The sequence below is a fragment of the Salvelinus sp. IW2-2015 genome, linkage group LG8 (assembly GCF_002910315.2).
Source record: "Salvelinus sp. IW2-2015 linkage group LG8, ASM291031v2, whole genome shotgun sequence".
Lineage (NCBI taxonomy): Eukaryota > Metazoa > Chordata > Actinopteri > Salmoniformes > Salmonidae > Salvelinus > Salvelinus sp. IW2-2015.
In genome coordinates this window covers 32,528,072-32,655,948 of record NC_036848.1, presented here as the reverse complement: position 1 = coordinate 32,655,948, position 127,877 = coordinate 32,528,072, and the positions used below count along the sequence as shown (strand labels likewise).

Here is a 127,877-nt window from a genome sequence, read left to right as displayed (position 1 = left end):
AATTCAGGAAGTGGCAGAAACCAAACTACTAGGAGTGCAGCTAGACAACGCTTATCATGGTCGTCTCAAGTAACTAATCTATGTAAAAAATAAAAATAAAAATAAAACTGCATGCATGATCAAAAGGATAGCTAATATTTACCAGGAATGGCTCTCGCTCTGCTGTGTGTGCATCTTACTAGCTGTCACTACAATGGTGAGGGGCTGAAGCTCATTGGTTGAAACTCAAGTGGCTAATAGCTGGCCCATGTGGCGGAAAATGTTGCCACACAGCTTGTGGCTAATTGAGGTAAAACAGTAATTCTGCTCATAGATTATGCATGTATGAACTACACAWTGACATATCCAGCCCAAAGCGGGAGGTTTAAAAAATACTTACTATTCGTGAAAGTTCCGGAGCATGTTTTAATTGTTTCATCACTTGTAATTGTTCTAAAAGTGCCTTTATTAAGGTTGTRTTCRTAAATTCAAWCTGGAGTGCCAGAGTGTGTTTAGAGTGCGCTCTGAGCGTTCATAAATTCAGAGCGWTGTCAGATTGTCCATTTGTAAATTCAGAGCRTTTYRCTCTCGGAGCGTTCAGAGCGCACACTGGACGCACTGTCCAACGAGTAGGGTTGACCTGAGCGTTCTGACCTCACAATGGCAGTCAAGCACACAAGCTAACCGGCTAAAGTTAGCTAGCTTGCTATCTAMTTCCAGACAAAAATGAGAGAACACCTCAMTCTGACCATTTTACTTGCCCTAGCAGAGCTGGTTAGGCTATTTTCATATTGTCTAGAGCRTTGGTGACTGTAAATGTGYTGCTAGCAACAATTTAATWWAAAAAAATTGCCAACGTTTACTGACACCGGCCATATTCAACGCATGTTGAGCGTTTGTAAATCTGCCTTTTTATGCTCTTTATCGACCTGGAAACACATTGACACCTGTCACGGCCGTTGTAAGGAGGAGACCAAGGCGCAGCGKGGTATGCGTACATTCTTCTTTGTTATAAGAATGAACACTGTACAAAACTAACACAATAACAAAACAAACCGTGAAGCTAGACAAATGAGTGCTGACAGGCAACTACACATAGACAAGAACCCACCAACACCAAAAGGTAAATGGCTACCTAAATATGATCCCCAATCAGAGACAACGATAAACAGCTGCCTCTGATTKGGAACCATATCAGGCCACCATAGACATATAAATCACCTAGACCTACAACAACCCTTGACATACAAAAACCCTAGACAATACAAAAACKAACGTACCCACCCTAGTCACACCCTGACCTAACCAAAATATAAAGAAAACAGAGATATCTCAGGYCAGGGCGTGACAACACCAAAACATTACCAGCTTAATGGTGATATATGCATTTGGTGAACATAAAGATGTTCACATGTATCAGCTAGCTACTGTTTGTCTGTGATAAGAGCATGAGATAAAACTAACTAAAAATAAATTTAGAGTAGTAGATTAGTTCACACACCTTGCGTTGGTGAAAGCCTTGTGAGCCTGCAGCCCCTTGGAGCAGATGGCACTCTTGAGGATGGCTCTGATCCGTGTCTCATCCTCCAGGGTGGCACACAGCACGTTCTCCATGATCCTGTCCATGTCGCCCTTGTGCTCCACATAGACCCGCATCAGATCATGCTTCTCATCCTCACAGTTCTTGTAGGACTTCTCAAAGTTCAGGATGTCTTGCAGTGTGATTTGCAAAGAGAAAGCACAGTCTCCTATGACAAAACTGTAATCATGTCCAGGCCTGAAACCTGAATGTATCAATCAATCAAATGTATTTTTAAAGCCCTTCTTACAACAGCTGATGTCACAAAGTGCTGTACAGAAACCCAGCCTAAAACCCCAAACAGCAAGCAATTGTAAGTTGTAGAAGCACGGTGGCTAGGAAAAACTCCCTAGAAAAGCTGGAACCTAGGAAGAAACCTAGAGAGGAACCAGGCTATGAGGGGTGGCCAATCCTCTTCTGGCTGTGCCGGGTAGAGATTGTAACAAAACATGGCCAAGATGTTCAAATGTTCATAGATGACCAGCAGGGTCAAATAATAATAATCACAGTGGTTGTAGAGGGTGCAACAGGTCAGCAACTCAGGAGTAAATGTCAGTTGGCTTTTCATAGCTGATCTTTCAGAGTATCTCTACCGTTCCTGCTGTTTTTAGAGAGTTGAAAACAGCAGGTCCGGGACAGGTAGCACGTCCGGTGAACAGGTCAGGGTTCCATAACGTGTAGGTATGTACGGCAGGACCAAATCGGAAAGATAGGTAGGAGTAAGCCCATGTAATGCTTTGTAGGTTAGCAGTAAAACCTTGAAATCASCCCTAGCCTTAACAGGAGCCAGTGTAGAGAGGATARCACTGGAGTAATATGATAMATTTTTTAGTTCTAGTCAAGATTCTAGCAGCCGTATTTAGCACTAACTGAAGTTTATTTAGTGCTTTATCCGGGTAGCCGATTGCAGAGAGCATTGCAGTAGTCTAACCTAGAAGTGACAAAAGCATGGATACATTTTTCTGCATAACTTTTGGACAGAAAGTTTCTGATTTTTGCAATGTTACGTAGATGGAAAAAAGCTGTCCTTGAAACAGTCTTGATATKTTCGTCAAAAGAGAGATCAGGGTCCAGAGTAACGCCGAGGTCCTTCACAGTTTTGTTTGAGACGACTGTATAACCAACAAGATTAATTTTCAGATTCAACAGAATATCTCTTTGTTTCTTGGGACCTAGAACTAGCATCTCTGTTTTGTCCATGTTTAAAAGTAGAACATTTGCCGCCATCCAGTTCCTTATGTCTGAAACACAGGCTTCCAGGGAGGACAATTTGGGGCTTCACCATGTTTCATAAAAATGTACAGCTATGTGTCGTCCGCATAGCAGTGAAAGTCAACATTATGCTTCCGAATGACATCACCAAGAGGTAAAATATATAGTGAAAACAATAGTGGTCCTAAAACAGAGCCTAAGGGTTTGACGTCTTGTACAGCTCCTCACACTGATCCATTAAACCCATATCTGCTTCCCCTAGCATGTCAACAATGTGTGGGAAAGCCCTGATGCTCAGATACTGCCCAAATCCTCCGTCTAAACGCAAATACGCCTAGCATGCGATACAGTTCTGGAAACATTTGGAACTTAACTTTCATATAAGTGAGAAAYATTTTTTCAAATACAACCAATAAACTTACTGTACGCAGTTTAGGAAAGTTACACCCGGCTATATTTTGAGAAACACCAGAAATGTGGAATGGAATGSTCCTATGGAAATGCGAGCGCAAGGTAAGAGGATGTGTTGTAGCCTAGGCRGTGCGTTAATACAGCCAGGTGCAACTTTGCTAAACTGCACACATTAAGTATATTTTGTATTTAAAAKATTATTTCTGGCTTATATGAAAGTTAAGTTCGAAAGGGTTACAAAACCGTATTGCAAGTAAGGCATTTTTGCGTTTAGAKCATTGGGATTAAACAGTGTCTGGATTGTAGTTCACATGGAGCCAGCTGGTCAGTCTATGTCATGGAAAGAGCAGGTGTCCTTAATGTTTTGTACATTCAGTGTATATGTAGCTTTCAAGCACCTAGTTGTCGACAAGTAAAAGCATCTTTCTCCAAATTTGGCCTGGTAGCTTTTTGCATCCCCATGTAAATTCATATGAGCGCGCCACAGGTTTTCCAAATAGAGCCTTAAAGACAGTACAGTATAACAGTACAGTGTGTAGGCATGTCATGGCGATGTTGGTTAGCTAAGGCATGTGTAGAAACACGTAATCGGGTCTAACGGGCGTCTCGCGYCAAAATGCGCATGTGTAGTCCGTCAAGTCAAAGGCACTCCTTGATATAAAGTCATTTTTGATGAAAATGAAAACATGACAGATTGTTATTACTCCAACCTCGTGAAAATGACAATCTAAGCTAGATGGCCTCAATCTCACACAAGTTATCAAGGAACAACCCTAAATCTGTAAACACGGGCACCCTCATAGATATCATCCTGACCAACTTGCCCTCTAAATACTACACCCCTGCTGTCTTCAACCAGGATCTCAGAGATCACTGCCTCTTTGCCTGCGTCCGCAATGGGCCCGCGGTCAAACGACCACGCCTCATCACTGTCAAACACTCCCTAAAACACTTCAGCGAGCAGGCCTTTCTAATCGACCTGGCCCGGGTATCCTGGAAGGATATTGACCTYATCCCGTCAGTAGAGGATGCCTGTTTGTTCTTTAAAAGTGCTTTCCTCACCATCTTAAATAAGCATGCCCCATTCAAAAAATGTAGAACTAAGAACAGATATAGCCCTTGGTTCACTCCAGACTTGACTGCCCTTGAACAGCACAAAAACATCCAGGGGCGTACTGCATTAGCATCGAATAGCCCCCGCGATATGCAACTTTTCAGGGAGGTCAGGAACCAATATACACAGTCAGTCAGGAAAGCTAAGGCTAGCTTTTTCAAACAGAAATTTGCATCCTGTAGCATTAACTCCAAAAAGTTTTCGTACACCGTAAAGTTCATGGAGAATAAGAGCACCTCCTCCCAGCTGCCCACTGCACTGAGGCTAGGAAATACTGTCACCACCGATAAATCTACGATAATCGAGAATTTCAATAAGCATTTTTCTAAGGCTGGTCATGCTTTTCACCTGGCTTCCCCTACCCCGGCCAACAGCACTGCACCCCCTGCAGCAACTTGCCCAAGGCCCCCCGCTTCTCCTTCACCCAAATTCAGATAGCTGATGTTCTGAAAGAGCTGCAAAATCTGGATACCTACAAATCAGCTGGGCTAGACAATCTGGACGCTCTCTTTCTAAAATTATCCACCGAAATTGTTGCAACCCCTATTACTAGCCTGTTCAACCTTTTTTTTCGTATCGTCTGAGATCCCTACAGATTGGGAAGCTGCCGCGGTCATCCCCCTCTTCAAAGGGAGAGACTCTAGGCCCAAACTGTTACGGACTTATATCCATCCTGCCCTGCCTTTCTAAAGTCTTCGAAAGCCAGGTTAACAAACAGATCACTGACCATTTCGAATCCCACCGTACCTTCTTCACTATGCARTCTGGTTTCCGAGMTGGTCATGGGTGCACCTCAGCCACACTCAAGGCCCTAAACGATATCATAACCGCCATTAGATAAAATACAGTACTTGCAGCCGTCTTCATCGACCTGGCCAAGGCTTCGTCTCTGTCAATCACCCCATTCTTATCGGCAGACTCAATAGCCTTATTTCCAAATGACTGCCTCGCCTGGTTCATCAACTACTTCTCAGATAGTTCAGTGTGTAAATCAGAGGGCATGTTGTCCGGAACTCTGGCACTCTATGGGGGTGCCACAATTCTCGCGGCGACTCCTTTCTCTGTATATATCAATGATGTTGCTCTTGCTGCTGGTGATTCTCTGATCCACCTCCACGCAGACGAACACATTCTGTATACTTTTGGCCCTTCCTTGGACACTGTGTTAACAAACCTCCAAACAAGCTTCAATGCCATACACCACTCCTTCCGTGGCCTCCAACTGCTCTTAAATGCTAGAAAACTAAATGTATGCTCTTCAACCGATGCTGCCCGCTCCTGCCCGCCCGCCTAGACACTACTCTGGACGGTTCTGACTTAGAATATGTGGACAACTCAAATATCTAGGTGTCTGGTTAGACTGTAAACTCTCCTTCCAGACTCACATTAAGCATCTCCATAAATTAAATCTAGAATCGGCTTCCAATTTCGCAAGAAATCCTCTTCACTCATGCTGCCAAACATACCCTCGTAAAACGGACATTTTACGATCCTTGACTTCGGCGATGTATTGAAATAGCCTCCAACATATACTCAGCATGAATGATGCGTCTATCAGCTATGTTTTGTCACTAAAGCCCCATATACTACCCACCACTGCGACCTGCTGGTCTCGTTGGCTGGCCCTCGCTACATATTCGTCGCCAAACCAACTGGCTCCAGGTCATCTATAATTTTTGCTAGGTAAAGCCCCCCTTATCTCAGCTCGCAGGTCACATGTAACACCCACAGACAACAGGTATATCTCACTGCATCCCAAAGCCAACACTTCTTGGCCGTCTTTCTTTAGTTCTCTGCTGCCAATGACTGGAACGAATTGCAAAAATTACTGAAGCTGGAGACTTATATTCCCTCACTAACTTTAGTCAGCTGTCAGAGCAGCTTACCGATCACTGTACCTGTACACAGCCCTTCTGTAAATAGCACACCCAACTACCTCATCCCCATACTGTTATTTATTTTGTTGCTCCTTTGCACCAGTCATCTCTAACATATCATCTACACATCTATCACTCCAGTGTTAATGCTAATTAGAATTATTTTGCCACTATGGCCTTTATTGCCTTACCTCCTAACCTTACTACATCTGCACACACTGTACATAGATTTTTATATTGTGTTATTGACTGTATCCCATGTGTAACTCTGTGTTGTTGTTTTTGCGCACTGCTTTGTTGGCCAGGTTGCAGATGTAAATGTGAACTTGTTCTCAGCTGGGCTCCTGGTTAATAAAGGTGAAATACAAAATGTAAAAATCCATAAAATAAACTATTCAGCACTTGTAAGGACATTGGCAATGATTCTAGGGTTGCGCATTTAGATTTTGAGAAAATCAACATCTAATGAAGAATCTTTCATTTCTCTCATTGACTTCTCAAACCCCAAACCCTGGCCTGGTCTGTTGGTTTGTTTTGCAAGCGTTCCCGGAAGTCTTGCGATGTTGCGACTCTGGGTTTAGAAACTCTGTGGCCTTATCATCAAATATTCTCAATGCCCCTGATTTGTCACTTGTTCTCACAGTCACAAAGTCAAAATTGGTTATAATCCTAAAAATACATAAAAACAAAAATGTGCTTTTTGGTCTTAATTTAAAGTCAGGATTTGGAGTAATGTTAGCAGTGTGGTTATGTTAGGTTATGTTTAAGGTTAGGGTTAGGTTTAAAATCAGAATTCCTGACTGTATCACAAACGGCTGTGAATGGGAGTCCCATAGGGTGGTGCACAATTGGTCCAGCATTGTCTGGGGTAGGCCATCATTGTAAATAAGAATTTGTTCTTAACTGACTTGCATAGTTAAATAAAGGTACAAATAGGTGGGGTTATGACTTTGTTGCTATTTTAACTAGTGACAATCATGATTACCAGAGTAATTTAAAAAGTTCAATTTTTAAATGCCAAAGTAAATAAACGTGTGGGGTTTGCTATAATGTAAAGTATTCTGAAAATACCACATTAGCTACGGTGTGTTTGTATCTACAGTCATTGGTTTGTATCAATTCAGAGAAAGGCCCCAAAAATTGTCAAAGACTCCAGTCACACAAATCATAGACTGTTCTCTAAGCTCCCAAGTCTAGGTTCAAAAGGATCCTTAACAGCTTCTACCCCCCAAGCCATAAGTCTGCTGAACAATTAATAAAATGTCCATTTACATTGACCCCCCCTTTTTTTGTTTTTACACTGCTGTCACTCGCTATTTATTACCTATGCAGTCACTTTACCCCTACCTACATGTACACATTACCTCGACTAACCTTTATCCCCGCACATTGACTCGGTAACGGAACCCCTGTATTTAGCCTCGTTATTGTTATTTTATTGTATTACTTTTGATTAAATTTTTGACTTTTGTTTATTTAGTAAATATTTTCGTAACTGTATTTATTGAACTGCATTGTTGGTTAAGGGCTTGTAAAGTAAGCATTTTACGGTAAGGTCTACTGCACTTGTTGTATTCGACGCATGTGACAAATACAATTTGATACACACATTTTTCGGTTACTGTACCACAAACTGAATTTTGCTCTGCCGGGAGTACCTCTGAATACCCACTCATGTGCATTTCACCAGTAGCATATGGTTGCATGAGTCTTCTCATGTACCTCCTGTGGATAAGCCAAGTAACGTTACCCCCTGTGGTTGGGAACCAGTTGGTATAAATATTATTTTCACTCAACTTATATGAGTGCTTTTTCGTAGCAGGTTAAGCGAACCTACGCAGCAGGTTAAGACAATTAACGTAGCAGGTTAGAAGACTGAGGTTGGGGTTAGCGAAAATGCTCACCTAACCTGCTACGAAAAGTCACTTCGTTATCGAAGTGGAGTGAAGAGTGTTTCCCATAAAGATAAAGTAGCTGTCTCTTTAATAAACCCACTTCATTTCTAAACCGGAACTACGATTTGGGAGTTTCAAGTAATACTTCCGACTGGGCACAGACACTATTTACGTTGCGATAGTGTGAAGAAGTCTGTGTAGTCCTAATTCATCAAAAGTATTGATGTAGCTACTAGCTCAATATTTCATCAATGCAAATCTGAAAGAGTTGTCAATTAGCCAAAGTCGTGATAAATACCAACAAACAATGTCAAATTTCATCGCGCTGCAGACACAGCTGGCCTCCGTCATGGATACCCTTGTTCGTGCGGCGGTCGCCGAACTGGGTAAACTTATAGAAGACAGCTCTGTCTTCGTGTTCAGCCTGGAACGGACCCAGGGGCATTGCGAGGATGACAAATTATCTGCGAAACTACAGACTGAGAGTCAGAATAAGATGGTAAGTCACCATGAGTGCGAGAGAGGAAAGGCCCTGCCTAGCAGCTGGTTAGGATACTGAACCGAGGTAGCTATTCACGTTAGCGTTTTGCCCATATCACATTCACAGATCAGCTGACCTGTTGGCCCTACCATGTTTATAAACAGATACAGGTGACGGATACCATACATGAATAGAAAAGCCACCCTCTCAATATTCGTTTTTTGTTGTTGAAATAAGCATTGCTCATCTTTTTTTTCTTCTTCATTTACAGACACACTTCGCAACACTCATGGAGGTACTGGGCAGTGAGGCATTGGGTAAAATAATGAAAATTGTGGATGATACTAAGTTTTTGATGGAATTTGAATCCAAGACCTTCAAAGGACATGGAGGGAAAAAAGCTGAATCACAAGCAAGCATCTTGAATATTCTGTCAGTTGGAGGAATGGGTAAGTAGCATAGATGTTTATATTGCTTTATCTGTTGCACTACAAGCTACAAGAAGAATGACCTATTTATCTTTCTAATGCCTCACTTCTTTCTTTGGTGTAGCAGAGGAACATTCTTATGGCGGAACTTGTAAAACTGTGGAGCAAACCGTTTCAATGCARGTAAGCACTTTGCAGATTGCTTCAAGAGCCATTGTTTCTGCAAACACTTTTGCTGGTTTCAATAGGCAAAACGTGAAATGTTTGTAGTCTTTGCCCATTCTGTGCCATTTGTATAACATGATCCAATTATGTTCCAAAAGTTCACACCTAATCAATCTGTTTGTGCCGGTAGTCTGCAGATGTGGAGGAAGTGGACACACCAGAATCTCCCCTCGTCTTGGCTGTCTCTGTCAAAGACGAGCATGGACAAATACACCTGGGGGCCATTGCAGAGAGTAAGTATAAAGCCAGTATTTTGACGGCCTATATCAAATKATCTCCTGCCACCTAAAATTAGATGTTTTATACATGTCTTACAGGAGCTGCTGATGGTGCTTTTGCAGCTAACTCTTCCTCAGAGAACCGTTATTGTATGATTAGCGATGACCCACCGGTGAACCCCACAGATATCCTATTGGAGTCTTTGTTTGCCCAAAAGAAGCTCTTTATTTGCACAGAGTGTGGGAAAAGTTTCTCCACGCAGAGTAACCTCAAATCCCACCAGCGACTTCACACAGGCGAGAAACCGTTTGTGTGCATGTTCTGCAACAAAGCCTTTGCCCACAAACAGAGTTGTAATGATCACATCCGCACCCACACTGGTGAGAAGCCTTTTATATGTGGCGTCTGTGGGAAATGTTTCGGCAAGCAGGCACACCTCAAGACCCATTCGATAATACACACTGGAGAAAAGCCTTACAGCTGCAGCGTGTGTGGCAAGAGCTTCAACCTGGCTCAAAATCTGTCTAGACATCAGCAAATTCACACAGGAGAGAAAATCTTCACCTGTTTGCTGTGTGGGAAAGGCTTCACACGAGCTGTAACACTGAAGACCCATCAACTCATTCACACTGGACAAAAGCCCTTCCAGTGTAATCAGTGTGACAAGAGTTTCCGTCATTCTGTCAATCTGAAGAACCACCAGCGCATTCATACAGGCGTCAGGCCATTTAGCTGTGACTTGTGTGGCAAGACATTCCGTCAATCAGTGAATCTGAAAATACACAAGCGCATCCACACTGGAGAGAGGCCATTCGGCTGCACAGAATGCGGCAAGACCTTCAGTCAGCAGAGTAGTCTTATCTCTCATGGACGCACCCACTCTAGCGAGAAGCCTTTCGAGTGTAGCTTCTGTGAGAAAAGATTTAACAACACCAACAGTCTGAAGTTGCACCAGAGAATCCATACAGGGGAGAAGCCGTACAGCTGTGAAATCTGTGGGAAGACCTTCAGTCAGGGCAGTCATCTCCGAACTCACAAGAAGCATGTCCACGCAGGAGGGAAACAGTACATCTGTGATAAATGTGGGAAGAGGTATTCAGACAAACGGAATCTTAAAATGCACAAATGTGTTTATGCSTCAATCTAACATTGTGATGGGCAAACGGTTTCAATCTCTGACAGGCTTTTGTTGTCCTTTGCTTTGCTGTTTGTATGCCTGTTGGTTGAATCACCAGATGTGTCTCTGATGAAAGAGCCTTGAAGCCTGGCAGGCGAATCTAGGGAAACCCCTTTCAACTTGATTTTAGCCTGAGCAAAAATGTATAGTTTATTATGGAATAGGACTTGCTGTCAGGGGCTAGGTAYTTTAGTTTTTGTTCCCATTTAAGCAATTATGATAAGTAAAATGCAGAAACAAAATATATTTAAGTTAAATAATGTTTTCATGTTATTSTGTACTGTATATAATAATGCCACTTTTGTAAATATGTAAAATGTTATTTAGCATAACTAAAAGTATAGCTAACATTTTGCAGCCTGATATGTATTGATATCATTTGTAAAAAGCCAATAAAACAGAAACTGGTGTTTGGGATACAAAAAAAGCTGTAGATTGTCTTGTTCTAACAGAATTGCTTGGCTGGCTAGTCTGTACTTCCAAAACATCAGTCCGTTTGTATTTATTGCTTACCACATGTACTTGTTTCTGAAGGTTTGTTTCCCACAGACTTGAATTTAAAATTCACACATTTGTTATTTTATAGCATTTGTTGTTTTTATATACTTTATGTAAAAGAGACAAATCAACACATGGCTGTATTTAGTGGGATGGAACAAATTGGTTAAAACAGATCACAGAAAATTACAGGAATGTAATCATTAAAGACATGCAATTTTGGCCATTTCTTCTGTGTGAACTTTGTTTGTTATGGATTCACATTCAAATGGAAACMTTGCTACCATGTTGCTTTATTATTGCCCAATTCACTGCTAAACTCAGTTGAAAGGTTGACATTTGCTGTTGCAGCACTTTGAGGCTCATTGTAGTGATTAATGACTGATTTTGTTTGCCTCATTGTTTATTTTGTTACTATTATTTAAGGACGTGAGAACTCTGTTTATCTAGTGTTGCTGTTGTAAAACTGGTAACTTGATCTGTTCAATCTATACGTTCAAAGAAAGCCTTTATTGATTAAAAAAAAAATGATTATATTGCCACCTGGTGGTCTGGCCGAAATAATTTTATTCAATAACATTTGATAAATGGAAAGTAAATTGTTTCACTGTGAATCATCAGTATCAYAGAAATGCTATCAAGAAAAGTGTGCTATTTCTCAGGTTGACATAAAATTCAAATTTTGGGGTCAAGGGGAGGGTATGTTTATATTTCTGACGTCAGGGTCAGCTGTGCTTGAAGCGGTGAGCGTGTGGATGATTCAGAGATTCGAGTGAGCAACCGAGAGCACAGTCCTGACAGCGCCGAGCTTAGCAACACCACAAGGAGCCCTTTAGCTAGCTAGCTAATAAACAAGCGGAAACAAACGTTTTTCCAGACAATGTTACTTTGACAAGACATGGAAACGAACACCAGGAGGGAGGCGACGAGAAAATCTGGATGAATTGGTGGACCATACGCCTGGCTGAAGAAAAAAACGCCTGCTTCAGAGAACGCACTCTAACGTTAGTTAGCTAGCTAATGTGGATTTGACTTTCTCAGTCATATGGTCGTACGTTTTATATTTAATGGATGGGCTTCGWTCAGCAAGCAGTGTAAGGCTATTTAACTGAACATTAATAATTTAGCGAGCTAGCCTGAGTACTGCCTTGAACTTGCTAGTTAGCTAACTTACTAGCCAGCGTTAGCAATTGGACCAGCACTTCATATTCAATCATCCTGCCTCTTCACTTTTCAATTCATGAATTTGCGGTAGCGCAAGCTGATGCGTCGTCTGCTTCAATAGGTAAGTACGAGTTTGATCACCTGTGTGTGTCAGTTTTTCAGTCGAAGTCCTGTCTTGTCATGACTAACTATCCCTTCTCAGGCCTGTTCCAGCAGCTAAGTTACAGCAATGCCTAATTTACAGTACTCTGAGTCATTAGCCAGCAGATTCAGACCCTACCCGTACGCTTGTTTACACGTCGCCCAATAATGGTCTAACGTTGTTCTGAAAGCCAAAACGGTCAAATACTCAATCTAAACGGGAATCGATTCTCAATTACGGTACGGTTCTAGAAACAAATCCCTCTACTTTAATATCAAATAATAATTTCATAACTGCAAAATTTTWATTAACCGTTGCAGCCATGAGTATATTTCAGTGACTACACTTTGTGGCGTCCATCTGCCATTTACACATAGGTGTAAAGCGACGCAGATGGCTAATTAGCAAAGAGAAGGGTGCAACTGCAGCCCGTAATTTGGGGTGTTCCTGCATCTGYAGGAACCCCTCTTAATACTTCTATTGGTTCATTTTTTAAAGCTATGACTCCAATACAGTAGATGGCGGTAATGCACTATAACGTTCGATGACAACTGCCGATAAACCCCACAGGAGGAAGAGGCGGGGCCRACAATGGTAGCTAGCTATAGCTAGTACACACCTGTAGAGTGTCCTTMGCCCCCTCCTGTTGGGCACTGTTTTTCCACAGTTCTGTTAATGACGGCAAGGGCAGGTGTTCGGTAGGCGAGCACGAAGGACACTGTGCTAGCTKAGCCAGCTAGTCATAGGGATGACTTCGGTACACAGCAGGTGGGAGGCGGGGTGCGACAATCTAACTAGCAAGCTAGCTAGCAAGCACACAGTGTTGCTCCCGCCTGCTGTGTACCGAAGTAGCTAGCGGTAGGCAGTGTCCTTTGCACCTGCCTGTCGGGCATATTTTTCTCCGGTACACAGCAGGCGGGAGGCAGAGGCGACACCATGTGATAGCTAGCTATCACACAGTGTAGCTTCATCCCACTGTACTGTCAGCACTGTTTTTTTCTGCAGTTTTGGTTACGACAGTGAAGGCAAGTGTTCGGCAGGCTGGAGCAAARGACACTGTCTACCGGCGGGAAAACTCATAACTTTTATTTCCCTTTTGACATGTATAAAAGTGTCGCACAAGCATGAACATTTTCTCAGGGGTTGGGGTGTTCATGAACGAACCAATGGGATACTCGAGGAGGGGTGTTCATGAAGTAACCAGTGGGATGCTCGAGGAGGGGCGTTCCTGCAGATGCAGGAATACCCACTTGCAGCAATGCTCAAAATTGCAGGCTGCAGTTGCACACTATTTCTGACTGTCTTCCGTCTGTTTTMCGTGAACAAGTGCTGTAACATGGAAATATGGCCGGGTGGKAACACTAACCCTGTAAAGGTGTGTAGCAATTTAACCATATTTGTTTTTTGWAAATGRTTTCTTGYTGATATGAAAGAGAAGGTCCTTATGCTTCCAAAAACGTACCGAAAGTGATGCGGCGTGTTAATGTTCAGACCAAGCGTTGRGGGCGCTTAACAAAATACACCGTGCAGAAGATGCCTTCATCCCAATGACACTTATGTGTCATGTAATGGAACTGAGAGTCATTATCAAGGGCTAGTTTATACTGAGCTGCACTGGGAACGGAACGCCATCATGGTTAAGACACTACGGAGCCAGCGTGAGATATGGCTCGGAAAACGTACCTCAATCCAGGGATGAGAAATTGCGTTGTACACCGAATTCTCCCATTATACCAACTGTTACACAGAATAGATAGAACKATTGCTAAAAAACTAGCAGCATTTCAATCTTCTTGATGTATCAGTTTGGATATACATTACCAGTCTAAAGTTAGCACACACACTCATTCAAGGGTTTTTCTTTATTTAGACTTTTTTTCTACATTGTAGAATAAGTGAAGACATCAAAACTATGAAAYAACATATGGAATCATGTAGTAACCAAAGAAGTATTTCATATTTGAGATTCTTCAAAGTAGCCACCTTTTGCTTKGATGACAGCTTTGCACACTCTTGGCATTCTCTCAACCAGCTTCATGAGRAATGCTTTTCCAACAGTCTTGAAGGAGTTCCCACATATGCTGAGCACTTGTTGGCTGCTTTTCCTTCACTCTGCTGTCCAACTCATAACAAACCATCTCAATTGGGTTGAGGTCGGGGGATTGTGGAGGCCAGGTCATCTGATGCAACACTCCATCACTCTCCTTCTTGGTTAAATAACCCTTACACAGACTGGAGGTGTGTTGGGTCATTGTCCTGTTGGAAAAACAAATGATAGTCCCACTAAGCGTAAACCAGATGGGATGGTGTATCGCTGTAGAATGCTGTGGTAGCCATGCTGGTTAAGTGTGCCTTGAATTCTAAATAAATCACTGACAGTGTCACCAGCAAAGCACCATCACGCCACTTCCATGCTTCACGGTGGGAACCACACATGCAGAGATCATCCGTTCACCTACTCTGCATCTCACAAAGACACGGCGGTTGGAACCAAAAATCTCATTGACTCATCAGACCAAAGGACAGATTTCCACTGGTCTAATGACCATTCCTTGACTTTCTTGGCTCTAGCAAGTGTCTTCTTCTTATTGGTGTCCCTTAGTAGTGGTTTCTTTGCAGTAATTCGACCATGAAGGCCTGATTCACGCAGTCCCCTCTGAAGAGTTGATGTTGAGATGTGTCTGTTACTTGAACTCTGAATCATTTATTTGGGCTGCAATCTGAGGTGCAGTTATCTCTACTGAACTTATCCTCTGCAGCAGAGGTAACTCTGGGGCTTCCTTTCCTGTGGCGGACCTCATGAGAGCCAGTTTCATAGCGCTTGATGGTTTTTGCGACTGCACTTGAAGAAACTTTCAAAGTAATTGAAATTTTCCGGATTGGCTGATCTTCATGWCTTAAAGTAATGGTGGACTGTCGTTTCTCTTTGCTTATTTGAGCTGTTCTTGCTATAATATGGACTTGGTCTTTTACCAAATAGGGCCATCTTCTGTTTAACACCCCTACCGTGTCACAACACAACTGACTTGCAAAAACGCATTAAGAAGAAAATAAATTCCACAAATTAACTTAACAAGGCACACCTGTTAATTGAAATGCATTCGAGGTAACTACCTCATGAAGCTGGTTGAGAGAAGGCAAAGCTGTCATCAAGGCAGAGGTTGGCTACTTTGAAGAATCTCATATGAAACACTTTTTTGGTTACTACATGATTCCATATAGGTTATTTCATAGTTTTGTTGTCTTCCCTATTATTCTACAATGTACAAAATAGTTAAAATAAAGAAAAACCCTTGAATGAGTAGGTGTCCAAACTTTTTACTTGTTCTGTCGGTCGAATTTGGAGTACAGTGGCATATCCCATCCTTGCATTAAGGTACATTTTTCCAGTTATCTTAATCTAACCATGACTGCGTTCCGACCCCATTGAAACTCGGAATCTGCTGGCTACTGTAAGCATGTAATAACATGTAACAACATGTCAAAAACGTAAATGAGCAATCAGCATCAGGCACAAATGGCCCCTTTCTGGCCATGCATGTGCTAATGAGAGCGCTGAGCTAGCCTGCAACGTCACTTCCYGGAGTAGCTCAAACTGCGCATGTTACGTCTCCACGAAAAGACATCTTAACCGACTGAATTTGGCGTCAATGCGTTATTGAATCTTGACATAGGAAGGAATGGTGTCGTGATGGCTTTGTCCATTCGTCTATACAGTCATGGGCTTAAAGGCTCCAGCCACATTGGCCCAGAGGTAAAGAATCCCTTGTTTTACCTCTGCACATTCCTCTCTAAACCAGCATGCCATGCATACTTCAATTGGAAGTGAGTGTAACTGCAACTTGTAAAACACTGACTGATGGTAGTGTCATTGTTGTGGCCTTGTCATTGTAAAATCCCCCACAGTCTCTGACCGGTTGGATTTAATTGTCTGTGTGGTGGTCATCAGAGGACAGGCACACTGGACACTGTCAAGGTCTATGCAACGAAACACAATGTTGGATTTCATGTATGGATTTGGCTCCATAATGGTTAAAAAGACATGAAGAACCTTGATTCCCAAAGGTACATTCTCACTCTCATGATMAATTCAACCATTACAGAGGGAGATGGAAGGCCTTGCATGGCGTTATGGAGGTCAGTGAGCCCCAGTGGAGCCACGCAGCCTGGGGGTAAATGTGAGTCTCCCGGGAGACTTGCATGCCAGAGCACAGAATACAGACGAGGGATATCTGCATGCACTGACGCAGAGAACCATTAGCCCTCAAGCCTGTCCTAGTTAGGCTACTGTAWCCTAAGTTGTTAGTGGATATTTGTCAGTCAAGTTTAGGTATGTTGACTCGTTGCTGTTCTCTTAATGTTAGGTTATTACAACAATGTTCGTCAGTGTTTCTGACATGTATGCTTGTCATTTGTTTGTGCATGATTTACAGTCGCCCTTTACAGTCGGCTATACTACCGTCCTAGCTGTTAAATAGTTTAGCCATGGTGTTTTCTTTCCTCTGAGATTGATGTGTATCTGGTTTGTGTTGAGAAGGGTGTAACATGTTAAGAATGGTGAAACGCTGTAGACCTAAAATGTGTAGGCTAATTAGGGCTCTCCCGAAAAAAAAAAATAACTTTGTCGACAATCGTCTGTTCTTTCGACCAATCCATTGGTCGAAATTTTCAAAAAAAAAAATCATATATAGACATACTATGTTTGAATAAAATTAACTATATGTAGGCTAATGAGCATGTCTGATGCTTTTTATTAAGCACTGCGATTTAAAAATGAAGTAAAAAAAGAGGGAGYCAGATCAATATTGCCTAACCAGAAGCAAAAATTCTGTTCCCTCCCGCTGCTGCTGACCTTCGCAGATTCTGCCATTAACCTCCTGAAGTTGCCGGTAATGGTCCATACCAGCGGTCGGCAACGTTCTCCATTTGGAGTGACACGTTATCGTTCCATTTCGACTGATCTGCAACAAGTAAAGATTTTCATATGCACATTTTCGTGGAACAGTTTAATTTAATTTATAATAAAGTCTTCGTATCTCAGTCAATCTCATGTGGTTAATCAAAATTCTTTCTAAATGAAAATGATACAATCTAAAAGTAACTACTATTGCTGTTGCCAACTATGTAAAAATAGCCTACATACATAAAGCCAACAAATAAAAACATTGCAGCCTGCAGGTAGAAAATGTCCTCGTCCAGGTAGAAAAAATCTATCTATCTTATAAATGACATTGGCTACGCATGGCCTGTCTTCAAGGAACTTGAAACATTGTATTAACTTGGTCTGTCCTGAAGCTGGTGCTAGCAAACTTGCAACATTCTATAAAATATTCTGGGCCCTCTGTTTCCTGTGCCAGTGAGCTCTGGGACAGACAGACACAGCTGTAGGCTGTTTGTGCAAGGGATAAGAAGTAATCAGGTATGTTTCCACCGGATCAGAGCATGACCCCCCCCCCAATTCATGCTGATTGGTTATCGAAAGGGAGAGTGCTGGAAAGATWAAAAAAATACATTGAGGAACTATTTTAATTCTCAATATATGTGAAAACAGACTGTTTACTTGCTGTTTTGAGAAAAAAAATGTAGTTTTAGAAGGTACAGTGATGGTGAGTTAAGACAATCAGAAATGGTATCAGATATCCAAATGGGAAAATTTTATAGGCCTACAGCACATTTTGTGCAGGCCTGGTAGCCTAGGCCTASTTCTATGCGTAATGAGGTGCGTGTCGTTACTCAAGCTTGACAGGAGCACAAGACAATGAATAAATTGACGAATRTAATACTCACAAGTGTAGCCTAGGTCGTGCGCCCTGCAAACAACGTGTCCACTCCTACAATTTCAACGGTAAAACTGTAATAATAATATATTGATTGCATTAACAGAAATGACCGTAACCAAASAAACATTGTAGATTTAGAAATTATGGGAATTAACTGTAAATGTACCASTGGTGTGCTTCGCAATGGATTAATCCACTGAGACAGGCGTGAATCAGGCAGGTGCCTCGTGACAATTTAAAATATATATTTGCCACTGCTCAACAACAACAAAAATCTCAGTTGACCAAGAGCCTACCGATCAAACAATCAACCAGTGGACTAAATGGGGTCAGCCCTAATCCWAATGTGTTAGGGCTAGAGCTCACATGAGTGCTTGCTTATTCTCCATGACAAAGAAGAATGTCTGTTGAACATGATATATAGGCTGTTTCAATGTGAAAATTCTATAACGTTGCACCCTCTTGCATAAGCTCCTGAACTCTGAGCTCTCTGGTGTCTCTCTTAATCACTCAGAGGAAGGGATTAAAGCTCCCCCAGTGCTCATTAACAAGATTAACAATTAGCCACTGCTGATTCTGCTTTAAAATGTCCCACCAGAGTTGAGAGAGTGGACACGAGCCTGATGAACAACTGGACATCCACTGTATATCTTGCCCARAATCGTTGAAGCTGGATTAGTACATGAGCTTAAATGCTCTCAGCTCTTCTCCAGCAGCTCTACTTGGAGAGCAGGCTAGGCTAATCCTCTTGAAAATAGCATTCAAATTTGTCCTCTGGTTTTGTTTGTGATTTGGTTTAAGAATGGCAGCATGAAGTCCTGGAGCAGGGAAAGAAGAACACAAAGGGCAGGCCTTCCCTCCCTGCCCCCTGGCCTGGCACTCCCCATTCTGTCTCTTTTCTCCTCCAGGCTCTTCCCTGTGGACCAGCCTAGCCTATCTGATATCCATAGATAATTAATGGCCCGGGCCTCTGTTCCTGCTGGGGTTTGGCAGTCTCTGTGTGCTGCCAACTCTGCATGGCCTCCTTTAGCTAGGTAGGGCTGTCTGTCTGAGTAACACAGCCTGGCATATTACCTACCCAGCTGTGATCAGAGGAAATTGAGAAAATACATCTTAAAATAAATGCCCCCTCAGCAGTTTGGCCAGTGACTTGTTTGCGTTTTAATTTTTTTTTATTTTTTTTTTAAAGCTGCCATATGTAACTTTTTGGGCACCTGACCAAATTCACAGAAATGTGTTATAGGTCTGTCATTCTCATTGAAAGCAAATCTGTGAAGCGGTAGATCTGTTCTATGCGGTATTTCTATGCTTTCCTTAAGTTTCATCTTTGAGGATTTTACTTTTCAGTTTTGTACACCAGCTGAAAATACAATATTTTTGGTTATGGAAAATATATTTCTCAGCGGTTTAGATGATACAATGATTCTCTACTCTAGCTTGTTTTGTCACAAACTGAAATTAGGCRAACTATTAGGATTTTTGCAACCAGGAAATGGCGGAGTTACTTTTTCCACATTTTGTAACCTTAGTCTTATTCTAAAATKGATTAAAAGCAAAAACAGGTTTTTAGAGTTGTTAGCTAAAAAAATAAACTATCACATTCACATAAGTATTCAGACCCTTTACTCATTACCTTGTTGAAGCACCTTTGGCAGCGATTACAGCCTCAAGTTTTCTTGGGTATGACACTACAAGCTTGGCACACCTGCGTTTGGGGAGTTTYTCCCATTCTTCTCTGCAGATCCTCTCAAGCACTGCCAGGTTGGATGGGGAGTGTCGCTGCACAGATATTCTCAGGTCTCTCCAGAGATGTTGGATCTGGTTCAAGTCCGGGCTCTGGCTGGGCCACTCAAGGACATTCAGAGACCTGTCCTGAAGCCGCTCCTGCCTTGTCTTGGCTCTGTGCTTAGAGTCGTTGTCCTGTTGGAAGGTGATACTTCACCCCAGTCTAAAGTCCTGAGCGCTCAGGAGCAGGTTATCAAGGATATCTCTGTACTTTGCACCGTTCATCTTTGTCTTATCCTGATTCCTGAATAGTCTCCCAGTCCCTGCAACTGAAAAACATCCCCACAGCATGATGCTGCCACCACCATGCTTCACCGTAGGGATGGTGCCAGGTTTCCTCCAGACGTGACGCTTGGCATTCAGGCCAAAGAGTTCAATCTTGGTTTCATCAGACCAGAGAGTCTTGTTTTTCATGGTTTGAGAGTCCTTTAGGTGTTTTTGGCAAGCTCCAAGCGGAGTCATGTGCCTTTTACTAGGGMGTGGCTACCATAAAGGCCTGATTGGTGGAGAGCTGTAGAGATGGTTGTTCTTCTAGAAGATTCTCAATCTTTTTGTAAATCTTTTGTATTAAACCTTTAGTTAACTCCCATCTCCACAGAGCGACTGTGGAGCTCTGTCAGAGAGACAATCGGGTTCTTGGTCCCTGACCAAGGCCCTTCTCCCCCGATTGCTCAGTTTGGCCGGGCGGCCAGCTCTAGGAAGAGTCTTGGTCTGTTCCAAACTTCTTCAATTGAAGAATATTCGAGGCCACTGTGTTCTTGGGGACCTTCAATGGTGTATAMATTTTTTGCTACCCTTCCCCATATCTGTGCCTCAACACAATCCTGTCTCAGAGCTCTACGGACAATTCCTTCGACCTTGTGGCTTGGTTTTTGCTCTGACATACACTTTCAACTGTTAGACCTTAAATAGACAGATGTGTGCCTTTCCAAATCATGTCCAATCAATTGAACTTACAACAGGTGGACTCCAACCAATTTGTAGAAACATCTCAAGGATGATCAATGGAAACAGGATGTACCTGAGCTCCATTTCGAGTCACATAGCGAAGGGTCTGAATACTTAAGTAAATAAGGTATTTCTGTTTTTTTATAAATTTGCCAAACTTTCTAAAAACCTGGATTAGTTTTGTCATTATGGGGAATTCTGTGTAGATTGAGGAAAAAAATGTATGTATACATTTTAGAATAAGSCTGTAACGTAACAAACTGTGGAGAAAGTCAAGGAATCTGAATACTTTCCGAATGCACTGTAAGACATTTAAGGCAATKTTATCATCAGCACCCTGGGGTATGTATTGCCATGTTTTTCACAACACTCACAGATCAGGGTCCATTCATAAGTTTGTTGCACCTGTGTGTTTATCTGAGGTGTGAACCTCATAGGTTGAGTCACAATCTGATAAAATAGGAGTGATAATGGGAATGCACACACGCAAATTATGAGACACCTTGTTCTTTCATTATTTAGTAGAGTCAGAGATGAAGTCATCTTTTAAGCTGGTGTTTCTATGTTAAGGGTTCATKAACCTGTACCTGAGCTCTGTCAAACTCGTTTGACTGTGTCTTTTTAGTTGTTCTCTGTCTGTGTTGTCCCAGCTGGTGCTCTAGAGCCTTGTGTATTGTGTGAACACTGATGAGTGCATTGTCATGCGTTTGTTTACGGCACGGGCAGCTGTACCGCTATTGAGTGAGGGCATTGGTTTTGTGGGTARTGTCTACCAGTTCGTATGGTGCTGTGAAAGAGTACTGAAGACGGTGGAAACTAAGTTGGGGCTGGGATGATGCTAGTAGTGATAATCCATGGTAACTCGCTGTCCTTGGCTTAACMCTGGTTAGGGCCTGGCAGGGTTTTTAATAGATCAAAAAGGGGCTTAGGTGGTTGGYGTGGCATTTTAGAGGCACCTGTCTTGGCCCTGTAGAGACATTTTAGCATTTCAAAGCCAATTTCCTGCAGTTCCACACAGATTTTGTTTTGCAGTTTTAAAGCWAATTTCCTGCAATTATACACATTTTGCCATGCAGCTGAGAGGACATGTTTCAGTTTAAATGCCGTGGATAATGCTGTATTCTTTTTCTCAAACATAATAACAAAATGAATACTGCTAAGTATTTATTTTGGTGATTGTTAGTTCTCAAAAKATATTATAAAAAATTGTATAGGTCCATTATCTTTTCTACATACTTTATATCTSGTTTTAATCGTTTAAGTTTACATTTAAAGCGTTCTTCCATCCGGAAAATTATAGTATTTGTTTACACTGTTTGGACAAAGACGACCAGAAAAAACACTTAGGCGGCCCGCMCATTGATTACAATCAATTACAACCCTGCCTGGCTTAACCCCCAAGATTTTCTGCCTCYGTAATTCAGCATATCGCCTTTCTCGTTTCACCCACATTACTGACACCTGTCTGAGGCACTGGAATGCATACAGTAGACCCAACTGAAATAAATCCCTCTCTCTAGACATTATTCATTGTTCTGTACATGTTAGTCATCTCCACAGAATGAAGTCATTGTCTATTTGTATACATTGTGTCATTGTTTCACAGGCAGGCCTATTTTTWAATTAATCTCTCAACAAGAACACACGTTTTGAACACACGAGTAGGCTACCACCTAACACATTCTTAGTTTGGCACGCCATTCTCRTAAAAGTGCAGCGGCACATGTCTAGCAGCAAACGTTAGGCCTATCGCTGTTGTGGAACTCTAGTGAGAGCCCTTGAGTGGTGGCTGAGAGAACAAAGACTGGCCTCCTTTGTTTGTGTCCAGTGAAGGGGAGTTCATTCGCTAGAGCGCGGAGCCGAGTGAACACAGCCCCAACACGAGGGACTTTGTCCAGCTGTGCCTTTGACGACAGAGAAGCTGTGGGTAGTAAAGGAATATGAGTGCCATTTGGAGATCAATGGCTAAGATATAGGCTGCTACCTTTTTATTTTTGTTTTATACATTTTTTATTTTTTATTTATTATTATTATAAAACATTTTTTTTAATGAGATTTGTAGTCCATTTTGAATGCTAAGTGTCCTGTTACTTGTGGTTCTGTTCCAATGGAAGTGATGAAGGATCTCAGTAGTTTGGAGACTAGAGACTGAATTAGTGTGTGGCTGTTTGTGCATGCGACATGCGTGCATCTGTGTGTGTGTGGGTTCATGATGTGTCTAACAAGAAAGAGCATTCAGTCTGTCTGGATCGGGGTCTCTGTGTACGGGTCCTTAGTGACAATTACAGTGGCTTGCGAAAGTATTCATCCCCCTTGGTATTTTTAMWATTTTGTTGCCTTACAACCTGGAATTAAAATCGATTTTTGGAGGGTTTGTATCATTTGATTTACATAACATGCGTACCACTTTGAAGATGCAAAATCATTTTTGGGGTGAAAGAAATACGACAAAAACAGAACTTGAGCATGCATACCTATTCACCCCTCCAAAGTCAATACTTTGTAGAGCCACCTTTTGCAGCAATTACAGCTGCAAGTCTCTTGGGATATGTCTCTATAAGCTTGGCACATCTAGCCACTGGGATTTTTGCCTATTCTTCAATGCTCCTTCAAGTTAGACGGGATCCTGCTGGTGTACAGCAATTTTTAAGTCATATGACAGATTCTCAATTGGATTGAGGTCTGGGCTTTGACTAGGCCAATCCAAGACATTTAAATGTTTCCCCTTAAACCACTCGAGTTGATTTAGCAGTATGCTTCAGGTCATTGTCCTGCTGGAAGGTGAACCTCCGTCTCAGTCTCAAATCTCAGGTTTCCCTCAAGAATTTCCCTGTATTTACCACCATCCATCATTCCTTAAATTCTGACAAGTTTCCCAGTCCCTGCCGATGGGRAAAACATCCCCACATCATGATGCTGCCACCACCATGTTTAACTGTGGGGAAGGTGTTGGGTTTGCGCCAGACATAGCATTTTCCTTGATGGCCAAAAAGCTCAATTTTAGTACCAGAGTACCTTCTTACATATGTTTGGGGAGTCTCCCACATGCCTTTTGGGTAACACCAAATGTGTGTTTGCATTTTTTGTTGCTTTAAACAATGGCTTTTTTTCTGGCCACTCTTCTGTAAAGCCCAGCTCTGTGGAGTGTATGGCTTAAAGTGGWCCTGTGGACAGATAATCCCAATCTCTTTTGTGGACCTTTGCAGCACCTTCAGGGTTATCTTTGCTTTCTTTGTTGCCTCTGATTAATGTCGTCCATGGAGCRCTTTGCCATAAGGCAAAAGTGATAACTAAGTGGCTTGGGGAACAAAACATAGATATTTTGGGTCCATGGCCAGGAAACTCCCCAGACCTTAATCCCATTGAGAACTTGTGGTCAATCCTCAAGTGGTGGGTGGACAAAAAAAAACAACACAAATTCTGACAAACTCCAAGCATTGATTATGCAAGAATGGGCTGCCATCAGTCAGGATGTGGCCCAGAAGTTAATTGACAGCATGTCAGGGCGGACTGCAGAGGTCTTGAAAAAGAAGGGTCTACACTGCAAATATTGACTTTTTGCATCAACTTCATGTAATTGTCAATAAAATCCTTTGACACTTATGAAATGATTGTAATTATACTTCAATATTCCATAGTAACATCTGACAAATAACTAAAGACACTGAAGCAGCAAACTTTGTGAAAATTTATATTTGTGTCATTCTCAACTTTTGGCCACGACTGTATATCCACAGTCAAACAAGTCCTATATCGACATAACCTGAAAGGCCGCTCAGCAAGGAAGACGCCACTGCTCCAAAACCGCCATAAAATAGCCAGACTACGGTTTGCAACTGCACATGAGGACAAAGATTGTACTTTTTGGAGAAATGTCCTCGGGTCGGATGAAACAGAAATAGAACTGTTTGGCCATAATTACCATTGTTATGTTTGGAGGAAAAAGGGGAGGCTTGCAAGCAGACAGACCATCTGAAAGAGGGCACTGATGTATCCTATTCTCCTCCCTCTCTCTCTCCTGATGGGAGCATACAACGTGGTACATGTGTGTGTTACCTTTTCTGTCTCAGTGGCTATTTAGGGTAAATCCGTCATAGTATTATTAACATGTTACTCCTTTGAGGTGATATGGAATGTGAACTAGAATAGGGATGCAGGGATCARTTTACTGTGTTTTCCGAATGTGTACAGAACATGTAGATCCACCACAAGGCATCCTGTGTCCTCTTGTTACGAATAGCAGTGTACTCCTCTTTCCATGGCACAGAGGAGAGAAGGGATGAAAGTGTGGACAGGTTATTGATTTACCATAAGCCTGCGTCTCTGAGGTAGAAGATAATTCTCCCAACACATCTCTTTCCTCATCTTGTCTTAGGTGTCTCTTTATACAGTGTTGTGTTGTCTCCCTTGTCGTGATGTGTGTGTTGTCMTATATTTMMATTTTTAGTCCCAGCCCCYGTCCCCGCATGAGACCTTTTSGTAGGCCGTCAGGTTAAATAAATTAACATTATTCTCTCTGCACTGTGTATGCTGATTTAACCCCACAACTACACTATATAACTTACTCCAGGGGTAGGCAACCAGATTCAGCCCCGGGACGATTTTTGTCTGATCGGATGGCCGGGGTACAGAAACATATAATGATAATAGTTTGTACACTGCAAATTGACCACATTTTAAGCCCAAAAATAGATTATTTTCAAATAYAATMATTTCATACCTTGATGACATTGAGATACGATCACATGTTTCTTTTTCTTTTATGCGTGTGAATACCTGGGAACAGACTTCCTAAATTAAACTCCTTTTAGCTATATTCTTGGTGATTTGTAATCTTTAATATTAAAAAAAAAAACTACAATCTTTTATTTATAAAAAGTTTTGGCCCTCGGACCGCCTCTTGCTGACCCCTGCCCTACTCGTCTCATTTTCAACATGGGACTTGTGTAAATAGCTTAACACCAACACATGGTAGTGCATAACACAGTAGCCTGTTTAAAAATATATTTTTATTTTATTTATTTGTGCACTTGTTTGACCCTTTTACTGCATCGTTAGGAGTTAGTAACGTAAGCATTTCGCTGCACCCGCTATAACATCTGCTAAACTGTGTAGGCGACCAACAGTAGTAGCCTGGTTACATCTTTGTTGTGCTTTGACTTCTGACTCAAAGAAACTTTTTCATGGGTCAATGACCATTTCTTTCTCTCAGACACAATAAACAAACAATGTTATGCAACAAGGGCYTAGCTGTATCCCACTCCAGTTGTTGAATGTTTACTTCATGGTGCGCACAACTGGACTCTTCTACTACATAATGGCTTTGGCCAATTGGCCATGAGAAACTAGGAACAGCAGGCATCATGAGCAGGTCAATGAGTGGATCAATAACTTAATTTCTGTTTGCTGTGTTATGCTATTGATCAATAGATGAGGATGTAATGTCATTCTGTGCTTGTTTATATTTACTGTTGATTTATATTGATGCATTTTGCTTTGTCAACCTAAGAGGTGGAAGCATCCTTCTACCACCTAGAGCTGCTAGCTGTGGTATGGATTCAGACCCCCCCTCCCCCCAACCCTTCCTCCAGCCCTATTAGAGGTGAAAGATACACACCACTGACCTCAGAACCTGGCTCACTGGTCACTTGTCTGCCGGCTGGCCGGACACAGCCTGGGGTTCTTTCCATCTGCTCCTCAGACCAGGCACACAACCATCTGTGCTTGCCTCAGCGGTGGCCTGGACTCAAGTTCTGTTTACTGTAAAAGGCCTTGCTTTCTTTCATTGTTTAGCTGTACGGTCAACGTCATCAATAATCAAATGGCTTGGAAAAGGCCGTCTTTACACCGTGACCGTACCATATCAGTTCAAAGATGAAGTCGAGCATAAATTATAGACCATATTGTCGTCATTAACCCCATCCTTTCCAAAAAAGATTATACAAATTGTACATGGTTCAATTCCTCCTAAGGGAGGGGACTTCTGTTACATTTACGTCACTGCTGTGAATTAGAGCATGATAAATTGTCTTCCTCAAAGGATGTAGGGTGGTGACGGGGTGGGGTATACAGAATGCTGAGAAGGACTTGCCTACGCTGTGTTTTAATCGGCTAACCAACGTTACAGATTCATATCGGTGTCTGCTTGGATGGACACGACGTGCACGCAGGCCTAGGCTATGTCTGTAGACCCCTAATACATCAGGGCAGGTCCATAGGTAGCCTTGCTTTAGATCCTTACATCCCACTGCTTATGATCCTGTCAGCCCGACTAGTCAGAAACCTCTCCCTGTCCAATTCTGCCYGACAGACAAGCTCCATCATCAAATATTAAAGCACCTGTWTTCCTCAGCCTCATGCTGGGAGCCCATTYTCCCAGACAGTCTGGCCAACTGGGGAGTCTGACTGGGACAAGACATCCATCATTCATAACCTTTTAAAGTCAAACCAACATCTCTGAACTGAGGTGGTCAGTCAGACTTGTTTTTCCAGAGTTTGCCACACAGTCACGTTTCTATTTMTGAAGGAAAAAGGACAGGCAAGGTAATGCTTCTCTAACTCGCCCAAACCAGTGTTCAAGTTTGTAAGCGACAAGACGACAGTCTTGAGAATTCAGAGGGGAAMGATTCWCATTATAGCCTCATTTCCACTGRAAGCAGACTAATGAACTGATGCATCAAGTGGAACCCTATCGGTGWTTCCTGCTCTTAYTGAATTACAGATAAAGACGATTTATCAAAAGTCACAGCTTCAGCAGTAGTCGCACTGAAGTCAGAAGCCATATGGAGTTCTAGTGGGACAACAGTACAACTAGTGGGCCAACAGTACAACTAGTGGGCCTGTGTGGATCCGTGGTACATCATCCAGGATGTTGTTTATTGGGTGAAGGAGAGTGGGAGGCTGTGTCTGTCTTGGCAGCTGTAGAGCTGCTAAGGCCCCTTTTTTTTACTGAGAATGGTTAGAGTAAGTCTTTCCTAACGTCGTTATCAGGCTCTTCCTCGTCTGGATAGCAGCTGGGTGTCTTATCATTCTCATATGACGATCTTCCTCTCTTAGACCGAGCTCTTTCTATGGCTTGAGCCTTTGTAGTTGGTGATTTCATTCCTGGGCTGTTTAACTACCCAGGTAGGTTGACTGAACCTGAACCAGGTTGCAGGCACTGGTTACAGTTTGAAGACTTCTCTTGAGTGGGCAGCCTGATGAAAGCCAGTCAATATTTAAATCACCCAGAAAATATAYCTCTCTGTTGATATCACATACATTGATCAAGCATTTCACACCTTATCCAGATACTGACTGTTAGCACTTGGTGKTCTATAGCAGCTTCCCACCAGAATGGGCTTTAGGTGAGGCAGATGAACCTGTAGCCATACAGTATTTAACATGAGATCCTCTCCAACATAAAGGGGTGGAGCAGCATTAAATGATTACTTTGTTAAATTCCACAAAAAATGAACCCCCATCAAAATCGTTATCCATCTTCTCTTTCTTGTGATGTAAGTGTCGACGATGCGTTAATTTCCAGACAAGGCTTCAGCGTGCTTATAGATGCAAAGTAAGACGATGTATTCCATTGAGGCCATTCCAGCCGTCACCGGGTGTGTTTGACAGGTCATTACAAACATTTCCGCGGCCGTAACGTTCACGGAAAAAACGTCACGCACAAGCAAGAGTATGGAAGAGTCACAGGAGTAAAATTAAAGCAATCAATCTAGTGCGATTTATGTGACAAGTGGATTTTGCACCCTTCAATCTAAGTGGGCAGGGAATGCACGATGCGTGTGTGTGCGCTCAGGGCAGGGGTTAGTTTGCTGGGTATTTTAGCTTGCCTGATTAAAAAAAAAATATATATATATATATATATATATTACCTTTTTTAATTAACTTTTAATTAACGAGGCAAGTCAGTCAAGAACAAATTCTTATTTATTTATTTATTCTTATTTACAATGACGGCCTAACCCGGACGACACTGGGCCAATTGTGCGCCGCCCTATGGGACTCCCAATCACAGCCGGTTGTGATACAGCCTCGAATCGAGCCAGGGACTGTAGTGACGCCTCATTCACTGAGATGCAGTGCCTTAGACCGATGCTCCACTCGGGAGCCCTGAACATCAGAGGCACTTCACAATCCCACATTGTCACACAGTCCCAGAAAGAAAGGTTCCCTAAAATAACATGACATTCACGGCGGCACAGTGCAATGTCTAGTATTAGACACAATGACTCTGTTACAATGCAGAGGATGATGAAGAGGTCTTTTTGATCTATTTATTGAACAAAGACCTGGGTTARATCCCAGATGGCATCCTGTTCCCTGTTTTCTGCACTCCTTTTTGACCAGGGCCTATCCTCTGTACTGTTATGTCGAGTCATTGTGGCCATCGTGGTTTGTGGTTTAAGGGAGTGGTGTGTCTGTTCTCCCGTCCTCCTCAGTTACAGACTAGAAGAGTGCTGCTGCAGTGAACCCTGCGGCCCTTTTTTTAAAACTGCTTGTGCTCCCTGGGTGACCTTCTCCCTCAGGACTAGAGGGCCCTTTGCCCTGGGGGTGAGAGCCACTTATAGATAGATGTTAGCCTAATGGTCATGCACGAGCTAAGGATAAGACTTCTGTGATGGATTGCTTATTGTGGCCAGACAGTGTAGTAGGTCATGGAGAAAGGGAGGCAGCCGTACCGTTTCAGTTCTATATTGCCAATAATTAGTCTCATTTAGGTAGATTTCTGTTTTTGTGGCTTCAGAAGTGTCCACTGCATTTTTGTACATGTCTAGTAGACAGGATGTTCAATCACAGCCACTCAATACATTGAGTTTTTCGTGAGCGAACCACATCCGCTGATATGTCGATTGAACTCTGAAAGTGATACGCAAAGTAAAAAATAAATATGTCTTAACAATTCTAACCTTGAACCCTGAAGTAAAATGATCTGGTTTTAAAAAGACAAATCGTCCTTTTATTTGTATTGCTTTTAAATCTTTTAAATGATTTTTTAAATCTTATTAACACTTTGTTCTAGCTAGCTATTTGTGTAGGTAGCTATCAAGTCAACACAATGATATATTATAGACAACAATTCTAACCTTGAACCCTGAAGTAAACTGATCTGGTTTTAAAAAGACAACTCGTCTCTGGTTGACGTGTGTGTGTACAGAACGCTGTTGAGTCAGACAGTCTGGAAAAGCATGCTTTAAATGCTCTCTGAAAAGCAGACACTTGGGCATATAAAAAGGCATTGGTCGATAAAATGATGGCTCCAGCCAGGCTGCTGGTCTGCTGCCGCTGGTCTGCTGCTGCTGCGCTCAAGCTGACAATGTGACCAGTGGGAGTCATAGGGCTGAAGGGAGCCAACTGTTCTGTGCCCATGCGGTGCTTATCTATCCATCTTTAAACTTCTCAAGACTTTCTATCTGATATCTAGGCCTAACTCCCATCAGAATATTGTCTACCTCCTGATAGGGACAGATGAATGGTCTTAGTGGGCTTCGTTTCCCTGTGGTTTGGCCGCAGGTAGCCTACACCTTGCTGTCTWAAGACGTGATGGCATGACTGTCTCTGAAATGAGAATGAAGTAGAGGGCAAGCATTGGTGGGCATACACACCATTCCCAATTCAGTAGGCTGTTTGTGGTGAAACAATAGTTCAGGKATAAAAACGTAAGACGCCAGGCTGCCTCAAAAGTGCAAATCTATAGGCCGAGAGACTGTAGGCCTGCATTTCTCCTCCCCCCGTGCCCATTCATCCATTAACCCATGTATGGATTCATCCACCACGTGATTCTTGTTGCCGTACCACTGGAAGTCATCACTGGGGAGGGTTCATTGGCTAAACAGGGTTCCGAGGAATGTATGAGCATAAAGCATCACATCTTCCTGTGTTACTAAAGCTTTCAGTATGTCCCACAGTTGTAATAGATCTCACACTGCTCAATAGTACCGCTGCCCAACTGCCTAGACTTCTCAAGGGCTTTCTGTGTGGCGTTCTGGCCCATTCTATGCCGTGTGTGTGCTGGTGGAGGCGTTTCTCCTGCTGTACTGTGTGTGCTGTTTCACATTTATTTTTTTAAGGTGATTTGTCACAGAGATTTTGATATTGATTCCTGTGAAAGAGTGATGTCCCCTGGAATTTCTGTTAATGAGGCTTTGGCTGGCCTGCCTGTGACCCGGTTTAGTCTGACCTACTGTTGAAGTGGGGTTAAACTCTGCTGGCTAGTAGGAGGTGGTGGGGTATCGTACGTTGGGCCTTCAATTTAAGCGGGGAGAAGGAGTGGGAGAGAAGTGGGTCATTGTGTGCCACTAGAGTTGGCCTCATTGGTCACAAGCCAGGTTGGGGTCGGTCGCAAACTAACGATACTGGCTGAACTCCTGCAGCCTTGTCATATGAGAGAAGTGAATACTGTAACCGTAGTCATAAAATCACAATTTATTATATTTCTAACAGCCAAGGTGATGGAAGGAGAATCAAGCTGATCTTTAAGCTCCACATGTACTCATGTTGCAAGCAGTGGAAAAGTGAAGCCTGGACCTGTGACAGTGTTATAGATGGCTGCAGAAGATCTCACTGCTCATGCAATCCTGTGCTCGTGGGCTGCCTGCAGCCTGGAGGTCACTGCAGCCTGGAGGTCACTGCAGCCTGGAGGTCACTGCAGCCTGGAGGTCACTGCAACCTTCCTTGATTTGAGGGGTAAAAAATATTTTTTCTACCGTTCTTAAACGATGCGTATATCCGCAATGCTTTAAGCTAGAAACGAGCTGTAAAATGCCCGAGGAAGACGCGGCTGATGCACACGGGAATATATTAGGTTTGGCTCTGACGTTCAGAAGCTTCTAAATTCAAGGAGTCATAGAAACTGGACTTTGCTCGGGAAGTTATCTTACACAATGTTTGACTGTCRCTCTCAATTTATCTWTTCACTTTCTGTAAAAGAGTATGTATAATTAAGTTGATATACGTTTTAATAAAACATTTGGTAGCAGAATAACATTTGGGAAAATCGGGTCAAGAATTGATTTCATAATAATAATAATTTCTTATTATTTATATATTAGCCTACCTAAAAGTTGTTCCCCAAATTAAACAAATGTCAAGCTGGTGGTGTATTTTAATATAGGCCATCTCAATAAACAACAAGTGGCCCCTGGGGGCAAAAAGGTTGGGAACCCCTGAGGTGGAGAGTGTTGGTTGCAGCTAGGTGCCCAGTGTACAGTGTATATGGAGGCTTAAGCTCATTGGCACCCTGTGCAAACCCATTCATCTGCAAGCAATCCCTGTCCTTGGCCAACCTTGCAGCAACTTTCCCCTGCAGTATGCAGCATAGCTTACTTAGTTTACTGCCACAAACACACACACATTTCCTCTGTCTCTGTCTGTCGCTGTCATTCACCCCTGCCCACTGCCATTACTCTTGATGAGAAGGGGCTGATGGCTTTGAGCCAGTGCTAGCCTACACTGATTGCTGAGTGGCCCCCTAATGGATTTCCCCAGTCAGTGAGCACATCTCCTCTGCCGTGTTATATATAGGTCGTAGTGCCTCAGCAGCACTAGTAGCTAATCAAATGTGCTATATAGTTACTACTTGTGCATATTATTAAGGACCTCACAAATGCAACTGAAAATGGATTGTGTAGGTCTTGTGTAGGAAGCAGTGATAGGGAGATGTTTTGATATCAGTGGTACAAGTTCTCGTTACTGAATCCCTATCGCCTCTCTTTGTAAACAGAGCTCATTGCAGAGTCATTGCTACGAAAATCAAGGTAAACGATGCACAGAGACAGTTTGAGTTTCTCATTGCTGTGGTATTTCGCAATAAGACTCGAAATACGCGACTGCACATAGGCCTATGGATGTTTTGGAGAACCACCTTCTGAGGGGCCCGATGGCCTAATCTTCATTCTCTACTGAATCGATACTTTGTGCTTCRAACCCCTTGGGAATGATTTACCGTCGTCATACGGTGTCTGGCACATCCATGGCCACGTTGTCWTCTCGTGGTTTTAGGGGGGAGGACCGCATGCCCCTCTTGCCCCTGGCACATGTACCTTTTTAAATAATAAAGACCCCTGTTTGGTGGTACCCCTGTGAACACATGCCAGCCYCTACCCGCCTGCCTATCATCCTCCATGCCCACCGGGCATCATCCACATGGTGGTAGTTGTCATCGGCAGGTAAGCGTTAGCCTATTATCAGTCTCCCGTAGACATAGGGAATATGGTGCTATTTGGGACGCATATACTATGTAGTGCACTACTTTTGACCAGAGCCGATRGGGAAGAGGGTGGCATYTGGGACGTGACCGTAGACTTTACTCCTCTCCTCTGTCTTCACTGTATGTCTCCCCACAGCTTCAGGCTGCGCTCAACTTGTCCTCAGAGTAGCAAATCCTGTTCAACCACATCCATCACTGAACTTTCATGCGTGTTAGTACATTGAATCTCTTTCTGTGTTTTTTTTTATTTTTATACTGTAACTTTGACATTGCATGCGAGGGTGACGGAAGGATTTAGCCTAAAGGTTAAGGTAAATACACTCGGGAACTAGGCTCCTGTTGGCTGAGTAGCATTGGGTGAGTAGCATTGGGATAATTAAGGGTGTGGTATCTGGTATGCATGTGTATGTGGAGATGTGGTTGTGCTCTGACAAGCCCTGAGTCTGTTCCTGCCCATCCCAAGTCTGCTCACAGCCTAGTCTTTTGAACAGCAGGGCACTTTAATGGGCAAATTATGTTGTTGACTTGTCCTATACTTCTATTTGTTGCCAAAGCATAAATTATTGAAAAAACACTTTAAAAAAAAAAACCTCAAACTTGTATCTCAAACAGACCATTTAAAAAATGCTTGCTTTTTCCAGCGGTCTACTCACATTAATATTTGTAATGAACCTTTTATAATGGCTCTTTAGGGGATGGCTGCCGTTTTTACGGGCTCCTAACTAATTGTGTTATTTTGTGTTTGTTGCTTCTTTTGTAGATAATATTTCTGCTGCCGTCTCTTATRACCGAAATAACAGCTGGTGCGCGATCTCTAATATGAAGGAAGTCTCAAGGTTTTGCTCGCCTGAGGTARAGTACGTCATGATAAGCTGTAGACTAAACTATTTTAAGTTTCATCTATATTTTTCATAGYGGTCTATTTACTACCACAAACCGATGCTGGCACTAAGACCGCACTCAGAGCTGTATAAAGCCAACAAGAAAATGCTCATCCAGAAGTGGCACTCCTAGTGGCCGGGGACTTTAATRCAGGAAAACGTAAATCCTTTTCACCTAATTTCTACCAGCATGTCACATGTGCAACCAGAGCAGGGAAAAAACCTAGACCACCTTTACGCCACACACAGCGACRCATATAAAGCTTTCCCTCGCCCTCCATTTGGCAAATCTGACCATAATTCTATCCTCCTGATTCCTACTTTGAAGCAAAAACTAAAGCAGGAAGTACCAGTGACTCACTCAATATGAAAGTGGTCAGATGATGGAGATGCTAAGCTACAGGACTGTTTTTCTACCACAGACTGGMATATGTTTCGGGATTCATACGATTTACATTGAGGAGTACCACATCATTCACCAGCATCACTAATAAGTGCATCGACGATGTCGTCCCCACGGTGATGGTACATAAACTCAGCAAAAAAAAAAAAAATCCTCTCTGTCAACTGCGTTTTATTTCCAGCAAACTTAACATGTGTAAATATTTGTATGAACATAACAAGATTAAACAACTAAGACATAAACTGAACAAGTTCCACAGACATGTGACTGAAAGAAATKGAATAATTTGTCCCTGAATAAAGGGGGGTCAATCAAAAGTAACAGTCAGTATCTGGTGTGGCCACMAGCTGCATTAAGTACTGCAGTGCATCTCCTCCTCATGGACTGCACCAGATTTGCCAGTTCTTGCTGTGAGATGTTACCCCRCTTTTCCACCAAGGCACCTGCAAGTTCCCAGACATTTTTTGGGGGAATGTCCCTAGCCCTCACCCTCTGATCCAACAGGTCCCAGACGTGCTCAACGGGAGTGAGATCCAGGCTCTTCGCTGGCCATGGCAGAACACTGACATTCCTGTCTTGCAGGAAATCATGCACAGAACGAGCAGTATGGCTGGTGGCATTGCCATGCTGGAGGGTCATGTCAGGGTGAGCCTGCAGGAGGGGTACCACATGAGGGAGGAGGATGTCTTCCCTGTAACGCACAGCGTGGAGATTGCCTGCAATGACAACAAGCTCAGTCCGATGATGCTGTGTCACACCGCCCCAGACCATGACGGACCCTCCACCTCCAAATCGATCCCGCTCCAGAGTACAGACCTCGGTGTAATGCTCATTCCTTCGACTATGAACGCAAATCCGACCATCACCCCTGGTGAGACAAATCTGTGACTCATCAGTGAAGAGCACTTTTTGCCAGTCCTGTCTGGTCCAGCGACGGTGGGTTTGTGCCCATAGGCGACGTTGTTGCCGGCGATGTCTGGTGAGGACCTGCCTTACAACAGGCTTACAAGCCCTCAGTCCAGCCTCTCTCAGCCTATTGCACACAGTCTGAGCACTGATGGAGGGATTGTGCGTTCCTGGTGTAACTCGAGCAGTTGTTGCCATCCTGTACCTGTCCCGCAGGTGTGATGTTCGGATGTACCRATCCTGTGCAGGTGTTACACGTGGTCTGCCAATGCGAAGACGATCAGATGTCCCTGCTGTCTTAGGCGTCTCATAGTACGGACATTGCAATTTATTGCCCTGGCCAAATCCGCAGTCCTCATGCCTCCTTGTCTAAGGCACGTTCACGCAGGGACCCTGGGCATCTTACTTTTGGTGAGTCAGTAGAAAGGCCTCTTTAGTGTCCAAAGTTTTCATAACTGTGACCTTAATTGCCTACCGTTTGTAAGCTATTAACCTCACTAGGGTATGTGGGACGGTACCTCGTCAACAGCCAGTGAACCTGCAGGGCGCCAAATTCAAAACAACAGAAATCCCATAATTAAATTTCCTCAAACATAGAAGTATTTTACAGCATTTTAAAKATACACTTGTTGTAAATCCAGCCACAGTRTCAGATTTTCAAAAAGGCTTTACGACGAAAGCACACCAAACGATTGTTAGGTCAGAGCCAAGTCACAGAAAAACACRTCCATTTTTCCAGCCAGAGAGAGGAGTCACAAAAAGCAGAAATAGAGAAAATTAATCGCTAACCTTTGATCTTTATCAGATGACACTCATAGGACTTCATGTTACACAATACATGTATGTTTTGTAAAGTAAAGTTCATATTTATATCCAAACTGTTTACATTGGCGCGTTATGTTCAGTAGTTCCAAAACATCCGGTGATTTTGCAGAGAGCCACATCAATTTAGAGAAATACTCATAATAACATTGCTAAAAGATACTAAAAGTTATGCATGGAATTTTAGATCCACTTCTCCTTAATGCAACCGCTGTGTCAGATTTCAAAAAAACTTTACGGAAAAAGCACACCATGCAATAATCTGAGTACGGCGCTCAGAGACCAAAACAGGCCAAACAGATATCCGCCATGTTGTGTAGTCAACAGAAGTCAGAAATAGCATTATAAATATTCACTTACCTTTGATGATCTTCATCAGAATGCACTCCCAGGAATCCCAGTTCCACAATAAATGTTTGTTTTGTTCGATAATGTTCATAATTTATGTCCAAATACCTCCTTTTTGTTCGCGCTTTTAGCCTAGTAATCCAAATTCATGAGGCGCGATCACTAGGTGCAGACAAAGTCAAAAGGTTCCGTTACAGGCCGTAGAAACATGTCAAACGATGTATAGAATCAATCTTTAGGATGTTTTTAACATAAATCTTCAATGTTCCAACCGGAGAATGCCTTTGTCTGTAGAATTGCAATGGAACACAAGCTAACTATCACGTGAACACGCGGGGTCAGCTCATGCCTCTCTGGCAGACCTCTGACTCAATCCCCTCTCATTCGCCCCCACTTCACAGTAGAAGCCTCAAACAAGGTTCTAAAGACTGTTGACATCTAGTGTAAGCCGTAGGAAGTGCAATATGACCCCATAGACACTGTATTCAATAGGCAATGAGTTGAAAAACTACAAACCTCAGATTTCCCACTTCCTGGTTGGATTTTTTCTCAGGTTTTTGCCTGCCATATGAGTTCTGCTATACTCACAGACATCATTCAGTTTTAGAAACTTCAGAGTGTTTTCTATCCAAATCTACTAATTATATGCATATTCTAGCTTTTATGGCTGAGTAGCAGGCAGTTTACTCTGGGCATGCTTTTCATCCTGACGTGAAAATACTGCCCCCTACCCCAAAGAAGTTAACATGTTTAGCATCTCCATGCTCCACTCATAYAAGCAGCATACAAGCCTCTGAAGTGTGCCTTTTGGAACATCTACATTTWAAAAAGTTGAGTAAAGAAATTGAATGTACATAAGCACAATAAATGCAGTATTTATTTTAGTCAGGTTTAAAGAAACATGATATGATTTTTTTTTATTTCAGAGTAAGCCAACTCATATTTTGTTCTCTGGCTATGCGCCATGCCTTAGGCTGTAAGTTTTGTTCATTTAGCAGACAAGATATGCTTATAAATACATGCCTTTTATAGTAAGAAGAATATAATTGAAATGAGCTGAAATAAAATATTTAGGATATTTTTCCCATTCCAGAGCGAGAGTGCGCGCATGTGAACTGGCAATGTTGAGCGTAAAAGTGATCATTTGAAACAGGTTTTATATGCTAGATTTTGAGTTATTTGACAACTTTTATTTGTGAATGATACAAACCTTAGAATGCCTTAGAAATCAAAAGATATATGGGCTGCATGATGCGACTATTGGCTATTGCTGTGGCGATTTTTAGCATGTAAATCTTGGTGGGGCAAGAAAATAAAAAATGTATGCWTACCAGYAAAGCCACTACACTACACTAAACAATACATTAATTGCTCTATAACGGTGACAAACTGTGCCCAGAAACTGTCAGGGCCTACATAAAACTGTCCCAACACCTTACMATTGCTACAGTTCATTCAGCCTCATTTACTGCCTTTATAAAAAAACAAAAAAACATGGCTGACTAGCTTTAACAAATGTAGTTTCTACTGACAATTTGAGATGTACAAACTATGGCATAAGGGAACGACGAGCGGATAAGAGGCAATCGTTGAAATGTACAGCGACAGAATTCAGAACATGGGCCGTTCTCAGTGTTCTCCCTGAACACCAAGTCAGAACTGTAGGATAAATAACTAGGCCATATAAGCAGACAATGAAAGCTCTTACAATATTTGGTTACATTTCTCTAAAACAGGCTATAGGCTACATGTGCACCACCAAGTCAGAACACTAGATGAAAGAGGGGTAAAGGGACCAAATTATTAGCATGAGGCACATGGGCTACTAACAGGTTACTACCAAACGTATTACTTTTTTAGCGGCAATATACATATCTCCCTGGCATATTACATAATTTATGCAGCAGCATACAATACATTTTTGGACTCACCTTGTTGTGCTCACTTCCTTCCAAACCACTCATTGTTGAATTTGCGATTTCCAACTTGTGTAATGTTTTATAGCCGATGAGCGCGATACGTTTTTTTAATCTGTAATTTCTCTGTTTATCTTTGTATGACAATGTTTGAAAAGGTAGGCTTCGACGATTTATTTTGTTGTGCCACAGATTATATTTTGCCCAAACTGTGTATGCCATGGGCTCTCCAAACCTGTTCCTTTAGCTACCCRGTGCTTCACTTGGGAAACCAAGTGAAATCTGTTCGGGAACGTCGATAGTAACATGTTTTCACAACGCTACGTATTTCATCAAACTGTTGACAGCCCCTCTCTGCGAGCTGGAGAAGGGAATGAAGGAGAGAGGGGCGGATATGGAAACACGGTGAGAGTTGCTCTAGCTAAAAGTAATGTCCGTCTATTAATTATGGAGGAAGAAGCCCTATTACTAGGCTATTCAAAATCTAAAACAAATTCCCCAATTGTATGTTAAATCTGATTTGTTTCATTTGGGCTAGGCAAATTATGTACCAAAGATCTTAAATCAGTATTTAATTTTTTTCTTCTTCCAAGTGTAATATACTGTTGGCTATGTTACAACGGCACAATCATTATTTTAATAGTTAGTTTTTTCGGGCTCATGTATAGGCCTATGCTTATGCGTGAGCTCTAATATGCATATGTGTTTTGTGAATGAATCATCCACTTAGAAATCGCTGTCCATTTTGTTGTTAGCCCACAACGACCATGTTTTCCACTCTTTCGACCTATTGTTGAACTTCTTTCTTCAAATTGATCAATCACAGCACGGTGAGTTCCCATTTGCATTAATGCATTGGTGTTAGAGTGGCTAGAGGGACAATAGAGCCCTGCGTACCAGTGTGTGTTAAAGGAGATTACCATGACTCGACAGTCATGTAGAATCTTACTGCGTTCATGACTGCCAGGTTGGCGGTAATATGGTGTCCTAAACAGCCCAGTACATCACTGGGGCAAAGCTTCCTGCCATCCAGGACTTCTATACCAGGGGGTGTCAGAATGGCCCTAAAAAATTGTCAAAGAGTTCAGCCACCCAAGTCATAGACTGTTCTCTCTGCTACCGGACAGCAAGCTGCAAGTCTAGGTCCAAAAGGCTCCTTAACAGCTTCTACCCCAAGTCATAAGACTGCTGAACAATTAATCAAATGGCTACCCGGACTATTTGCATTGACCCCCTTTTTTACGATGCTGCTACGCGCTGTTTATTATCTACGCATAGTCATTTTACTTCTACCTACATGTACATTTGACCTCAATCACCTCGACTAGCCCGTACCCCCGCGCATTGACTTGGTACTGGAACCCCGTGTATATAGCCTCGTTATTATTTAGTTAACTTTTTTTACTTAGCATTTTCTTACTCTGCATTGTTGGTTAAGGGCTTGTTACTAACAATTTGTCACATGGACCGAATACAACTGGTGTAGACCTTACAGTGAAATCCTTACTAACAAGCCCTTAACCAACAATGCAGAGTAAGAAAATGCTAAGTAAAAAAGTTACAAAATAATAACGAGGCTATATACACGGGGTTCCAGTACCAAGTCAATGCGGTCTAGACCAGTTGTATTCGGTGCATGTGACAAATAACATTTGATTTATACGCCAACACCATTCTGTTGGGTACACCCACACCTTTCCAACACAGAAAAGCATATTTTTGACATACAATTTGGAAGGAAAACTATTTCACTCGTAATTGTAATTAATTATAGGTCATATTTCATAGAAATCTGGAAACATTGGACAGTTACTTTCACATCTACCTCTGTAAACGTCAATTTGTGTTTAGAAATAACATGTTTGGGGGTGTTTAATCTTCGCACGACATGTTCTCACAGCTTCGTTTCTCTCTTCCCCTTTCTCATTCTTTTTCCTCTTGTTCTCGCTTTTCCTCTCTCCCGTCTCACTCCCATTCCTCTCTCTGTCCTTCTGTTGTCCTCCATCTCTCTACAGCTCAAGCCAGCCCAGCACACCCATGGTCCAGCAGGCAGCTGATGGAAGATCCGGTTCCCAACGTGCCCACCATGGTCTCCAGGCTGCCCAAGTTTGGCTCACGCCCCGCGGCTGTGGCTTGCACCGCCCCACTGACCAATGGGTCCCACCACCAACCCGTCCCCAGCACCACTGGCAAAGGGTTACCCACTGCCACCACCAGGCAGAACGGGACAATACGGATGCCCCCCTCCTTCTCACTGAAGTGGAAGAAAGGGAAAGGAGGAGAAGCTGTGGAGAAGGGGGTGGAGGAGGGGGAGGAGGGCGGAACTGGAGCTGGGCATCACCTCCGACAACTGCAGCCCTCACCAGCGGCGGTACGGGAGATTAAGAAGCCGTCCACCATGCCTGCCACGGCTAAGGTACGGGGGTGTGCTTCTGTGGTATCCTCCACCTGCCCTAGAACTATACCCTCCAAAACTGGGCCACACAAGGCCATCCCCAAACAGGCTTTGTCTGGACAGAGTATCTGCAACGGCAAAGCGGGCCTCAACGGCCAGGCGGGTGGTGATGAACGTTTTGGGTCTGGGAATGGCTCCCTCAGGCGGGGCCAGAGCTGTGGTTCCCCCCACAGCAACCTGACCAGCAGCCTGTCCCACTCCCAGTCCAGCGACAGCCTGGACACCGCCTCGGAGGAGAACATGGTGCGTTCCCGGAGCCTCACCCACGTCAAGAGGATCCCCTCCCCCACCCAGCCGCCCATCATCCGCTCCTACTCCTTCAACAGGGCCTCGGAGCTGGCCAAGGAGCTGCCCAGGCCTCTAGCCAAGTCCCGACTGGTCAAGACATCTCCCCTGGCCAGACCGACACCTGTGCTGAGTAGTGCGGGGAGAGGGAACGGCCTACACCTCAGTAAGGGTGGACATGGACTAGCACCAGGCAGGGCTGTGGTGGGAACAGCTAGCTGCATCTTGCCCCCCAACACACTGAGGAATTCCTTACTACCCAGTTCAGCCTCCTGCAACACCAGGCCCTCGGCCCTCAGCTACAGGCTCACACGGCCCTCCCTCATCAAGCAGCCTCGCCCCATCTTGGCCACCTCCACCAAGAAGATCCAGGGCAACACAGAGGAAAGCGAGGGGAGGAAGAACTCGGTGGAGACGCCCCCTGTCACCCCAGACCCATCCAGCAACACTGACAGCCCAGGGAGCACCCCGGAGTGCCTAACGGAAGGCCTGCAAGAGGAGCCTGCGGCCCCCAGCGAGGTGCGTCCCCTGGGGGAAGGCCTGGAGGACATGTCCCTCTCCTCCACCTCCTCCCTGGAGCGCAACGATACCAGCGAGGAGTACATGGACGACTTTGACAACCTGGGGAACGGAGGAGACGGCATTCTGCTGCTCCCTGCCCGTGATGGAGGGCTCGACCAATCACACTCTGTCTTGGCAGATGATGACAACGCCGACGTCATCCACCGTCACGGTGGCACCTCCATGGCGGGCCTAAACAGCTTCATGTCTGACAGTGTAGACTGGGCCGGAATGGGACTCACTGGTAAGATTTCACATTAATCCAAATAATTGACTTTAAAGTCTAATCTGTGTCGGTTTCCCAGACACAGATTAGGCCTAGTCCTGGACTAGAAAACACTGTCAATGGAGAACATCGACGATGCGCTTTAATCCAGGACTAGGCTTTATCTGTGTCTGGGAAGTCGTCCCTAAATGACATACAATACTAACCAAAACAAATGAACCAGATCTCCCTCAGTGACGAGGTAGCAGGTGAGTAAAACCTCTTCTTTCTCCTCTCTGTTATAGGGGGTAGAGGGGGCTTAGGGGCGTTGTCTCGGCGTGCTAGTCAGGCCCTGTCCGGGGGTGCAGACTACCCCCTCGGCTCTTCCCTCGACCTGTCTCCCTCAGACTCCGGCTCGGGGGGGACCTACATGTGGGACGAGGAGGGTCTGGAGCCCTTGGGGACCACCACACAGCCCTGTGGGAGCTACAACTCAGACCTCAACAGCATGGTAAGTCTGGCTAGAATACAATGGATTCAACATTTCTAGTGAGTTGACCACAGAGAATGTCATTCTATGGAATTGACAGCTCTCAACGGAATGGATTAAGATTTAATTCGTCGTTGGAATGGTAGGCAAATTTCGGTTGGACCTTGTGCGAAATTGACCAATAGGGATTTTCGTCTCCACTGCACGTGTGTTGGAAAACAAGTAAAAAAACAAGTTTCTTTTTTACTGATGGCCTTATCCCCGCTGACCGTCATAATGTGTTTAACCTTTGCCAAATGAACTTTTACTTTAATTTACACACCTTTTTTAATAGTCAGCGTTTCACTTTCCCCGTTGCTGGCAAGTACTTCCATTCTGTGGAATTTCCTGGGTGATTTGTATTCTAGAGGGGCGAGGGTTGTCCTGCTGGCTTTGACCTAAATGAGCTCACTGCCGGGCACTGTTTCTGTGTGGGTTCTCTGCCCATGGTATCACTGTCCCCAATCTGACGTCAATACTCAGGACATTGAGCTACAAGACAGGTCTTCAACGGTGCTGCTATTTCTCTGCCCAGTGTACTGTATGCTGTCAGGGCTTTTGCCTTGCGCTGTACCACTCTGCTCCTGTACAGCACAGCTGCGTAGTTGTCTAGTTTCCTCTAATCTGATTGAATGCTTTTAAAATACCCACCCTTCCTTCCTCGCTAATCATTGATCTGAAAGTGATCGCATGGTCTCCAGCCTATTGCTTTCACCAATCTCAGCGTGTCAGATCAGTCATTACTGAAGGAAGGAGTCAGGGCCTTGTTCTGCCTCCCGACTGTAAGAACCCAATTTCCTGGATTCCAGCCAAAGAATCAGTTCAATGATCTCTCCTTGAGGGAACTCATTGGCTGTTGCCCCATGTGATTTCCCTGCTGTTTCACAGCAGCCTATCACTTGGCCAGAGAGGAGGACGCAGCCTCAGGACCAGAGGCAAGCGGAAGGATGACAGTGTGGTTATTCCTGTATGACGTGGCCTACAGGAGCAGCGTATTACCCTTCTCCTCTCATCAATAACAGAGGCACTCCTTTTTATATGGAGAAAATATGGGGACAAAAAGTACATTTTGAATGAGCTCATTTTGTATTCCTGGAGGCTCATAATAAGTCAGTGACTCAGACAGTGGGTGTTCCATCTCTGAAGCCACCCAAGTACAGGACACAAAGCACTTCTCTGAAAAGTGCTGAATCATCTCTCCCTGGTTAGGGCAGTGTTGGAAGACAAGCTCCAGTACACATTGCAACTCTCGTTTCCAGGCATTTGTTTTAGCTTGGTCACGCAAAAGCCCTTGATTTGCTCCTTCGCTTTTGTTTCTCCGTTGGAAATGAACTCCTTACGGGCCAGCACCTCTAAAAGCTGTTTTTGGGTTCTTAGTTCACTGCTCTCGCCTATTTCCTTTTTCTCAATACTGTGTTTTTTTTCAGCACAGCTAATCCGCCTCTTACTGTGATCCGGGTTAGGCTGTATTTAGTCTGATAATGTGGGGATTTTCCAGGGAGCGCACCTTTGGACTCCGCAGACATATTATTATGACGTTGTCCACAGTTGTAATCATTTGAGTCAACGAGTTGTGTGACCCATATAATCTAAAAACATTAGCCTATAATCATCTCATGGATTGGGATCTCATAATCTTTTCATGTCTGACCGCAGCTAATAATCAGAGCCATAAACACACTGGGTGCAAATCGTTTGGTAGCCTACGTTTTAAAGTGGTATTTGAGCGACCTCTACAGGAGACTGTAAGTACTGCAACGGTTGCACAGTAGGCTTTTACATTTATGCTGTCTCTGTGCAGTGCAGAAGAATCAAGCTAGAGGGCAGCATTGATCAGCAAGTGTATCCACACACAGTAGGCTATTACTGTTAGTAAATATGTCGGAAGGATGAGCGACGTTATTAGTTTTTATTGATTGGAAATGCTGTACTGAACTCGACACCGGAGGCAGTGGTTGAAAGCTCCGAAACTTAATTCAGAGAATTAAACTGAAATAAATCCAATATAGGAGATTCCTTCAATATTCAGGAACATCAAGTGGAGTTAATTTCCCCGCCGTCTGAACTTGAACGGTCAGGGATAGTTTTCCACAAAAGGTGTCGCCACCCTAAAAGGCGCTGCATAGTCAATCCGACGTCTGCGGCGGCCGTGGAGTACTTACTGCGATACGGCCTCTGCATGCCTCCAGCCACATTTACGGAAACGGACTTCGAAGATCGCAGTGAGCTCATTATTAGAGAAATGGAGGGCATGAACGAGAGAGCGATGGAGATGGGGAGAGAGGCAGCGAACAAGACTGTGTGTTAGAGAGACGAGGGGGAGACTGGGAAAGGGAGTGAGCACAAGTGAGCGAGGGAGGGTGAATAGAGTGAGTGGTGAGAGAAAGGAGAGAGTGTGTGTGTGTGTGAGACTGTAGAGATGTGGGATGCTAACAGACAGACAGGCAGATAGGCAGCCCGTCCCCCTGGTGAGTGTTGGAGCCGCAGGACTCCTGCTGTCGGGGAGAGGTGCTAATGCACTAACACAGAACCACGCCAACGCTGCCCAGCTCTAAAACTGTCGTGTCTGCAGCTCCCCGTCACGCTGAGGGAATTGCCTTTCCTGAAGGAAATTAAATGTATTATGAATATCTGCGGGGGTATGATTAAAGTCAAATAACTTTCATTTGGTCTGCGATTGTGACATGATCAGGCCCAGCTCCCTCAGCGGTGTCTTCAGATTAGCTTTGAAAAATGAAGGCCCACTGTGCTACTCTCTTTTTAAAGAGGACAGAGAGCAAGCAGTGCTGCTTCGCTCGGGACTGAGAGAGAGGAGTGCTGCTTCGCTCGGGACTGAGAGAGAGGAGTGCTGCTTCGCTCGGGACTGAGAGAGGAGTGCTGCTTCGCTCGGGACTGAGAGAGAGGAGTGCTGCTTCGCTCGGGACTGAGAGAGTAGTGCTGCTTCGCTCGGGACTGAGAGAGAGGAGTGCTGCTTCGCTCGGGACTGAGAGAGAGGAGTGCTGCTTCGCTCGGGACTGAGAGAGAGGAGTGCTGCTTCGCTCGGGACTGAGAGAGTAGTGCTGCTTCGCTCGGGACAGAGCGAGGAGTGTGTGGGACTGCGTGTTAGAGCGCCAGCCCGGAGGCGTGACTAATTCAGCCGGAGCTATTTGATTGCCTCTCTCGCTCCAGCAGACAGTGCAGGAAGCCTGCTGTCATAATACAGTGACTGCCCTTTTTAAATAACTTTGAACCATGCTGCCTTATGTGAGAGCAAGGCTGAGGCATTTGATTAGGTTTTTGATTATTACATCGGTGTGGGGCAACGGCTATCCACCCAACATCATTCACACGACCATCTGCTGGCCAATGGTGATTTTGACGCACGCACGCCAGAGACACGCACACACACACACGGTCTTGTATAACTAACCTTGTGGGGGGACACACAATTCAGTCCCCTTCAAAAATCCTATTTTCCCTAACCTTAAACCTAGCTCCTAAACCTAATTCTAACCCTAACACAACCTCTAACCTTATCCCTAAACCCCCCCCTAGATATAGTATTTTACTTTGTGGGGATGAAACTGTAACAAAAATGTCCCCAGTTGGTCAAATGTTTGTTTGTAAGTCCCCACAAGAGTAGGGAACAGGTATATAGTGTCACACACACACACACACACACACACACACACACACACACACACACGGAGGCCGGAGGACTGGATGCTCATTCACTTCAGGAGCCAGTGGAGTGTTAAGACCGGGAAGTGACAGTGTGCTGGGCTCTTGGAACTACTGTCCCCATGCTGGCGTCAGTCCCCTCTCCTGCTGTCCCTCTTCGCGTGGGAGCGTCCGTTATGCTCAGGCATCACCTCAACCCTCATTTTGAGCAGCTACGTCAGCCCTGCTAAGCCTAGCCGTCCTGTCTGCCTGCACTCGTCTCCTCACAGAAGGACAGGCCACATCTTGCTTTCGGCTGAATGTTTCAGTGCACAAGGCTGTGATGCTCCATTTACATGGGTGTGTTACAGTAGATTAATTGGGACATATAGCATACGGGTTCACAGCTCAAATCAGGCAGCAACATGTCGGTATGCGTTGAAAGCCAATTTTAGATGTTGACAATGACGTCGCATGATCACTGAACACTAGACACACTAAATGCTTATCGGAGATGGCAACTATTGATTTGGCTCTTTTGGTCTTGTTGCCAGTAGGTCTTGTTGCCATGTATGACGCTAGCGGAAGATGCAGAGCGTGTTCGTACAAGGGTGCTGTAAATCAACCAGTGTGCAGACAGGCCACCGGGTGGCAGTGTTGGTCCAAGCTGGATGTGACGGCTGGTGAAGGTCTATAGGCCTGAAGGCCCGGTTAGGCCTGTAGGGCCGTCACCATCGCCCTCATTCATGCTTCCCCTCACAGCTCAGACCCCCCCCCCCCACCACCCACCCATCCTCTCTCGCTCTCTTTCTGTCTCTCTCACACACACCACCTCGCTCCGCCAGTAATCATCCCCACTGCTAGAGCAGAGGATATGCAGACGGAGCACGTTATGGCCAGAAGAACGAGTGTACTGGGGAGACCCTTTGTTGTTCTCCGCATTGCTTCACACTATCTGGAGTCCTTGGATTTTTTTTCAATCTGAAATAAATATAGCCACGAAGTTGGATAGTATTGCCAATGCTCGGAAATGCTGCTAGGAAAACTAACTTGAAAATATGATCACAAATGTGTTTCTCTGCAGTATACTCCTGTATTTCAAACAGCCCACTGTAGCCAGAGTCGTATTCATCTGCCCTTGAGGTTTTGTAAAAGACTACAGACCACGTCTAGTAAAGGATACCAAGCACAAGTAGCAGCAGACAGTTGTTGTTTTTTGATCCATCCAAGGTCTTTCAACCTGTTCTCAAGCCCCAAATATTTCCTCTCTCTTGCAGTGTGCTGATGCCCCAGATCCTCTCTTCCTCCTCTCCAACTCTCTCGCTCTCTCTCTCTGCTTCGCCGCTTCGCTCGCTCTCTCTCTGCTCTCCTCTCTCTCTCTCTCTCTCTCTCTCTCTCGCTCTCTCGCTCTCTCGCTCTCTCGCTCTCTCGCTCTCTCGTCTCTCTCTCGCTCTCTCGCTCTCCGTCGCGCTCTCTCCGTCGCGCTCTCTCCGTGTCGCGCCTCTTCTCCGTCCGCGCTCTCTCCGTCGCGCTCCTCTCCGTCGTCGCGCTCTCTCCGTCGCGCTCTCTCCGTCGCGCTCTCTCCGCTCGCGCTCTCTCCGTCGCTCGCTCTCCCGTCGCTCTCTCCGTCGCTGCTCTTCCGTCGCTCTCTCGTCGCTCGCTCGCTCTCTGTCGCTCGTCTCGCTCTCGCTCTGCTGTCGCTCGCTCGCTCTCTCTCTCTCTCTGTCGCTCGCTCGCTCTCTCTCTCCTCTCTGTCGCTCGCTCGCTCTCTCTCTCTCTCTGATCGCTCGCTCGCTCTCTCTCTCTCTCGTCGCTCGCTCGCTCTCTCTCTCTCTCTGTCGCTCGCTCGCTCTCCTCTCTCTCCTCTGCTCGCTCGCTCGTCCTCTCTCTCTCTCTCTCCTGCTCTTGCTCGCTCGCTCCGCTCTCTCTCTCTCTTCTGTCGCTCGCTCGCTCTCTCTCTCTCTCTCTGTCTGCTCGCTCGCTCTCTCTCTCTCCTCTGTCGCTCGCTCGCTCTCTTCTCTCTCTCTGTCGCTCGCTCCGCTCTCTCTCTCTCTCTGGCCTCGCTCGCTCCGCTCTCTCTCTCTGTCGCTCGCTCGCTCCCCTCTCTCTCTTCCTTGTTCGCTCGCTCGCTCTCTCTCTCTGTCCGCTCGCGTCGCTTCTCTCTCTCTGTTCGCTCGCTCGCTCTCTCTCTCTGCGCTTCGCTCGCTCTCTCTCTCTGTCGCTGCTCGCTGCTCTCGTCGCTCCTCCTCGTCGTCTCCTCTGTCGCTCGCTCGCTCGCTCTCTCTCTCTGTCGCTCGCCCGCTCGCTCTCTCCTCTCTGTTCCCGCTCGCTCGCTCTCTCTCTCCTCGCTACGCTCTCGCTCGCTGCTCTCCTCTCTGTCGCTCGCTCGTGCTCTCTCTCTCTCTGGTCGCTCAGCTCGCTCTCTCTCTCTGTCGCTCCTCTCGCTTCCTCTCGCTGCTCTCTCTCTGCTGTTCGCTCGCCTTCTCTCTTGGTCGCTCGCTCTCTCGTCGTCGTCTCGCGCTCGCTCTCTCGTCCTTCTCTCTCTCTGCTCGTCTCTCTCTCTCTCTGCTTCGCCTCGCCTCTCTCTCTCTGTCGCTCGCTCTTCTCTCTCTCTGCCTCGCTCGCTCTCTCTCTCCTCTGTCGCTCGCTCTCTCTCGTCTTCTGTGTCGCTCTCTCTCTCGTCTCTGTCGCTCTCTCTCTCTCTCTGGCTCGTCTCTCTGTCGCTCTTCTCTCTCTGTCGCTTCTCTCTCTCTGTCGCTCTCTCTCTCTGGTCGCTCGCTCTCTCTCTCTGTCGTCGCTCCGTCTCTGTGCTCTGCTCTCTCTGTCGCTCTCTCTCTCTCGCTCTCTCTCTTGTCGCTCGCTCTCTGTCGCTCGCTCTCTCTCTGCTCGCTCGCTCTCTCTGTCCGCTCTCTCTCTGTGCCTCGCTCTGCTCTCTCTGTCGCTCGCTCGGTCTCTCTGTCGCCTTCGCTCGCTCTCTCTCTCTGTCGCTCCGCTCTCTCCTGCTCGCTCGCTGCTCTCTGCTCTGCTCTCTCTCTCTGCTCGCTCTCGTTCTCTCTGTCGCTCTCTCTCTCTGTCGCTCTCTCTCTTCTGCGCTCTCTCTCTGTCGTCTCTCTCTCTGTCGCTCGCTCTCTCTCTGGTTCGCTCTGTCCTCCTCTCTGTCTGCGCTCTTCTCTCTGTCGCTCTCTCTCTCTGTCGCTCTCTCTCTGTCGCTCTCTCTCTGTCGCTCTCTCTCTCTGTCGCTCTCTCCTCTCTGTCGCTCTCTCTCTCTGCTCTCGTCTGCTCTCTCTCTCTGTCGCTCTAGCCCTCTCTCTCTGTCGCTCTAGCTCTCTCTCCTGGTCGCTCTAGCTCTCTCTCTCTGTCGCTCTAGCTCTCTCGCTCTCCCCAGCTTGCTCGCTCTCTCGCTCTCCCCAGCTTGCTCGCTCTCTCGCTCTCCCCAGCTTGCTCGCTCTCCCCCCAACTCTGTCTTTCTTTCTCGCTCCATTCCTCCCAGATCATCACAGATATTCTCTCGTCAAAGCTTCTCCTGTGTATTTGCAACCCACCGCCTCCTCCATGCGGGCTTTAAAAGCATACGCTGGTAGTCAGTGCTCTGACACAGGCAGGATTTACTCACTGCGCGAGTGTAGCGCCAATTTCTAATCACGCGCGCGATGGTCCTGACCTTCTTCCTCCACTTTACTGATGCTGCTTGACAATTTCATTACCCTTCAACGCTCTCCCTCCCTCCTAAGCTCCCCCTCCCACACTCACTGCCACACCGCTAAGCGACAGATCTCGTCTCCTTTAGTGCGGTCGGCCTATAGTAGGGTCTGGGTTAGGCTTGAACGGACTAGGACGGCCCATACAAAATTCTACAAACTCTGTTTGTTGAACATTTTTTAAATGTTTTATTATATGGAATGTGTGGCGTAAACATTGAGGAAGGTTCTCTTAACTGGATTGGTCTCCTTCTCCTCTTATTATCCACCCTGAGCCAGGATGGACGGGTGAGTAAAAAGTTCTGACTGTTGGTGAGTGGCTGTCCGTGTCGCAGATCTCCGTATATTAGCGATTGTGCCACAAACATGCCCCGGGTCAGCATCTTGTGTAGCCTCCAGAGACGTCAGTGTAGTGAGAGAGAACCCCCAACGCCTCTGAAAAGGGCCCAGATGAGTCAATGATGTTGACAGGGCCAACGCCGCTCTGTCGGACTCTCTTTTATTTCCCTGCGTCCTCTTGCAGTTCAATTTGCCTCCACACTATAGCCCAACGGACTTAAACAGAACAACTCCGTCACCAAAAGAAAGGTTCGCTGAGCCTCGAGGTTACATTGCTCATTAAGTTGTCACTTTGGCTCACGACCAGGAGAGGTAATCTGAATGTTAATGTGACGACTCCACCAAACATCAATCCTCAAAGTGGACTCTCTTCTCTCGTCTTCTTCCTCTCTCTCTCTTGCGCTCTCTCTCGCATCACTAAAGAAGGCTTTGTGTAGTCTTGTACTCTCTCTGTATTTCCTGCCTATTTAGAAGCTGTCACGCCATTGTCTAGGTGACCGTCCAGAAATATTGATGAGCGAGAGGGAGAAGCGTGCTCTCTCCCTCAGTCCAGTAACCATATTTAAGGCTGTTTGTGTGCGTCTCCCAGAATAGGGTCACATTTTGAGGGTGGCTTCAATCCGACAGCTGTGTCCACAAATATTGATGCGAGAGAAGGAGAAGCGTGTGCTTTCCCTCGAACAGTCCAGTGCGTGTGCGTTGGTAACCTAATGTAGAAGGCATAGAGTTTATTTCTTTCAGGTCCTGATGATAGACTTGGGAGGTATACTGTATTATTTAGAAATGCCGACAGTATAATTTTCAACACCGTCCCCAAAAAAACATTATTTATTCGTTTTTATATACAGTACCAGTTGAAATGGATTTCCTTTAACTGTTGAAAGCGAGGAAGGAATGAAGCATCAATAGAGAGGTATGGTAATAACATTAGGGGAAATATTATGAAAGGTATATACAGTACCAGTTGAAAGTTTGAACACACCAGTTCATTCAAGGGTTTTTCTTTATTTTTACTATTTTTTACTTTGTAGATTGATAGTGAAGACATCAAAACTATGAAATAACACATGGGATCATGTACAGTAGTAGCCAAAAAAGTGTTAAACAAATAGCCGCCCTTTGCATTGATGACAGCTTTGCATACTCTTGGCATTCTCTCAACCAGCTTCATGAGGAGTTCCCACATATGCTGAGCACTTGTTGGCTGCTTTTCCTTCACTCTGCAGTCCGACTCATGCCAAACCATCTCAATTGGGTCGAGGTCGGGTGATTGTGGAGGCCAGGTCATCTGATGCAGCACTCCATCACTCTCCTCCTTGGTCAAATAGCCCTTACACAGCCTGGAGGTGTGTTGGGTCATTGTCCTGTTGAAAAACAAATGATAGTCCCACTAAGCCAGATGGGATGGCGTATCGCTGCAGAATGACGGTGTCACCAGCAAAGCACCCCAACTCCATCACACCTCCTGCTCCATGCTTCACGGTGGGAACCACACATGCAGAGATCATCCGTTCACCTACTCTGCATCTCACAAAGACATAGCGGTTGGAACCAAAAATTTCAAATTTGGACTCATCAGACCAAAGGACAGATTTCCACTGGTCTAATGTCCATTGCTCGTGTTTCTCTTCTTATTGGTGTCCTTTTAGTAGTGGTTTCTTTGCAGTAATTCGACCATGAAGGCCTGATTTCATGCAGTCCCCTCTGAACAGTTGTTGTTGTGTCTGTTACTTGAACTGGGCTGCAAACTGAGGCTGGTAACTCGAATGAACTTATCCTCTGCAGCAGAGGTAACTCTGGGTCTTTCTTTCCTGTGGCGGACCTCATGAAAGCCAGTTTCATCATAGCGCTTGATGGTTTTTGTGACTGCACTTGGAAGAAAATTTAAAAGTTCTTGAGATTTTCCAAATTGACTGACCTTCATGTCTTGAAGTAATTGTGGACTGTCATTTCTCTTTGCTTATTTCAGCTGTTGCAATAATATGGACTTGGTCTTTTACCAAATAGGGCTATATTTTGTATACCACCCCTACCTTGTCACAACATAACTGATTGGCTGAAACGCATTAAGAAGGAAAGAAATTCCACAAATGAAATTAACAACTTTTAATTGAAATGCATTCCAGGTGAAGCTGGTTGAGAGAATGCCAAGAGTACAAAGCTGTCAAGGCAAAAGGTGGCTACTTTGAAGAATTTTCAAATCTCAAATATATTTTGATATAACACTTTTTTGGGGTTACTACATGATTCCATATGTGTTATTTCATAGTTTTGATGTCTTCACTTATTCTACAATGTAGGAAATAGTAAAAAATTAAGAAAAACCCTTGAATGAATAGGTGTGTCTAAACTTTTGACTGGTACTGTATATATGTTAAATATATGTTTAGAAAGAAATGGCGCCCTTTGTGTGCACTGTTGGTAATACCGTGCACCCTGGGATCGTACAGAAACGGTATGAAAGTCTGGATACCGCCCAAACCTAACTGGTGAGAAGACAAATATGCCCAGTTCAACCAATCCAGTAAATTAAAATGGAGTGTCGCCTTGTTAACGTCCGAAAGTGGAAGTCATGTCACAGGCTCTTTCTATTTCCCCTGAAAACCGGATGCATCCAGTTGCTGCCGACTCAGCTGAGGGTGCTTTGTTTGCGCGTGAGTGTGTGTGACTCCCAACAGTTGGGTCAGATTTTGAGGGTGGTTTCACTCCGACAGCTGTGTTCGTCAAGTGAAACATGAAAGCAGCTTTCACAGGCTGCTGGTAAATTAAGTCCAGATTGGGGAGGCATGAAATAGATTTAAACTTGCTTTGGACTTCAACTCCCATCAGCATCTGTGGTGCAATGCCCCTGTGGGATTTTCTCCTGGCTGGGCAGCTATATAACAAGTGGAGTGTCACAAAATGAGATTGGGAAGAGATAAACCTCACTGAGGTTCTGGCAAACAGTTGAGGCAAATCTTTGGCCAATTTTGTGTTTTCACATACAAATGAGCGACTTGTGAACTTCTGGGAAACTTGTGGGGAACTTTCTATTCTTTGCTTCAAATTAGCTTCAAACTCATTATGTATGCAAATTAGATCAGGTTTCACGTTACTTTGTTTATTAACATTGAAATGAATCTACATGAACCAAATCACAACTTTAAATGAACTTGCTTATCACAGAGCACTGAACTAAATATACTGAACAACATGCATTCGATGTCTAAACAGATACAAATGAAATCCAATACAACTTGAAAGCATCAGCATGCCAATGAAGAAAAGACTAAAGACCTTGAATATTTCCCAAATAACATTTACATGAGAGAAATGTGAACACATTGGGGATGTTGACCTTAGGCTGTTTAATGGAGTAACTACAGAATTTACATGAGCCAAGTGATGACTGAGCAATAGGTTTCAACCAATAAAGGTTTAAAAGAGAATGAACGAAATGTAACTAATTAAAACAAAATCAAACCCAGTTCAAAACTATTGCCTTTTTGAGTGAACTTTGCACGTGGTGGCTCCGTGGAAGTCCTTTAGTCCAACGTTTGTTCAATGGATGCACTGAAACAATCAGAACACACCAAAACAACATTAGTATACTGAAAACAATTACTAAGAACCTTTTTTTTTATTTTGCCATCTTAAAAGGTAGGTTCCGCAGCTGAAGGGTGGGTTTTGCTGTGGAAAAACGGGGTCAGCTGTTAAAGTTGTCTTGATGTTGCTACAGTATGCTTCTCATTGAAACTGGCATTCAATATTTTTCATCAAGTTAACAATGTTCATATTGCATTTATACAAGGCAGAAACAATGTAGCTCACAAACTGGGACCAAGGTCTACTAAATCAAAAAAAAAAAAAAAAAAATTGTGTGGCCAACTGTTCCTAGAGAGCCACAGTATATAAGATTTTTCTCCGGCCATGCCTCAACACAATTGATTCAAACTAATCAACTAATTGTTTTTAATCGAGACTGGGGACTTCAATCTAGCGAGTTGTCTCTCTTCCTGACCGGTGTATAAGGCTTGGGTTGAAGAAAAGTTAACAGACTTGAGTTATGCTTAATATGGCAATTGATATTACATGAGCCACAGGTTTGCCAAAATTGAAATGGATTGTTGAGAGAATTTGTTTGCCCAAAAACGCCTCTGGCAAGCTGTTTGCCACTAATGGCAATATAATTCACAGATTCACTCCTGGCAACATTTTGTGGCACAATATTTTGTTTGCAGCAAATTTGCCAAGAACTTTGCTGCATCAAATACATTTTTGTAAGTGAATGAGTGAGCAAAATGTAGGTGTTTCTTTCTTGTTTTTTGTTGTTGACCACAAATAGCCAAAAAAACAACAATCTCCTGTGTCCTCCGGGAAAACCTAGATGGAGTGACCATCTTTTGCCGGACTCGTCTATGTCAGGACTTAGACAAGGTTGGGTCAGGTTTTGAGTGTATGTACTATATAGTCCAGCATAGTATTGGTTAAATACCATCCACTTATCGATTTTAGTAGAAAAGTTAGACATTTATGTGGAGAAAATAAGCAAGCTCATATTTGCATTCTCATAGAAGTGTCGCGGTATGAAAGAGAAGGCCTCGGTTACAAGGTTTTCACAGATTGCATGTGTGGAGCTCTGCCATTGTACTCTGCCCGCCGGTTTGAAAAGCCACTCCATTGTGAGGATAAAAATTAACCCTGCAATATGAAAATGTTTTGTAAAAATCCCACGACACAGAGAGAGAGGAAAATAGTGCAGTCTGAAAACAGATAAAAGATACAAACCATTGAAGAGGAAATAACAAGGCTACTCTAAACCAGGCCTTAGACTTCTTTTGAATAGGATGCTGTAATGAAAACATGGGAGGGGGGGGGTCAGGCCTAGTAGAGGTGGTATAAAGTAGAGGCATCTGATGTTGTCCTCCAATGTTAGCGATAGCGAGGTCAGTGCAATGCTCAGTGTGCCAGCCCAGCTGTCTTGCGTCCTTTTGAGGAAGGACCGTTGAGGACGGAAAAAGCAGAACTGGAAAGGACAGGATCCAGAACAAAGAACCCACGCCACATAGCTTATCTGGCCACCCGACTTTTTCAGACTTTGGTGAACCTTTYGTACTTAGAATTATTCTCCCCAATTTGGTGATATCCAATTGGTAGTTAGACTTTTCCTATCGCTGAAACTCCCCTACGGACTTGGGAGAGGCCAAGGTCGATAGCCATGCATCCTCCTAAACACGACCCTGCCAAGCCGCACYGCTTCTTGACACACTGCTCGCATAACCCGGAGGAAACACTATCCAGTTGGCAACCGAAGTCAGCTTGTAGGCACACAGCCCTCCACAAGGAGTCGCTAGAGCGCGATGGGACAAGGTAAGGGGKGCCAAACCCTCCCCTAACCCGGACTCATGGGTATAAAGAGCCAGTGTTTGGCTGTGGCAGGGCTTGCTTATTTTATTTTTATTTAACCATTATTTAACAAGGCCAAGTCTATTAAGAACAAATACTTATTTACAATGACGGCCAATCCCGACTTAACCCGGACGACGCTTGGCCAATTGTGCGCCGCCCAATGGGACTCCCGTTCACGGCCGGCTGTGTGACACCCTGGGATCGAACCTGGGTCTGTAGTGACGCCTCAAGCACGRCGATGCCTTAAACTGCTGCGCCACTGAGGCCCATAGAAAATGATTTTAAAGTGCAGCCAATACTTTATGAGTTACTTTCGGTGCATTTCCACTTAGAATATTCCCCACTGTTTTACGTAAAAGGCTCAGACTTTTCTGTTTCCATCTACGTAGGCCGGCATCCATGTYTCACTGGGCCATGTCGCCAATGGACCTGCTTTAACTTGGGGCCAAGGCGAGGCCGCTAGGGCTTTTTGGGAGCATTTACATAACAGTGGCTAACTGTGAACACACTTGGCGGTTAACACCTCTTCACAAAGCAACTTTTTTGATTATGTAGAGGTTGTTGATAATGCTCTTCGCAAGTCCTCGCAACTCAGCCTCTATGGAAACACAATTTCTCTAGTATAACATCAGGTGTATACACCAGTAAAACACTGGCGTTAGTCGAAAAGCACCAATGGAGAGATTTGAGGGAGATGCCCCTAGTTCCAGGCAGTTCCACATAGAGGCTGAGTGTCTGTCTGTAGCAAGCCGACAGCGACAAGGCTGCTTAGGGGATCTGAGATCCCAAAAAATGTAGCTAACGTAAGACCTTGGCCATTGATCTCTCCTCGGAACGCCTGTGTTGTTTTTTTTTCTTGCAGGAGATTAGGCTGTAATGTCATGCTACGGATGGATGGGCGCGTGCCATGGGGAAATGTCATTTCCCCAGGAGCGCTGTGCTGTGACTAAGCCCACTCTAAGCGAAGGCAGGGGGCCAGAGCAAAAGGGGAATGGGCCTGAAGATAACGATACTCGATATGGAGACAGACCGGTTCTCTTACGGCCAAGGATTGGTTGTTGTTTCACTACCACCACACTTTCATCCTACTATTTGTCTAAAATTGTTTTCTCTTCAATATATATATATATATTTTCTCTCCAGCAGATCTATTGTAGTTTTGCATAAAACAAGTAACCATTTTCAACCTATGTCTTGAGGGGTCAATAAGACATTAAAAGTTTTACCCCATACATTATCGAACAATCTCCTCGAGAGCTGTCATTTATTTTTTWGCAATAATTTACCATGCAATTCTGTCTTTCAATCTCGTTCTTCAAGGAAATATTTCCCTCGAAGGAGATGAACAGCCCTTTCAAAATCGTTTCTGTCTCTGCTTCTGTTATTGTAAAAATGAGGCTTCAAACTGACTAATCKCTGTCTCTCTCGCTCTCTCATGCTAGGACATACTCAACAACCTGGACAACCTCGAGTCTGGGTGTGACCTGGACGACGATGACCTCATGCTGGACGATGACCTCCCCGAGGATGGCTCCTTGCATGGTGGTGAGTGTGGTTTTTGTCTAGACACGGGATCTCAGCGCAGTTTTCCCTTTTTAATGATCAAGATTAGGTTTGGTGGAGAGTACGCTCATCCTAGTGCTGTGCCGATGGGCAACGTAGTTCTAACGGGATCGAGTGTGGGGATAAGGGGCCTGAACAAGGAGAGCGCTGTTCGGTCAGAAAGACTGCATGGGAATGCACCTCACAAGCTCAGCATCATGTGTTGAAGCATATAGTTACAGTTAGCATAAGGCCATGTCAATCTGCCCAAGGTGCCCTCCCTCCTGTTTGACCATAGTTGGAGTAAGGAGGTCATAACCCCGATAACTGGGGAGGGGTCCTATAACAGCTTCCTTCAGAGGCACGAAGCCCGTATGGAAAAGGGAAGGCCTTAGCTTTCTACACTCTCTTGACAGGAAAAACGTCAAAGGCACTTTCACTCTTCACCTCGTAGCCTTTGCCTCTTCAGTCGTATCTGAGTACACACAGCCAGACTAGGGAGTTGAAGTTTTCAAAGCAACAAATTCAGGCACTCTTAGGTTACTTCTTTCAAGGTCTGTTTTTTCTATTTTATTCCTTGTCCGTAGCAGCCTTGTTTGGAACCTTAATCGTGGGTGGAAGAAGAATGCATATTTTCAGAGAACCCAGACACAACAGATGCTTAAGGAATGCAGAGAGGGCTGTGTTCGTAGTTTCCTCAGTACTAACCATCTATCTATCTCTGGTAGCAGCATGTCAAGCTTGGGAGGATCAATTTGTTCTCTACCGCAGTCTCTCTCTTGCTGTGTTTTCATCCCACTCAGATTTGCTTGGGAAGCTGTGCTGAGAGACTGTTCTGGGGTGGTAAAAGAGGAAATCAGATCACTTCCATAAGGTTTCACCTTAAGTGTTCTGTTGTTTGCGGAGTTATAGTTGTGTTAGTTAGACACCTCCAGATAGATGAGCAGATACTGTGTCTCAGGCATCAGATTTGGTGATGTGCTCTTAGTTCAGATAGCTTTCTCGGCCCTGCTCTCGACTGCTCCCAGCAATCTGAAAACACTAGTTATATAGTACATACATTAGTACCTTTTATGTTTTTTATACTTTATAACCCCTTTTTCTGCCCAATTTTGTGATATCCAATTGGTAGTTAGTCTCGTCCCATCACTGTAACTCCCGTATGGACTCGGGAGAGGCGAAGGTCGAGAGCCAAATGTCCTCCGAAACACGGACCTGCTTCTTGACACACTGCTTGCTTAACCCGGAAGCCAGCCGCCCCAATGTGTCGGAGGAAACACCTTACAGCTGGGGACCGAAGTCAGCGTGCACTGCGCCTGGGCCCACCACAGGAGTCGCAAGAACGCGATGGGACAAGGACATCCCAGCCGGACAAACCCTCCCCTAACCCGGACGATGCTGGTCTAATTGTGCACCGCCTCATGGGTCTCCCGGTTGCGGCTGGCTGTGACACAGCCCGGGATTGAACCCGCATCTGTAGTGACGCCTCTAGCACTGTGATGCAGTGCCTTAGACCACTGCACCACTCGCTCTTAGTACTTTGAGCATGGGGAGGAACTGAGGAAGAAAAGATAGCATCATTTCTTTAGTGTGTGTGGCTTGGAGATTGTGTGTGAGTGTGCTTACAGGTGTAGGATCTTAATTTGAGCCAGTTTTCTATAGCAGGAAAATAATCCTGCAGCAACAGGAAATATGCATTTTTACATGGATTATAATTAATGGACATTTTTGTAGGGGTTGAGAAACCTTTTCGCAAGGGAAAATCAAGTCTGAAATGTCAAAGTGGAAATTACAAACTTCAGAAGACCTTTTTTTTTTTTTTTTTGAAAACCTCAAATACATGACAAGTTGTAGAAGTTCTCGTGTTATGGTCCTCATTTTGACTCCATGCCTTTGTCTCTGTGGCCTTGTCTCCTGTTGTAGATGCTGATGGGATGTCCCATCTGGCCCTGTGGAGGAGACGGCAGCTCTGTTGGACTGTAGACGACCAACTCCACAGCGACAACATGTGAGCTGCTGGGGGCTCTCGGGTTACATTTCTTTGTCACACACATCCTGACCCTCTCTGCCTTTTGCCCTCTGGTTATTGAGAGTCAGGCTGGGAATTTCCAGGGACCTCACAATTCGATATTGTCATGATACTTATGTGCCGCTGCGATATGTATTGCGATTCCATATACAGCACGATTCTATATGTACTGTGATTTGGTACTGTGTTTTTATTGCGAATAGATGTTCCAAACATATTGCTCCTCTGCTGCAGAGGGACAAGAGAAAGCCGTGAGGAAATTATTTTGGGTGGTAAAAGTAATAAATAAAGATAATATAAATATAAATACCCGAGTTTTGACGCAGGTACACACCGACTAGTGCTAGCTAATGTTAACATCCAAGCAAAAATCACAATACTCTACTGTTTATCATTTTTTCCCCCCCACCATCCCCAATTGAGAGACCTACGTCAATGTGAGTTGTGTATGTGTGCACTACTGATGAGGGAGACAGCCGCTCGTCCCCTGGTAACCGCGTAACATGTCTCGTCCTCCTACCTGCCACTCACCTGTCCCAGGCTTCCTCCCGTGGGCACTCCCATTCACCCCCGTGTCACGTGCAGTGACTAACTCGCTCTCGCCCTCTGCCTGTCTCTCTCTCTATTTGTCTCTGTCTTTGTCCCTCTACCTCTCCAGTAGTGACTGTGTGTTCCAGACCTATGATGGGTACCAGAGTCAGGGCACAGGCTTGGCAGCCCCTCACCAGGCTGTGGAGCTGGATGAGCTGACACTGAAACACATGGCAGAGGACTGCTGCTCTGTAAAGGCCCAGCTAGAACACCTGAAGCTACTGCTGCAGGTCGGTCACACACACACACACACACACACACACACACACCATAACCCTGCTTCTGCTCCACTCATTCTGTGTAGATAGAACACACACTACACAATGGACAATACACTTGAATGCAAACAATCACACTTTCCATGAATTGTTAGGATTCAAACACACTTACTCACTGATTATACTATTCCTGTCTATTTGTGTCTGTACTAGAGGTGACTCATACTGAGATCTACACTATATAAACAAAAGTATGTGGACACCCCTTCAAATTAGTGGATTTGGCTATTTCAGCCACACCCGGTGCTGACGTGTATAAAATCGAGCAAAAGTTTGGTGGAGGAAGAATAATGTTCTGGGGCTGTTTTTAATGGTTCTGGCCCCTTAGTTCCAGTGAAGGGAAATCTTAATGCTACACCATACAATGACATTCTAGACGATTCTGTGCTTCCAACTTTGTGGCAAAAGTTTGGGGAAGGCCCTTTCCTGTTTCAGCATGACAATGCCCCCATGCAACAAGAGCGGTCCATACAGAAATAGTTTGTCGAGATCAGCGTGGAAGACCTTGACTGGCCTGCACAGAGCCCTGACCTCAACTCCATCGAACACCTTTGGGATTATTTGGAGCTCCGACTGCGAGCCAGGCCTAATCGCCCAACGTCAGTGCCCGACCTCACTAATGCCCTTGTGAGTGAGTGCGTGCAGAAGAGTGGAGGCTGTTATAGCAGCAAAGGGGGGACCAACTCCATATTAATGCCCATGATTTTGAAATTAGATGTTTGACGAGCTGTACTTTTGGTCATGTAGTGTACTTTGATGGATCGTTACACTCAAAAGGCAGCGACTTGGTGGAACTTTGATATAACCAAATTTTTTCTTTGTGTCGTAAAGAGCACGTGTTCAACTTCATAAAAAAGCATGTTTTCGGATTTTGAGGTAAAAAAATAAAAGAAGTACGATATGAAGTAATAGGGTTGACGATTTCATTTTAAATCAGGCAGAAATCCCCTTGTGACAGGGGGAATGGAAGCTACTTGTGTGCAACAGGGAGTGGCAATTGAATGCAAGCTTCACACAGAAATATAAACTGTTAAAGTATTTCTAGCCAGGGCCTACTGAATGGCACAGCGGTCTAAGGCACTGCATGGTAGTGGTTGAAGCGTGACTGCAGACCCGGGTTCGATCCCGGGCTGTGTCGCAGCCCCCCAAATGTCCTTGTCCCATCGCACTCTAGCGACTCCTTGACGCGTGTTGTACTGTGTTTCCGCCGACACATTGTTGCAGCTGGCTTCCAGGTTAAGTGAGCAGTGTGTCAATAAGCAGTGCAGCTTGGCGGGGTCGTGTTTCAGAGGACGCATGGCTCTCGACCTTCGCCTCTCCCGAGTCCGTACGGGAGTTGCAGCGATGGGCGAAGACTGTAACTACAAATTGTGTAGAATAGGGGCAAAAAAAATTATAAATAAAAAAACACATTTCTAGCCTGTCTATCTATGGGAATAGAAAGTCGTCTAATAGTCATTTGCACAACTGAATGCATTCAACCAAAATGTTTCTACTGCATTTAACCCAACCCCTCTGAATCAGAGAGACGTGGGGGGCTGCCTTGATTGACGTCCACGTCATCACACTCTATTTTCACGTCATCCAACAAATGTAAACGCTTGGCTAAACAGCATTGCCACTTGATTGGAACCGGTGCTTTGGTCAGTTTACATGAAAATAGAGCTCTTTGGCCACGCACACCAATGGTGTGCAGAGCAGAAAAGAACCCCATACCTACTGTAAAACGTTTAGAATAGGGCTCAGTGCCGTTATCCTCGCAAGGTGAGGCATTGAAAGGTATTGGAAACAGGGCTGTCAATAATTTTGACCCCTACCTTTTTGAGAGATACATGCATGCATGCATACATGCATGCATGCATACATACAGTATTACTAACAGTGCACACAAAGGGCGCTATTTCTTTCTAAACATATATTTAACATATATACAGTACCAGTCAAAAGTTTAGACACACCTATTCATTCAAGGGTTTTCTCTTTATTTTGACTTTTTTCTACATTGTAGAATAAAAGTGAAGACATCAAAACTATGAAATAACATGTAACCAAAGAAGTTTTTCATATTTGAGATTCTTCAAAGTAGCCACCCCTTGCCTTGATGACAGCTTTACACACGCTTGGCATTCTCTCAACCAGGTTCACCTGGAATGCTTTTCCAACAGTCTTGAAGGAGTTCCCACATATGTTGAGCACTTGTTGGCTGCAATCGGGTGATTGTGGAGGCCAGGTCATCTGATGCAGCACTCCTTCTTGGTCAAACACAGCCTGGTGTAAGTTGGGTCATTGTCCTGTTGAAAAACAAATGATAGTCCCAGTTAGTGCAAACCAGATGAGATGGCGTATCGCTGCAGAATGCTGTGGTAACCATGCTGGTTAAGTGTGCCCTGAATTCAAGGCACAGAGGAAAGGAAAATGGGGGTGGCGCCGGGTGGCGCAGTGGTCTAGGGCACTGCATCGCAGTGCCACCAGAGTCTCTGGGTTCGCGCCCAGGCTGGGCTGGGTTCGCGCCCAGGCTCTGTCGCAGCCGGCCGCAACCGGGAGATCTGTGGGGCGACGCACAATTGGCATAGCGTCGTCCGGGTTAGGGAGGGTTTGGCCGGTAGGGAGGGTTTGGCCGGTAGAGATATCCTTGTCTCAGTATGTAAAAAAAATAAAAAAATAAAAAAATAAAAAGTAATAAAATGTATACTCTACTGTAAGTCGCTCTGGATAAGAGCGTCTGCTCTTGGCCGGTAGGGATATCCTTGTCTCAGTATGTAAAATAAAATAAAAATAAATGTTATAAAATGTATGCACTCTACTGTAAGTCGCTCTGGATAAGAGCGTCTGCTAAATGACTAAAATGTCAAATGTAAAATGTAATTCTACATCAATCACTGACAGTGTCACCAGCAAAGCACCATCACACCACCACCTCCATGCAGATCATCCATTCACCTACTCTGCGTCTCAAAGACACTCAAAGACACCACCTGTCTAATGTCCATTGCTCATGTTTCTTTGCCCAAGCAAGTCTTCATCTTATTGGTGTCCTTTAGTAGTGGTTTCTTTGTAGCAATTCAACCATGAAGGCCTGATTTCATGCAGTCTCCTCTGAACAGTTGATGTTGAGATGTCAGTTACTCGTACTCTGAAGCGTTTCTTTGGGCTGCAATTTCTGAGGCTTCTAACTCTAATTAATTTATCCTCTGGCGGTCCTCATGAGAGCCAGTTTCATCATAGCACTTGATGGTTTTTGTGACTGCACTTGAAGAACCTTTCAAAGTTCTTGAAATTTTCCGGATTCACTGACCTTCATGTCTTGAAGTATTGACGTACTGTCGTTTCTTGCCATAATATGGACTTGGTCTTTTACCAAATATCTGCTGTATACCAACACAACTGATTGGCTCAAACGCATTAAAAAGGAAATAAATTCCACAAGGCACACCTGTTAATATATATATATATTTTTTTTAACAGTCTTTTTTTATTGGAATTTCACAATTTTCACCCATATTAAGAGATACAACAACAGAGACAAAGCAAAAAAAACAGCACTCACTTACACATACCTGCGCATATATATATATACATATACATACACATACATACACACACATACACGCACACCATTTTCCTCTCCCCTCTTCTCTCACCCCATCCTCATCATTGCGTCTCTCAATACATACATTTTAAACAAACTTACAAACAGAAATTAAACAAAAAAGCTCAGTTTAAACTAAGAAGTTAGGTTCGACACATGGAATGTACAGTGTAATTCTGAAATACATAGATCACCACCATTTCTAAGAGAATCCTTGCAGCATAATAGCTGATACCTCAGGTTCTTGGTAATTTAGATAATGTTCCCAAACTTTGTAGAACTGATCTGTTTTAGAATGCAATGTACATGTCAAATATTCCAGAGGCACCCATTCAAATAGTGTCTTATGCCAATCTTTTAATAGAAAGAACCTTATCACTAATCCACTGTAAAAGGATGTTTTTCCTCGCTGCAAAGGTAAGGATGTTGTAAAGCCTCCTCTTACCCACAGAAGTAACATGCCTACTAGTGAGACCCAACAGTAAAGAAACTGGGTCCAATTCTAGATCAACCCCTAGGATCTTTTCAATTTCTTGCAGAACACCAGACCAGTATCTTTGTATTTTGGTACATGACCATAAACAATGTGTTAGGGTGCCTGTATCAGTTTTGCATTTAAGACACTGAGGAGAAGAGGAAGAGGGGCTAAAAGCATGTCTGCGATTTGGGGATATATGCAATCTGTGTATTATTCTTAATTGAATTGCTCTAGTACGATTACATATAGATATTGTTTTTGCATATCTCCAAATGTCCTCCCACATCTCTTCGTCAATAGTAACAGACAATTCTTTCTCCCACACTTGTTTCACCCTCTGTGTKTCGACAGCAGAMAAGGACCTTAAAGCATCATAAAACAGACTTACAGACATTTTCCTTTGTGGGAAAAAAAAGCATTCTTTCAATGACAGACATATCAGGGTTACCAATTAAGGTGGTGCTCTTCATAATATAAGGTCTTACTTGTAGGAAGCGGAAAAAGTCCTGCTTTGGGAGTCGATATTTCTCGACCATCTGCTCAAATGACAATAAAATCTTATCAGCAAATAAGTCCTTTATGTATGTATTTATGTATGCCCTTATTAAGCCAAAAGTTAAAGCCAGCATCCAGCAATCCTGGACCAAAATCTGGGTTGTTAAGAATTGGGGTAAGAGCAGAGGTTAGTTTGGACCTTCCCAGGAAGCGCTGAACTGACCTCCATACTTTGAGTGTGTTAAGTGTAATAGGATTATTGCAGTGATCTTCTACAGACTTGAAACTTCTGAAAAATAAAAGATCCTGTAAGGGKTATTTTGAAAGAGAAGTCTCAWTGTCTAACCAAATAGAGGAGTCATCRTTTGTKATCCARTYAGAAATATAACATAGGTGGGCACACCACTGATAGAACCTGATATTGGGCAGATCCAAGCCCCCCATAGAACTTGGCAGCTGCAATATTGCCATCTTAAGTCTTGGCTTGCGTTTACTCCATATACAGGAACTTAGCCATCCATTTACATCCTTTATTACCTTATTGGAGAGTAATACTGGGATCATTTGGATTGGGTAAAGTAGTCTAGGTAAAATGTTCATTTTCAAGAGGGATATTCTACCCAACCAAGAAATCGGGAGAGATTTCCAGCGCTCCAGATCCTGTCTTATTGTATCAAACAAGGGAACAAAATTGGCTTTGTACATTTGCTGGATTTTAGGAGTTACAAATATACCCAGATACGTAAAACCTGAGGGAGACCATTTAAAAGGGAAGGGGGGAGAAGTATTAGGTACAGAGTGAAGGTTACCAAGTGGCATAGCCTCTGATTTAGTTAAGTTAATCTTGTAGCCTGAGAATTCGCTGAATAATTCAATAATATTGATAAGAGATGTAGTTGAAGTCTCGGGACTAGAGATGAATATCAGGACATCATCAGCATACAAGCTTATTTYATGGTGAACATCACCAATGAGCAGCCCCTGTATAGCAGGCGTTACCCTGATGGCCTCGGCCAGTGGTTCCATAACGAGTGCAAATAGGAGAGGGGACAAARGACAGCCCTSTCTGGTACCTCTGTATATAGAGAAGCTATTTGACCKTAGCCCATTAGTAAGGACAGCAGCCTGAGGATCATCATATAAAACTTTCACCCATTTTATAAAGTTGTCCCCTAGACCAAATTTATTTAGAGCAAAGARTAGGTAAGACCACTCCACMCGATCAAATGCTTTCTCAGCATCTAGGGAGAGCACAAGACCATCCCTAGCACTTTGTTGGTAGGCTTGAATTACATTAAGAAGCCGCCTGACATTGTTGCATGACTTACGGCCCTTAAYGAAGCCMGTTTGGTCTCCTTTCACAATTAGTGGCAGTGAGTCCTCTAATCTTGTGGCTMGAATTTTAGAAAGYAATTTTCTATCCACATTCAGAAGGGAAATTGGTCTGTACGAGGAACAAGACTCTGGACATTTTCCCTTTTTGAGAATAAGTGATATGTTGGCTTCYCTCARCGTTTGAGGGAGCTGGTCATTTGAAAATGAGTGGTTAAACATATCACKCAATGGCTCAAGGATCAGGCCATGGAACTCTTTATAGAACTCACTACAAAACCCGTCTGGTCCTGGGGCCTTACCATTTTGCAGATTCTTAATTGCGAACATTATCTCTTCCTCGGTAATAGGGGCATTAAGGAGAGACCTCTGAGCTCCCTACTATCTCCGAAGAACAATCCTAGAAAAGAAGTTCTCCATTAATTTGGGTGCAATATTTGGCAGTTCTGAGGCATAAAGATTTGCATAAAATGTCTTAAATTAGTCCTTTATCAATTTTTAAAATTTTCATATAAATGATTGCCATCAGAATCAGTAATAGTAGCAATTGACTGAGTCCGCTCTCTTTTTAGCTAGGTACGCCAAGTACTTTCCTGGCTTATCTCCATGTTCATATAGCTTTTGCCTGACAAATCTCATTTTCTTTTCAGCGTCCTGTGTTAGGAGAGAGTCCAACATTGATCTAAGAACTGATATTTCCTTTTAATAGGGTAGGAGTGGGAGTTTTAATATAGTCCTTCTCTTTAGTTCCTAATTCACCCTCTAACGTTTTTTGCTTTTCACGCTTTTTCCGCCTCAGTGGCTGTTTATGACATAATCAGACCCCTGGCGTACGCTTTACAGGTTTCCCAAAGGAACGAGGGGTGATCTGTTGATTGAGAGTTAATAGAGAAAAATGCTTTAAACTCTGTAATAAAATATGATGTGAAYGTATGGTCTTTAAGGATGGTTGTATTCAACCTCCAATGTCTTGACAGATTGAATGCCCCGTTGAGTTTTATGTCCAGGATCACCTCCGCATGATCAGATATGACTATGCTTCCTATCCTAGCAGATAAAACAGACTGCAAAGAAGTCCTGGGCATAAAAAAGTAATCTATTCTAGTCTGACATCCATGAGGTGCAGAGAAAAAAGTGAACTCTCTGTTGGAGGGGTGAAAAGTTCTCCAAACATCAGCATACCCCAGATCATCACAAATAGCTTTAAGTGACTTAGCTCGAGGGGAGAGTGAAGCTATACCGCTGGGAAACTTATCAATAAGGGGGTTCAACAAACAATTAAAATCTCCAAGGAAGGGGAAGTAAATATTCATTATGGAGATGTTCTGCCCTTGTAAAGTACCATTAATTATAACAAAGCGACCAAATTTATCTTTCACACAATTCAAGACCTTAAGTGGTAAGTTATTTTTCACAAGAATTGCTACACCTCTACTTCTGGATGTAAATGATGAGAAAAACACTTGACCAAACCCCCCTTGTTGTAATTTCAGATGCTCCTTATCATCCAAATGAGTTTCTTGCAACAGGGCAATATCAATATTTTCTTTTTTCAAAAAAGACAGTACCTTCTTCCTTTTAATGGGGTTATGGCTCCCTCTAATGTTCCATGTACATATACGAAGTCTGTTACCTGCCATTGCACTTTGACCATTCAATATCCAGACTGAATCCTACTGTAAAAGTGGGGTGGTACCTTTTTCCATGTGTTGAACTCTCTTCAATCTCACCGAGCATAAACAAACGATATGAACCCTGAACTCGAACTATACTAAACCCAAAAATTAAACATGTAAAGATCCAAAAGGGGGTTTTCCCACTAGCTAACATGCAGGGGATTTCAACTTTCCAATGTAGACTCTTAAGTCTGCATTGCCACTCAATAGCCTCATCCTTTATATATATATGGAAATGAAAATCAATAGGCGATTGAGGCTCTTCCACCTAAAACCAAGCCTGGGCACCTATATAGATTCACCCAGATCTCAGCCTGAGCTATAGCGGCAGTTACTTTAGCAAGAAAAATAATAAAAATACGAATATTACTGAACCGGAGCACGTGAGAACTCACACCACTGTTTCATGATCAGATTCAAATAAAATAAAAAAGTTATCCAATGCTGCGGAGGTGCAGCTTAAAGTTATTTACCCAAGAGAGTCAATAAACGCAGCAGCCTCTTCAGGTGTGCAGAGTTTCTTAGGCGATCCGTTGACCATAATCTTCAATGTGGCCGGGTACAGCAGTGCGTAGTCCATCTTCATTCTCTTGAGTCGAGCCTTCGCCTCATCAAACCCTTTRCGTCTTCGTACAACCGCTGTGGAATAATCATTGAAGAATGAGACCTTTGGACCTTTACGTTGACTACCGTCAGAGCCGATGTTTCTAGCCGCATCCATAACGCGCTGCTTGTCGGTGAAGTTGTGGAACTTTATAACCACTGGCCGTGGGCRCTGGTTGGGACCGGGTATCGGTGCTTGAGAGCGATGGGCTCTGTCCAGCTTCACACGACCAGCCTTAGTGTCCATTTGTAGGTAGTCAGGGATCCATTCCTCAAAATGTTTTACTGAACGTGTCCCTTCAGAATTTTCCGGGAGTCCCACAACACGAATATTGCATCTGCGTCCTCGATTATCCAAGTCGTCAATGTGCTCCGCCATTTCGCGCACMTGTTTCTCAAGTGCTTTTATCTTAGTGTCCATAGATGTAGTTGAAGCTTCCACTGTAGCAATTCTTCCTTCCGCCTCATCAACACGTTTGACAACCCTCTGTAGTTCAGCTGAATGGCCTGCTATTTCTTCCAAGACCGTTCTTATCTTAACATCGATCACTTTAGTAATGTTATCCGTCATCTTTTGAATCACTGGTGTTAGCTTTGAATCCGCAATGGTGTTAGCTTCGCTAACGTAAGCTAGCTCCTCCTGCACATCTAGAGGGATGGTGGTTTTGGTCGAGTTCTTAGTAGTTCTGTTGGGCATGTTGTCGGAGATTTTTGAGAAATAGCCATCAAGACTCATTGTAGGATAACTTATTTAGCCAATTCTACCACTTTTTCAAGCTAGGATATTAATGAAAAAATATAAATTTACGAATGCCACGGGAGCTCGCTGAAACAGTGTTCTCTCTACGGCGCCATTTTGTCCCCCCCGCACACCTGTTAATTGAAATGCTGGTTGGTTGAATGAAGCTAGTTGAGAGAATGCCAATAGTGTGCAAAGCTGTCATCAAGGCAAAGGGTAGCTACTTTGAAGAATTTGAAATATAAAATATATTTAATTTAACACTTTTTTTTGGTTACTACATGATTCCATATGTGTTATTTCATAGTTTTGATGTCTTCACTATTATTCTACAATGTAGAAAATAGTTTTTTTTTTAAAGAAGAAAAAATAGTTTTGACTGGTACTGTATATATTGTTAAACAAAATCTATGTCTTAAGAGTAATCCTATTAGTATAAAATAATATACTTTAAAATAAATGTTGAGCATACAATATACCAAGTGTATTAATAGGGCGTTGGGGCACCACGAGCCAGAACTGCTTCAATGCTTCTTGGCATAGATTCTAAAAGGGTGTCAATTTCAGACCCCACTGTATTTTGATGAGACAGTTCCAGGCTGTAACTATTATCATCTGTGTATTATCAACCGTGTTCCTATTGATTGGTCATCAATCTCCCGCTCCCCCGTAGTACCCAGAGAAAGCAGGGGGGCAAATACTGTATGCGTCCCAAATGGAACCCTATTCCATATGTAGTGCACTACCTTTGACCAGCAGTGCACTATATAAAGTGTCTTCAGAAAGTATTCATAATCCTTGACTTATTCCACATTTTGTCACAGCCTGAATTCAAAATGGTTGAAATAGATTTTTTTTCTCTCACCCATCTACACAGAATATACCTAAATGACAAAGTGAAAACAAGTTTTTAGAAATGGTTGCTTATTTTTTGGGGAAATTAAATACAGAAATATCTCATTTACATAAGTATGCACACCCCTGAGTCAATACATGTTAGAATCACCTTTTGGGTAAGTGTTCCACACCTGGATTGTACAATATTTGCACATTTATTATTTTTTTAAATTCTGAAAGCGCTGTGGAGTTTGTTGTTGATCATTGCGAGACAGCCTTTTTCAAGTCTTGCCATAGATTTTCAAACCGCTTTAATTTAAAACTGTGTCTAGGCCACTCAGGAACATTCAACATCCTCTTGGTAAGAAACTCCAATGTATATTTGGCCTTGTATTCTAGGTTATTGTCCTGCTGAAAGGTGAATTTGTCTCCCAGTGTCTGTTGGAAAGCAGACTGAACCAGGTAAAATTTTGCCTGTGCGTAGCTCTATTCTGTTGTTTTTTTTGTCCCCCCAAAAATCATTGCCAATAACAAACATACCCATAACATGATGCAGCCACCACCATGCTTGAAAATATAAAGAGTTGAACTCATTGATGTGTTGGATTTTCCCCAAACATAACACTGTGTTTAGGGCATGAAGTCAATTTCTTTGCCACATTTTTTTGCAGTTTTAAACAGGATGCATGTTTAGAAATATTTTATTCTGTACAGGCTTCCTTCCTTTTCACTCTGTCAATTAGGTTAGTATTGTGGAGTAACTACAATGTTGTTGATCCATCCTCGGTTTTCTCCTTTGACAGCCATTTTAACTCTAACAGGTTTTAGGTGCCCTTCTTTGCGAGGAATTGGAAAACGTCCCTCGTCTTTGTGGTTGACTCTGTTTGAAATTCACTGCTCGACTGAGGGACCTTAAAATTATCTGTATGTGTGAGGTACAGAAACGAGGTAGTCGTTCAAAAAATCACGTTTAACACTATTATTGCACATAGAGTCCATGCAACGTATGTGACTTGTTAAGCACATTTTTGCTCCTAAACGTATTTAGGTTTGCCATAACAAAGGGTTACTGACTCAAGACATTTCAGCTTTTCATTTTTTATTAATTTGTAAAAATGTACTAAACCAATGACTTTGACATTGTGTCACTGGCCTACACGCAATACCCCACAATCTCAATTTAATCAATTTTTTTGTCGAGGGGTGTGAATACTTTCTGAAGGCACTGTTGAAAATAGGGTTCCATTTAGGGTGCAGACACTGTTTTGTACATATCTGCGGTGTTAAGTTGGGACATAGTATCTCAGCCAGTGAGTTTAGAATGAGAGTGACTGGCCACCAACATCTTCCGTGACATTTGGGGATCTTGTCCCTACGCTGTGTATAACAGTAGGCTCACTACAGTAACGACTGGTCAAAAGTAGTGCACTATATAGGGAATAGGGTGCCATTTGAGACTATTCCAAGGATCACAGCCTGATAGCAGGGCTACTGCTCTCCTATCATTGATATATGTTTGCATCAAAACAGTGATTGTTGTTCTTGTCCCACTGCAGTCCCGTAGGGCTATTGTCAACACTCGCATCATAGATTTACACGGCCCCATCCATGTCCCACAGATAATTATTATATCGGTGTGACAATCTGACAGAATCAATGATGAAAGCAGCCGATTTCCCCAACGCTCCAGCCATGATATCCAAGGCTGTGGTGAGATTTCGGATGCCGCTAAAGGCTAATGGGTCTCTGTCTGCGAGGGATGGGAGATACATGTGGTGGCAATCGGAGGCGTCTGATTTGCGCGCGGCTGTTATTGGTTGACGCGCGGCTTGTTTTCTGGCCTACCGTTAAAACCGCCTGTGACGAGCAACGGGGAGCCAGAAGAGGAGACACTGAGTACATTCCAAATGGCACCCTATTCCCTACGTAGTGCACTACTTTTGACCTGGGCCCTATGACCCCTGGTCAAAAGTAGGGCACTATATATAGGGAAAAGGGTGCCATTTGAAACGGCCTGACTCTGATGGGAGCTGGACTGGACACACTGACTGGACAAATATTGATGTGGATTTCATTGATCCTTTATTTCTACAGGCCCTTGTCTGTAGATTTTATTCTTCTTATTGTATTCTTCTAACATTTCTCCCTTCTCGACATATGTCTCCCAATTATAGAAATAGCATGATATGGGTGGTGTCTGTATCTACATGTCTGTAACGAATAAACCCCTTGTCTAAGGGTTCCATGTCACGATTGCAAATCTAATGTTCATCAGAACTCTGATCCAAAAACCCTCAGAGCTGAGCTCCGTTCGTGGACGCTGGGCAGTGAAGTCCAACTGAAAAGCAGCTTAGAGACTCCCTCCCGTCTATGCGCTGGGATGACACAACCCCATGTAGACTTTTTTGACACTGATCCCCCTCATGATGCGAATTCATCCTCTTCTCCACAGCTCCGTCACACGTTTAGTAGCTCTAGTGGGTTGTTGAAATGTGGATCGCGTGACAATTTGTGTCAGAATAGCGTTATTGAAAGCCTGATTTGACATAAAGAGCACTTTGAATGTAGCGGCTGTAGGCCATGTCATTACTCATGCACAATTTTTTTTTCTTGACCTCTCTGTTGGTTGAAACGTTGCCATGGAAATGGCACAATCTCTATGTTAATGCTAAGAGGAACGATAAACTCGCGTCCCTAGACATCAAGACGTCTTAAAAGAACAATTGAAAGCGAGGAACGGTTTAGTGTAGGCAATAGGCCGATTTTGTAAGTCATGTAAAAGAGCTTACGGCTGGCTCATCATTGGTTTCTTCATAGAAATATAAGGGATAAAAAAAAATTAAATGAAGTCCTGTGAACTGCTATTAACTGTCGATTTGTGAGGCAGGAATATTTTCTTTTTGCTCGAGCCGCTATTAAAAAAGAGGGTTATCGAAAAAGGCCATTGTCGTGGTAGGAACATACGGAAATCTCAGTGATCAACTGACATCACTCTTTTCATCTCCAAGGCTCTATCAAACTGAGGGTGTTCTCTAAAATTGGCCCCTGTCACTGTGTTAAATTGCACTTGATGCCTTCAAACTGCCGGCCCTCGCTGGCTCACTGAGCAGTGTGTGAGCACTCTGAGTGCTTTTGTTAGCTTGACGCGCTAAAACCACTCCTGGCATCGTTTGGCCCGACCAGGGGGTGGATTGAAGGCGGTAGGAGATTTGGAGAGTTAATTCAGTTCAGTGTGTAAGAGTCACGAAGATACATACGCAGCTATCATAATGTTGGGTTACAGTTCCTGTTGTTGGCGAGCCAGCTTTTAGCCTTCTGTTATAAGCCCTGCCACAGCCAAACACTGGCTCTTTATACCGAAGAAAAGAGAGCTCAAAAGTATATGGTAGTTGTCCAACATGAATATTACATTTGACATTTTAGTCATTTTTAACAGACACGCTCTCTCTCTCTCTCTCTCTGAAATCTGAGTTAGCCAGCAATTCACAAGCCTAATATGAGCCGTGTATGTTTTGGTGTCCTTGTATAGATGGAGGATGGTAGTGATATGGACGACACTCTGATTCTGGATACCTTGAGTCCAGAATCCAGACGGGACCCAATTCAAGCTCGACAGGTAAGACTCACTGTTTAACACCACACACACACACACACACAGTAGTAGGAAGTGTACTGTCAAACAAACCCCGTGTAGACAGTGGATTATGCCCATGTTATAGATGTTTGTCCAAGGCCCTGTTTGTCCTCGTGTTTCCAGTGCCCATCTTCTGTTTGTGTTCACATGGCCTGAGCGCTTTGGTCTGTTTTCCTTCTTGTTGTTTGTGTGCATACCCTGTTTTTGTCCGCTGTACATTCTCCATTCTCAGGTTATCTTTGTTGCCGTGTCAGCTCTAGGTCTGTTTGTGTGTGTGTATGCTTGTTTGCCAGGCATATTACGTTTTTGAACCTGGAATCCAATTTCCTGTTATTGTGTGTGTTTTATTGTGCGTGTTTGCAATTGCCTGCGTGTTTGGGGGCACATTGCTTATTTTTTTAGCTTGAATCTCTCTTGAAGGAGTCAAGCAAAGGGTAGTCTGTTCTGTTCCTTCTCCTCTTGACATCACAATGGCCATGTCTCAACCTCCTCCTGACCTAACCTGTAAACACTGCAAACCTGTGTACAGCTGGACCAATGTTCTCTGGCTCTTCCAGCTTAGCCTTGCCCTCCCAGCATGTCTGTCTGGGGCAGTGGAGGGGGAGGGGGGGGGGGATTAACCACCCTGAACCACAAAGACATTAAGGACCCTAACAACCTGGCGGAGCCCAAACCCACACCTCTCATCCCTATCCCTGGAAGCGAGCAGAGCCCTGCTGAACGATAGCATTGACATGGATGGTGAAGGCTCCAAAACGGGCTCACCCTGAGTGCTGTCCATTTTCTCTAGCGTCCACTGTCACACAGTGACAGAGAAGGGGGCATTGGCGCCAGCAGGCATTTGCAATGCATTTCTGCATTAAATTGTATAGCCATTTATACACACATTTTTTGGTCACGCAGGGACTGTGTGTGATTGTCTGGGCCGGAGTGCATGGCGTTTAGGGACCGGGGAAGGGTGTGGGTAGCGGCCGGGCCAGAAGGAGCCCTGCTGGGCTGGGAGCGCATCAGAATGCAGCGTGTCTGCCTGGTCCTAGGGTTCCCGCTCTGTGTTTGGCTGAGGCCCATTAAAGATGCAGGGTACCTCCGTGGCGCTGAGCCTCTGATGTGCTGCCTTTGCCCACGGACCGAGCTTATCATCTCTCTCTCCCATCCCGACAGGTGTTTTGGATTCTCATTCGAGGGCATGTGCCTCTCTCTGTCGTCTTCTAGCTTTCCAAACATGCGCTCTCGCTCTCGCATTCACTGGCTCCCTCCATCTCTCCCTCCTGCAGGGAGACATCACAGCCGGGTTCATGGTTTGTGACTCTGGCCCGTGATCGGCTGATCGACCTCCCCCTTATTCCGTGCCATCCTCTGGATGAATTCACAAATTGGATTCTGGCTCAGATCTTGGCAGCCCTGCGGTGGACGGGTGGAGATGAGTCAGGAATAGAAATGTGTGTTTAAGGCCGTTAGGGGTCAAATAAATCCGTACCGGCTGTACTGAACTGTCTTGGTTTGTGTTCTAGGTGGAAGAGCTGTTGAAGGAGGTGCAGGAGCTGAGAGAGGAGCTGAGGAGTAAAGACCGGACCATTTCTCAGCTGACCCAGCAGATGGTATGTGCTTATTATTGTTCACGTGTTGATGCCGTAAGTGCAAACTCTATTTCATCGCAATGCACTTCAACGGCTCAGACTTCCAACCTTTCTCACCCCATTTTCATGTCACTCTTCTAGCTAGTCGCTACCACTGTGACCCATGCACAGTAAGTGTTGTCAAACCCCAGGATTTTACCAGCCTCTTCCAAACCCACAGCCCCTTCAGCCAGGTCACCCATTATACAAGTCCGTATTCGACGTCCATCTATGTCTGAGGAGGTCTGGAGATGACTAGGAAACCGGTCACTAGGGGCAACCGTTTGTTTTAAGCCTATCCCAAACCTTAACCTTTCCCTTAACCATTCGGAGTTGATGCCTAAACTTAATCTTAATCACTTTGAAATTTGACGTTTGAGAAACATGGATGAACATCTAATTCTGACGTGAGACTGTGAGAGCTTGTTGGCCACTTATAGATCCAGCTACTTAGTGACATGTCAGCTCCTATTAGTCTATAAGGCTCTCCTCTGCCATCAACTCACTGTGGGGATCATGAAGTAACTATGGGCTCCATAGGGACCAACTGGGTCTGGGTGAAGACTTGACAACTGCAGGAGCAGCTTCTCATGTTACTTTGGACCTAGTGTGGGAGAGAGCTGTACTTGTTTCCATGCCTCTGTGTCTTCCAGGGCCTGAGCCACTCCAGCTAACTGCTACTGCCCCAGAGGTAGAGTGGGAAGAGGGCTGTCATTATCGGACCTGTCCTGTGTGGGTAGTGTGGTTCTTACTCTGTGGGTAGATCTGTGAAATTAGACTTCACCTTGCGTGGAGTAATGTCTCTCATTGTGGCTCTCTTATCCTCTCTCTCTCTTTCTCGCTGTTGTCATTTTCTCTGTCTCTCTCTACACTGAGAGTATACAAAACATTGAGAACGGCTCGTTCCATGACATACTGTATGTAGACTGACCAGGTGAAAGCTATGATTCCTTATTGATGTCACTTGATAAACCCACGTCAATCAGGGTAGATGAAGGGGAGGAGACGATCGATTTTTAAGCGTTCAGGCATGTATTGTGTATGTGTGCCATTCAGAGGGTGAATATGGCAAGACAAAATATTGAAGTGCTTTTGAACGGGCTGTGGTAGTAGGTGTCAACTGCAACGCTGCTGGGTTTTTACCCGCGAAACAGTTTCCCGTGTGTATCAAGAATGGCCCGCCACCCAAAAGGACGTCCAGCCAACATGACACAACTGTGGGAAGCATTGGAGTCGACGTGTGCCAGCATCCCTGTAGAATTCTTTTTGTATTGTTGTCTGTGTCAAGTTTCAACTGAACGACACGCTTGAATAGTCTGCCCCTGACCATGCAACGCTTGTGCAACTCAATATTAGGAAGGTGTTCCTACCGTTTTGGCATGCACTGAGTATCTTTCTCTCGTCTCTATCTCTCTGGGATCTTTTCCAGCTCCCATGCCTGATCAAACTGAATGAAAATGAGAACGTTGAGCTTCTGTAAATGTCTTATTGATTGAGACTTACTGCTTTAATTAGACTTTTTTTATTTATTGATTTTTCAACACTTTGTTAATTTCATGGTGCTGTTTCGATGCTGTTTACATGTTATTTGTTAAACTGTTTTTCACGCCTTGTGATTAACATTGAAAGAAACATTTGGAAATATTGGTTTTTCTAGTGTTCTGTAATTTCCTTCTGTTGCGTCCCGAAGTAACTACTGCATAATGTGACTCCAGACTCTGTATCATCCAGTTATTTACCAGCAGCATTTCAAATACCCTGAAATCTACCTTTTACATGACCATATCACAGATATGCTATTTAAGTTGAATTATCTACCTTCTGTTTTGATATTATCTTCTCTCTACAACCCTACTTCAAGCCATGCATTCTTATTGTTAGGGGGTGGATCAGCTTTAATTTTGAAGATGGATTGTGGCTTCCATCAATATAATTGTCTGCATCATTTCCAATCCCCCTTTTTCTTTTATTGTATTTTTTTTTTTTAAATGTATAAAATATGTATTTTCCTTTATTTTCCCCTATCCCTACCATACCTCCCCTAATTGGAGTAAACTAATGGACAACTTTTTATTTGATTGAATATCCGAAACACACAATATACTTGCAGTGAAGCCGCTCAACAACTACACCACACCAGTCATCCAACAGACTCCCATTCAGAGCGACACACAGAAGCATCCAGGGTCAACGCTCTGCTCAAGGGCACCTCGACAGAACTCCCACAAGGCAAAAAAAACAGGGACCCGAACTCTCCAAGACCCCCCACAGTTCCCCAATAGCTGTCCCTCAACCATTCGAGACCCCTCCCCAAGAAAAAAATAAATGCAATGAATTCCATTCCCCACCCCCAAGAACCCCCCCCCCCCAATGCATCAACAACCAAGAAAATGAACTAAAGAGAAAAAAGAAAACAGCAAATGACAATGCAAGAAAAAAATGACATCAAGGACAACTAAAATCATAACAGCAATGCCAACTGTATATGTTTGAGTGCATGTCTGGCACTATTGCATACGTGTGTGTGTATTTGAATGAGAGTGTGTGTGTGTATATGCCTGTGTACAAACACCGGACGGCATCAGCCTCAGGCAAACCGGCATTAGCTGAAAAAAACACTACTTCTGCGTCATTCAAACTTTTTCTTATGTTTTATTTTGACTTTATTTTTGACTTATCTTAGAATGAAGGTCAATCTCCCGTACAGCAACTCCACTCCCACTTGTCTCCAATTGCACATCCTAAGGCCATCCCACCTATCTCTGCTGGCCACCCTCTTCCAAATTCTACTCAACATATATATCTTTCAACTATTCTGTGATGTTTAACGTATAACTTCAATCTGTCTAATCGAATATAATCCACAAATTGCGACAACTCTTAGGCTTCTACTTCTTGCTTTAACATACTATGGTACATTTTATGGACACAGTTTACAATAGTTATCTTTTGTTTGTTTTTAGTCCTTCAACTCCACTCAACCCCTCCCATCTATCTCAGAACACCATCCAGTTCTATTTGCCATATATTTTTCAGCTGGGATGTTTCACAAAGTTCTGCACATTTCTATTCAACATATTGTAAATTAAAGACACATTTTTGCCAAGAGTTATTGTATTATTAATCGATTTGACCATGACTTTTTAAATCACCCAGCAGTGCTATATTGCAGAGTTGGCTCCAGGTAAATGTTGCAATTCTTAAGCCATTCCTGAACCTGCAACCAAAAACAAGTTACGTATGGACAGTATCAAAACAAATGATCTAACGATTCTGTCTCCTCACAGCAAAATCTTCAGAGCTGGGATGATTGTATTCCCCATATACACAGTGCCTTTGGAAAATATTAAGACCCCTTGAGTTTCTTCACATTTTGTTAGGTTGCAGCCTTATTCTAAAATGTATGAAATAGTTTCCCCCCCCCTGATAAATCTAAACACAATACACCATAATGACAATGCAAAGCTATAAGCTTGGCACACCTGTATTTGGGGAGTTTCTCCCATTCTTCTCTGCAGATCATCTCACGCTCTGTCAGGTTGGATGGGGAGTGTTGCTGCACAGCTATTTTCAGGTCTCTCCAGAGATGTTCAAATCCGGGCTCTGGCTGGGCCCCTCAAGGACATTCAGAGACTTGTCCCGAAGCCATTCCTGCGTGGTTTTGGCTGTGCTTATGAGACACCTTTGCTATGAGACTCAAAATGGTCAGCTGCATCCTGTTAACATTGATCATCCTTGAGATGTTTCTACAACTTGATTGATGTTCACCTGTGGTACATTCAATTGATTGGAAATTATTTGGAAAGGCACACACCCTTCTAAATAAGGTCCCTGAGTTGACGGTGCATGTCAGAGCAAAAACCAAGCCATGAGGTTGAAGGAATTGTCTGTAGAGCGCTGAGACAGGATTGTGTTGAGGCACAGATCTGGAGAAGCGTTTCAAAAGATGTCTGCAGCATTGAAGGTCCCCAAGAACACAGTCGCCTTCTTCCATTCTTAAATAGAAGAAGTTTGGAATCACCAAAACTCTTCCTAGAGCTGGCCGCCTGGCCAAACTGAGCAATCTGAGGAGAAGGGCCTTGGTCGAGGAGGTGACCAAGAACCTAATGGTCACTCTGACAGAGTTCCAGAGTTCCTCTGTGGAGATGGGAGAACCGTCCAGAAGGACAACCATCTCTGCAGCATTCCAACAATCATGCCTTTATGATAGTGAACAGATGGAAGCTACTCCTCAGTAAATGACACCCGCTTGGAGTTTGCCAAAAGGCACTTAAAGGACTCTGACCATGAGAATCAAGACTTTCTGGTGTGATGAAACCATTTGAGTCTTTTGCCTGAATGCCAAGCATCACATCTGGAGGAAACCTGGCACCATCCCTACGGTGAAGCATGGTGGTGGCAGCATCATGCTGTGGGGATGTTTTTCAGCGGCAGGGACTGGGAGACTAGTCAGGATCGAGGCGAAGATGAACAGCGCAAAGTACAGCGATCCTTGATGAAAACCTGCTCCTGACCGCTCAGGACCTCAGACTGGGGCGAAGGTTCATCTTCCAACAGGACAATGACCTTAAGTACACAGTCAAGACAACTCATGAGTTGCTTCGGAACAAGTCTCTGAATGTCCTTGAGTGGCCCAGCCAGAGCCCGGACTTGAACCCGATCGAACATCTCTGGAGAGACCTGAAAATAGCTGCGCAGCGATGCTCCCCATCCAACCTGACAGAGCTTGAGATGATCTGCAGAGAAGAATGGGAGAAACTCCTCATACAGGTGTGCCAAGCTTGTAGCATCATACCCAAGAAGACTCAAAGCTGTAATCGCTGCCGAAGGTGCTTCAACAAAGAACTGAGTAAAGGGTCTGAATACTTATGTTTACGTTTTTTAAATTTTAGTCATTTTTGCAAATGTATTGTCATTATAGGGTATTGTGTGTAGATTGAGGGGGGAACAAACTATTTAATCAATTTTACAATAAGGTTGTAACGTAACAAAATGTGGAAAATATCAAGGGGACTGAATACTTTACGAATGCACTGTATATTATGTCTAAAAAAAGTAAGTTATACTTTATTCTGTCCTGATTAAAAGCCATGCATTCTTAGCAACCTCTTCCCATTCCATAGACCATTTATTGATACATGATTTAAGACTAATACTCTTTATTACTAGAATCAGCCTGGATGCATGATTCAGGCCCAGAGGAGCTGTGTAGGCAGCAGTTGAGATTCATTAAACAGCTCTGTCTTTCCTGCTAATTTCACCTTTGAAGTTGAACTAGCATATCAAACAACAGAGCACTGTTTTTATTTCAGGGAATCATGTTGGAATCCTATTGGTTTATTTCAGCATGCCATAGCTGATATTCTTTATGACTGGAATCAGCCTGGATGCATGATTTCAGGTCCAGAGGAGCTGTGGAGGCAACAGGGGGATTCATTATTATTTCTTCACCACAGGAACACACCTCTCTCTCTCTCCTGCTAATATCACATTTGAAGTTGAACTAGCGTATCGATCAAAATAGAGCAATGTTTTATTTCAGGGACTCATCCTCCTGTTGGTAGTATGCAGACACAACGGGGCGTTAGAGCCTGGACAGACCCTGATTTGGTAGGGCTTGTATTCCTCTCCTTTACAATAACATGTACACTGTTTTAATAGTTCAATCATTTCTGGTTAGAGTTTCCACCCTCTATGCTTAGAGCCACAGTGATTGAAATGTTGCTATTCATTGTGGGAGCATTCAAACACTTGCGCCTGATACTCTAGGGCAGAGGAGTCAAACTCATTCCATGGAGTGCCTATTGTCCTCAGTGTTTTTTTTTCTTCTTATTTGTGTCCAATTAAGACCTACACGACCAGGTGAGAGGAGTTCCTAACTAATCAATGCCCTTTTAATTGATCAATCAAGTACAAGGGAAAACCTGCACGCACTTGGCCCTCCACGGAATGAGTTGGATACCTGTGCCGTAGTGTCTTTGTACTCTTTTGCCTTTTGTGAAAGCATATTTCTGTTTTAAGATGGCCGTGTTGTATGGTGCTTTCAGTCCTCCCAGTAGCTGTAAGAGTGGAGCATCCGTCAGTCTCTGCTTGCGTTTCCTGGAATCTATAAGCCCTTAAGAGGCCGATAATTGTTTGTGCAGGTAATTGTATGCGTGTGTAATCAGAACGATGAGAGTGAAGTATGGGGATGAAAGGTTGTGTGCGTGTGTTTTTAAAAAGAGCCCTGGGGTTTTGAAGAATGCTTGAAAGAGTACAAACACAAAGCTGGTCTGTCTGGTCCTAGAATAGGTAATGGAAGATGAGGGAGTCCTAAGAGAGAACACTGCTACCGTACCGGTACATGATGATTTAGAGTGGCTGTGGCTTAGGTGTCTCAACTGTCCTCTTGTGTGTGCGTCTGCGTGATAGTCTGCATCTGTGCTTTTCTGTGTGTGTGTCATACTCGGGGCCACCCTTGCTCTCCTCTGAGGTTGTGAGATGGAGAACCTTGCAGGGTTTAATTTGTCTTCTGGGCTGTGGGGTGTTTTCTTTGGGTAATAAAAGGGCTGCTGTTGCAGGCTTGTTTCGAGTGGTGCCAGTGGCCATTGCAGAAGTGTTCATACCATTCATTGCTCCTGAGTGTCCCTGGCCTAAACAGAGGGCTAGAGACCGGCATAGTATGAGCAGACACACTAATTGCTTTATTGCAGTTTATGGACTTGTTACACTTCTACTATAAATGTTCTAAAAGGTTCTGTCCTCTCACATTTTGTTATTATGATATCTTATATGATCGCTCATATTTTATTTTAGCCCTGATTGGGTGTTTGTTTGTCATCGTGTCCCCAACACCCTGGTCATTAAAGAAGTACTCCAACAGATAATTAAGATTTAGGAATCTTAAACTGAGTAGTTGTAATTAAAAATGTTTAATTACACACATGCAACCAACTCAAAACGCACACTGCACCAGCAACTCTTCTTGGCAACGCAGTTCATTTCGCAACTAACCAATAGGCCTACATGATTGAACTGAATGATATTGTATTGGTATCTGTGTGTAGTTTCAACTGAATGACTCTCTTGAATAGGCGATCCCTGAAACTCCATTTGGAACTAACAAACAACATGATTGAACTGAATGACAGTGTGTTAGTGTCTGTGACGTTTCAACTGAATGACGTGTGTGTCGCTCTCTTGATTAGGCTGTCCCTGTCGAGGCCACGAGATGCCACTGCCAGCAGTACAGTCCACCTGGAAGAGATGTGGAAAGAGTGACGGTGACCTACCATGACAAGGCCACACAGACTCCACCATGGAGGGGACATGCTGTGAGTGCTGCTTCCTGTATGTCTCAGAGAGAGTGTGAGTGTCCATCCCACTGTCATGTCCTGATCATATTTACTGTTGGGCACTTGACTTTTGACTTTTTTTTTGTTGGATTCTCACCGTGCAAGTGTTCTCTATTCCAAGTCATAATCTCTGTAGGAGCTGTGAAACGTTTATAGCTGTTTTAAAGCTCTATAACAACATATACAGCACCTTCGGCAGTATTCAGACCCATTGACCTTTTCCACATTTTGTAAAAACCTTATTTAAAAATGTATTGTTTTTCCCCTCAGTCTACACACAATGCCCCATAATGACAAAGCAAAAACTCGTTTTTAGAAGTTTTTGCCAATTTATAAAAAAATATCTTAAACTGAAATATCACATTTACATTAGTATTCAGACCCTTTACTTAGTACTTTGTTGACGCACCTTTGTTAGCAATTGGACATGACGCTAAAAGCTTGGCACACCTGTATTTGGGGAGTTTCTCCCATTTCTCTCTGCAGATCCTCTCAAGCTCTGTCAGGTTGGATGGGGAGCATTGCTGCACAGCTTTTTTCAGGTCTCTCTAGAGATGTTCGATTGGGTGCCAGTCCGGGCTCTGGCTGGTCCACTCAAGGACATTTAGAGACTTGTCCCGAAGCCGCTCTGCGTAGTCTTGGCTGTGTGCTTAGGGTCGTTGTCCTGTTGGAAGGTGAACCTTCGGCCCAGTCTGAGGTCCTGAGCTCTCTGGAGCGGGTTTTCATCAAGGATTTACCTTTATTTGGCTATGTTCATCATTGCCTTGATCCGGACTTGTCTCCCAGTCCCTGCCGCTGAAAAACATCCCCACAGCATGATGCTGCCACCACCTTGCTTCACCGTAGGGATGATGCCAGGTTTCCTCCAGACGTAACGCTTGGCATTGAGGTCAAAGAGTTCAATCTTGATTTCATCAGACTTGTTTCTCATGCTCTGAGTTTTTTTGGTGCCTTTTGGCCAGCTCCAAGCGTGCTGTCGTGCCTTTTACTGAGGAGTGGCTTCCGTCTGGCCCTACCATAAAGGCCTGATTGGTGGGGTGCTGCAGAAATGGTTGTCCTTCTGGAAGGTTCTCCCATCTCCACAGAGGAACTCTGGAGCTCTGTCAGATTGACCATCGGTTTCTTGGTCACCTCCCTGACCAAGGCCCTTCTCCTCCGATTGCTCAGTTTGGCCGGGCGGCCAGCTCTGGTGAGAGTCTTAGTGGTTTTAAACTTCTTCCATTTTAAGAATGATGGAGGCCACTGTTCTTTGACCTACAATGCTGCAGACATTTTTTGGTACCCATTCTCAGATATGTGCCTGAACCGAATCCTGTCTCTGAGCTCTAAGGACAATTCCTTTTGACCTCATGGCTTGATTTTTGCTCTGACATGCACTGTCAACTCTGAGACCTTATATAGGCAGGTGTGTGCCTTTCCAAATCATGTCCAATCAATTGAATTTACCTCAAGTGGACTCCAATCAAGTCGTAGAAACATCTCAAGGATGATCAATGGAAACAGGATGCAGCTGAGCTCAATTTCGAGTCTCATATCAAAGGGTCTGAATAAAAATCCCAAAACCTGTTTTCACGTTGTCGTTATGGGCTATTGTGTGTAGATTGCTGAGGATTAATTTGTATTTAATACATTTTAGAATAAGGCTGTAATGTAACAAAATGTGGAAAAAGTCAAGGGGTCTGAATACTTTCCCTACGGCACTATAACTTTATACTGTAACTGCTGGAGGACACCTAATAGTGACTTAGCTAGGTAGGTGTCATCTTTCCACACTGACATCCAGCGCTCTGGTCAAGCCAAGCAGCCAGGAGTCTCTGGCCTCTGCCACTTGGACAGACAGCACGTTCCACCAGTAAGGCAGCCTGGGAGCCTGTTGGAGCAGGATGTTGCGTGGGCTGAACAATGCCAGTTTAGAGGGATGACTGGGCCCATGGGCCCCCCCCTTACACTGGCAGCCTGCTTAGGAGACCGGAGCATTTGGCTGTTTAGCCGCCTGCCTGTCTGGTACACTACTGCTATCTTTCTGTGTTCTCTAATGAAACAGGGCCTCAGCCCTCCCTGGGCAGCGTAAATCACAGGACTATCACTAATGACAAACAATAATGCATATCCAGGGGGTTAGCTGCCCTTTTGTTTGCCTGGCCCAAATAAGGGCACCTCTAAGCCCAGCGTAGAACAAAGTAGCACCGGCAATAACGTGGAAGTCGCTTTTGCACGCCGCTAGCCGCTCCGTTATGTTATTGTTTTATGTTATGCTTGTTGGGTTAGGCAGCGATTTAGATTTTAAAAAGAAGGCTCCGCTTGAAATATGCGCTCCAGTAACGCAGCACAGGGGTCTCATTTTTATACCTGGCCAAAGGACACCAGCATATACCGGTGAGAGGCGCCATGAGGTGGGCGGCGGGGAGACATGGTGCTCAATCATAGACACCCACACCCGGTGGCGGTGCACTTCTGGTCACTTTTGTATCCCGCCATGATTTGGATTTATTCACCCTCCTGCTTTGCCGTTTTGGAATAAGGTGTGGATGGGAAACTGTAGGGAAACTGGTTTGGTTCAGATTTACAGCTTGGGTTTGTACTTCACCTGAAGAAGGTAATGGACAAGTTGTTCCTGGTTGTGTGCAGCGAGTGGGGTGATACAGGGCGGGGGGGGGGCGGGCTTTGGTGCTGGGACTAGGGCTGGAAACATGTGTTTCCGGGGTGCAAGAGGAGATAAGAGTACGGGGCGAGGATGTAGTTGCGTTCACCAAGGCACATACCTTGCGCCACTCTAATTGAATTCGCCAGCGTTCAGATGGTCAGACACACAAGTGCCCATCAGCACACAGATAAGTCAGGTGCCACCGAAATGAAAGCCTTTCCCGTCTTCTTTAATTGTTTCTCCTTTTGTATGTAACCGCTGCAGTTTTTTGTTTGAAGAGGAAACGTGATAGCTCTGACATTTCATTTTTCAGTTATGAGGGAAACGGTGACAATGTTCTCCCCGCTGTCTCGAGATAAGGAAAGTGTAGCGYGTGAGCGTCAGCACACAAGCCGACAGTGGCATAATGACAGTGGCTTGAGAGTATCTCTGTCTCAAAGGCACGGGATTCATCACACCATGCTGTCTCTTAGTGCAGAACTCCAATCATAGTTAGTATTTCAAGCTCAAATCCATCTAATTGTATTTGTCACATGCTTCGTAGACAACCGGTGTAGACTAACAGTGAAATGCGGGCCCTTCCCAACAATGCAGAGAGTGAGAAAATAGTAATAACACGTAAAAATAATTATAAATACYGACTAATAACTTGGCTATATACATGGTTACCGAGTCGATGTCGAGTCGATGTGCAGGGGTACGAGGCAATTGAGTTAGATAAGTACATATAACTAGGAATATAGTGACGAGGCAACAGGATCGACCGTTTGCAGGCAGCGCTATGTCATGAGTAAAAAAAAAATGTTTGTGTAAAAAGAGTCAATGAAGATTAGGTAAACTGTTTAGCAGTCTTATGGCTCGGGGGTAGAAGCTGTTCAAGGTCCTGTTGGTTCCAGACTTTTTTAGATCATCCTCTGTCACTGCTTGGTATAGAGGTCCTGGATGGCAGGGAGCTCGGCCCCAGTGATGCACTACCCTCTGTAGCGCCTTGCGGTCGGATGCCAAGCAGTTGCCGTACCAAGTGGTGATGCAGCCAGTCAAGATGCTCTCAATGTTGCAGCTGTAGAACTTTTGGAGGATCTGAGGGCCCCATGCCAAATCTTTTCAGCCTTCTTAAGGGGAAGAGGTGTCGTTCCCTCTTGACGACTGTGTTGGTGTGTGTGGACCAGGATAGATCCTTAGTGATGTGGACACCGAGGAACTTGAAGCTCCTCAAACCGTCCCACTACAGCTCWGTCAATTTGAATGGGGGTGKGCTCGGCCCKCCGTTTCCTGTAGTCAACGATCAGCTCCTTTTTGTCTTGCTAACGTTGAGGGAGAGGTTGTCGTCCTGGCACCCCACTGCCAGGTCTCTGATCGTCGCCGGTGGTCAGGCCCACCACCACTTCCGTATTGGGTACTTCCTGTTTGAGTTTTTGCTTGGAAGCAGGAATCCAGAGGACAGAGTTGCCCGATGGAGGGAGAGCTTTGTATGTGTCTCTGTGTGTGGAGTAAAGGAGATYTWGAGTATTTTTGCCTCTAGCTGCACAGGTGACATGCTGGTAGAAATTTGGTAAGACCGATTTCAGTTTTCCTTCATTAAAATCGCCGTCCGCTCGGCGCGTCGTCTCTGATTGGACAGGCATTGAGGTATTCGGTTACTGTTCGATTGAACGTTAGAATGGGAAAACGAGTGACCTAAGCGATTGAGTGTGGTATGATCGTCCTGTGCYAGGCGCACCGGTTCCAGTGTCTCAGAAACGTCCGGGCACTCCTGGGCTTTTCACACGACAGTGTCTAGRGTTTACGGGGAATGGTGCGACAAACAAAAAACATCCAGTCTGTGGCAGTCCTTGGGGCGAAAACAGCTTGTTGATGAGAAGTCAAAGGAGAATGGCATGAATCGTGYAAGCTAACAGGCGGGCCACAAACAGACAAATAACGGCGCAGTACGACAGTGTTGTGCAGAACAGTATCTCAGAATGCACAACTCGTCGGTCCTTGTCACGGATGGRCTATTGCTGCAGACGACCACACCGGGTTCCAYTCCTATCAACTAAAAACAAGAAAGCGACTCAAGTGGGCACATGATCACCAAACCTGTACAAATGAGTCCTGGAAAAACATTGGCTGGTCCGACGAATCCGGTTCCTGTTGTGTCAGGATGATGGCAGAGTCAGGATTTGCCGTGAGCAGCATGAGTCCATGGCCCCATTCTKYCTGGTGTYAACRGTATAGGCTGCTGGTAGTGGTGTAATGGTGTGGGTAATGTTTTCCTGGCACACTTTGCTCAATTGATATCAAGGGACCTAATGTTTCCATTCCCCAAATAATTCAGGCTGTTCTGGAAGCAAAGGGGGCCAACCCGGTACTAGATGAGAGTCAGCCAATCTTGCGCTGTCTCTTCCGAGTCTCTGGGATTAGGGCCTGGACTGGGATTAGCAGTATGTCCTGCGCCACCGACTCGTTGGAAGTAGCMATCTTYATTCAAATGGAGGTTAGTGATCGCTGTTCTGAAGTCCAGAAGCTATTTTCATTACCGGAAACAATGGCATAAACATTATGTACAGAAAAGTTCAGATCAGTGCAAACAAACACACAATATAGCGGAATTGGCCAGGAGAGCCCGTAAAACGGCGGCTATCCATTTCAGCCACATTCTAAAAAATGTGTCTTTGGTTCCCTCTTTGGCATCCCCGCGCGACAGGCTTGACGGACCAATGGGAAACGACAAGATTGTCTTTGCGGTCTGTGTGATGTCACAAAGTCAAGTCGGTATACTGCGTATCAGGCTGTATGTATTCAGAAGCTCAAGGGACAATGTTCCTCATTGTCACAGCTACACCTGTTTACCATGGCAACGGTTTCTAGAGCAAAAAGTTTTTTTCTCTCRAAGAAAAAGCTGATCCCTAGCGGATTAGTCATAGTCCTACTAATCAATACTGATAAATGGAACAGGCAACAGTGTCTTGGAGAAATACTGATGGTGTGTTAGAGAGAAAGAGTGATGAAAGAGGGGGGAGGGTTGAGAGAGGCGACATTGTAATGAGCTCGTGAAATTATGCTGTCTATCCAGACTGCAGAGAAACTGGCATCAACCATAATGAGCACAATTGATCTGTAGTGGCAGTACACAAATAACGCATCCCTTCCCTCCCCCAAAGCAAAGGTAAGCTCAACACCCAACCAATCCCCTCTCACTGAGCCTCTTGCAGCTTCAATAACAGTACCTGTCACTGTCATGTCAGGTAGCTATGAGTTTAGAGGTGACCCTAGTCGTCTACATTTCTCATCTTCCTCCCCCATGTCAAATCACTCCCTGGCAGGTGCGTCTGAACCGGTGGAGGGTGAGTGTGATTGTATTGTACAGGGAGACATCGCAGGCACCYTGTCTAGGAATGGACTGAGAGACAGTGGCGCCACATTTAGTGTGGGTGTAGCAAGGGGGGAATAGGCTAGTGGCTGCACCCCATCCCAGCATGTTTTCTCAATTTGAGGCGCTGGAGAGAAATGTCCATCTAAACTAATCCCCCCCTGTCTCCCTGGTCCTCATGTCTGAGTGACCTGTGTTTGAGAGTATGGTGCTCTAATCTACAGCAGCTTCAGAAATTATTCATACCCCTTGACTTATTCCACATGTTGTTGTTACAGCCTAAATTCAAAATGTATTAAATATAGATTTTCCCACACATCTACCCACAAGACCCCGTAATGACAGAGTGAATACATGTTTTTAGAATTTTGTGCACATGTTTTGAAAATAAAATACAGAAATCTCATTTACCTAAATATTCACACACCTCTGCTAATATGCTCCAAATTGAGCTCAGGTGCATCTAATTACCTTTGATCATCCTTGTCAATACAACTTGATGGTAGTCCACCTGTGGCAAATTYAGTTGTTTGAACATGATTTAGAAAKAAACACCTGTCTATAGAAGKTCCCACAGTTGACAGTGCATGTCAGAGCAGAAACTAGACCATGAAGTCCAAGGAACTGGAGCAACCGGGCAAGAAGGACCTTGGTCCGGGAGATGACCAAGAACACAATGATCACTCTGACAGAATTAGAGTTCCTAGGCTGAGATGGGAGAACCTGCCAGAAGGACAACAGTCTCTACAGCACTTCACCAATCTGGGCTCTATAGGAAATGCCAGATGGATGCCACTCCTGAGAAAAAGGCATATGACAGCATGCTTGGAGTTTGCAAAAAGGCATGTGAAAGACTCTGAGAGCATAAAGGCAAAAGATTATGTGGTCTGATGAGACACAGATTTTACTCTTTAGCCAGAATGCAAAGCGCTATGTTTTGAGAAAACAATGCACAGCTCATCCCCTGTCTAACACCATCCCTACCGTGAAGCATGGTGGTGGTAGCAGCATGCTATGSGGGTGCTTTGCAGCGGCATGGACTGGGAGACTGGTAAGGATAGAGGGAACAATGAATTGAGCCAAATKAAGGCAAATCATTGAGAATGTGCTTGAGTGCAAATTACCTTAAACTGGGGCAAAGATTTGCGTTCCAATAGGACAATGAMCCCAAGCATACAGCGAAAGCAATGCTGGAATGGCTTCAGAACAAGAATGTGAAAGACCTTGAGTGACCCAGCCAAAGCCCAGACTTGAATTCCATAAGAAATCTGTGGAACGACTGCTATTCACCGCTGCTCCCCATCTACCTTAATAGAGCTTGAGAAAAGGAAGAAAGGAGAATATCCCCAATTCAGATGTGCAAAGCTGACACAGACATACCCAAGACGACTCAAAGCTGTAATCGCCGCCAAAGGGGCTTATACAAAGTATTGACTCTGGGGTGTGAATACTTATGCAAATTAGTATTCACAAAATGCAAAAKATAAAATAGAAACGCAACATGTAAAGTGTTTGTCCCATGTTTCATGAGCTGAAATAAAAGATCCCAGAAATGTTCCATAATCACAAAAAGCGTATTTCTCAATAATGTTGGGCACAAATTTAGTTACATCCCTGTTAGTGAGCATTTCTCTGATGCCAAGATAATCCATCCAATTGACAGGTGTGGCATATCAAGAAGCTGATTAAACAGCATGATCATTACACAGGTGCACCTTGTGCTCGGGACAAAAGGCCACTAAAATGTGTAGTTTTTCCACACAACACAAAGCCACAGATGTCTAAAGTTTTGAGGKAGTGTGCAATTGGCATGCTGACTGCAGGAATATCCACCAGAGCTGTTGCCAGATAATTGCATGTTAATTTCTTTACCATAAACCGCTCCAATGTCGTTTTAGAGAATTTGGCAGTATATCCAACCAGCCTCACAACTGCAGACCATATGTAACCACGCCAGCTCAGGACCTCCACATCCGGCTTCTTCACCTGCGGGATCGTCTGAGACAAGCCACTCGGACAGCTGATGAAACAGAGTTTGCACATCCAAAGAATTTCTGCACGAACTGTCAGAACTTGAGTGAAAGCTCATCTGCGTGCTCGTCGTCCTCACCAGGGGCTTGACCTGACTGCAGGTATCATAACAAAAAAGTCTGAAATCACGAATGCTCATATTCCTGCCATCTTTCTGAGCGATACAAAATGAATCTGTACAGGCGYAGTCTGGTTGAAAGGCCCTRACTGCAGKTYAACCATTGAGCATGTTTGGAATGCTCTGAATCAACGTGTACGGCAGCGTGTTCCAGTTCCCGCCAATATCCAGCAACTTCACACAGCCATTGAAGAGGAGTGGGRCAAAATTCCACAGACCACAATCAACAGCCTGATCAACTCTATGCGAATGAGATTTGTCGCGCTGCATGAGGCAAATGGTGGTCATACCAGATACTGACTGGTTTTCTGATCYACACCCCTACCCTTTTTATTWATTTTKTATTTTTAAAGGTATGTGTGACCAACAGATGCAATTCTGTATTCCCAGTCATGTCAAATCCATAGATTAGGGCCTAATGAATTCATTTCAATTGACTGATTTCCTTATGAACTGTAACGCAGTAAAATCTCGTTGCCTGTTGCATTTTATTTTTGTTCAGTGTATATTTCATTTTCAATATATATTTTTTACTTTGTCATTTTATAGGTTATTTGTCCATTTAATTATGAATCCATTTTGAATTCAGACTGTAACACAACAATGGAATAAGCCAAAGGGTATAAATACCTTTCTGAAGACACTTTACTGACACACTTGCGCGCGAGCACACACGCACGCACGCGCACGCACACACACACACACACACACACACACACACACCAATCCATGATCCTTAGATGCCAGGACACCTCTGTTCCTCTTAAGATGCCATCCCTGTGTGTGACTGGAGACCAATCACTCACTTACCAACTCCACGGAGGGATGGCTGAGTTCGATCCTCTCTGTCTATCTCTCTGTTCTCTGGTGTGTGTCATTTCCTCTGGTGTTTGTCTTCTCTCTGCACAGGGTGTTCTGCCTGCTCCTTTCCTCTCTCCCTGGCAGCGCTCTCACCAGGGGACCCTGCGGGCATGCATGCCCCACCACAGCAGACAGAGTGAGTCCCTAACAGTGCCCCCCCCCCCCCCCATCCCTACCCCTCGCCACCCATACCCTATAGAGCCTCGCATCTGTGTCCCCATGCCATTACCCTGCCACCCTGCTTCAGTCCCTAGAGTCTTAGAGCATCAAGCAAGTGCAAATTCTCTTTTTCCCTTCTAGTTATCATCTTATATCYTCTCCAGTTAGCTCTCTTTTTGCTGCCTCAATTGGTCACGGATTTGTTTTCTCTGTTGCTCGCTACATGTCGGCATCGCAACCCACTTTTCTAGTTTTCAAACTGGCTGACATGTTGAAAGGCTCTTCCATTCCAATACTTGACCTGTAGAGYAGACTTGAGACCCACAATCTGCCTCGGTAGTAATTTCTCTAGCACCCACTGTTATTGTGTAGCCTTGGCGTTTTCATTGTAAGAACTCTCTGAAAAGTCTAAGTGCTCCAGTCTCCTCACTAGTCTCTTTAAATGCAGTCCAAAGCACAGTGACACCTACAATATGCTGAGAAATGGGTTAAGACCAAAAAGATGGAGCGATTCAGTAGAAGAGAGAAAATGACGACGAAATGGAGAGCGAGAGCGAAACTCTCCGCTAATTAATTCCGTTTTGCCCTTTGATCTCTATCTGTGGGACTTGGTAGACGCCTGTCGCCAAGGACTATGGGGCCGTATCACCTCAGGCCCAAAACTTCCCCAGCCTTTGTTTCTCTCCCTCCCCTCCATCCCCTCATCCCTCTCTTCATCCCTGCCCCGAATCAGCCGTTCTCTCCGTCATGCTCGACAGAGCGGTGGTGCTTTGATCCCACACATTTCAGTCAAGAGACATTCCACGCGCATCTGCTAATGAGTGAATAGTTCCCTCTGTTACTGAACTCATTTTTTWAATGAATTTTATTCACCCTCCATTGGTTGAGTGATGCCATAGCTCTTTTTAGGAGCAACCGGGAACTAGAGGGAGTAACTGAAGAGGATAACTGCCGGTGACTGTGTGTTCTATGCATGGTGTGAGTGTTCCAGGTGTTTGCGCTGTGAGTAATTGAAGGCTGTCAGTGTGTCATTAGTCTCGGAAACACAGAACTAAAATCTGGAGTAATTGAGTCAGATGCTTGATTCGGTTCTGGGGGGGGGGAGATGCATGAGAAACGAGACTAACGAAGTCTCCACCCCCCCTTAAAGTAAACTGTCAGCCATGGCATGGGCCAAATGTCAACTCCCCCTCAGAACTTTGAAAGATTCAAACACCCCTTCCGAAATTGTGATTTGCCCAAATGATCAGTGACAAAGTTCCTTGTTAGTCTTCGTATCCCACAGTCTGTTGAAAGACGCTACAATACCTGCCTCTGTCCACGAGAGATTAGTGTGTCATTGAACGGCACAGAACACGTCTATTTCTTAATGAACATGCTTGTGTGTGTGTGTGTGTGTGTGGTACACATGTACCAAACATGCCTCAGTCTCTTTGTGGAGTAAAACATACCCCTGTGTGATCAACCAATTATTGAAGACTGGACTGATGACCCTCCGTCCATTCTGGACTCCTCCATCAACCTAACCTAAATCGCTCTCCTCCTATTTCTCTCCCTTCTTCCTTGTTGTTTCTCTCCCTCTGCCTCTCCCACACTGACCTTGRCAAGGAGTGGAACAGCTTGTGCATTACATCAGCGATACAGCGTGGTACAGTACCCTTTCATATTTCTCTCAAAACCATCCCTCCTTCCTTTCCTCTGTTCCCTCCGTCTATCCCATCTGCATGACGAGGAATGCCTGGTCCTGGTCTGATGATGCCCGTATCTATCCTTTGTCTGGTGTTGTTCCCTCCCTGGTGCAGTTTGACTGAACAGTTCATCTGTGTTTGACGTGTTTCTATCGGGTCATCCTGCATCGCCCGCACTCGGACAACAATTCACATCTTCTTCCTTCCTCCATTCTTCACCCTCCACCTCCTCCTATGCTCTCTGTCTCTCCCCCTTTCTCCCTCTTCCCCCCCTCCACCTCTCCCCCTACAGGTCTGGCTTTGCATCGACCACCTTTCTATATTTGACTTTGTAGTTATTTAGCAGCTGCTTCTTTCCAGAGCGATTTATAATCCAGTCAGATTAGTTGGATAGTTTTTTGCCAGAAAAGCAGACTACCTACAGCAACTGATTTGAATCAATCAGTCAAATGTATTTGTAAAGCCCTTTTTACATCAGCAGATGTCACAAAGTGCTTATACAGAAACCAAGCCTAAAACCCCAAAGAGCAAGCAATGCAGATGTAGAAGCACGTTGGCTAGGAAAAATCTCATTAGAAAGGCAGGAACCTAGGAAGAAACCTAGAGGAACCAGGCGCTGAGGGGTGGCCAGTCCTCTTCTGKCTGTGCCGGTGRAGATTATAACAGTACATGGCCATTAAGGCTAGATCATTCTTCAAGATGTTCAACCGTTTTATAGATGACCAGCAGGGTCAAATAATAATCAGTGGTTATAGAGGGTGCAACAGGTCAGCACCTCAGGAGTAAATGTCAGTTGGCTTTTCAAAGCCGATCATTCAGCGGTCGAGACAGCAGGTGCTGTGTGTGTGAGAGAGAGAGAGGCAGAGAGAGACTCTCTCAACAGCAGGTCCGGTGAAAAGGTCAGGGTTCCATAGCCGCAGGCAGAACAGMAGAAACTGGATCAGCAACACGACCAGATGGACTAGGGATGGGGACAGCCAGGTGCCTTGAGGCCAGGTAGTCCTGAGGCATTGTCCTAGGGCTCAAGKTCACTGGAAGGGGAGAGAGGGAGCATACTTAAAATCACACAGGACACCAGATAAGACAGGCGAAATACACCAGACAGGGCCAACCAGGCAGGATAAAACTCCACCCATTTTTCCAAAGCACAGCCCCCACACCACTAGAGGGATATCAACAGACCACCAACTTACTACCCTGAGAAAAGGCGGAGTATAGCCCATGAAGATCTCCCCCACCACACGAGCCCGATGGGGGCGCAAGACCGGATAGGRAGACAACATCAGTGACTCAACCCACTTAAGTGGAGTATAGCGTAAAAAGCCTGGCAAGACGTGATGTATCCTGCCTAGGGAAGGCATGGGAGAGCACCAGCAAGCCAGTGACTCAGCCCCCGTAGTAGTGTCAGAGGCAGAGAATCCAAGTGGAGAGAGGGGAGCAGGGCAGGCAAAGACGGCAAGGGTGGTTCATCACTCCAGTGCCCTGCCGTTCACCTTCGCACCCCTGGGCTAGAATACACTCAATCATAGGACCTACTGAAGAGATGAGTCTTCAGTACAAACTTAAAGGTTGAGACAGAGTAAGACCTTAATCAGCCCTAGCCTTAACAKGATGCCAGGCTAGCACTGGAGCAATAGGATACCTTTTGGGGGGTTCTAATCAAGATTCTASCGTCTGTATTTAGCACTAACTGAAGTTTATTTAGTGCTTTATCTGGGTAGCTGGAAAGTAGAGCATTGCAGTTGTCTAATCTTGAAGAGAGAACATCATGGGTGAGCTTTTCTACGTCATTTTTAGTCCAAGTTTGTTTTTTGCAATGTTATAAAGATGGGGGGGAAGCTACTCTTGAAATATTTGTGATGTGTTCGTCAAAAGCGAGATCAGGGTGCAGAGTAACACTGAGATCCTTCAGGGTTTATTTAAAAAAAAAAAATAAGACTGTACAACCAACGAGGTTGTCAGATCAAACAACATCTCTTTGGTCCGAATTTCAAAGTAAAATGTGCCGCCATCCATGTGTCTGAAACACCATGTTTCATCGAAATGTACAGTTGTGTGTCATCTGCACAGCAGTGAAAGTTGACATTGTGTTTCCAAATGACATTCCAAGCTAGCATTCCAAGCTAGCATATATATTGAAAACAATAGTGGTCCTAAAATGGAACCTTGAGGAACACCGAAACTTTGCATTGACTTGTCAGAGRACAAACCATCCACAGAGACAAACTGATATATTTGCGACAGATAAGATCTAAACCAGGCAAGAACTTGTCCGCATAAACAAATTAATTGAACATATCTCTATGGCCTTCATTGGCAATGAAATTCTTTGCATGGTTCMATATGTTATTTTTGTGGTGAATGCATGGGGGGACGTTGATAGATGGAACTGGTCTACAAATGTATATTCTTTCCCCCATGTCTCGTCATCCGGCAGACTCCATTATGGTCTTTTTCCCCCTCTCCTTTTTATAATAATTTTAATTAGTATTGAAATCCTGTGTGCTCGTTGGAAATTGCTTGTGGGTATCCATTGTCATTATTCGAATGTGTTTGKAGTCAATTCAGACGTGCAAGAATTTAAAATAAAATTAGCGGAGCTGAGCAGTTTTTGGAACATCAGTGATCGGGTGGCGAGGTGATGAATGCAGAGAGAGAGACGGTGGGTGGGTGGGAGTGGACGAGTGGAAAGCTCTGGTTTGGCAGTAGAGCGGTACTATCCATCCCCCCACCCACCCATGCATGCACTTGTGTCCCTCTCTGGCTTTGAGGGGAAGGCAAGGTGAATCCCTCCTTGAAGCACCTGCTGGGCTTTATAAACCAGGCTCCCCTTCTCTCCTCCTCTCCATTGCTACGATGGGCTCAAGAAAGCTGTGTCACCTGTCGTTAGCTGCCACTCCCTAATCCCCTTGAGTTGTCATCCATTATTTATGAAGCCTCGTCCAGAGGCCAGACCCCCCCCCCCCCCCCCCCTCCCCTTCAGTCAGTCTGCAGACTACTAAAGGGGCCAGGGGCCCCTCTTCTCTCTTACTCTACTCTCAGGTCCTGGACCCTGCTGACTGAACCTGTTCCTGCTGTACCTGACTATCTGGACTCTAGGGGAAAATGTTTTTCCTGTTGAAATAGCCCCAGGACCATCAAAGCAGCATTGACATTAAAGCCAGAGATCGGCCCAATACATAAGGGGGAGTGTGGTGTGTAAATGATTCTAAGCACAGTGCCAGAGGATGGGCTAGGTCCAGTGGCAGTTRGCCTAGCGTTTTAAGAGTGTTGAGCCAGTAACAGAAAGGTCGCCTGTTCAAATCCCTGTGCGAATCTGTCTGTGCCCTTGAGCAAGGCACTTAATCTCAATTTCTCCTGTAAATCGCTCTGGATAAAATGGTCTGCTAAGTTACTTAAATATAAACTGGGCACGGTGGTGTAGTGCAAAGCGGCGGCCAGCGGATGGCAGTGTGGACTACTGAATTCATCTCCATAGTCAATGAATGGTGGTGATAAATTGAGGACTGGTAAGGCTAAACTTTGAGGCGTCTGATCTGCTGAGATGTCGAAGCTCAAAGCTATACATGTGAACATTTATGTACACAGATCACTGTGCAACGGATCAAAAGAACTGCATTTACAGTTATTCTTATTCCACATTTTGTTACAGCCTGAATTCAAAATTGATTGAATTGTTTCTYTCACCCMTCTACACACAATACACCATAATAAAATGTTTAGACRTTTTTGCACATTTATCGAAAATTAAATACAGATATTTACACTTAACAAAAATAGAAATGCAACAATTTCAAAGATTTTACTGACTTAGTTGAAATATACGGAAATCAGTCAATTGAAATACATTCATTAGGCCCTAATCTATGGATTTCACATGACTGGAAATACAGATATGCATCTGTTGGTCACAGATACCTTAAAAAAAAAAGTAGACGTGTGGATCAGACCACTATTTGCCTCATGCAGCGTGACATCTCCTTCGCATCATGCAGCGTGACACATCTCCTTCGCATAGAGTTGATCAGGCTGTTGATTGTGGACTGTMCAACTCTTCAATGGCTGTGCGAAGTTTCTGGATGTTGTCGGGAACTGGAACACGCTGTCGTACACGACGATCCAGAACATCCCCAACATGCTCAATGGGTGACATGTCTGGTGAGTATGCAGGCCGTGGAAGAAATGGGACACTTCCAGGAAGTGTGAACAGATTGTGACATGGGGCCTGCATTATCACGACAATGGGCCTCAGGATCTCATCATGGTATCTCTGTGCATTCAAATTGTCATAGATAAAAGGCAAACTTGTTTGTTGTCCGTAGCTTGTGGCACTCTTTTCACAACATTGACATCAGCAAACCGCTCGCCCACACGACGCCATACACGTGCTCTGCGGTTGTSTGGCCGATTGTACGTACTGCCAAAATCTCTAAAAAGAAGTTGGAGGCGGCTTATGGCAGAGAAATTAACATTCAATTATCTGGCAATCGCTCTGGTGAACATTCCTGCAGTCAGCATGCAAATTGCAAGCTCCCTCAGGACTTGAGACATCGGTGTAATTTTGTTGTGACAAAATTGCACATTTTAGTGGCCTTTTATTGTACCYAACATAATGTGAGTCTTTCTGGGTAAGTCTCTAAGAGCTYCCCACTCCTGGATTGTACAGTATTTGCCCATTTTTATTATTTTCTAAATTCTTCAAGCTCTGTCAAATTGGTTGTTGATCATTGCTAGACAACCACTCAAGTCTTGCCATAGATTTTCAATTTTCGATTTAAGTCAAAACTGTAACTCAGCCACTCAGGAACATTCACTGCCTTCTTGGTAAGCAACTCCAGTGTAGATTTGGCCTTGTGTTTTAGGTTAATGTCCTGCTGAAAGGCGAATTCATCTCCCAGTGTCTGGTGGAAAGCAGACTGAGCCAGGTTTTTGCCAGTGCTTAGCTCCTTCGTTTTTTTTTACCTAAAACTCCCCACTCCTTAATGAATACAAGCATACCCATAACATGATGCAGCCACTACTATGCTTGAAAGTATGGATAGTATGGTACTCAGTAATGTGTTGTATTTGATTTGCCCAAACAACCCTTTTATTCAGGAACATTTTGGCAGTATTACTTTAGTGCCTTGTTGCAAACAGGATGCATGTTTTGGAATATTTTCATTACGTTCAGGCTTCCTTCTATTCACTCTGTCAATAGGTTAGTATTTGAGGTCGACCGATTATGATTTTTCAACGCGATACCGATTATTGGAGGACCAAAAAAAGCTGATACCGATTAATCGGACGATTTAAAAAATTAAAAAAATTAAAAAAAACTTTTTTTTATTATATATTATATTTAATAATGACAATTACAACAATACTGAATTAACACTTATTTTAACTTAATATAGCACATAAATAAATTAGTCTCAAATAAATAAGGAAACCTGTTGAATTTGGTTTAAATAATGCAAAATTCGGAGTTGAATAGGCTTGAAGTTATAGACAGCGCTGTGCTTCAAGCATTGCGAAGAGCTGCTGGCAAACGCAGTAAAGTTTGAATGCCTACCACCGTTCAGTCARACTGCTCTATCAATKATCAAATCATAGACTTAATTATAATATAATAAACACACAGAAATACGAGTCTTAGTTTCTGGATTTGACCATATTAATGACCTATCATATCGAAAACAAAACGTTSTTTCTTTCAGAGAAGTACGGAAGCGTTCCATATTTTATCGGCCGTAACTAAAGTCTAAATATTGCTGTTACATTGCACAACCTTCAATGTTATGTCATAATTATGTAAAATTCTGGCAAATTTAATTACGGTCTTTTTTAGGAAGAAATGGTCTTCACACAGTTCGCAACGAGCCAGGCGGCCCAAACTGCTGCATATACCCTGACTCTGCTTGCCCTGAACGCAAAAGAGAAGTGACAATTTCCCTAATTAATATTGCCTGCTAACATGAATTTATTTTAACTAAATATGCAGGTTTAAAAATATATACTTATGTATTGATTTTAAGAAAGGCATTGATGTTCATGGTTAGGTTCATTGGTGCAACGATGGTGCTTTTTTCCCGCGAATGTGCTTTAGTTAAATCATCACCCTTTTGGCGAAGTGGGCTGTGATTGATTGCAACACAGGACAAGCTAGTTAACTAGTAATATCATTAACCATGTGTAGTTAACTAGTGATTATGTTAAGATTGATTTTGTTTTTTAKAAGTTTAATGCTCGCTAGAAACTTACCTTGGCTTCTTGCTGCACTCGCGTAACAGGTGATCAGCCTGCGACGCAGTCTCCTCGTGGATTGCAATGTAATMGGCCATAATCGGCGTTCAAAAATTACCGAATATGAAAACTTGAAATCGGCCTTAATTAATCGGCCATGGCGATAAAYGCCCCAAAAAAGGCAGTTAAGTCCTCACCTTTCCTCTCCATGGGGATTTGTTGTCGTGTTTTCAGCTGTGATAAATACACAACTTCCTCTTGCCCTGGCCAGCCTCCAACTCCCACCCTCCAAACAGACGAGTCATCTGACAGGATAATTCCCTTTGAGTCAGCTAGCCTGTCTACTGCTTCTCTCTCTTTTATTTATATATATATTGTGTGATGGTTTGACTGACAGGTAGGTGTGTATGAGGCCGGGCAGCCGCCATCTTCCCCACCCAAAAAGCAGCGTTAAATGTTAATGAGCGGGCTGAAGTAGGCCCCTGATGCCCCGGCGTGCACGCTAACCTTTACACTAATTAAGGATGTGCTGGCATGGCGGCACGCCAGGGCACCTTGGTACGCTGGTGACTGGTGGCCAGACACAGCCCGGGAGAGCTACTGCCATCCTATGTCAGCCTTATTTGTCATTGGAGGAAGCAACGTGTAGTCAGGCGAGCGAGTCTGCAGGCAGGAGGAGGGCTCTTTTGATGGTGCTGGTGACCTCTCCTACCCAGCCTCTGCAGCGGTACATCATGGCTAATAAGTGCAGAGAGACTGCGACTACTGTACTGGAGCACGCAGCAGCACTGTGACAAGCCTGGCTGCAGACTCCAAAGAGTCCCCGGAATCAAAAGCGCCATCTCCGACGGCGTTTCATGTGTTGAATGTGGCGCAGTTTGTTTCTTTCTCTACCTTCATAAGAAAAGGGAGAGGTGTTACGGTACACATTGTACAGCCTCGTGGGAATTGTGGGCTTGTTGTGCAACTGTCAAGAGACTGACACTGCTGTTTTGGGAAAAACATTGCTTAGGCATAATAGACTGTACAAAATATTTGTTTCAAAAGCCAAAGAACAGAAATGATTTAGAGTTGATTATTTTTGTTATGATGGAGTACAATGGTTCTAGCTATAGTTTTGTTTATATACCGTTTTAGATGCTTAACGTATGTTTCTCTCCTCCCCCAGCCTCAAATACTACAGCCTTCCAGGCCATGGCCCAACAGGCAGCACCAACCCCACTCCCAGGAAAGATTAACAAACTCAGCCCACACCGAGGCCCCCAGTGAGCCAGCCTCCTTTAACCCTGGCTGTGGCTGGGGGGACAGTCTGGCCAGCAAGGCCCAGCACAGCTCCCGCTCTGGCCTGGCTTGCCCTAGCCCTGCTTCCACCCCTCCTGCTGGCTGTGTCCCTGGCCCAGAAGATCTCAGCCTTTTGCTCAGCACCCAGCTGAAGATCAGTGACTCCGAGGGTCCGGAGGGCCGGACATGTTCTCCTCCCCACCCTGGATCAAGACTCAGGCTGGACTCAGCCAAAAGGATCCCTCCCCCTTGTCTCCCGCAGTCCCCCGGCTCTCTGAAGAAAGCCTCCATCCCTGAGAGGCCACATGAAGGCCCCACCACCACCACAACCACCACCACCCAGACGTCCATGGCAGGCTTCCCCAGGGTGGTGAGAGGAATCCAGGGTGGGGGTGGTCTCAGGCCGGGCCACATAGCTCCACAGTTACGGCTGAGTCTGCTCCCACCTGCCTCCAGAGGTCAACCCTGCTACAGCTCCGCACCCCAGTCCTCTGCCTCCTTTCTGGGCCCTGCCCTGCCCGCCTTCCCCCGGACCAGAGCACCCAGACAGACTCCAGGCCTCAGAGAACCAGAGAGTGGYGGGCTCAAGGCCAGAGGTCTAGGCCCTCCCAGCCTCTTACGACTCCCCAAGCCAAAGGGCCACTGATTGCTTTCTCAAACAGTGCCCTCTAGTAAGGCCATTCAGCACCACCCTCTACCCACTCAGACCCAAAAGATCAGACTTCTTCTAGAGGCTTCCGACCTCCCCTTAGTAAGGTTACCATGTCTACCCTGTGAGAAAGGATGACATGCAGACTTATAGGTTATGTCCTTTAATAGATAACCCAAAATAATATTTTATCTAACCTCTTCCAATAAGAATCATTCGAGGTCAAAAAAAATTGTCCCATGCACACATTTGATATCGCCTGAGACGAAGAAGTCAAGCATAACAGCTTATTGTTTATCCCCTCAAAAACTTGCTTCAACACTATCTGTCTGTGCGCAGATAAATAGATTGTTTTTGTGAAGTTCTGTTTCAAAGTGGGAACTGGCAGGATGCTTAACTTTCTATTCCCTCCAGCCCCAACAAGCTACAATTGCAACTTTACTTTCTGGCCCAAACTTTTCCCAAGATAATGAACATGCGTAGGAACACATTATTATCATYATCTGGCCTCAATATAGCATTTAGGGTTACATATACATACTCAATTGGGTTGAACTTTACAGGRCTCGACATTAATGCTTGTCCGCTTTCCTGGGGCAAGTAAGAAAAAAAAAAATTGGTTATGAAGAATACAGATTTAAGTTGTCCGAATGGACAAATAAAAAAAATCACTGAAACAATTAGGCGAATCCGATCAGAATTGGACCAGTGTCTCTGCAGAGCGCTTTAAAGTATAATTATTGTAGGCCTGCATTGACAGGCACAAGCGATCTTTCAATCATGCAGTCACGAGATGCGTTTTTGAGATCAAAGCAAGCCGCATGTGCACATGTTGATATTCATTGCTAGTTAGTGAGTTATTTGCCCAGTTATAGCTCATTTTTGGTCGAGAATGAAAATGCTGGAAAAGTTTGCATTACCTTGTCAGAGGAGAGCTGCATTTGCGCAGCAGGTAAAGTAATATCATACAACAGCCATATTGTGTAGATTGGCTTGTTCTCACTACTTAACTATTTAGCTATTAGCATGTATTAATGTGATGGCCTAAAATATATTTCCACCTGCGCTCGTGTATAACCGCAAATGTCGGACACGCAGTTGATACGGGCGCGCAGTTGATGAAACAAATGCTGCATACTCCGGTTGTAAAACCGTCTCGCAAGCGCTAAAATCCTCTCCTATTCAATACTGGCCATGTAATTCTGCCAAAGTCTTAAGAAAATATATTTTTTAATAGCTTAATTGACAAGTAATTCCTATGCTGTCAAGATTTTCCATGAACACTGAATATTTTAACCTTACAAATAGATAAACAAGTGACTTGAATTTTCGGACAAGTAAAAAAATCAGTCTTACTTGTCTGAAGGACACGTGGCTTAGAAAGTTCATGTCAAGCCAAGCTTTACTTACTGCCTGTATGTAGTGGTTGGGCTTAGTATAACTTTGATTTCTCTGTAGACAGGAACTTTAATTTACCTGATATAATCTCTGTGTAACAGTGTGGTAGAGGGATTAAGACAATATAACACAGTGGAASGGTTACAGGAACAGAGAATCCCTTTTGACTTGAAGGGGAACATTTGGTTGTATAGACTAGAGAATATAGTTAGTTACATCAGATGTTGTCCCTCTGGCTAAACTGGGGGGGGGGATTCTACTTGCTGAGTGATGTTCTAAAGTTCCCCTTGCTACACAGCCAGTAGTATGTCCCTCTCACAGGAGGTTGGTGGCACCTTCATTTGGGGGGGAAGGGCTCGTGGTAATGACTGGAGCGGAATCAGTGGAATGGTATCAAATACATCAAACAAATGGTTTATGTGCCGTTCTCCCCTCAGCAGCCTCCTGTGTTCTCTGGTTTTGAAACACCTTTATTATTTCTGCCTTGTACCCTGAGAATGCCTTACGCTTTTAAGTGCACTCTCAAAAGTAGCTGTATGTTGCACTGTACCCTTCTGTCTACCGAGCGTCTGTATCTGTCTTTGTCTGTGTGGTGGTGCAGTTTGATTGCGACACGGGGACAACAAAGAGATCAGAGGAGCCATCTTGTGCAATTGGTGCTCTCTGAGCCTTCTTTGTTCCCCCCGTGCTTCCATCATGAGCAGGTCTAGTTTGGTCTGTGGGTAGAGGGTCACCCACATGCTACCTTAATGAGGCTGCACCAGAGAAGAGCTCAGCCTCTCAGCCCAACTACACAGCAGACGTGCTTCAGGCCAGGTCCCTGAATGGAAGGGGACAGAAAGAAAGATAAATAATTTCCTAGCATGAAACAATGTTGCTGGTGTAATGCAGAGGCTGGTGGCAACGTCCACGTGATTCCGTAATGATTCTGAGTCGGATCCAGTTGGCATGGTAACACGGCTGAGTGGCACGGTGGAGGGGTGTGAGGATGTCGAGTGGGTTACGCACACGCTCAGTGTGTCCCTGTTGATAGCAGGGCCAGGCATGCTCCTTTGACATCCGCTGAGACTTAACCCTCCATTTTTTCCCCCCCACTACTACTTCTCTCACTCCTTCCTCAAAAGGTGATTGACCCACCGTGATGCACTCATTGTAAGTCTGAGTGTCAAGGAGGGTGGAGAGGGACACAATGACTCATTTGCTTTTCTTCAAAGCCATCATGTCTAACTACTTCCTGGTCTGTTACTATGTTTAGTCCTTGAGAGCTTTAAGTAGTAGCCAACGGGCACCATTTGTACCCTTGACCTATCAGGTCCTTATTTCCTTGATGTCATAACTGATCTTTYGATCCCAATTCAGTTGGCTGCGTGTACGTTGTAGAATGAGCGGAACGTCACCCAGTCAAAACGGTCTCAAAGACGAGAATAAAAATGCCTATTTCTGTAACTTAATTTGGCATTTCTTCTTCCCCAACTAAAGCTTTAACATGTTTTTCTATGCAACACAGTTGTGCTCTAGTCATGGAAGATAAGTCACAGTGGTACATAGTCATGGGCAATGAGCTGGTTGCCTCCATGAACCCTTCTCGTTATGGGCGTATGTAAAGCCAGATGTAAGTGTACTTGATATCTGAAGCACTTGTTTTGCTGCCACCAAGTATTTGTCTTCCCATTCCTAAATGATTGGAAGCCATGCCCCATAATGGCCATCACGAGGACTCACCTTTATAGGTTTTTGTCAAGCGTTTTGAAGTGCTTTCTGCACCAACCCTACAACGCATGCGTACAACATCACCTTGTTCTGAATCTGCCTCAGGACCTGAAAAACATCAACTCTGCTATTTGGAATGCACGGCTGCTTCCAATCCCACCCAGATAAGAACCAAATACTTTTTATACATTTAATCTCTTCAATGATGAACAAACAAACTATTTGAGGTTTGTCGGGATGAGGAAGAGATTAATTTAATCAATTCCTGTTTGACAGTCAGAGTCCTTGACTTAAAGGATTTASAATGTTCAGGGGGAAGGAATATTTAAAAAAAAAATATTAACGAGATCTTAACAGAAGCCCTAACATGTTTGTCTCTGAGAAATTCTCACCCAAAACCCCCAAAATAGGAGTGAATTAAAGTTATTGAGAAGGGTTGTGAWTTGTTAGTCATGCATTATTATTTTTTGGTTGTCTAGCTTTGCTTGGCTTACCATATTATGGTATGTAGATTAAACAAATGTCAAATAAATAACTCGCCCTCAAAATGACTGCATGGGATAGCATCACGTAGCAGTATTCACCGTAAAGCACTCTTGCTGTTGTTGTGTATTACAGAAGTGCCTGCTTTTGTGACTTCCTTTCCCGCAGTCCTGAACATAACATTTTGTTATGTAGATGAGTGTGGTTCTGGAGCTTGGTCCCACTGCCCGGCTGTGTTGCTGAAAGAGGAAGGAGGTCTGCCTTGGGTTCACAGGTGAATCCCACTCCTTGCGGCATCTGGCTGCCAGTGGGGCTCCCTCCGCCCCTCTACAGGGTTCAACACAGGGATGTATTATGCTCTCCCAGGCTATCAGATGTTAGCATGCCRACCTCACTTAGTATTCACTGTCCCAGACTCACACAGACAACCCGTTCTGACTGGGAAGGGCAAACCTGTTTGTGTCTGTCTCACTACAGAAGCATCCTCTGTATTCAAAAAGCAGGCCAAGCTATGCTTCCAGTGTTGTCTCAGCCCTGACGTTTTGAATTTCAAGTGTTCRGATTTGCTTTGCTGCCGTCTCAATGCACTCTGGTGTGCCCCCTTGTCCTTGTGAGCAGTCATAAGTAGATCTGCCGCTGTGCTGCTCGTCTCTTCCCGAATTTAGAACAAATCTCAGTTTTAGGCTCTTAACTTTTTTTCCTCCGTTTTTTTTAAACAGTAGTTTAATTCATGAAATTACATTGTAAACAGCGGCATGTGTTTGCTGCTCATTACGATCTGTTCAATTCATGTTTAATGTTCCTCATTATCTCAAATGGCACCCCGTTCCCTTTTATAGTGCACTAAATTTTACCAGAGCCTTATGAGCCCTTGTCAAAAGTAGTGCACTATATAGGGAATAGGGGGCTATTTGGAACGCAGTTGTCTGTCCCCCCCCCCGTGCACTGCTCCTTAATTCTGGAGAAGTAGGACTCTCCTTAAGTAAATCACCATTTCACAGATGTTGGGGCCTAGAGTTTTTCCAGACCTTGTGACCTGCCAAAGAAAAATTGGGCTATCACTACCCCAGTTTTTTTAAATGTATTTTATTCTTCTGGTCAGGTCACTTGGTAATTAGAAAGTCCTGGCCACTTATCTTATGGACAGTGAGGACTGGGTTCAGGTCCATAATCTTCTGCTTTGTTGTCGTCTGATATCACTGCTCTGAACTTAAACTCCATAACATGAGTCTGTTTTGAATATACTAATCAATATGGCAGATGTACTGTATGACTACTGTCCTGTTTCTTTCACCTCGCTAGCATCACATTGACTGTACATTGTACTGTATAACTTATTTTCCTCACCWATGACAGGAAATTAAAACGGAGGGACTCTGCTCAGAGGATCGGTTGTGTTTCCTCATGTATTTGTGTTYATCTTCCTGCCACTTCTGTTTTAATTCCATGTTTGCTATACTGTTATTTAATATGTGCAATACGATTAACGATTGAGAGCATACTGTTGTACACAATACTAATTATTTATGTCTATGATATCCAATATCTATATCTGTGTAATTGTCACTGAATTCTTGTGAGCTTGTCAAAAAAGAAACATCTCAATCTGAAATGCACTTTAAATGGTTGTGTTGAGACTGAATATGAATGAATGAACTTAAACGTGTTGAACTACTTTTTGTTTTGATTCTGCTCCCCACCCTATTTGCTGTGATGTCTCTGAGGCTACGGAGTGGCTGAGCGCTCAAATAAAGACTGCACCCAATCTACTGTGTGTGTGTGTGTGTGTGTGTGTGTGTGTACACAGTGATAATGTGGTGGGAAAAGGAAGTGGTTAGGTCTGGGGTTGGCATGAGAGGGTAGGAACCAAGGAGAGATGCAGTCAGTGGTGGCTTGGGATGGGGATAAGGGGACGAGACGCTTGGATAAGAGAGACGTGAGTGGTTTGTACAGTAAGAGAAGTGGTGGGACATGAGTGGTTTGGATGGGGTTTTGGGTGAGGGTGGTAAGAGTGTAGGGATCGACGGGCTAGGGTGAGATGGGTCTAGGGCTAGAGATGACTGTGTTCATTCACTCAAAGGGAAGTACAGCCGYGAGCTGYCCAGTGACATGAGCCTACCAGGTGAGCTAAATCGCTTTGAGGCAAGCATGAGAGCCTCAGCTGTCCCGGACGACTGTGATCACGCTCTCCGTAGCCGACGTGAGTAAGACCTTTAAACAGGTCAACATACAMAAACAAGGCTACGGGGCCAGACKGMTTACCAGGACGTGTGCTYCGGGCATGTGCTGACCAACTGGCAGGTGTCTTCACTGACATTTTCAACATCTCCCTGATTAGGTCTGTAATACCAACATGTTTCAAGCAGACCACCATAGTCCCTGTGCCCGAGAACACAAAGGCAACCTGCCTAAATGACTACAGACCCGTAGCACTCACGTCCGTAGCCATAAAGCACTTTGAAAGGCTGGTAATGGCTCACATCAACTCCTTTATCCCAGAAACCCTAGACCCACTCCAATTTGCATACCGCCCACACAGATCCACAGATGATGCTATCTCTATTGCACTCCACACTGCCCTTTCCCACCTGGACAAAAGGAACACTTATGTGAGAATGCTATTCATTGACTACAGCTCAGTGTTTAACACCATAGTACCCTCAAAGCTCATCACTAAGCTAAGGATCCTGGGACTAAATACCTCCCTCTGCAACTGGATCCTGGACTTCCTGACGGGCCGCCCCCAGGTGGTGAGGGTAGCAATACATCTACCACGCTGATCCTCAACACTGAGGATGATCCTCTGGGGGTGCGTGCTCAGTCCCCTCCTGTACTCCCCGTTCACCCACGACTGCATGGCCAGGAACGACTGCAACACAACAGTGGTAGGCTTGATCACCGACAATGACGAGACGGCCTATAGGGAGGTCAGAGACCTGGCCGGGTGGTGCCAGAATAACAACCTATCCGTCAACGTAACCAAGACTAAGGAGATGATTGTGGACTACAGGAAGAGGAGGACCGAGTACGCCCCCATTCTCATCGATGGGGCTGTAGTGGAGCCGGTTGAGAGATTCAAGTTCCTTGGTGTCCACAACAAACTAGAATGGTCCAAACACACCAAGACAGTCGTGAAGAGGGCACGACAAAGCCTATTCCCCCTCAGAAACTAAAAAGATTTGGCATGGGTCCTGAGATCCTCAAAAGGTTCTACAGCTGCACCATCGAGAGCGTCCTGACTGGTTGCATCACTGCCTGGTACGGCAATTGCTCGGCCTCCGACCGCAAGGCACTACAGAGGGTAGTGCGTACGGCCCAGTACATCACTGGGGCTAAGCTGCCTGCCGTCCAGGACCTCTACACCAGGCGGTGTCAGAGGAAGGCCCTAAATATTGTCAAAGACCCCAGCCACCTCAGTCAGACTGTTCTCTTTACTACCACATGGCAAGCGGTACCGGAGTCCAGGACGAAAAGGCTTCTCAACAGTTTTTACCCCCAAGCCATAAGACTCCTGAACCCCCCCAACCCCTCTTTTACGCTGCTGCTGCTCTGTTTATCATATATGCATAGTCACTTTATCTATACATKCATGTACAGTGTGCTCCAAAATTACTGGCACCCCTGACTGGCAATGCACAAACAATGCTTAAACAAATATAAACAATATAATTATAGAGAAAGTAGTTTCTCTATAATTATATTGTTTATATTTTTTTAAGTATTGTTTGTGCATTGCCAGTTAGGGGTGCTAGTAATTTTGGAGCCCACTGCACATACTACCTCAATTGGCCCGACCAACCAGTGCTCTGGCACATTGGCTAACCGGGCTATCTGCGTTGTTTCCCGCCACCCCCTCTTTTACGCTACTGCTACTCTGTTCATCATATATGCATAGTCACTTTAACCATATCTACATGTACATACTACCTCAATCAGCCTGACTAACCAGTGTCTGTATGTGGGCTCGTTACTTTTATAGCCTCGCTACTGTTATCTTTCAGTATTTTTACTTCTTTACTTACCTATTGTTCACCTAATACCTTTTTTGCACTATTGGTTAGAGTCTGTAAGTAAGCATTTCACTGTAACCTGTTGTAACCTGTTGTATTCGGCGCACACAAAATTTACTTTGATTTGAAAATACAACAACTGCACGAGGCCTGCACACAGCCCAAAGAGCAGCAAAACTACTCACACACAGTGACGCTCTCCTCTCTCTGCAGCTCTATCTGTCAGCTCTAATGAAATGGCGTGCTGACTGCCACAGGCATAAGAAGTTTATATAGTCGTTTTGCATTCAGGTCAATTCTTTACTATGTCGGGAAGAGGGCAAAGTTTCAAGGGGGACTCAGCTGTTGCATATTTATCTCGGCATAAGAGGGGAAGTTGTCATTGAAAACCCTCTCTTTCAATAGAGTGCTGTAGGGTTGTGGCAGCTTCATTTCCCACAGGTTATATACAGTCCTCTTTTTAACTTTCTCTGTTCCCAGAAGTTCCCATGAGTGTGGTGTGCCAGTGGAGATCTATTTTCACCACGCCWCCACCTCTGGAAGTAAACCAATACCTAGGTGTGATGGGAAAAGGAATTATACTGAACAAAAATATAAACGCAACAATTTCTACGATTTTACTGAGTTACAATTGATATAAGTCAATTGAAATAAATGAATGAGGCCGTAATCTATGGATTTCACATCACTGGGAATCCAGATATGCAGCTGTTGGTCACAGATACCTTAAAAAAAAGTAGACTGGAATGTTGTCCCACTCCTCTTCAATGGCTGTGCGAAGTTGCTGGATATTGACGGGCACTGGAACACGTTGTCGTACACGTCGATCCAGAGCATCCCAAACATGCTCAATGGGTGACATGTCTGAGTATGCAGGCCATGGAACAACTGGGACATTTTCAGCGTCCCGGAATTGTGTACAAATCCTTGTGACATGGGGCTGTGGATTATCATGCTGAAACATGAGGTGATGGCGGCAGATGAATGGCACGACAATGGGCCCCAGGATCTCGTCACGGTATCTTTGTGCATTCAAATTGCCATCGAAAAAATKGAAGTGTTTATTGTCCGTAGCTTATGCCTAAACATACCCTAACCCCAATTCCACCATGGGACACTCTGTTCACAATATTGACATCGGCAAACCGCTCGTCCACATGACGCCATACACGTGGTCTGCGGTTGTGAGGCCGGTTGGACGTACTGCCAAACTCTTTAAAACGATGTTGGAGGTGGCTTATGGCAGAGAAAGGAACATTCAATGCTCTGGTGGACATTCCTCCAGTCAGCATGTCAATTGCGTGCTCCCTCAACTTGAGACGTCTGTGGCTTTGTGTTGTGACAAAACTGCACATTTTAGAGTGACCTTTTATTGCCCCCAGCATAAAGTGCACCTGTATAATGATCCTGCTGTTTAATAAGCTTCTTGATATGCCACACCTGTCAGGTGCATGGATTATCTTGACTAAGGAGAMATGCTCAAACAGGAATGTGAAAATAATTATAAACTTTGTGCGTATGGAACATTGCTGGGATCTTATTTCAGCTTATGAAACATGGGACCAACACGTTACATGTCGCTAATTTTTTTTTTGTTCAGTGTAAATCTGGTTTAACAGAGCAAAGCCATCAGCCACCCAGGCACCACACTCAGCAGTACAGGTGATTTACAAGAGGCCAAGCTAAATGGAGACCTCTGAGCAATAAAACCCACATAGTGCTCCCATTACTCACTAGCTTTATCTTTCTCACCATTGGCCACAGCATAGCAGATGTACTATGGGCCTTAAAGGGCCAATGCAGCCGTCTTTATCTCTATAGCAATCATTTCTGGATAACAACTGTGATTGTTTTAAATGAAAATGGTCAAAAAGAAACAAAAATAGCTTCTTAATAAAGAGCAATTTCTCAAGCGAGAATTTTGCTAGGACAGGTGGTCTAAGTGGGGAGGGAAAACTCAAAATTAGCTGCTATTGGCAGAGGTTTGGAACTATTTCTTATTGGTCAATCTAAGTAACATAAAACAATCTCCATYAAAATCCTTCAGTTTAAGCTAGAGATATCAGATATTTGTTGCATGGGCCGCGTCTCAATATGCCTATGGGCTGCGTCTCAATCCACCACATCCGCCTATGTCGGCCTTCCGCATCTGCGGTGGAAGGTGGCCGAGCTACAGCGGTATTTGTCAGACCATGAGTCATCTCGAAAATCTGTCTTCTCATGAAAACGTCTGTAGCATTCAAACTATTACGACCACTCTATGGAAAGGGAGACTCATAAAAACGATGGTGTTCTCTGTTTGGTCTACGACCCCCACAAGTGTCACAGGACTCATCTGAAGGTAACCCCTACAAACAAATAGAAGTATGTCAACAAAAATAAGGGGTTAAAGAACTAAAATAATTCCTCAACGTAATACACTGCTCAAAAAAATAAAGGGAACACTTAAACAACACAATGTAACTCCAAGTCAATCACACTTCTGTTGAAATCAAAACTGTCCACTTAGGAAGCAACACTGATTGACAATACATTTCACATGCTGTTGTGCAATGGAATAGACAAAAGGGTGGAAATTTAGGCAATTAGCAAGACACCCCCAAAAAGGATTGATTCTGCAGGTGGTGACCATCCAGACCACTTCTCAGTTCCTATGCTTCCTGGCTGATGTTTTGGTCACTTTTGATGCTGGCGGTGCTCTCACTCTAGTGGTAGCATGACACGGAGTCTACAACCCACACAAGTGGCTCAGGTAGTGCAGTTCATCAGGATGGCACATCAATGCGAGCTGTGGCAAAAAGGTTTGCGTGTTGTTGTCAGCGTAGTGTTCCAGAGCATGGAGGCGCTACCAGAGACAGGCCAGTACATCGGAGACGTGGAGGAGGCCGTAGGAGGCAAACAACCCAGAACAGGCGCTACCTCCGGCCTTTTGTGCAAGGAGGGCAACCAATTGCACCAGAGTCTGCCCTGCAAATGCACATAACTCAGCAGGCCACAAATGGTGCATTAGTCGTCTGCTCAAAACGGTCAAAGCTAACACTCCATGAGGGTGGTATGTCAGGGCCCGACGTCCACAGGTGTGGGGTTGTGCTGTACAGCCCCAACACTCTCGTGTGCAGGACGTTTGGCATTTGCCAGAGAACACCCAAAGATGCAAATTCCGCCACTGGCGCCCTGTGCTCTCACAGATGAGCAGCGTTCCACACTGAGCACAATTAAGCACATGTGCAGACGTGACCAGAGTCTGAAGAGCCCCGCTGTGAGGAAGTTCTGCTGCCTGAACGACCTCTCCCAGCATAGCACGGAATTTGTGGATGGGTAGTCCATGGCTGTGGGTGGTCATTCTTTGGTGCAGGTCCGCACAGCCCTCCATGGCTTTTTTTTTTCGCGCCAGGCGGTAGCTCTGACTGCTCAATTAGTGAGTAACCGAGGGATGAGGGTATCCTCAGACCCTTGTTAGACCATATGCTGACACACGCTGCAACACATTGTGTGGACCTTGCGCTGGAGCGGTCATCTTTGCAGGCTTTCTGGGCAGTGCACTCCTTGCACAAAAGCGGAGGTAGCGGTCCGCTGCCTGGGTTGTTGTCCCTCCTACGGCCTCTCCACGTTCCTGATGTCTGGCCTCCTGTTCTCCTGGTTAGCGCCTCCATGACTCATTGACACTATACGCGTGACGACTTACAAGGCAAACTTATGCCACAGCTCGCATTGAGTGCCACTCCTGATGATGAGACTGCACTAGCTGAGCCCTTGTGTGGGTGAGTAGACTCCGGTGTCATAGCTACCATATAGAGGAGAGCACCGCAGCATTCAAAAGTGCAACACGCAAGAAAGCATTCGCCAGAAGGCATAGGAAACTGGAAGTGGTTTGTGGCACACTGCAGAATCAACTTCCTTTTTTTGGGGGTGGGTTCTTGCTAATTGCCTATAATTTCCACCTTTTGGCTATTCCATTGCACAACAGCATGTGGAAATTATTGTCAATTCAGTGTTGCTTCCTAAGTGGACAGTTTGATTTCACAGAAGTGTGATTGACTTGGAGTTACATTGTGTTGTTTAAGTGTTCCCTTTATTTTTTTGAGCAGTGTATATCTCCAAGATATAGGACAGACACTTCAAAACCTTATTCCTTATGATGTATTTTTTGACTGTCTTTTTTTGCCATTTATTAAATGTGTTATTCAATGTGTTTCTATGGGCTATAGTAGTGAAGACCAAATTCTATATTTTATCAAATAATAATTAAAAAATGAATACCTAAAGGGGTCCCCCCGGCTTAGACTTTGAGGTTAACATTTTCTGATGATGATATTTTCAAAACAGCTCTTACACTAAAAGAGCATTATCATAATTTTCACAATTTCACAGTATTATTCCAACCTCATAGTGTGGAAATGTATATAAAACACAGAAAAACCACGTTTTTGACTGCACTGGGCCTTTAAAGATTGATCTGGTCTGGGCTCCTCAGATATATTAAATAGATTGACATGAGAAACCACATTTCGTATTCCCTGCTCGATCCCAGAGAGAATCCGTGTCCCGAGAGTTTCAGTTGAATTATATGCTTTTAAAGTTTCAGTGGATTGGAGATTTAGTTGAGAAGTCAGCGATATTTTTGATAGGTTACTGTGGCACAGTAGTGTTGAAAGAGTCATGAGTGAGTGCTACTGTATGAGGGCCCACTTTTCGTTTTGCTGTAAATTTCAGAAGAGCAAGCACTGTGAGCAGACATGGGAATTCAGCCCTGCAGCCCAGTCATTCACTGGTAAAGTCAGTTTATATAACGCCTAGGTTACTGACATGTAACAAGACAGTCACACACACACACCAAAAATAAATCGGCAGATAAACCATGAATATATCTATGTCTTTACAGAAGGCAAAGCAGGTTGTTTGGAGTAAATCACAAACCTGAAAGAGGATGTTCTGGAATGCTTCACATCCAGTCTGGAAATAGAAAATCTCAAGTCCCAGAATAAGCCACTTCTTAATCCAGAACTTGAATGGATTTTTGGGCAATTAAACCAAACAATTTCCATGATTGCAGCAAATCATGTTTCAAAGAGGCCAAGGCGTGTAGCTCCCTCCTCTCAGCAGCATGAGAGGGAGACTTGAGATACAAACACACAYAATTATCATTAACTCAGACTAACAATGGCATGTATTAAAGCACTGTGCCATTTCCAAGAAGGCTAAAATGGATTTTAAAGATTTGTCTCCGTTAGGGGATGCATGATGTACTCAATTAGCAAGTCTCCATTTTTGGTGAATCCAGTGCAAATATCAAATGATTCCCCATAGTCCACTCCATATACCGCACATATACAGTACCATCATATAACACCAACAAACAATCATAACCGTGTCATCTACCACAAGTTTATATGAAGCATTCGTCAGCCATCTGTCGATCAGTCTCCCTTTGTTCTCAACGCTTGTGACATGAGCACTTAAAACCCCCCTCCTTAATCCTCACCCTTCCATACATTTCCCCTTCCCATTAGGGCTGGGCTGGCTATCGATCGCCACCGCCGCACGGCCCCACATCCACTTTAATAACTTTAATGCCCCTCCGAGATACCAGAGGAGACAAGCTGAAGAGATTGAGATGTTCTGGGGCTGACGGTGCCGGCACTGACAGATTGAGTTCAGGGCCTGCCTGTGCCCCTCCGCCTATCTCCCGCTCCACAGTGTGTCTAGGAGGCTATCAAGAGGAGGGTAGGACTCCAATAGAACTGTGATGAAGCTGTAATTATTGTGTTTAGGCTAATCAGTAGCGCCCTTTGGGAAGTACAGTTACAGAAAGATCCTGGAGTTCATTTCTCATTTGTGGTAGAAGAGAAGATAATAAGATGGAACAACAGGAAATAGGAGGTTCTGGTTACTGAAGTAGCTATTCTACTGCCATTTTTACAGCCGTTCATTTACACACACACACACACACACACACACACACACACACGGTAGTTAAAGCAATTATGCATTCAGTGTGGAACTGGAGAGAGAGGTTAGAAACTCAGACAAGATGCTTATTCACTGTGACTGAGCCTCTGTCTAGACATGCTGGTCATCCAACAACAACAAGGTAGCCCTACATCTCATGATGTACCTAATATCTCACCAAATTCTGAAAAATGCCTCAATTTTGCTGTGACGGGTTGAGGATGACAAAAAGTAACGGTTCTGTGTCCTGGCGCTCCATCTTGCTGGCGCCCTTGACAATGTTGAGTGCAAAAACGTTCATCTCGCTAGAGCTTAATCTTCAAATGTTTTGAACCACTTCCCCAACATCACAGCTGTTCATTTACGCACACACACACACACACACACACACCTTAGCAACTGCCTCTGTTTTGGCTATTCTCTGTGAATATCCTCATCACCTGCAGCGTGTATTGTATAATTCTGCACCGTTGGAATAGACCCCCAGATCTCCAATACTACCTTCTGGCTGTACTTTCAAATATTCAGGCGGCTGCAGGCGAACTGCTTCCACAAGTAGCGCTGAGCAGAACAACACGTCTATAATCATCTCCCAAGATACAACTGCCAGGCCTCTCCTTCCTTCCCTCCTTATTATTTCAACATTTCCCTCGTTTGCTTGTTCTGCAACTTTTGCACATTGACCTATCTATCCTGTGGAAGGTGAAGGGAGGGGGTGCTTAGTTGGTAGATGCTGTTTAGGGAGGCAGTGTTGTGTGAGGGAGATAAGAAAAGTACTGGCAGTGGAAACTTTCCATCAAGTAAGCATACCGGGGCAGAGACAATCACAACACAATATTACACAGATTAATCCTTGTCTGGCTATTTCTCTATACAATGATGTCGCGTATAACAGCTCCCCTGATCCCCGCAGAACCATGAGATAGCCTAGTGCTACTGTACACAGGAGCGAATGTGGTTGACACAATGAGCGAATGTGTTTTAATTGCATCTGTTTTGCGTCTTGGCGAGCTGTCATCCACACAGGGAGAACATATATTATGTGAATCTAAAGCATATGTAAAATGTCTCTAGTTTGAACATGAAACAAAAGGTAATTGTAAAGTGTCCATCACATGAGCTTAATTGGCAGTGCAAACTTAAGTGATAATGCCCTCGAAGCCGGTGTTTGGATATATATCCTCCGGACACCGGCTTCGAGGGAATTATCACTTTTATACAACGGGTTACCAACATATTCAAATAATGATAATGGATGTGTCCAAACAACACATAACACAATCTCTTCAAACTTAATCTGGAAAGACTGCAAACTAGCTGCACTTCGTTTCGTTGGACCTTTCTTCAATTTACATCTCTTTGTATATATCCATAAAAATGATGCAAGCTGATTCATGATTTCGACTGGCTGAGAAATTATGCCTGAAACAATTTTGCAAATGTCAGAGAGACAGACAGCAAGGTTTATACAAATCTCCACTGTTGAAAACTAAATGTTAGTCTAAAAGAAATGTGAGATAATGTCTAGATGCTTTTTATAGTGGAGATCAAGTTTATAAATTGCCTGGCTGGGCTGATGAGACAGTGGATTGCGCAGTCAGGTGGAACAGAGTAAATAGGCATTTTAACGTCATAGATATACTGGAGCTGATGGTAACTTATGGAATAGACACCGGAATGCGGTTTTAACCAATCAGCATTCAGGATTAGACCCACCCATTGTATAAATAGCATTGATTGGTATATGTAGCATTTGGGCAGCCTAGTGGTTAGAGCGTTGGGCCAGTAATCAGAAGGTTGCTGGATCGAATCCCCGAGCTAACAAGGTAAAAATCTGTCTTTCTGCCCCTGATCAAGGCAGTTAACCCATTGTTCCCCGGGCGCTGAAGATGTGGATGTCGATTAAGGCAGCCCCCCGCACTGATTCATAGGGGTTGGGTTAAATGCGGAAGACATTTCAGTTGAATACATTCAGTTGGACAACTGACTAGGTATCCCCCCCTTTCCCCATTTTGGAAGAGTGCTCATTTACCCAGTGAAACCCTGAGACAATCCATCGACCTCATCAATCCATCGACCTCATTGAGATGTTTTCCATAGAGCAGCGGCACATGAGGTAAGATAGATGTTCCCCATTTCCCCCCCTGCATTCACTCATTCACCCAGAATCAGTCCCCATGGGCTGTGGATCTAATCCAGTGTTTCCCAAACTCGGTCCCTGGACCCTAAGAGGTGCACGTTTAGTTTTTCCCCCTAACACTACACAGCTTGATGATTAGTTGACTTATTTAAATCAGTTGTGTAGTGCTCGGGTAAAAACTAAAACATGCACCCCTTGGAGTCCAAGGACCGAGTTTGGGAAACCCTGATCTAGTCGGCATGTACCTCCATGTGTTGGTAGGCTTAGTGGTTAGTGGCCAGGCCCATACCATTTCAGAAGTGCACGGATGGTCTTGTCAAAATAAGTTATTTTGAGGTATTCCATCCGTGCCTGGCGAACAGACAGACAGGCAGGCCCACTCTGCTTTCCACTGTGTCTTGGTAGCCGTTGTGGCCTCTGAAGCGCCCAGGGAGTGAGGCAGGTTACATGCTCACCTTCCCCCAGGCTGCGATGGTATCCTGCTGGACTGAAATCACACACACACGCACAACCTTTACAGCCTCTGCCACACACTGCAAGCCTATACCACAGACCACTGTAAATCATCTACAGAGACACCTACACTCCTCTGTTCAGCATCACCCTGATTCATACCCAGTGTCCATGCGCCTCTCTCCCGGCTGCACCCTGCACTAATGAAGAACCCTGTTAATGATGCTTTCTATTCTCATCTCATAAGCTTGATTGGGTATAATTGGCCTCACCTCAGCGGGAATAGCATTAACACCCCAGATCCGGCAATAAAACGAAAGGTAAAATATGACGATAGTAAAAACTGTAAGGGATAAATATTCCGGAGTTTGATATCACAGGCACAATGTGGGGAAGGGACGTAGGAGCAGTGATCCAAATAGGGGACTCTCTCCAAGTCGTTAATGGACCCTTAATATTCAAGTCCATATCTGTATTACAAACGCATGAAGCCTGGACTAGAAATCGTTCCCTCCTGTCTGTGTTTTTCTAATGAGTAATTTTCTTCCCCTGGAGTATCTCTGAATAGAAAATWGTTTCAATACATGTTTTAAAGAGCTTATTATTGTTTGTAGGCTGTGGCTTTTATCTAGTGGGTTTAAATAATTGATCACCTTCACACAGTACAGTGTCATTGTGGCCTCCTGGGAACTGCTGTATGCTGACCCCTGGAGCGTCAGAGAATATAGCTAGGATGTTATGAGTGCGGATGTCTGGATCGGCTGGGTGGTGGGTGTTGTGTACCATAGGGCAAAACCCATTACAGTCTTGGTTAGATTAACGCGATTGATGCGAAAACAGCTCCTCATATGATGATGTTCGCAATCACACCTCATGTTTGATGTTATGTATGGAATGAATGCATCTCCGTGAGTGAGCCTCACAGTCAGTTCCAGAGACTTTTGGAACCCACTGCGGAAACAGGTCCCAACTCTTGTAATTCTGCTGTAATCAGCGCCCTGAGTGCCAATTCGCTCTTCTTTCCCTGCTTATCGAATGGATAATCCACTTGTTTATTTGGGGAAAACAAATAATGCCCTGGGAGCTCTTCTGGTACAAACACTCTTTTTTCCCCCTCCCTGACTCTCTGATTGAACAAGCAGCGACAGACGAGCCATGCTTCCGATGCTTCTGACAGCCAGCATTCCCAAAGGAAAACCAACCGTAACACCAAGTACCAAACGCGTATGATACACCGCTCACACAAACTCGGTCTCCTTCCGAGCCCATCAAGAAGCCTCCATGTGGATACCAAGCGCCTCACATCCCTAATTTGGGGGTGGGGYGACGTGGCCGTGTGCATTGTTCAGGTGGAAGTCGTCGATGCACAATGAAATGTAATTATGCCGTGTAATTACACAGCCCGCAGTTCTGTATGATCTGATGAAGCAGTGTGTAACTGCGACGAGCGCTAATGAGAGCCGGATTGAGATCGAGGGAATCAAGCCGTAAGGAATCAAAAGGAACATTCAAAGGCTCATAAACTGGAACACACGGCACTGCGTGTAGCACTAATTACTCTACTGTACTGTGGAGGAGGGGGATGAGGAGATTCACTCTATTACAGGAGAGTTCTCTAGCTGCACAGATGTCTTGTTATGGTGGCTACATCATAAGGGTTCCACGCACTCGCGCTCATTTGTAGGGGTTGGGGGAAGGGTAAAAGGGAGGGTTTATATGGAAGTGGAAACCTAATTTCACCTCAACAGCTTGAGGATACTTAGCAATGTTCACTCTGGTTTCTCAACTTCTTTGTTGGCTAACCTTTTTCTGCCTCCAAAATAGTCTCCACACAGACACCATTCACTGTGATCCCGGCAAATGCCACGGAGCTTCATTTACTGGTGCCTCTTACTGATACGAGTTTAATGATGTGACTCACACAGTGGCGGTCAGTGCCGTTTATGATGAGGGAGGACGATTATTTTATGAGCATGGCCTTATTCTATCACAGCATGTTGGATGACTGTCATTCATATTCCATTCACCCAGCTAAATGTAGGTTTAGGCTACTACATGATACTCAAATTTTCCATATACCTATCATGAGGTTGCTGCAACCTAGCTTATGAATGAAAGTTTACAGCGTAGGTGCACACAGGTCGAGAGAAAAATGTGAGATGACAGACAGTGACACATGGAGAGACAGTGACACATTCAATCCTGCCTTGCACACACTTGCCTGCATCTAGCTTATCTGGGGTGTAATCATTTTTACAACAGTTGCAAACGAGAGTTTCTATTGGAAAAATGCAGGTCTTTTTTTTATCCCTGTTTCGTTTGCTTCCGCTTAAGAAATGTTTTTCAACATAATCGGTGGAATGAATTCACCCACGATCACGCATAGACACAGTTCAATTTCATATCAGCCACATTGTATTCCTTCTCACCTCTATGCACTCTCCTCCTCTCACCTTTTCCCTTCGTTTGTGGACTTCAATGAACAACACATCAGCTGTATGTGACCAGGCGMAAAAACCTTTCCAAGCCAAACCAGGTCATAACCGCTACACACAGCCAACATCGTTGTCCCCATATCAGCTAAAGGAAGCCAGCTGTCCACCGGCTACACCATGGTGCTACCCTACAAAGTGCTGTTGAGGCTACTRTAGACCTGCATTGCAAAACAGTGTGTTTTAATCAATTCTTTGGTGACATTTGAATATATTTGTTATAGTTTTATCAGTGTTTTATAATGTTTTACAAAAAAAAATAATAATGAAATTCACTTAGGGGGACGGTCCTCCCCGTCCTCCTCTGAGGAGCCTCCACTGGACTGACAATGTACTAGATGGTGGTCGACATAAAACTTCCCCTAAAGACCTAGATTCTGAAAATATTTCCATCCCCATTTGCCGAAACCGGAAATAATTCAGCTTCACACAAAACGAATCTTGTTTAAAGCCTCTCAGGCCGTGAAGTAAACTCAAGTGCTTCTTATTCCTGGCTGCTAGAAACACTTCAATACACTTCAATCAGTGGTTCACAAGGTTCTGTAAAGTTTAAAATTGGAAAATGTCTTCAATGTCGACACACTCCAGTCTGACAGTAGTGCTGGACAGGCAGGGGAACTCTGGGATTTAATAAAAATTCCACCCCACCCACTAATCGCCAGGTGACAGGCTCAGCACGATTCCCTTTGGAGAGGAGTGCTGAAATTGTCCTTGGGTGGTTGAATATGTCATATTATGCCTCTTGATTTTCAACCCATCTCTATACTGCAAAACTGTAGGCGTAAGGGAGAGGTTATATTTTTGGGGACTCGTCGTGGGGTTGCGTCGTTCTTGCATTACACAAGCAGTGTAACAAATTAGGATGTATTGCCTACTGTAGGCTTCTTTCAATCAWTGTAGGTCTTGGAGGTGTGGTAAAAATACATGGAGGTTGGTGAGGCATGTCACCTATTCCMTTTGAAACGCTGTAGCAGATACAGTGCCTTCATAAAGTATTCATACAGTACCTCTTGACTTATTCCACATTTTGTTGTGTTACAGCCTGAATTCAAAACTGATTAAATCGTTTTTTTTCTTCACCCATCTACACACAATACCCCATAATTACAAAGTGAAAACATGTTTTTAGAAATGTTTGCACATTTATTGGAAATTAAATATAGAAATATCTMATTTACATAGGTATTCAATWGTTTTTTTCCCTCTTCAATCTACACACAATACCCCATAATGAGAAAGCAAAAACAGGTTTAGACACTTTTGATAAAAAAACATAACAAAAAAATGGAAATATCATATTTACATAAGTATTCAGACCCTTTACTCAGTACTTTGTTGAAGGACCTTTGGCAGCGATTACAGCCTCAAGTCTTCTTCAAATCAAATGTTATTCKTTACATCCACATGGTTAGCAGATGTTAATGCGAATGTAGCGAAATGCTTGTGCTTCTAGTTCCAACAGTGCAGTAATATCTAACAAGTAATCTAACAATTCCACAACTACCTTATACACTGGAATAAGAATATGTACATATAAATATGGATGAGCGATGGCCGAGCGGCATAGGCAAGATGCAATAGATGGTATATACATATGAGATTCTTAATGTAAGATATGTATGCATTATTTAAAGTGACTAGTGATCCATTTATTAAAGTGGCYAATGATTTGAGTCTGTATGTAGGCAGCAGCCTCTCTGTGTTAGTGATAGCTGTTTAACAGTCTTATGGCCTTGAGATAGAAGCTGTTTTTCAGTCTCTCGGTCCCAGCTTTGATGCACCTGACCTCGCCTTCTGGATGGTAGCGGAGGGAACAGGCAGTGGCTCGGGTGGTTGTTGTCCTTGATGATATTTTTGGCCTTCCTGTGATGTTGGGTGCTGTAGGTGTCCTGGAGGGCAGGTAGTTCGCCCCCTGGTGATGCGTTGTGTAGTCCGCACCACCCTCTGGAGAGCCTAGCAGTTGTTGGTGGTGAAGTTGTGCATCTGTATCACCAGGTGGTGATACAGCCCGACAAGATGCTCTCAATTGTGMATCTGTAAAAGTTTGTCAGGGTTTTAGGTGACAAGCCAAATTTCTTCAGCCTCCCGAGGTTGAAGTGGCGCTGTTGTGCCTTCACCACACTTTTACACSTTCTCCACTGCTGTCCCGTCGATGTGGATAAGGGGGGGGGGGTTCTCCTTCTGCTGTTTCCTGAAGTCCAAGATCATCTCCTTTGTTTTGTTGATGTTGAGTGAGAGCTTGTTTTCCTGACACCACACTCCGAGTGCCCTCACCACCTCCCTGTAGGCTGTCTCTTCGTTGTTGGTAATCAAGCCCACTACTGTTGTGTCGTCTGCAAACTTGATTATTGAGTTGGCCACGCAGTCATGGGTGAACAGGGAGTACAGGAGGGGGCTGAGCACGCACCCTTGTTGGACCCCAGTGTTGAAGATCAGATAAGTGGAGCTGTTGTTTCCTACTTTCACCACCTGGGGGCGGCCTGTCAGAATGTCCAGGACCCAATTGCACAGGAAGGGGTTGAGACCCAGGGCCCAAGCTTAATGATGAGCTTGGAGGGTACTATGATKKTGAATGCTGAGCTGTAGTCAATGAACTGTATTCTTACATAGGTATTCCTCTTGTCCATATGGGATAGGGCAGAGTGATAGCGATTGCATCGTCTATAAACCTGTTGGGGCGGTATGCAAACTTCCGACTTCAACTGTATATACACCTTTCATAATAATTCMCCTAATGTTATTAGCATACCTCTTTCTCTCTCTATTGTTGTTCATTCCTTTCTCGCTTTCAACAGTTAAGGACAACAAAACATATTTCATTTATCTTAATCATTCTAATGACATCCTTGAATAATGTAGGACTAGAATTAGATGCAGAAGGCTTTCACTTCTCTTCACGAAGATTGAAAGGTCACAGGTCTGAATAACTGCTATAGCCTACTGCCATCAAGTGTTCACTCTTCTTTCAAACTACCTGTAMGTTCTATTGACTGTTGTATTTGTGGGTCTAGGGTGGCAGGTAAGTTGGAGGTGATATGATGCTTGACTAGTCTCCCAAAGCACTTCATGATGACAGAAGTGAGTGCTACAGGGCAATAGTCATTTAGTTCAGTTATCTTTGCCTTCTTGKGTACAGGAACAATGGTGGCCATCTTTGAGCATGTGGGGACAGCAGACTGGGATAGGGAGCGATTGAATATGTCCGTAAACACACCAGCCAGCTGGTCTGCGCATGCTATGAGGATGCGACAGGGGATGCAGTCTGAGCCAGCAGCTTTGTGAGGGTTTTATTTAACCTTTATTTAACCTTTATTTAACTAGGCAAGTCCGTCTGGGCCAGCAGCCTTGCGAGGGTTAACACGTTTAAATGTCTTACTCACGTTGGCCACGGAGAAGGAGGGGGGGTCCCACAGTCCTTGGCAGTGGGCCGTGTCGGTGGCACAGTATTATCCTCAAAGCGGGCAAAGAAKGTGTTTAGTTTGTCTRGAGGCAAGATGTCGGTGTCCGTGACGTGCCTGGTTTTCTTTTCGTAGTCCGTAATTGACTGTAGACCCTGCCATATGTCTCGTGTCTAAGCCGTTSAATTGCGACTCCACTTTGTTCCTATGCCAACATTTCGCTTGTTTGATTGCCTTGCGGAGGGAATAACTATACTGTTCATATTCAGCCATATTCCCAGACATCTTTCCATGGTTGAATGCGGTGTTTTGCGCGAATGCCGCAATCTATCCACGGTTCCTGGTTAGGGTAGGTTTTAATAGTCGCAGTGGGTACAACATCTCCAATGCACTTCTTTATAAACTCACTCACCGAATCAGCGTATAAATCAATGTTATTCTTTGAGGCTTCCCGGAACATTTCCCAGTCCGCGTGACCAAAACAATCTTGAAGTGTGGATTTCGATTGGTCAGACCAGCATTGAATGGTTCAGGTCACGGGTACATCCTGTTTGAGTTTCTGCCTATAGGATGGTAGGAGCAAAAGGAGTCGTGGTCGTATTTGCCGAAGGGAGGGCAGGCGAGGGCATGGCTCACTCGGGATACGTTATCAGAGTCGGTACAGCCACCCGGTTTCTTCACGCACTGCGCCGACAGAAACAAACATCTCTCTGGTAAGAAGAAGGGCGGGGGTGTATGCCTTATGATTAACGAGTCGTGGTGTGATTATAACAACATACAGGAACTCAAGTCCTTGTGTTAACCTGACCTAGAATTCCTTACAATCAATTGCCGACCACATTATCTACCAAGAGAATTCTCTTCGATTATAATCACAGCCGTGTATATCCCCCCCCAAGCAGACACCTCAACAGCCCTGAAAGAACTTAATTGGACTCTATGTAAACTGGAAACCACATATCCTGAGGCTGCATTTATTGGAGCTGGGGATTTTAACAAAGCTAATCTGAAAACGAGGATCCCTAAATTTGATCAGCATATCAAATGYGCGACCCAGGCTGGCAGCATTCTGGATCACTGCTACTCTAACTTCCGCAACGCATACAAAGCCCTCCCTCGCCCTCCTTTCGGCAAATCTGACMACAACTCCATTTAGTTGCTCCTAGACTATAGACAGAAACTAAAACAGGAAACGCCCGTGCTCAGGTCTGTTCAACGCTGGTCCGACTAATCTGATTCCACGCTTCAAGATTGCTTTGATCACGTGGACTGGGATATGTTCCGGATCGCCTCAGACAACAACATTGTTGTATACGCTGATTCAGTGAGCGAGTTTATTAGCAAGTGCATCGGTGATGTTGTACCCACGGTGACTATTAAAACATTCCCCAACCAGAAACCGTGGATTGATGACAGCATTCACGCAAAACTGAAAGTGCGAAATACTGCTTTTAATCATGGCAAAGCGACCGGAAACATGACCGAATACWAACAGTGTAGCTATTCCCTCCGCAAGGCAATCAAACAAGCTAAGCGTCAGTATAGAGACAAAGTAGAGTCGCAATACAACGGCTCAGACACGAGACGTATGTGGCAGGGTCTACAGTCAATCACGGATTACAAAAAGAAAACCAGCCCCATCGCGGACACGGACGTCTTGCTCCCAGACAAACTTAACAACTTCTTTGCTCGCTTTGAGGACAATACAGTGCCACTGACACTGCCCGCTACCAAAACCTGCGGGCTCTCCATCACCGCAGCCAACGTGAGTAAAACATTTAAACGTGTTAACCCTCGCAAGGCTGCCGGCCCAGACAGCATCCCTAGACGCGTCCTCAGAGCATGCGCAGACCAGCTGGCTGGTGTGTTTACGGACATATTCAATCAATCCCTGTTCACACATGCTTCAAGAGGGCCACCATTGTTCCTGTTCCCAAGAAAGCTAAGGTAACTGAGCTAAATGACTATGAAGTGCTTTGAGAGACTAGTCAAGGATCATATCACCTCCACCCTACCTGACACCCTAGACCCACTCCAATTTGCTTACCGCCCCAATAGGTCCACAGATGAGCAATCACACTGCACACTGCCCTAACCCATCTGGATAAGAGGAATACCTATGTAAGAAAGCTGTTCATCGATTACAGCTCAGCGTTTAACACCATAGTACCCTTCAAACTCCTCATTAGCTTGAGACCCTGGGTCTCGACCCAGCCCTGTGCAACTGGGTCCTGACTTTGACGGGCCGCCCCAGGTGGTGAGGGTAGGAAACAACATCTCCCCCCCGCTGATCCTCAAAACTGGGGCCCCACAAGGGTGCGTTATCAGCCCTCTCCTGTACTCCCTGTTCACCCATGACTCCCTGTTCACCCATCTCCAACTCAATCATCAAGTTTGCAGACGACACTACAATGGTGGGCTTGATTACCAGTCATGACAAGACGGCCTACAGGGAGGAGGTGAGGGACCTCGGAGTGTGGTGTCAGGTAAATAACCTCACACTCAATGTCAACAAAACAAAGGAGATGATCATGGACTTCAGGAAACAGCAGAGGGAGCACCCCCCTATCCACATCGACAGGACAGAAGTGTAGAAGGTGGAAAGTTTTAAGTTCCTCGGCGTACACAGCACGGACTGAAATGGTCCACCCACACAGACAGCGTGGTGAAGAAGGTGCAACAGCGCCTCTTCAACCTCAGGAGGCTGAAGAAATTTGGCTTGTCACCGAAAACACTCAAACTTTTACAGATCCACAATCGAGAGCAACCTGTCGGGCTGTATCATGGCCTGGTACGGGAACTGCTCCGCCCACAACCGTAAGACTTTCCAGAGGGTAGTGAGGTCTGCACAACGCATCACCAGGGGTAAACTACCTGCCCTCCAGGACACCTACACCACCTGATGTCACAGGAAGGCCAAAAGATCATCAAGGACAACCACCACCCGAGCCACTGCCTGTTCACCCCGCWATCATCTAGAAGGCGAGGTCAGTACAGGTGCATCAAAGCTGGGACCGAGAGACAGAAAAACAGCTTCTATCTCAAGGCCATCAGACTGTTAAACAGTCATCACTAACATTGTGGCTGCTGTGTGTGTGTGGCTGCTGCCAACATACTGGCTCAAATCTCTAGCCACTTTAATAATAAAAAATTGGATGYAATAAATGTATCACTAGTCACTTTAAACAATGCCACTTTATATAATGTTATCATACCCTACATTACTCATCTCATATGTATATACTGTACTCTGTACCATCTACTGCATCTTGCCTATGCCGCACGGCCATCGCTCATCCATATATTTATATGTACATATTCTTATTCATTCCTTTACACTTGTGTGTATAAGGTAGTTGTTGTGAAATTGTTAGATATTACTGCACTGTCGGAACTAGAAGCACAAGCATTTCGCTACACTCACATTAACATCTGCTAGCCATGTGTATGTGACCAATAACATTTGATTTGATGCATCGCGGAAGTTAGAGTAGCAGTGGTTCAGTTTATTGCCCGCGCGAATGCTACAGTCAATGTGCTAATAGAATATAGGTAGCCTTGTTCTCAAATTAGCTTTGTTAAAATCCTTAGCTACAATAAATGCAGCTTCAGGATATATGGTTTCCAGTTTACACAGAGTCCAGTGAAGTTCCTTGAGCCTTCGAAGTCTGACCAGGAGGCCGCTCCGTCTACCTCTCCTGCGGTGACGTTGTTTTGGGTCGGCCTCTGGGATTAGATCCAATGTCCTGGGTGGTGGTCTGAACAAAGTATCCGCTTTGGGAAAGTCGTATTYCTGGTCGTAATGTTGGTAAGTTGACGTCGCTCTTATATCCAATAGTTCTTMCAGTCTGTATGTAATAACRCTTAAGATTTTCTGGGCTAACAATGTAAGATATAATACATAAAATAAATAAAAAATACTGCATAGGTTCCAAAGGACTCGAAGCGAGGGGACCATCTCTGTCGGCGCCATCTTGCTAGTCACCATTGTTCTCATGGTGAAATCCCTGAGCTGTTTCCTTCCTCTCAGGCAACTGAGTTAAGAAGGACGCCGGTATCTTTGTAGTGACTGGGTGTATTGATACATTATCCAAAGTGTAATTACCACGCTCAAAGGGATATTCAATGTCTGCTTTTTTATTTTTTACCCATCTACCAATAAGTGCTCTTCTTTGCGAGGCATTGGAAAACCTTCCTGGTCTTTGTGATTGTAACGGCGTTCCTCCTCCTCTTCATCCGAAGAGGAGGAGCAGGGATTGAACCAAAATGCAGCGTCTTGATATGACATTATTTATTAAAGAAAACACGAAAACACTTCACTTGAAACTAACAAAACAACAAACGGAGTAGACAGACCTGGACGACGAACTTACATGAAACACGAAGAACTCACGAACAGGAAAATGACTACACAAAAYGACGAACGAACGAAACAGTCCCGTATGGTGCAACATAGACACAGACACAGGAGACAACCACCCACGACAAACAATGTGACAACACCTACCTTAATATGATTCTCAATCAGAGGAGATGAAAACCACCTGCCTCTAATTGAGAACCATATTA

General features: G+C 44.4%; 2 protein-coding genes across 5 annotated transcripts; both read left to right on the top strand.

Moving 5' to 3' along the window:
* The first annotated feature begins 8,201 nt into the window (after positions 1 to 8,201).
* On the top strand, positions 8,202 to 11,317 carry LOC111967745 (gastrula zinc finger protein XlCGF26.1-like). 2 transcript variants are annotated; one of them, XM_023993071.1, is made up of 5 exons: positions 8,202 to 8,566; positions 8,820 to 8,997; positions 9,104 to 9,159; positions 9,332 to 9,434; positions 9,519 to 11,317. In XM_023993071.1, exons 1-5 carry the CDS (start codon positions 8,375 to 8,377, stop codon positions 10,565 to 10,567), a joined length of 1,578 nt encoding a protein of 525 aa, XP_023848839.1. In that variant the 5' UTR covers positions 8,202 to 8,374; the 3' UTR covers positions 10,568 to 11,317. The 2 variants fall into 2 exon arrangements, with proteins under 2 accessions (XP_023848839.1, XP_023848838.1); XM_023993070.1 differs by having other exon boundaries at positions 9,101 to 9,159.
* A 496-nt stretch (positions 11,318 to 11,813) lies between these two features.
* Positions 11,814 to 106,631, top strand: LOC111967744 (serine-rich coiled-coil domain-containing protein 2). 3 transcript variants are annotated; one of them, XM_023993066.2, is made up of 12 exons: positions 11,814 to 12,380; positions 40,411 to 41,940; positions 42,207 to 42,412; positions 56,937 to 57,039; positions 58,960 to 59,044; positions 59,724 to 59,886; positions 73,213 to 73,299; positions 74,829 to 74,915; positions 82,121 to 82,246; positions 91,322 to 91,409; positions 93,041 to 93,080; positions 100,514 to 100,966. In XM_023993066.2, exons 2-12 carry the CDS (start codon positions 40,452 to 40,454, stop codon positions 100,581 to 100,583), a joined length of 2,544 nt encoding a protein of 847 aa, XP_023848834.1. In that variant the 5' UTR covers positions 11,814 to 12,380; positions 40,411 to 40,451; the 3' UTR covers positions 100,584 to 100,966. The 3 variants fall into 3 exon arrangements, with proteins under 3 accessions (XP_023848834.1, XP_023848835.1, XP_070300982.1); XM_023993067.3 differs by lacking the exon at positions 93,041 to 93,080 and having other exon boundaries at positions 100,514 to 101,151; XM_070444881.1 differs by lacking the exons at positions 91,322 to 91,409; positions 93,041 to 93,080 and adding an exon at positions 105,868 to 106,631 and having other exon boundaries at positions 11,817 to 12,380; positions 100,514 to 105,790.
* Positions 106,632 to 127,877: the final 21,246 nt, after the last annotated feature.